The sequence below is a fragment of the Periplaneta americana genome, chromosome 4, assembly GCF_040183065.1.
Source record: "Periplaneta americana isolate PAMFEO1 chromosome 4, P.americana_PAMFEO1_priV1, whole genome shotgun sequence".
NCBI lineage: Eukaryota > Metazoa > Arthropoda > Insecta > Blattodea > Blattidae > Periplaneta > Periplaneta americana.
The window spans coordinates 132,589,424-132,701,548 of NC_091120.1; the positions used below are offsets into that span (position 1 = coordinate 132,589,424).

The window sequence follows — 112,125 nt, forward strand, 5'->3', positions numbered from 1 at the left end:
AATCACCTCATTTATCTTTTCAAATTAGTACAGACCTATTTTTTGGTGTTCATTATCAACATTATTCCTAACTCTTAAGCACTAGGACGTTTGTAAAGCCTACTATTACTAGGATGGGTGAATTTTCACCCGTACTGTTTTCTTTTTAATTTTTTTTTTTGTGTACATGAACTCAAAAACTTCTATAAAACATTTGTAGGCATGTTAGAAAAAGTTTTATACCGTTGCTCTACACTTTTTTTCCAGGGTAAAATAATGAAATTTTGCTATATATCAAAATTTATTTTCATGAACAAATTATTACACTTTTCATCATGTTAAGTTGTTCATTAAACATTAAAAATTATATGAATTTGGTTTTATGTAATTATATTTGCTGTTTTTGACAATCAATAGCCAGTACCTATGAAAAATTTATAAATCTAACACAATAATGGTGCTAAGTGTCGTACACAATTTTACTTGAAATGTTTGCACAGTTGCTCTATGTTCATTGTAATATAATCGTATAGGAACGAATGACACTTTGCAGAATAAACAGCATATTTCTTGCCCACTTTCGAAGGGGACGAAGGACTTTATATTCAAACAATAAAGATGCTAAGTGCCGTAATCATTTTCAACACGGTCTTATTCCCCATGATCGTTTACAAACATTACAAATTGCTGTGGTTTCTCCTCACACACGTTTACATTCTCTAAATTCAACCTTCTTCCAACATGTTACGAATTTGGAAATCAGTCAATGCTTGGTTATTACAGTCAGCCATTTCCACCCACCAAATTTATAAATATTTTATTATATTGTATTGTATTGTATTGTATTATATTATAAGAAAAAATTACACTATTACTAGGATGAGTGAAAATTCACCCGCCAAAACCAAACACAGCCAACAGTGTACCACAGGGCTGGGCAGGGGAGCGGAACCAGTCTCTAAACGGGGACGCTTAATATTCATCCGTCACTGAATGAACGCTGCGCGGTGTTCGGCGGGGAAGAAAGGGGATGAAGAGAAATCATATGGGTCCCCGCGAGAGAGTAGAATTCGCTCTTGCTGCCCAGCCCTGCTGTACCACGAAACTCCCCTTTCTTCACGGATACTCACTCAGCACTGGACCTCGTCAAAATACCTGAAAGCATAAGTCTGTGTGGAGTGCTGATATCTAGTGGTAACCATTACAAAATACAACTGGGTGAATTTTCACCCTTTCTAGTGATTAAAGGAGAGAGAAGTAAGACTCTAACTTAGTAGGCATATTTCTATGGCTCAAAGCGTATCAGGCCATGTTCGCCTAATGCATTTCGCCCCCGAGAATTTTCATCTACTGCATTTTATGCACTATGTTCACATAAATACTACTTCGTCTACTGTAGTTTGCCTACTACATTTCCTCTACTACACTTTGTCTACTGTTCTTACCTACTAAAATTATCACAAAATGAAACAGCGGAGTGAAAAATGAAACTATCTTCAATTTACTTTATGATAAACATTCATAGGTTAAAATTATATTCACAACATTGTAGATACAGTACCTACAAATAACTGTAGTATTTTATTATTTCCTTTGCACTCTGCAAAATAATTTTGAGCCATGTGTTGCAGTCTTCTGTTTTCCTGGCTCACGTTTCTGCCAATCTCATCATAATTTTATTATCGTTTTGTTCTTTTTTAACACGCTAAGTAAAATAAATAATAAAGCGAAAGAACCGTTTCCCTACCATCAACTGAAATCTGTTATGCTACCCTTCCGTTAGGTTGCTTGTTCTAGGTTCATTCTGACAATAACTCAGGAACTTCTTCGTATTAATTCAGATTTTCATACGGAAGGAAATTTCTCCTTTTAATGTACTTGTTTATTCCTGAGGCAATTCTATCAAATCCTACAATGATGTCGAATTAGGTGTATAGTCTGCTTACCGCCTCTTGTTCATGGCCCGTTTTAGTGTTGACCTTACTGGCGAATAAGGTATTGCACCTGGACTCACATTTCCTGGGTGTTGGTGTATTATTCTAGAAGGAGGCCTTCAGGATGCTCCAATGCACTTCTCTTCTTTGTTGAAACACTTTTTCTGGAAGACACTAATTCTTGGTTTGTTACATGATTATGCTGGGTAATTTCTGCAATCCTGGGAGGATCCCTTTCAGATACAGCGCCACCTGGACAGGTTTTGCGCCAGTATATTTGGCCAATTGTGAGTTTTACTTCTGTTTGTGATATAAGTAGGCCTATCCTTCATAAGATAGAGGATTTGCATCTTTGGATGAAGGTATAAATTCCCCTTCAGCTCCTGCCCAGAATGACTACAACGATGGTCGAAGAGTCGAACACGATTCCTTTTTACCTTTTTGAAAAGATAGAAAGGTTTGGATCGATCCGTTAATTGATAACATACATTATTTACCACAAACAATGTTGGCACAAATGGGGAAAAGTCGTACCAATACCGGCAAACTGTAGGATGAGAGAGAAGTAAGCGAAAAGTATAAGTAGGTAAGCTGTAAGAGGCAAAATGTAGTAAGCAAAAAGACCTGGAAGCCGCTCAAAGAGATTTATTCATAGTTTTCTTGCCCAGCATTCTCCAATCTTTTCTATTTTCTGCCTTCCTCTTTGTCTCATCATATGATCCATATATCTTAATGTCCTGTATCATCTGATATCTTATTCTGCCCCGAACTCTTCTCCCGTTCACCATACCTGTCAGTGCATCGTTCAGTAGGCAGTTTCCTCTCAGCCAGTGACCGAACCAATTCCTTTTCCTCTTCCTGTTCAGTTTCAGCATCATTCTTTCTCCACCTATTCTTTCTAGCACAGCTTAATTTCTTATTCTGTCTGTTCATTTCACACACTCCATTCTCCTCTATATCCACAATTAAAATGCTTCTACTCGCTTCTCATCACTTCGTGGTAATAGTTACAAAAAAGTTGGGTTGGTTCTATTTAGGCTATGTCAATAAAAATCTTAATAATAATAATAATAATAATAATAATAATAATAATAATAATAATCATCATCATCATCATCATTATCATGGGATAGGCCCAATGGTCCGTTTCGATCTGATGGTAGGTCCATCTCTTCAATGGCCTTCCTTGTGCTCTTTTTCCTTTGGCTTGTAATTGTGTACTCTTTTTTGCTATTCGATGGTGGTCTATTCTTTGTACATGCTCAAGATATGAGTTTTGATGTTATTTTAGTTTGTCGCAGAGATTAAATATGTTAAGTTTTCTTCTCATTTCTTCATTTTTCTTTTTTTCTATCCTTTGATACCCCTCTAATGCTCTTAGTACCCTCATTTCCGCTGATTCTATATGTTTGGTTGCTGTTTTTGTTAGTGTCCAACGTTCACATCAATAAATGAGAGATGGAACGACCAACACTTTATCAATTTTTTGCTCGACTATACTATAATACGGTCATTACATGTGACGTAACTTTATCTTCATGACATACATTGAAGTATTGCTGTTCATTATGTTATTGCAACTATCGATTTCCAACTAAGCATATGCGATATTAGTTAATCTCGTACTCGCAACATCACGCAACCCTTGAGAACATCAATCAAAAATTGTAGGCGCGAGTTTTGAAAGTGACAAATAATCAAATAAATTTAGACCAATTTCAAACATTCCATTGGGAGTCATTTCCCAGATAAATTTCACAAACATGTATTTAAAATAAAATGAATTCTGTTCATGTTAATTTTAATATTTTAATAAGTTGTGATAATTAATATGAATCGACCTTTAGCAAGCTTCCAACCAATTTTCGGACTGCTGACTAAAGATCATACATTCTGTTGATTACAGTAAGTCTATTACGATTTAAAATAGACAATACGGCTATGTAAATTCCAAATATTGCATATTGGCTAACATACCATCTTTATCGTGAAAGGCGTCGCGAGCAATTGAAAAGTATAAGTTTCAGCGGGCTTAGTGCTATAGGGGTAATTTTATTCTTTCTATATTATTTACAACATAGACCTCTTTTAAACTACTGTCATCAGAATCTTAGTTTTGTTAAGAAAGAACTTCATGATCATTTCCTTTACGGAGAATAAGGAAGGCAATCCAGTGAAATAACACATTTGAAAAGGCTTTTAAATTGTTTCGAAAGGGCAATTGCGGATGACGTGAATATGTTAGGAGAAAATCCACCAACGGTTAGGGAAAGCACGGAAATTTTACTTCAAGCAAGTAAAGCGATAGGTTTGGAAATGAACCCCTAAAAGACAAAGTATATGATTATGTTTCCTGACCAGAATATTGTACGAAATGAAAATATAAAAATTGGAGATTTATTCTTCGAAGAGGTGGAAAAATTCAAATATCTTGAAGCAACAGTAACAAATATGAATGACACTCGGGAGGAAATTAAACGAAGAATAAATACCGTATGGGAAATGTGTGTTTTTATTCGGTTGACAAGCTTTTGTTATCTAGTCTGCTGTCAAAAAATCTGAAAATTAGAATTTATAAAACAGTTATATTACCGGTTCTTCTGTATGGTTGTGAAACTTGGACTATCATTTTGAGAGAGGAACAGAGATTAAGGGCGTTTGAAAATAAGTTTCTTAGGAAAATATTTGGGGCTAAGAGGGATGAAGTTACAGGAGAATGGAGAAAGTTACACAACTCAGAACTGCACACATTGTATTCTTCACCTGACATAATTAGGAACATTAAATCCAGACGTTTGAGATGGGCAGGGCATGTAGCACATATGGGCGAATCCAGAAATGCATATACAGTATTAGTTGGGAGGCCGGAAGGAAAAAGATCTTTGGGGAGGCCGAGACGTATATGGGAGGATAATATTAAAATGGATTTGAGGGAGGTGGGATATGATTATAGAGATTGGATTAATCTTGCACAGGATAGGGACCGATGGCGGGCTTATGTGAGGGCGGCAATGAACCTACGAGTTCCTTAAAAGCCATTTGTAAGTAAATAAGCAATGGAACTGCATGTACTACCATCTTTTGCCAGAATTTTCAGAATATCTTCTTCCTGACCAGTCGGTATAGTAGAGACGTGAGTACAGATCTTAAAGTAATTGTATATTGAACTAACTTTCGCAAACTGCAAGATCTGGAAAAGAGTATCTTGAAATTGACGTTAATTAATATACGTAATAAAACTGCAGCTGCAATTCACTGTGCCTCAGATAGTTGTCACTTGTGACTTCAACATTACCATTTCTTAGACTCAACTTTATCGAACTAGTCTCAATTGTCAAGTAATAATTCATGCGAGTATTACCTCATTGTTCCCTATGTTTCCACATTAATTTTCATCATACGTTTTATATCACTAGTAGACAAAAGTAAGTATGCACAAATGGCGCAGCTTGAAGTTGCTCCCTGCAGTGACCAGCTACTGTTATTAATGCAATGTTGCCTAGGTCAATGAATAAAGTTGCTCATCGTAACGATAGAGGTAAAACTCGACTATAAACATATGGCGTAGCTTAGAGTTGTCCCCCTACATTGGCAAGCCACTATTATTAATGCGATGATGCCTAGGTCAGTGAAGGAACTATCTCACTGTTACAATATCTTTAGTAGTAGGTAAAAATCAACTAGAAACATATGGCGAAGCTTAAAGTTGTTTCCGTACATTGCCCAGCCACTGTCACTAATGCGGTGTTGCCTAGGTCGATGAAGGAGCTCACTAATTTTGACCATATATTTTTTATATACTTGACAGAACTTAACTATGAACATATGGCTAGGGTGACCAGACGTCCTCTTTTGTCCGGATATGTCCTCATTTTCAGTGAGGATTTGAGGGAGGTGGGATATGTTGATAGAGACTGGATTAATCTTACACAGGATAGGGACCGATGGCGAACTTATGTGAGGGCGGCAATGAACCTGCGGTTTCCTTAAAAGCCATTTTTAAGTAAGTATAAGCTTAAATCTGTACTGTAAATATTTTGTAATAAAATAGATATTGATATAAATTAAAGTATAATATAGGCCTAAGCCTAAATCTAAGTAGGCCTACTAGAGACGAACAAAACTAACTGCCGCTCTCGCTCGCTGAGTTCTTTGCATTTGCCTTTCGAGTCTCGTCTTGTCATTCTCATGCGCTTCTAGTCTCGCTCATCATTCTCGAAATAGCATTTGGTCGGTGTGGAAAGATTTCGTAACTTTGAATAACATGCATAATTGAAATAAATAAAATTATAAATGTTTACATGAGACAAAAAGACAAAACAGAACAGTATCTTAGTTATCAAAATGTTCTGGTTCTATTATATGATATTACTTATGATTATATAAATAGAAAAAAAAAACAATTCTCAAATAAATTTGCATTTCTAAGAAACATAAAACATAACGTTAATATTTTTTTAGTTTAGATTGTACACTTCATCTCAAACATACGGAAAGAAAATTCCTAGACTTTTAATAAGGGCCTAATAATTAAATAAAGATTGAGGAACGGATTATTACACACTTAAAGGTAGAGATGATGTTTCAAATAGGCTACTTGATTGTTTATACATCATACAGGGTGATTCAGACCACCCATAAGTAATTTATTTCGGAAACTACTGCATTAAAATTTTCGAGAAAAAAATATTTACTACTAAACCACATGCGAACTTTCGCTTGAGCTTAATTTCATCAATCAGCTCTAACAGGAAGTAGCGTCAGTGGCGTATCACTTTAAAATTTCAAATGGGAGTATGGGATCAAATAAGGTACCATTTGATAGAGCTCTTAAAAACAAACAACTTTCATAGGAAACGTTTTTATTAATTCCTATTCTTTCAATGAGAAAACGTACGAAAAGGCAATAGGTGATTCGGACCACACGTGTCATTTATTTCGGAATCTAGTGCATTAAAATTTTCGAGACAAAAATATGTATCACTAAACCACATGTGAACTTTCACTTGAGCTTGATTTCATTAATCAGCTCTAACAGGAAATAGGGTCAGTGGCGTATCACTTCAAAATTTCAAATGGCAGCCCTGGTCAAATAAGGTACCATTAGATAGAGCTCTTAAGAAAAACAACTTTCATAGAAAACGTTTTTACCAGTTCCTATCCTTTCAATGAGAAAACGTACAAAAAGGTAATGCCATCAATATTGAGAAACGTTAAAAGACGAAAATGTAAACAAGACAATTAATGTTGACTTTTACTGAAAGACTGGACAATTCCATTAATTTTTATAAATGTTCAAACTGTCTGCCGTTCTGAGCAGCACACACCCGTACTCTTCTTCTAACACTGTCAGTGATTCGTAACACTTCGGTGTGTTCAAGTGACTGGCAGGTCTCCCGGATTCGCTGGGACAGTCTTAATAAGCGATGTTTTTTAACCGTCTCCAAAAATAGAGTTTTCAGGTAAAATCTGTCCGTTTCATCGCTCTATTCTTTGCACAGATGAAGCGACATTCAAGAGAAACGGCGATGTCAATATCCATAATGGTCACTACTGATCTCAAGTCAATCCTCTCTGGTTGGACAACCAGCATAGGTGGAGTGTCAATGTCAAGTGTGACATCTTCGGACACCGAATCATTAGACCTTATTTCTTTGAAAGTGCTCTGAATAGTGTCATGTATGTTGATTTCCTGAAGAACATCCTCAACCAACTTTTGGAGGACGTACCACTGGCAACAAGAGTATTAATGTGGCATCAGCAGGATGGTTGCCCAGCTCATTTCTCTTTGGTGGGACGTGATACAGCCAATCAGTTCTTCGCTGGGCGATGGATTGGGAGATGCGGTTCTGTGGTATGGCCAGCACTATCTCTTGACTTGAATCTTTTGGATTTCTATTCTTGGGGACGGTTAAAAAACATCGTTTATCAAGACTGTCCCACAATAAGAGATGACATAAAACAGCGAATCCGGGAGACCTGCCAGTCACTTGACCACGCTAAAGTGTTACGAGTCACTGACAGTGTTAGAAGAAGAGTACGGGTGTGTGCTGCTCAGAACGGCAGACAGTTTGAACATTTATAAAAATTAATGGAATTGTCCAGTCTTTCAGTAAAAGTCAACATTAATTGTCTTGTTTACATTTTCGTCTTTTAACGTTTCTCAATATTGATGGCATTACCTTTTTGTACGTTTTCTCATTGAAAGAGTAGGAACTGGTAAAAACGTTTCCTATGAAAGTTGTTTTTCTTAAGAGCTCTATCTAATGGTACCTTATTTGACCCGGGCTGCCATTTGAAATTTTGAAGTGATACGCCACTGACCCTATTTCCTGTTAGAGCTGATTAATGAAATCAAGCTCAAGTGAAAGTTCACATGTGGTTTAGTGATACATATTTTTGTCTCGAAAATTTTAATGCACTAGATACCGAAATAAATGACACGTGTGGTCCGAATCACCCATTGCTTTTTCGTACGTTTTCTCATTGAAAGAATAGGAATTAATAAAAACGTTTCCTATGAAAGTTGTTTTTTTTTTTGAAGAGCTCTATCAAATGGTACCCTATTTGACCCATACTCCCATTTGAAATTTTAAAGTGATACGCCACTGACGCTACTTCCTGTTAGAGCTGATTGATGAAATTAAGCTCAAGCGAAAGTTCGCATGTGGTTTAATAATAAATATTTTCTTCTCGAAAATTTTAATGCAGTAGTTTCCGAAATAAATGACTTACGGGTGGTCTGAATCACCCTGTATAGCAGTTGCCGAAGTAGATAAAAGTTCAGTCTGGTATAAACAACTGTGGCGATTCAAGGCTGCTTGACGTTCGGGACTTCGGGAGTGATCAACTCTTGATGTCTTGGAACACTCATATAAGGAGACTTTACGTCAACGACGCGACATATACAACATTGTCGTGCGAGTTTTCGGCTTTGCGGGCGCTGTTAGTCTTGCTTTCTCGATCGTTGTTCAACTCTATTAAGTACATATTTTCTGTCCTATTTTTTTTCGAACAATGTCCTCCTTTTTTGAAGCTTTGTGTCCTCTTTTTTATCTCGATCTGAATCTGGTCACTCTGCATATGGGGAAATTTCTATAATGATCGGCCACTGTAATTAATACGCGTTGCCTAGATAAATTAAGGAGAAAACTAATGGTGACGATATCTTTTCTTTATATACTATACTTTATTCCATAATGTAAGACAGGGGAAGTAAACATTACCTTCAGACGCGGTCTGAGGCATTCTACCCCCAACCAACTTCAAGACAACCGTGGAATGAGACCTCTGCCATTGGTTAAATAGCAGTTAAACTTCCCTCCTCCTCTGCCGGCAATATTTACATCGCCTGTCAGACATTATGGAACGAAATAAAGTAGGATGTATTTAAGGATTAAATTAGACCCGTGCACGACAGCGTTCTGTGGGCAAAGAGCAGCAAGAGGATTCGCATAGCAAATTGTCCGGCTGCCTCGTGTGACGTCTGCTGTCAAGAGACCAGTGGAGTTACACCGTTAACCACTATAGTCCGGATCAGCATACTTAATACCTAAGAGTGAAACCTAGCCATTTTCCCCCAATTACTACATAAACTAGTGGATTATGGTGATTTTATAGTTTGCAGGTTGAATTTTCTTTTGCCAACTTCGTTTCGAAATTCGGTACTGAGAAATACTACAACTGGTAATGATTTTATAACTTACGTTGGCAGCAGTGACACAAGTTGTCGGTAGTTTAAATTCTGAAAATTCAAATTGTTCTAGATTTCTGGGACGATTAGTGGAAGCTAGTGAAATTTGAACATACTAATAATTAATTAATATCAGTATTAATTGAGTACTGGCTATTTCCCGGGGGTAAAAGGTGCCGACCACACCACCTCATTCTAGTGCCGAGGTCATGGAAAGCATGGGGCTCTACCTCCATGCCCCCCAAGTGCCTTCATGGCATGTTACGGGGATACATTTACCTTTTTATTAATAGTAATACATAATATGTAGTTATTGTATGTCTTGCTTTGTGTTGTGGTTAAAATTCAAGATTATAGTCAGGTAGGCTAAGTGTAAACAAATATATTTTGTGTGATACACGCCTTCGGTAATCGACGGAAATATCATTTCATATTTTAATTAATTTATTTCGTGTCCAGGCTTTTATTACAATTATGGAGTAAATATTATTAAGCATATATTTCAACGTGGAATTCGTTTTCGGAATTCGTACTAATCATTTCACGTGATCAAACAAAATACATTTTTAGGTTAGGTCTCGTGAATCGTAAACTGTTTAATCAAAGCAATGAATTTCAAATTGTAACACAAAGTACATTTTAATATTAGATCATACAGTAATCTACTAACTACTAACATAATGTGCAAGAGGTGCAGAAGGAAAATATAGCTACTACTCTTCCACAAATTATCGAACAATTTAGAAAACACCTCCCCAACTTAAAGATGAGATGTAGTAAATAAGCAAGTCAACGTTATTATTATTATTATTATTATTATTATTATTATTATTATTATTATTATTATTATTGTACATGGCATTGTGATTTTACATCTTTTGGTGATCTCTAATGTCATTTGGCAACACTGAAGAGACGGCCAAATTAGCCTTTCAGTAACTACTCTTACGTGATCCTCACTATACATCAGTAACCTACAAGTGTACAAAGGTAGGACATGTCTGATCCAAGTCCAAACGATAAGCGGAAATCTACCACGTCTACTTTTAAGTGTGATTGGGAAAAATATTCTTTATTGAATTTGTAGGAAGTGCAAAATTGTAATATAATAATAATAGTGATAATAATAATAATAATAATAATAATAATAATAATAATAATAATAACTTGAACTCTCATTTTGAGAGAGAAACAGAGATTAAGGGTGTTTGAGAATAAGATTGTTAGGAAAAAATTTGGGACTAAGAGGGATGAAGTTAGAGGAGAATGGAGAAAGTTACACAACGCAGAACTGCACGCTTTGTATTCTTCACCTGACATAATTAGGAACATTAAATCCAGACGTTTGAGATGAGCAGGGCATGTAGCACGTATGGGAGAATCCAGAAATGCTTATAGAGTGTTAGTTGGGAGGCCGGAGGGATAAAGACCTGTTGGGAGGCCGGGACGTAGATGGAAGGATAATATTAAAATGGATTTGAGGGAGGTGGGATATGATGATAGAGACTGGATTAATCTTTCATAGGATAGGGACCAATGGCTGGCTTATGTGAGGGCAGCAATGAACCTCCGGATTCCTTAAAAGCATTTGTAATTAATAATAATAATAATAATAATAATAATAATAATAATTATTATTATTATTATTATTATTATTATTATTATGGCTTTATTTAACCTGGTGATTTAAGGCCGTAGGGCCTTCTTTTACACTCAACCATGATTAAAAGTTGCTTACGTAGTTGAACGTAACTGTATCGGATTTAAGTAATTACATACCGATGCGATTTACATAGTGGGATCAAAATATGTAGTTAAACAACAGTTTTCCTAGTAAAATAAAAATAAACATAGTGGAATACATATTAATATTGTTAGAATCAAAATACGAATCACATAAAATTAGAAGTCGATAAATCATTAAAATTTACACAATGAAAATAAAAATAAACACATTGGAGTATACATATTAGTATTAAGTTACGAGCATGTATGATTCACATAATTAAACCAGATACTGAAAATTGAATAAAGTGTACAAAATAAATAATAATAAATAAACACAGTGGATTGATATTAATTAATAAATAAACACCATTTACATAATAAAGTCATAAACATAGATTTGATTGAGAGCTACACAAAAATTAACACTGCGGAACATATATAAGCATTAAATTAGGAGAAAGTACTATTTACATAATAATAATAATAATAATAATAATAATAATAATAATAATAATAATAATAATAATAATAATAAAACAATTTATTGAATCTAGGTACACAAAAAAATAAGAAACAAGAAATAAAAGCAAACACAGTGGAATACATTGCACTAAATGTTTACAAGGTATTAAGACGGCAACTCATCATAAGATATTCTTCTGATTTATATCTAATACAAATCAACGTGCGGCGGCCCTTGACTTCAGGCGTCAGAGAATTCCTGTGACGAGATGTAGCAACAGTGAAAGATGAGGAGTACAGAGATGGTGTGTAGAGTATGTATTAATACTTTAAATCAGTTAAAGGAATTCAATTTGAAGAGACATTACTCCGTATATCACAGCCAACAATATTATGACTATGTAGATGAATAGGAAATTAAACGAATAAATGAACTTAAAGAAAGTTCAAAATAACTTTAAAATAATTCTTTGTTGGGACTTTCTGCCATAGCGATCGTAACTAAAATTACTACACAAAAAGTGAAATTGATAATGTTGTTATTATTATTATTATTATTATTATTATTATTTTTATTATTATTATTATTATTATTATTATTATTATTACTTTATTCGACAGATATTGGAGAAAAAGTGGGAGTATAAGGGTACAGTACATCAGTTATTCATAGATTTGAAAAAGGGATATGACTCGGTTAAGGGAGAAGTTTTATATGATATTCTTATTGAATTTGGGATTTCCAAGAAACTGGTTCGATTAATTAAAATGTGGCTCACTGAAACGTACAACAGAGTCCGCACAGGCCAGTTTCTTCGGATGCTATTCCAATTCACTGCGGGCTAAAGCAAGAAGATGCACTATCACCTTTACTTTTTAACTTTGTTCTCGAGTATGCCATTAGGAAAGTCCAGGAAAACAGAAAGAGTTTGGAATTGAACGGGTTACACCAGCTTCTTGTATATGTCGATGACGTAAATATGTTAGATGAAAATGCACAAACGATTAGAGAAAACACGGTAATTTTATTGGAAACGAAGAAAGAGATAGGTTTGGAAATAAATCTCGAAAAGACGAAGTATATGATTATATCTCGTGACCAGAATATTGTATGAAATGGAAATATAAAAATTGGAAATTTATTCTTTCAAGAGATTGAAAATTCAAATATCTTGGAGCAACAATAACAAATATAAATAACCCTCGGGAGGAAATTAAACGCAGAATAAATATGGGAAATGCGAGTTATTATTCGATTGAGAAGCTATTGTCATCCAGTCTACTCTCAAAAAAACTGAAAGTTTGCATTTATAAAATAGTTATATTACCGGTTGTTCTGTATGGTTGTGAAACTTTGACTCAAACTTTGAGAGGGGAACAGAGGTTAAGAGTGTTGGAGAATAAGGTGCTTAGAAATATATTTGGTGCTAAGGGGGATGAAGTTGCAGGAGAATGGAGAAGGCTACACAACGCAGAACTGCACGTATTGTATTCCTTACCTGACATAGTTAGGAACATTAAATCCAGAAGTTTGAAATGGGCAGGACATGTAACACGTATGGATGAATTCAGAAATGCATATAGAGTGCTAGTTGGGAGGCCGGAGGGAAAAAGGCCTTTGACGAGGGTGAGACGTAGATGCGAGGATAACATTAAAATCGATATGATGGAGATGGGATGTGATGCTAAGGACTGGATTAATCTTGCTCAGGATAGGGACCGATGGAGGGCTTACGTAAGTTCGGCAATGAACCTCCGGGTTCCTTAAAACCCATAATTAAGTAATTATTATTATTATTATTATTATTATTATTATTATTATTATTATTATTACTGTTATTATCACCACTGTCATCACTCCTTAGCGTACCTGGTAAATTGTAAATATATTTTGCTTTTATAGAGACATTGAGAAACAGATAAACAACGAGCCAGGTGTATGATGGAGATATCAATAACGAACGCAGCAGAAAAAATTTTGTGTCAACCTAATTAAAATGTATCAGTGTGTTGCCATAACGCAGAACTGTACGACGGATTAATGTGTTTTATTTAAAAATGTATAAGTTCATTTATATGCTTCAAATGTACTGTAGTATTATTTTTAAGAATTTAGCATTAAGAACGCCTCACCGCACTGGTTTGGTCACGGATGTTTGGCAAAATTCCTTTTTTTACTGGGTGGAATAATCAAAGTGATAGGGTCCGTTTTTATTTTGCCTATTTTTTCTTTTTAAGGTGTTTGTTACTAATTCAATAATAAATGCCTTCTTTTGTCATTTTAAAGCAATATTTCTGGTTTATTTGCAATTTTCTAATTAATTGTAATGTGTGTATGTGCTTAATTCCTACCCACTTCGCTTTGCGGATACTGCGGATAGATGGCAGGACTGTGACTCATTTTCAAATTGCATACCACTTCGGCGGGCCACGTTATGCATGATGTGTGTCTGTGAAGAGTTATGTCGTGTACTAGGGTGAGTGTATGTTAAGTGGTCGTGTAAGTGTAGTGTAGGGAATGGGTGAGGATAATGATGGTGAGTAAGGGAGAAGGGGAAACCCGATGCCGGCACGTAACCTACTCCTGTCGAATAGCACCAGGCGGCCGCCAGGCTTAACGTCCCCAACCGACGGACGACAATGACTAACAACAATGACCTATGCCTTCCCTTCATATGCACAGCGGACAGATTTGGGATTTAATTCAGGCATATTGGTGCAAAATTTAGTGATTAGAATTTGTGCACTCCTAGTCCTGAGGTAGAAATTTTACAAGAGAATTTCTGACCTCGCCGGAAATCGAACCCGGTCCGGCTAGTATGAAGGCAGACACGCTACCACAGAGATAACTCGGCGGACGTTTAATTATAATGTAATGGGTATGAAACCATGTATTGTGGGTCCCTATCGCCACGGCATGGCGCGTCCTCAGGTTGCGGATAGAGGAGACGGCCTCCAGATATGGAGGGTAGCTGCGAATATATTGAATAAGCAGTCGTGGACAGCCGATAAAAGGTGGTCCTCCAGCTTGGGGGTTGTGCGAAGGGCTATCAACCCATCACCGTAAAAACAGCTTGTTACGAAACCTTACATTAAGCCTCGGAATGGGACTGATTCTCTGGCAGGAACACAGCAAAGGAATAAGCTTATCAGATTTGAAACTTGGAACGTAACTAGTTTTTATAGAACAGGTGGGGTAACATTAGTGACAAAAGAACTGGCCAGATATAGAATAGACTTCGTGGGAATACAAGAGGTTAGGTTAGATGAGAATGGCATATCACAAATAGGAGATTAGACTACTTGTTGTATTATGGGGAGGGAAACTATAGGCCAAATCACCAATTAGGAACAGAATTCTTTGTACATAAAAGAATAAAATCAGCAGTAATAAAAGGTCGAATTTATCAGTGACAGGATATCGTATTTAGTACTTAACGGTAGATAGTGCGATATCATAGTTATAAATGCTCCCACCCCTACAGAAGAGAAAGACAGCCATATAAGGAATAGATTCTATGAGGAATTGGAACACACTTTTGATCAGTTACCTAGATATCACATGAAAATTTTAGTGGGGGAATTCAATGCTAAAGTAGGACCGATTATTGGAAAAGAAAGCCTACACGTAATTAGTAATGACAATGGAGTTAGATTAGTCAACTTTGCGACATCAGAAAATTTAATTGTCAAAAGTACAACATTTCCCCATAAGTAACTTATATACATAAATATACTTGGACTTCTCGAGATGGATTAACACACAACCAAATAGATCACATCTTGATAGACAAACGAAGACATACTAGTAGGCCTATAGCAGACATTCGAACTTTCTGGGGGGCAGACTGTAATTCTGATCATTGTTTGGTAATTGGAGAATTAAGAGAAAGACTACCAGTGGCTAAACGAGTATAGCAACAAGTTAATGTTAGTAGATTCACTATCCTGAAATTAAAGGACGAGGAAACTAAGCAATATTATCTGGTTGAAATTTCAAATAGGTTTGCCACTTTAGAAAGCTCCGACGAAGTTGAGAAAGAGTTAGATGTTAATAGCGTGTAGGAAAATATCCGAGATAATGTCAAAATTACATTCGAGCAGAGCTTAGGTTTTTATGAAACTAAGAAAAAGAAACCGTGGTTTCATGAAGATTGTTGCATGGTAGTAGGAAGAAGGAAACAGGCAAAATTGAAATTCTTACAGGATCCAGTTGAGGCGAATAGCCATTTTTTGTAAGTAAGACTAGATGACAGAAGCTTCTCATCCGAATAATAACATGCATTTCCTATATTTATTCTGCGTTTAATTTCCTCCCAAGTGTCATTTATATTTGTTACTGTTACTCCAAGATATTTGGATTTTTTCACCTCTTCGAAAGAGAGGAAGGTAAACGAAAATAATGATGATATCTTAATAAAGTGATAGGGAAACGTATAAAGCAAAAGTGAGGGAAGTTAGGCGGATCGTAACAGGAACTGTGCACAAATGTTAGTCCACAAACTTGATAGAGCAAGAGACCTCAATAGATCGATAAATAGAGAACATGTTCCAGCGATCAGCTGTTGCTGAGTGATGCAAAGAGAAGAATAATATCTGCACTTGAGAAGAAGATAAATTCTGGAGCGCGGACACAGTTACTTTCAGAGGAAGGAATGGGTGTGGAAGAGGTTGAGGTTTGTGGAAAGAGGTTTTAAGAGGTGGGATCTAAAGAAATCCCACATGAAGGATGCGGTAGAATTAGTGGAGATGAAGAGAGTGGTAAAGAGAAGGTAATTGTTAGGTTGGAAGGAAGAGGCGAGACAAACCGTCTGTGTCATTATTTCCAGCCTCAGAGGAATCCACTTACACTTGTCACGTAGGTTGCGGAACTACTTCTTTATTACTAAAATTCTTTCTCACAAATTTATGTTGAACTGTTACACTAGCAATGAATGAGTTCTAAATGAAAAAGTCAAGGTAAGATTGAGTTAGTAAATAAGATTTGAACAAAGGAATTCGTAAATAGTTCAGTAATTTAGTAAATGAGTAAATAGTTAAAGGGACTTGTACGAGCACACATGAAAATATAATAAATTTGCTAATATTGAAAATGCAAAAAAATACGCGAAGAGTTGCAGCCATAATCAGATGCAAAATTTTCACCATAATTATAATGAATCATTTATAAATATTTTAATGCTTGAAACATAATTTTTAGATGATGAGTTCTTTCCTTACTCACTATCACAATTTATATTGCAAAATATATTTAATTGCGGATGAATACTTGAGAATAAATTGAATTAAAATAAGTAACATTAGTGGAGAATGAAAAACAAGAGGCAAATCTCGAAATAAATGGATGAAGTCAAGAAAACATAGGGTGACTAGACGTCCTCTTTTGTCCGGATATGTCCCACTTTTTAGGCTTTTGTCCGGGATCCGGGCATATTTAAAAACATCAAGAAATGTCCTCCTTTTTGTAATTTGTATGCCTGATATTTTGAAATTATCTGATTTGACGCCTTTTTTCAAGTAATTTGCCTTAGTTGACAGCAGCATGGACGGATATACTCTTTGCCAAAGATCATAACTCTCTTTGCTCCTTGTTATGGTCGTTGCTCAGAGCCCTGATCACACACACACACACACACACACACACATATATATATATATATATATATATATATATAAAACAGATTGCTCAGCCTTATAGGCTTTGACGGTAACAACTTTTATAAATTTCACTGTGCTGCCATCTAGCTACGGCATAAGAAATCACGTTATAACTCTCATTTGAATTGAATGGAGCAACTGTACTTTCTTCCCTGATCACTAGAGACGAGAATTCCATGCGCTATAAAATCCAAAAATATGCATGCATTCATGCACTATTGAACTATGAAACATGAACGATTACGCGAAAAATACATTAAAATATGCACTTCCATTTTTATTCCAAATGCTTTATTTCACTTCACTTCTTTTGCACAGTTAACCTAATGACATTTCTAAATTGGTTTCTGTAAGGTTCCTGCGCTTGTCAGTCAATATGTTTTTTTTGGGGGGGGGGGGAATGAACTCTCTACATCGCAATAAGTTATGGATGCAAATTTAAATGAACATATTTGTGACAGTGTCAGGTCAAATTCTTCATTCAAGTTTTCACAACAAATAACCTTCTTCATCGGGTTTGCATTTATGACCCTGTCCAGTTTGTTTTCCGTCGCTACACCCAGTTCCCCACGGGCATAACTTGTGATATTCTTTGCAGATTATTTCCTTTTTTTGCATTCTTGCAATATCTGAAACAGATACCTCATGCTGGTCGACTTGACAATTTTTTTAGTACATTTTATCTGAAATTATAATAAACCTTACGGTTACCTAAATACGATTTTAAGACGGGCATCGTAATTTAATTAATTTATTTAAAGACGTTTGGCAATGTGAACTGTTCTGGCTCTTGTTGAAAATGCTTGAACATGTCTGGGCAAGTTTTTGTACATTTCCAGGTCATTTGGTTTCTTTTGTACAGACTGCAAAATTTTTCCTTTGTCAGAAAAGAGCCAATTGTTGATCCGTAGGTTTGTAAAATGAGACTTTACTGTAGCAAAAGCATTGGATAGAGATATCACTTAAAGAGGTCTTGGTTGCAAATATGTTGCCTGTTTTGCAATATTATCGACTTTCTCGTTTCCAGGTATACCACAATGATTAGGTATCCATTGAAATGTTATTTCCTTTTGGAGTTCTTTTAGTTTACTTAGTTGTTTCTGAATTGGAATAATTCTATGTGAATATAAGTTTGGTACATATTTAATTATATTAAATATAGCCCCCTTGGAGTCGGGAAGTATGCAAATAGATTTTTCAGAAATTTGAGTAACACACTGAAGAGCAGCATCAGTAGCTAGCAATTTAGTGTCAAGACTGAAGGAGGATGAACATGGTATTAAGTAACTTTCTTGATATTTTGGAATATAATACCCTGCTCCTGATGTCCGCTTATTAGGATTTAGAGATCCATCTGTATAAATTTGAAGGTGATCCTTATATGCACTGCAGAGTAATTCCATGGAATCTAACTTAAGAATGTATGGAGGATCACTTTTAGAATGATTTCCTGGAATTTGTATGCTATGTTCTGGAATCACCCATTTCCATGGAGGAATTTCGTTCACAAAAGAAATAAATTAAAATCATCAGTACCAGTTGCAGAAGACACAGCCCTGCAGCATATATTGACTACACCCCACCTCTGGCTACTAACAACAGGCATCTATAATGAACACCGATCAAAATACCCCTCATTTCTCGTGAAAAACAACAACTGAATAGACTGCAGTGGACTATAGTGGACTTCATGTTTCATCTGGATACATTAAGAAGACTGATTGATTTAAAGAAGTTTAGTAATTTTTTATAAAGAACAACTGCCATAGAAAATATTCGGAAACAATAGCAGTGCTTACTTCTTTACTGCAACAACCGCAGTATACGACATCCCCATCTAATCTAATAAAATCCTTTCCTTTAATCCACTGTGCAAAGAGTACATTTTTTGGAACCTTTAATTGGAGGTATATTAAAACCATATTAACACACGCAAACAGAATAACCACTTATGAGCTTCACACACTGCAAAGACAATTTACTGAATGATTCCAAATTTAGAAGAATCTAAATTGCTACTAGTACTTGGAAAGGGAGAGAATTTACGACCTCCCGAAAAAGGGTGCTTTTGACCTAAATTATTTGTCGACAGTTTCCTTGAACCCTCTATATTTCCTCTCTGCTATTCTCAAAATATCCAACGTAATAAATCCATTTATGACACGCAGTCTATAGAGGGTCGTAGGTAAAATTTTGTGAAAGTGAACTTCCATCCAGGGAAAGGCCCTCTAACAACGGTTTGTGAAAACTTAACATTTTATGTCATTTTCCTGTTACTTAGTTTTTTTCTTTTCCTTCTTCAATCCTGACCCTTGAAGCTAACTAAATTAAGGGACATAAAAATTGAGAAATTGAGGTGTCCACTCAAAACCATTAAAGCATGCGTTTAAATAGAATATAATGTGTATTTTATGCATTATTAAGCTAAAAATTGTTTAAATATGCATTATGCATGTTTCTATTCCCAAAAAGGCCAAAAACATGGAAATATGCACGGAAAAAGTACACATTTTTGTAACCAGAAAGTAATGAAATGGATAAGTAACAAGTTTGAGTTATGTCCTATTTTTCTATAAAAACATGCATTTTCATAGAATTCTCATCTCTACTGATCACATATAAAAAATATTGATCACTCATGGGCTTTGAAGGCAACCACTTTTATGAGTAGAAGAAGTCACGTTATAACTCCCATTTGAATTGCGTGGAGCAACTGTACTTCCATCTAGCGGTCGCTACTAGTCGATAGTAGCGATCTTGGTGGTTGTTCTCTTCTATAAGTTACCGTTTTTAACATTGAGATGGTTAATCTGTTATTTATGTGATCTGGGCTCAGAGGAAATAAATCGAGAGATCGAGGAGCGAATGTTAATCTAAAAATATATTTTCTGTCCTCTTTAATAATTATAGTTCTCTTGACTTTCATATGTCAACTGAAAAATCATTATTATTAAGTTTTTTCATAATTTTTTTGTAATAAAATTGATATTAACGTACATTAACGTATCTAATTGAAGACTGTAAATATTTTGTAATAAAATAGATATTGGCGTAATTTAAAGTATGATTATAGGCCTAAGACTAAATCGAAATGCATATTTTCTATCCTATTTTTTCGAACAATGTCCTCCTTTTTATCGATGTGAATCTTGTCACCCTAAGAAACCAATGTGTGAAAATTAGTTACATCTATGGGGTGATAGAGAAGATTCGAGAAAGGAAGTAAAAGTGGTGATTTTAAGCACAAAAAGATGCTGCTAATGCATTGCAGATCTGAATAATAATAATAATAATAATAATAATAATAATAAAAATGAACAAGTAAAAGTTATGTATTATAGCATTAATTATTAGGTCTATGCACAATAATTATACAGGGATATACAAAACTCCAAAGTTTTCGGGCGCCATAGGAGCCTGTCGGTAAATTGGACTATACAACTGGCTTTATATGTATGAAAAAAATTGTTCCTTCGATTGCTTTTGTTAACATTATGTATTTTTTTACTTGATTATTTAGCGACGCTATATAAACTGCTAAAATATTTGTCGTCGATGGAATTGGTGATAGCGAGGTGGTATTTGGCGAGATGAGGCTGAGGATTCGGTACCATAGATTACCTGACATTCGCTTTACAGGTGGGGAAAACTTCGAAGAAAATCCACCCAGGTAATCGGCCCAAGCGGTAATCGAACCTACGCCCGAGCGCAACTCCTGATCGACAGGCAAGCCCTTAGCCGGCTGAGCTATGCCGATGGCATTATTATGTATTAATCATAGCAGCATAAAATAAATAAATACTATTGTCTTGTACTTAACTGTTCATCATTCACCCATATCAATCCACTAAAATTAAATAGGGTTACTCGAAAGTAACGACAGAGTTCAAAGTCCGTGAACTGTTGAGTAAGAAGCTATAGGCCAGTTATGTCAACTGATGCCCATAGGCACAAGCGAGCGCTTTAGAGCTCAGAGGAGCCTGAGCGCTTTACAGCGAAAAGGAAAGAGACAGACGAAAGAGGTAGTATACGCCGCTTGGTCAAGCTGTATACAGGGATGGCCAGGACTGATTCAATGGATAAAGAGAAGAGAACTTATTAAAACTATATTCATGGTAATGTTTAGATTTTTCTGAGAAGTATAATTGCATTATAAGAATGTAAGTTTTAATTTTAATGCATAATTTTCTTAAGTTTGCTTTTTTATTCAAAAGGATTATTTTCTGTATTTTTTTTTTTACAGGAAAGTGAAATTATCATATTATGTTTGTGTAGTAGCCCTAGGTACTGAAACAAGTTTTCGTAAATCTAGTATATCGCAAATACGTACAATTGAACATAGTGCATTACAAATTTTGAAAATATTCGCATGGAAAATGTTTGTAAGGAAATGAATTAAGAAAGCAACTATTGTTACATCATAAACAAAAGATATGTGTCGATGTGTTGTAAAAAAGTCAGCTCTATAGCTTCAGCAGAATTCGAGAAAATAATTTGATATTCTGATGGTAGGAAGTTGCGCACTATTATCACCTTGAAATCATAATGCGATAAGAGTTTTGTTATGTAATATTAGTTACAGTTAAAACATATACCTAGGTAACTTTGCTTTGTACTGTAATATTGTTTTGATTAGTTTATTGATTACTTTTATAAGGCTAAAGATACCATCAATATCAATTCTAATTTACCATGTCAAACTCAGTCTCTTTCCTTGGAATATCACTTTCTTTATGAATGATGTGTTTCATTCACTTAGTACAGTACAGTTAAACTGCTATGGAATTTATATGAATTTTCCTCCTTAAATCTTCATTATGCTTATTAAAGTTTAAAATACAACTGCAGTATTAAGAAATTGTTGTAAATACTTTATTTTATAAACAATATAGATAATATCAAACAGAAAGAAGCCATATAAAAATAACGACATAAAATTTCATGTTCCATTTAAAGTTTGTACACCACTGTCTTCTTAATCCAACAGGCTGCTTATTCATATACGTGCATAATCCTTCCTCCTTGATGCCCGCGCACGAAGTCTAGGTCAGAAAATGCGCTTGCTTTGACATCACTGTCTTACACCTAACTTTGCACTATAATATTAATTTTGATTAAATGATTTAACTTGCAAGAAAATGTAATTGAAATGGAAATTGTTGATAGAATGACATTTTCAAGTAGGAGAGTGTTGTGAAAAGCTTGGGGCTACCGTTGTTCTTGTCAACCACAACTGTCATTTGAGTTAACATCGGAAATTGGCCCCGAGGTCACGAAATGTCAGTCGCACGGTCTAACATAGGCTTACGTCGTGAATGTGGATAATTGATAGTTGATTCAAATTAATATAATGTTTTTAAATATAGCGAAAGTGGTAATGATGATTCATGATGACGATTACGGTGATAAGATGACAAAGGTGATGATGGTGGTGATGATGATGACTTTATATCGGATAATTTATAATCTAGTGAACCCCTTGATAGTAGCGAAATGTTGAATGGAGCAATTCCTGAACTTCTGACACCAAATAATTTACCTCTGTACGTTCTTCTCGGCATTACTGTATTCCACTAAAGACTGTTTAATTAATTTAATTGGTGTAGGACAGATAATACAATGCATGTTCTGTAGGTACTGATTGAGACTTGTACAATTGAATTGTTAGGAATGTGCATTTAAACTACAGTATATCAGGATAAGAGAGACACGTCCATTTCAGAAACTCTTGCTAAGTTTCTAGCATATGAAAGCGGTACTCTCATCAGTTCCATTTACTAAAATGAACGTACTGAAGAACATGTCATTTACAGCTGTTACGACAAATTTATTTTGAAGTACATTGTTTCCAGTGCCTTTCTGTGACAAGACTGCCATTGAAATCTGCATCCTTGACTCTTTATGTACGGTGGCTTCAGTAATATTACGTCCGCTTAGAAAGTCAGCTGTGCCGCATTTCATGCTACGCAGAGAAATATATTTGTCTCCTCTCATTGAAACTGGGATTGAGCCTGTGGCTCATAGCGCTGGCCTTCATCTAGAGCAGTGGTCGACATTTCTTGACTCGCGACTCAAAACCTTAATACACATGCATGCCATATTAGTGATTAATCAGCATAGATCTTATTTATGCAATATGAATATTTTAACTAAATTTCAAAACTCACGATTAAATCGAAAACTTTAAGCAATGGAAACATTTCGAAAACGAATTTGAAATTAGCGCGATGATTTCTATGGGAATTCGCAGTTCTAACAGTCAAATGTTTAGTCACTCTGCATACGAAAGTACGCCAGGCGAAAATGCTCCTTTGTTTAACTCACCATAACTCTGAAACTAATAAAGATTTTGAATAGCTTTGATCCCACGTCTAAAGCGAAAAATAAAAGTTTGTCGCTTACCAACTTTTGAGGGTATCAGTGTCTATTTTGAGCAGGTCACTTCGAAGTTAGTATTTTTTCTTACGTTCCAAAAATGATTTTGATTTCGATTTTTTCTTTGCTTTCCTTAGACATTTATATATTAATTCTGAAAATTACAGCTTGATGGATTGGCTATCATAGGAGCTACGACATAATATTTAAGGGTGAGGAAAATAGCATCCTCGTCTGCTAGCTACTGACTACTCTTCACTGATCGCCCGTACCAGTTATGGAAGCTTTCTCACTCTCACTTCTGTATCAAGTTCTGATACACTTCTTACCCGATACCCATTTCAGCGAGTTCTGACGACTACTGGCATAGAGGAAGGACAATGAGCTAATGTCAGCCTACGAATAAAGATCCATCCAGGCTCATTCCTTCGATAATGCGTTACAGGCATTCATTGTGATTTTCTCAAAATCCTCTGTCTCTTTTTAGTAGTCTGGCATTTTATTATTACAGTATTGCCTAATTGGAACAAATAATACATTTTAACCTTAGCAGGAGGTAGGTCAAAAACAAGAGTGGAAAAAAAAATAATAAGGCCGAGAAACCTATATTGTGAAGTAAAAAAATTAAAATAATATATTTTGTATTGACCATGTAGCTGATTAGATATGACATTTCTGTGATATTTTTTGCTATTAAGTTCGGGAATCAAGAAGAAATTTAAAAAAATCTGAAAGTTAATATATTATAAATTAAGATATTCACATACCTGCATCGATGTGTGCAATATTATAATCACAAATAAATGTTCAGTTTTCATACTTCTAAGTGCTGGGTGTTCAGATGATATCCTTACCAAGACTGGGTATATGCAAGAAACTGTTTGCACACTTCCTGTTGTTAACTGTGAGTCAAACACTATAACCTCCACGACGCATGAAACAATCTTGCAGTCTTGTAGCATAAAAGGAAGACAGAATGTTAAAATCCATTGCCACTAACACATTTTATTTGGTGATAAGGAAAGGATATTACGTAAGCTGTTTCACCCAGACGTTGCTCAAGAAAAGAGTTTTTCTTTAAGTAAATACTGTACTACCTTTATTTGTTTCTGTTCTTCACGAAAAGTACATATGGTTTATTCCCTTATCGTGTCCACCTACCGTTACGAAAGTTGTAACATAACAAAGAAGGAAATGGGTTGACGAATCTGATTGTACAGCGGTGTGATCTCGAAATCCATATGCCACTCCTTTCACTCCGAGACGCACCATTCCATTGGAAATACCTACATTATTTAGACACTTACTTACCTTGCGCCAGTATAGAATCATATTAAAAGATACAATAATTATGGCCTCTGATCTGGATCCTAATGTCTTCTAACGGAAGTCTCAGAATATTGCTGTCAGTAGTAGTAGTAGTAGGAGTAGCAGTATTGTAAATGCTAGTATTATTAGTGAAATTATTGGGGACCATTAGTGTGGTTTTAGGCGTAATAGATCGACAATTTATCTGATTTTTTGTATTCGACATATATTGGAGAAAAAAATGGGAGTATAAGGGTACAGTACATCCTATTCATAGATTTCAAAAAGGCATATGACTCGGTTAAGGGAGAAGTTTTATATAAAAATACTTATTGAATTTGGTATTCCCATGAAAATAATTCGAATAATTAAAATGTGTCTTAGTCAAACTTACAGCAGAGTCCGTATAGGCCAGTTTCTATCTGATGCTTTTCCAATTCACTGCGGTCTAAAGCAAGGAGATGCACTATCACTTTTGCTTTTTAACTTCGCTCTAGAATATGCCATTAGGAAAGTTCAGGATAACAGAAGGGGTTTGGAACTGAACGGGTTACATCAGCTTCTTGTCAATGCTGATGACGTGAATATCTTAAGAGAAAATCAACAAACGATTAGAGAAAACATAGAAATTTTATTTGAAGCAAGTAAGGCGATATAGGTTTGGAAGTAAATCCCGAAAAAAAACAAACAAACAAAGTATATGATTATATCTCGTGGCCAGAATATTGTGCGAAATGAACTATAAAAATTGGAGATTCATCCTTCGAAGAGGTGGAAAAATTCAAATATCTTGGATCAACAGTAACAAATATAAATGACACTCAGGAGGAAATTAAACTCAGAATAAATATGGGAAATTCCTGTTATTATTCGGTTGAGAAGCTTTCGTCATCTAGTCTGCTGTCAAAAAGTCGTAAAGTTAAAATTTATAAAACAGATATGGCCTATTACCGGTTGTTCTGTATGGTTGTGAAACTTGAACTCTCACTTTGAGAGAGGAACAGAGATTAAGGGTGTCTGAGAATAAGGTTTTTAGGAAAATATTTGGGGGTAAGAGCGATGAAGTGACAGGAGAATGGAGAAAGTTACACAACGCAGAACTGCATGCATTGTATTTTTCACCTGACATAATTATAAACATTAAATCCAGACGTTTGAGATGGCAGAGCATGTAGGACGTATGGGCGAATCCAGAAATGCATACAGAGTGTTAGTTGGGAAGCCGGAAGGAAAAAGACCTTTTGGGAGGCCTCGACGTAGATAAGAGGATAATATTAAAATGGATTTGAGGGAGGTGGGATATGATGATAGAAACTGGATTAATCTTGCACAGAATTGGGACCGATGGCGGGCTTATGTGAGGGCGGCAATGAGCCTCCGGGTTCCTTAAAAGTCATTTGTAAGTAAGTAAGTAGTGGGAGTAGCAGTATTGTATTGGTGTGTATGTATTAGAGGGGGCGGACGGAAGTCTTGCTTGTACTGTACAGTACCCGGCCACATTAACCCATTAGTGCTCAGTGTCAAATTTAGTTGGAGTTTGTTTGAAAAAAATTGTAATAAACTTAATATTTGGTTGGCTATATTTTGTGACGGAAGCCCTTCTGTACATATGTTTCCGTCATCTCAGGCACAATCCTTAATTTAAAAATCAATTTTTATTGAGTGCAGACGCAAAATTCTGTAGTGATTTTGAGTGTGTCTACATATATGAAACTAAAATGTAATTGCTGTTGTTGAATCTTATTTCATTGTTTCAAATATCACTAAAATATATTTCAGAATTTAAACTTAATATTTTAAAGGTAGTTATGACAATGGTTTTATTATGGGTGTATCTCACAGTATTGTGAAATCATGTGGCAACTATAGTTGCCAAAGCACTACAATATGCAAAAGTGTGCACATTTATTTCCATGTGCCAGATGATAATTTATTCACTTTGAGCAGATTTTAAACGCAAATCCAGACATTTGATATGGACAGGGCATGTAGCACGTAAGGGCGAATCCAGAAATGCATATAGAGAGTTAGTTGGGAGGCCGGAGGGAATAAGATTTTGGAAGAGGCCGAGACGTAGATGGGAGAATAATATTAAAATGGATTTGAGGGAAGTGGGATATGATGGTAGAGACTGGATTAATCTTGCACAGGATGGTGCCTGATGGCGGGCTAATGTGAGGGCGGCAATAAACCTCCGTGTTCCTTAAAAGCCATGAGTAAGTAAGTGGTCAGTGGCAACTAAAGTTGTCATGAAATTTTAGCATCTTCTGATGTTTGTGGAATTCTTTTATTGTATTTTTCCCGTTACATGAACGATGCGTAGTTCAGGTATATATGAAAAATGTAGAACATTAAAAGGAAAATGGTTCTGAGCACTAATAGGTTAATAGTATAGTGCGATCGAGAAGTCTCTCCGCAGTGCTTGTGTAGCCACGGTGTAGCCGAGAATTCACTAGACAAAGAATTCAAGTGGCAACACTGGTCACTAAGCATATGATGGCCTAAGGATGTGAGGTTGTCAAATCGTAATTAATGGGGAAGTGCCAACTTTCTACAGGATTACTGGAACTAATGGAGCTGCGGAGGGACTTTTCGATGGAACTGTAGAATGACGTCTGCACTATATTTTAATTATACTTTTACTGCAGTTTTATATTTAAGAATATAGCTAGGCCTATTTTATATCCACTACATTTTAAGAACACATTTTCAACAATATTTACATTTTTATATTAGAAAATGACAGAATACTATTTATTTAAGCCCATGTGATGTCCATAAATTTTATGGGTCTCCCTTGTGCTCTAATAAGATCTGTAACTCTGAGAGTCATACTCTCAATTATTTAACCTGTTTACGCATTTCCCTTTTCACCATTTCCAAAAATTCTCTATTTTAATCAAATCCGGAGAATTTCCTGGCCAAGGCAAAATACGAACTTTTTCTAACAAAAAGGTTTTTGAACTTTGAACAGTGTGACAAGGTGCTCATCATGTATAACTCTCATTTTAAGATGCGAAAATGTAAATATTGTTCAAAATTCGTTATGAAAATGTAGTGGAAATAATATAGTCTTATTGTTATATATAAAATTGCGGTAAATGCAGAATTAAAATAAAGTATTTGAAAAATTGTAGGTGATTCTATTAATGTGGTTAGGTACTGTAGACCATACAGGCAGTCCATGTGGTGACTTGGACAATAGAAGGTGGAGGCTAGTAGGTGGTGAGTATACTCAGGCCGCACTGCAGGATAGAATGGTCGGTTGCAGTTAGCAGACAACAGCGATATTTCTCGCTCCGTTAAAGATTGGCATTAGCTCCTATGATAGTCAGCCCAACATCGGGCATTCACTATTGGATCTTAAAATAACCTGCGTGTATCAGTGATATCCCTGGGTTGTGTAACCGTCCCTTGGCCAGCTCCGACAACACACACAAAATGCCAGTAAATATCGCCCTACAGATTGAGTACTTTCAGCATAGTTGTGAACGTTTGATAGAAATGCATTAACGTGGTAATTCTCGCCCGACTTCACCTAAGCTTGTGCAACTTACTCTGAACCCATATTTTTTATTACGTGAAAAGAGTTTTAGTGAAATAGTATGTATAAAGTTGAAAGAAACGGGAAAACTTCATCTCTTGTTAATTATTTTATTTCGCTCAATCTCGGAAATTTACGAGTAGTCAGATTTTGGGAATGATAAGTCTATCACTAAGCTACAAGAGGAAATTGTACTGTTTGTAGTGGTATTACTGTTTGTGGCGGTATCAGTATTATTGATGGCATTGTTCTGATAAGTATTATTATTGGCAGTAGTATAACATTTAGCGTTTTGTGTGGTAAAAGCACTAGCATGTTGGTCTTCCATCAAGGCGGTCTTAGTTCGATCTCCCGCCACGTGGTGGTGGAATTTGTAGTATAGAAAGCCCAAGCAAACGTTTTTCACGGGATACAGAGTTGTTTTCGATCTCTGATAACGAATTTGAATGACGTCATGTGCGTCACGAATCACACCGACAGCTGAATTCTTCCGACGCCAAGTACAATTACGTGAAAATCATAGGAGGCTGCAAAAAACGTGGTTTCGTTATTTCCAAGAAAGGCGTCTTGTGTGTACGGTACCTAATAAGACTGGGAAAGCTCGGATGAGATTAATTCCAGAGTGGAAAAAGCAAGCAAATCCACACCCCGTCACAAGTCGCCGCACCCCACGAGATGATACAAATTAATTCCATTCGAATTTTACCAATCCTACAAAGTACACAGAAGATGCCTTTCTTGGAAGTAACGAAACCTCATTTATTGCAGGCTTCTTTTATTTTCACGTAACTGTACTTGGCATCGGAAAGGGTTGTTACGTACCTCTCCTAAAAAGGCTCGATTTTCTTGGGAATTTCTGCTTAGAGTCGCCGTGCACTCTGACAATGAGATCACTCACAACTGGTCTGTCATAGTTCAGCTGTCATGTGACTCCTGAGGCACATGATCTTCAAATTCGTTATCAGAGATCGGAAATAACCCTGTACTCTCTCATTTCATCAGCAATCTCTATCTGCCAGTCATTTCATGTATCACCTGCAATAATTAAAGACTGGAGATAGTACAGATTTTCGATGCTGATAAAGGAAGGGCTCCGACCTCTGGAGCTCTTGAGGTACATTCATTCATTCATTCATTCATTCATTCATTCATTCATTCATTCATTCATTCATTCATTCATTTATTTTATTCCATAGGTCTTACATGAGCAATGAAGCTTTAAGATGTGGAACATGTCAACATTTTACAATATTACAATTACAATTTTTACAAATTTTTATAGTTTTACAATTTAGTAATTTTCTACAATTTTTACAATTTTGTACAATTTTTTTACATTTTTTTACATTTTGGCGAGATGTAGTGAGATGAGATGAGGTCCGAGGATTCGCCAAAATATTACCCGGCATTTGCCTTTTCGGTGGGGGAAACCTCGGAAAAACCCAACCAGGTAATCAAATCAAAGGGGGTAATCAAATCAAAGGGGTTGATGCCAAGGACTCGCCATAGACCATCCGGCTTCAGTCCCACGGCTGGGGAAAACCTCTGAAGAAACCAAAGTCCAAAGGGGGATCCAACCCAAGCCCGAACGCAGCTCCGGATGAGCAGCCCAGCGAGTCTGCCGACTGAGCTACATCGATGGCTCTACTAAAAGTATACAATACAAAGCCAATGAGATTATTAAATTTACAAACGCAAACGATCATTCATAAGTTGAGCTATATTATAATACAAAACAATTTAATTAAATTTAAGGCATAAACAATTCAACCAGTTGTGATATACAGAAATTGATAATACATATCATGCAAACTACTTCAAATTACAAACACAAACAATTTATCAGTAGAGCAATATAGATTACTATTCAATTTAAAGCATATACAATTCATCGGCCAAAACTATACAAATATATACAATACAAAGTAGCATACTTTCATTAAGCTATACAAATTTGTGCAATTAATATCAAGTAGATTAATTCAATTTATAATCATAAACAATTCATCAGTTGAGCTATACATATTACCATTCAATTTACAGTAGGTCTATATACAATTCATCAGTAGAGCTACACAGACTAGTAATCATTTTAAGAACATATACAATTCATCAGCCAAACTATACAAACATATACAATCAAATTAGTTCAATTTACAAACTTATTTTCGTTAAGCTATACAATTCATATGAAGTAGATTAATTCAATTTATAAGCTTAAACAATTCATCAGTTGACCTATACAGTATACTATTCAATTTACAGTACATACAATTCATCAGTTATGCTAAACAAAAAATACAATACATAGTAAACAGATTACGAGACTGGAGATGAGACCTCGCTCTTTAGGGCTAAGGCAGAATCAACTGCCTGTCAGCATCGGGTTCACGAATGTCATCTGGGCCTCCAGTCGGACTTGTACAAACATCGTATGTACTGCATATGGACCAATGCAAAGCTAATTCATTGAAAGGATATATTCTTTGTCGAGACCTCGAAGCCAAGCGAAGCAGCATATTTATCAGAAATACTGTTAGCTGACACTTTATCATTATTTCGTGAAAATTAATGTAAACGGAATGTGGGCAGGATTTATTTTCGAATTCTTTCCTGAACCGACAATGACTCCATTACGAGTAGCTATTTATAGTTAGGGACGGTATTTTTTGGTGAAGTAGAATGGGTGATTTTGTGTTAAACGTGTCAATATTTCGGTGGAATTTTCTTGAAATAAGTTGACAATTCGGTAGGTATTTCGTGAAGTAAATCGTCACTTAATTGTGTTGTTATGTTATGTTTATTATAAAATGTTTCGTTACTTTTTCTTTCTTTATACACATTAATTATCAAAATCGCCAAAATATAAACTAAGTATGGATTATAGACTGTCCGTACGAAAATGTGTATTTGCATGTGTGCAGAAAAGCCCCTCTCACCATCTACATGAAATGTAGGGAACCACACTTCGTGCAAACAATTCCCACCAAATTCATTGCAGTTTTATATTAATTCTCTCCAAACCTCTTCGCTTTAAAATATAGCCTCCGAGCATAATATACTGCAGCAAAGGTTGGGAACATGTTATAAAGAACATTCTTCAGTTTTCGCTGCAGTCGGCTACAGCAATCGATCTTTTTTTCTGTAGCCATAAGTATTGTAAAAGTGAGTCTAAGCAATATCCATAGAATGATTTCAGAAATATTGGCGTTACCAATGATTGACACATGGACTGAAAAAAGTTACACTGATGTTTTTAAAAATATTGAACAATATTTCGGTGTGTACAGTATTTCGTAGCTTTTGCGATAGAAGGGCTACGGTATATTTCATGATTGTTAACATATTTCGCACAGTGATCCAAATATCGCTTTATTTTGTGAGCTTGGTATCCTTAACCCTTAAATTCACAAAGTATCCTATAGGATTAATAGGCTATCTATATATGTAATTTGAACTGGTAATGGAAATTACGGGAAAACGGCTGAACGGATTTCAATAAATGATCCCTCATTTTGAAGCTTGGAACCCAAAGTTTTTCAGAAAAATAGTAGTTTTCAGTAAAATGTCATTTTTTCCTACATCATTTTCCTATTTTCCAAAATCCACCTTTCGTCAGTTTTGAGAACCAATTAATTGCATATCATAATAAAACAAAACACACACTGTAATAGACAATAGACTATTACACGAAGGCATGAACTACAGGATTGCTGACATAGAGTTCAGATGGCTCAGATTCTGTCACAGCATAATGTCAATATGTCGATCTTCATTTGTGTAATTTTTTGATAACGTATAAAAATAATTTACAGGTCTGATTCTCTGGTCTGTAGTTTTCTGAGTACAGCTGTGTATTGGATATTAAGAACTACAAAACTTAAGAATGTTTGATGACATTATTACCATTAAAAATGAAATATTATTATAGTTAATGCAACACATAATGATATACTGATGATATGAAAGTGAAACCTTTTGGAGCTTTAAGTAAGTAGACGCAGAGAAAGAATATTTTATATTAGATCTTCATTTTTATAATTTACTGAGTAATGGCTGTATATATGTTACTGAAAAGTATAAAACTTACGTAAGATAACAATATTGTTATTAAAAATGAAATACTTCTGTAGTTATTAATCACGTAGTGTGGGTCTTTTTCATATTTTTAATGGCAGTGTGGTATAGATATGTATATGATGTCTGATTCTCTCATTTTTGTTTGGTAGTAATTAAGTCATGCTTCCTATTTTAGCTGCGTCTTTAGACTGTATAAAAATTAATTTAATATTTCTTTGGTTTAATAGATTAGATTTGTGATCGCTGCCAAGCATATTTTGTTGAAGGGAAAATAGCATGTCATTTCACTTCTTGCTACCGTGATGAGTAAGTTTATTTCCCGCAACCAGCAACGAATGAAATACTGAAACTGCTAACGATTTACATGAACAATTTTATTTAGGGCGCATATAAGATTCTACAACTCTGACATATCATTCGTCTCATTTTCCGCATCTCAGAAATAGATTCCTCACAACAGCCTATATTACAGAAAATATACGGGATAACATTCATTGGTACACAAATTAATCCAGCAGCATTTGGTAGATCAGTATTGTCTGGAGGAAGCGCAAAAATTACAATTCCTAAGAAAAGACCAAAAGGTATTAATTACTTATAAAATAAGAGGACAACAAGATTTTGTAATCTCTTGATCACCTCAGCAAGATCTCTTAGTGGGAAAAAGTGATTCTGCCCTCTACATTTCAGGGTAGTTCAGGAAACATGCAGCAGCTATACCAAAATGCTAAGTCTTTTGTTCAAAGCATGACAAACCTTACATTTTCTTAACTTTCACCTACAATCCGCAATGACCTGAAATACCTACTTCAGTACTCCCACATGAAAAACTCGCTGATCGTCCTGACATTGTTACTTGCGATTTTGCATTGAAACTCAAGAACTGAAGACGGATAGGTTCAAGGAAAAGTATTTGGCACAAAAAAATTTCAGAGGAAGTATGTTTCATTATTATGGAAGGAAATAACTTTCAAAATGTCTGGTATTCTTCATTGAAAATAAATCTGAATAATTTTTATTTTAATTTCTTATGGACTTAGTTTGCAGCATTTGCTGCACAAGCCACTAGTATGCTATAATTTTAATAGAAAAATAGAAAAAATTGTTAGGGAAATTAAATTTAACCGAAATTTCACAATGTTATAATATTGTACAACATAGTATAAAATATGGACATTGGGATAGTGTGTTTTCTTTACAGTCCGACACGGTTTAATGAACTAGTGTGAGAAATGAAGTTTTGCCAATTTAAGGGTCCGAGGATTGGTCTATTTGCTTGAGAGTAGCCTATATTAACATTAACAAGACCTTACAAATTCACAATTTAAAATATTATAGCTACATTACAAATCCAAAATTTAAAATATGCATTACAATTCCACAATTTAAAAGTAATAGAATATCTGAGGTTCTCTATAAGGGTTAAAATAGATGTGTAACTTTATCATCGAAATGATAGCCGTCCAAATCTTGGATTTAAAATATCGGCATCCTAATCAATTCAAATGAACAAAAAAGAAAATTTAAATTAATGTTAAAAATACATAAAGAAAAAAGAATGTTCTGCGACAAGATTTGGTAGCTATCAAAACGATAAAAATTTATTTATTTTATTTTTTTTTTTCGTTGTTGGTAACTCTATTGCATCTATTAGATGCTTTATGGTTGTGCTAACAGATGGAGTTACTTGTCAACAATGTGACGCTGAAACGTGTGTTCAGGTTACTGCCCAGCGACAGTCCTGACGTATTTTTATATTGTGATGATTGGTTAATTTATATTAACCCGGCACACTCACAATCATACAAATTTCCAGACTCTAGACACCCAGGGAATTCCTCTTCTTCAAGAAAAATTCACCGAGAGCCTAGCCCGGGAATCGAACCCGGGACCTCCTGATCTGGAAGCCAGCATGCTGACCAACAGACCACGGAGGCAGTCTAAAAATTTATTGAAAATAAATAATATACATTCAATATTATAAAGATGAATAGAGATGGTGATTGATGATGTTCAATGAAGATTTTAAAATGGTAGCTGCAATTGTCTGAAGAATCTTATCAGGAACTTTTAATTTTCTTCCTGATCTTGGTGAGGTTGCCATAGCCAATGAATGTTAAACTTACATTTTTTTAATACTATATTGATCGATCAGCGCATTTAGCGCTATACAGATCATTTCTAATTAAAATATAAATACAATACATGACACTGAATTGAGGGCAGCCCAGAAACAGTAACATTTAAAATGACATGAAAAATGTCATATTTCACAGAATGAAAATTTAAAAAAATACAGATATAAAAATGGACTAAGAAAATTAAACTGTAATTTGAATTGAAATTAAAATGTCGCCGTAAAATCTTCAGAGAACCCTTCAAAGCTATAATAAAAATTTCCTTAATTTTTGTTGTTGGGACTCCAAATTTATGAGAGAATGACACAAATTGTTTTGTTATGGTCCCTCTTGCGCCCACCATTAATCCGATGACTTCTATATCCCTGAATTTACATGATGCTTTTTAATAAGAGATGGTGGGTTCATAAATTCACCTTTTCTCTAGATTAACCTCCTCAGGTTGATTCTCATGCATTTCGAATCTGATGGTCGGATCCAGAATATAACCTTTTGTCTCTCCAGATTTAAATGTTATAATATCAATACGCCTATGACTATACGATATTCCATGGACTTCTTCATAGATAGTGTAGCCATTGGACTGAAGGCATGAAGGCATGTTGCGATTACAGACCTGATTTTGTGATGTCTGCTGTTACGAAGACTTTCGCCAAATGGGCATGAACCCAAGACATGAGCCCAAGTTTCAACCTCACTGTGGCATCGCCTACAGTGGTTATTGTCTTGAGTTCTGCCTGGAATAGCGCGTACAGGAGCAACAGTTTAGGTATTTGAAATGGTTAATGTAACAAAGAAACTAATTATTGTTGAAAGTTTTCTAAGAGTACTGGTTTTAGATCATTAATAGGATTAAGAAGTTGTTGTTCATGAACTAAAAGTCACCGAGTGTAATATATTGGCCGTTGGGAGGATTTTTATGTCTGGTTCATAAGAACAAATAACTGAGTCACACAGACTGGAGCATGTATCTTGCAAACCGCGCTCTGGCACGTTGTAACGGTGCTGGCAGTTAACAAATATTGTTATTATTTCGTTTTGATATCGCTACCGGTCTTATATGCCATTAACACATTAGAATACGGTTTACAGCATGCATTCTGTAGTCCATTTGAGGCAGTTATATTTTGTTAGATTTCTGAGTCTTTTTACTAGGTACTTCTAGAAACCCTTACAACGGACCACACATCCATTATGGTATAATACACTGGATGGTATTATTGGCTTTTGGTGCATGCACTTTCTAACCATTATGACAACACTGGAATACAAACGATCGTTAAATTTACAAGTGCCATATATAAATCAGAGTGTGGGAAGGAGAAGAAGTCAACATTACCGTTTGTTCAGTACCTTTCAATTGATTATTGAAGAGTTTTACGCTGCATAGGGTTGTCCGTATATTAATAAACCATTAACTTGCTTCCAACCTCGTAAATTTTTCCGAGTGTTTGTGTGTAACTCTTATTCAGAATGAGGAAAATAATTTTAATTCCATACTAATAATGGGCGTTGTATAATTTCTTATTTATTTTCCAAAATTTTTGCCAAAATAACATTGTCATACAGTTTTCAAATCAAACAGAAATTTATTGTATAGAGCTCTCGACAAGCTCCACATCATAGGCTAAATCATAAAATATGTTCAGTATTATCTCCTTCGATTTCCAAACATGACTGAAGGGGGAACTTCATGTTAATTACGATGCGATGCCGCATGTCGGCGGTAATTTCACGACACTTTTCCTCCATCTGGGTTCGTAAATTTTGAAGGTCGCGAATTTTCACTTCGTGTACCTTTTCGTAAAGATAACCCCTGAAAGAAAAGTCACCAATGGGGGAAGATGTTGAGGCATGGCTGAAGGAAAGACAACGCATTCCAACACTTTTCACTCAGCTTTGTTTAGCGATAAAATGTGTACTGGGGTCAAAAATCGCCAAGAAAATTTACTGGAGTGTACAAGGGAATGCTGTGAATATAAATATACTCGTACTAATATTTGAAGTTATATTGAATATAAATCATTGGGAATATCAGCTGTTCTCTTGTTGAACACCAATCTTCCAGAGACACCATGTGCAGTATTTTATGGACAATGTTTTGAATTTCACCTAATATCTTGCGTCATTCAGCTGCTGTAGGATTGTTGGGTGTGCGACAAAAACTCGTTCTTTAAGGTAACCTCACAATCACAATCGCCCAGATTGAGATCTGGAGGTCGTGGCGGTCATATTGTCGAAAAGTGCCTACTGATGTCATGATCGTCGACGATGCTTTTAGTCCACCGCTGTGTAGTAATGGTTAGTACGCCTGACCATGAAACGAGCGGTTCCGGGTTAAAATCCTGGTTGGGGAAAGTTACCTGTTTGGGATTTCATCCGAGGTTTTCCCTAACCCAATAAGAGCAAATGCTGGGTAACTTTAGGCGTTGGACCCTGGACTGATTTCGCCGGCATTATCACCTTCATCTCATTAAGACATCATATATCCGTAGCAGTTGAAAAAGCATCGTAAAATAACCAATTAAAACAAAAAAGATGGGTTTAATTGTATTGCAGGGGTGTCCGCCATATTATATGAAGATGATATTTTCCAGGTCAACATTCCTCAGTTTATGGGTGAATAAATTCTATATCATACTGTAGTAGCTCTCCCCATTTAGCTATTGCGATGGTTTCATTGCATTATTGTCATCATCGAACAAATATGGGCCAATGAGAAATTGCGAAGTGAAGTCACACTATATAGGCCTAGTGACTTTTAAATCCTGAAGAGCTTATTGAATTAAAATCTGGGTATCATATTCACACCAAAGTCTGTATTTACGCTATAACTCCATTAAGAAATAAATGTGCTTCGTCTGTTTAGAAAACTTTCTTCAGTAATGGTTATTAAATTGAATCCCTGTTAACAAAAAGCAAAATCATGTATTTTCTGTTTGCCACTGAGTTTCAGTGAGAGCAATAGATTTTGTTCATAATGTTACAAATTTAAACTGTTTTCTTAACATTCTAAAGACCTGTACTATAATTCATTTGATGACGTCTGGACACTTCACTAGCACTACTAATTCCATCCTTAATCATTATTTTTACTTATTTCATTACTTGTCTGAAGCACTTCAGCAAACACTGTCTTCACTGATTACCTTTCTCTTCTTGATTTCATTTTTAAGAGCAACAGAAAATTTTCTCCAAACCTCCTGATCAAATTCCGGTAATTACGAATGGAACATGTGCCTTCTCTTGAAATGTTAAATGCTCTAAATTCACTTAGACCTTGAGAAACATTGTTATTTGTGTCATAATAGCATTGGAGGAGCGATACCCTAATTTTTTTTTCAGAACAGTGACGTGAAACTTACAAATCTTTGTAGCAATATTAATAAATTCAGTAATGGCTTAATCAACAAAATTCTGACTACACAAAATAAAGAATAACAAACGGAAACCCTTTTTGGTTTTCGAAATCTGTGAAGGTTTTGTTTCTTTGTACCTCATATGTAATATTTACAATGCTTTGAATTTTGAAGTGACATTCGAATGACCTAATATTAGAACGATAGTTGTGTACCTAATTTTTGCAATAATGTTCGTAATTTTCCTTGATGCTAAAATCCTCCAGAGATGGATTGATCCTGCTAGACTGATTTCTCAGTCGCAGAAGTCAATCCATCTTACGATCTTCATCTTAACAAGCCTTATCGGTATGTTGTGCTACGCTATGACGGTCAAAGACCAGAATGTTTTTCGTCACATGAGCAACAATGATTCGTAGTACTTCTGGTATGAGGCAATGCATAATGCCTACTGTGAGTTTTGCTTGCAGGTGGACAGAAGACACTTCTAACAACTTGTGTAAATTTAAGAAACATTCTTTAAACTTATAATGTTTTTTTTTTTATCAGTTTGTAACTCTATTTGTAATAATTTGCCTATGGTGAAGCGAGGAAATGACACGTCTCCAAACATAATGTTGTTTGTCAATAAGATCTTATCTCGGTATCCCCAACCACTTGTCATAGCTTTTGTATTAAGTTCTGATGCACGCTGTATTTTACAGTATATATGGGTTTACTGTATAAATTTATTAAATGTGGACAGAATCAGTCTAGTAATTTCTGAGAAAATTCTGTAAATAGAGTGAAAGAAAAAAAGGTCATGCCTGAAAGCAGAATTTACAGACATTAGAAATTAAAATGAAATATATTTTCGTAAAAGTTATTGAAAAGTCTAGTGAGAAAGTAAGCATATACAGGGTCCGACAATGGGTTCTGATGAATTTCAAGAGTTAAGGACCGTTGATTAAACATAAACACAGTCACTTTAGAACACTAAGCCAAGAGATAATAGGGTAGGGTTGCCAGCTCCACAAAAGTTTAGAAATATCAAAATATGGTCTGGACAATATCATTTATTGGCATATTCTTATTTTTTACTAGCCGTACCCGTGCGCTCCGCTGCACCCGTTAGAAATAAATATAAAGTAATTATATAATTAAAATAGGACTTTGATCCAGGGAACATTCGTGTTTGATAGAAGGATAAATAATTTATTATGTTACTTAATTTAAATTGAATTAAAAAATTAAAATGCGATCATTTTGATCCAGAGACCACTCATTTGGTCATAAAAATTAATTTAGGAAATACAGGAAACGAATATACAGAATAGCCTATCAAGTTTTCTGAACATAAGAATCTATTTTAATCTTACCTGTCCTCGATTCACTCAGAAGTTACTGTGATAACATTATAGCATTATGTCCATCTAGAGAAACTACACTTTCCAATGGTGAATTAATAATTAATTATACAAATCGGTTAATTTAGCATCCGATATTACTTCATAGCAATGCAGAAACATTATCTGTAGGCTATCTTTCATAGCTTTCGATTGTTGCTGTCCAAGGCCCCTTATAGACGAAGTCATTTGTTTTTTAATTCATTACACGGCCTTAGATGGCAGTTATTTTAATTTTAAAACTCATTTATCTCATTAAATATCAGTCCTATCAAAATTTTTCAAGGAATAAAACTTATCGCAAATTATTTTTAAAGAAACGTTTGTTATGTAACATTTTTCACAAAAATCAATAATAAGCGAGATATTTCGATTTATTTAATTCAGGCCCCCTTATAACCCCCCTTTTAAATAATGTATTATGAATGCCATATAGCCTAAAATCTAAGTTACAAAGAACTTAATTTATATTCCAATTTTCATCGAAATCGGTTCAGCCATTATCGCGTGAAAAGGTAACAAACATACAGACAGACAGACAGACATACAAACAAAAATTCCAAAAAAGCGATTTTTGGTTTCAGGGTGGTTAATTATATATGTTAGGACCAATTATTTTTGGAAAATCGAAAATTACCAGAAAAATTTCAGCTACAGATTTATTATTAGTATAGATTATCAAGCGCTCCCTTCGATGTCTTATGATCTCATTCGGAAATTGTTCATGACACGTTGGTTCTGACGAGTTTTGCGGAACTGTAAAATGCAATGAGAATAACAACATGCACTGCATTACATGAACAGCCAAGACACAATGAAAAAGTGAGCGTATGATATGCATTTCTCCTAGAGTCTTCATTGGACCCTACTTTTTTCAAGATAAAAATTAAGATAATTATTACAGTGAATGATGAAAGGTATCGCCAAATGTTTATGGACATTGAGAGACGCACTAAACATGGACAATTGGTTTCAACAAGACCGCGCTGCGGTCCATGCTGGCATAGACACGCTGCAGAAATCTTCTCTCTGTACGCTTACTTCTCGGTTTGGCGATATCAACTGGCCAGCTCGATCCCCAGACTTTACAGCTGCTCATTTTATTTCATGACGATAGCTCAAAGAAAGAGTGTTTCAAACCAGACCACACTGCATTCAGGATCTGAAGAAAACGATACAGGCACAAGCCCCAGGTTTATTGGTTACAATTCCAGCAAATTATAAGATACGGAGGGGATATTTGAAATGTGTAATTTTCAAAAGTTATAGCGTAACATCCAAATAAATTTGATTGCTCAAGCCATATGTGTTATTTTGATATTTCTAGACCTTACAGGAACTTTAGAACAGCATGCTGAAGAAATTCGTCAGAACTAACTGCCGGACCATGCACTTAAAATGCATTAAAATTGTTGTAATTACGTATATTATAACAAATATGTTTATAAAATGTGTTGTGTATAGGGTATTCTTAAATATTTTCGATTGTAAAACTTCTGTAGCAAATATTTCATTTCATTGTTCGGTGTGAATAAAACTTGAAGTCAAAGAAACAGTGACGCTGTGACAGAAGAATACTAGCTAAGTTTACATTAAATACTTGAATTTAAGACGTCATACACTGAAAGAGCCACAGGAGCTTGAAATGCTGCAGTCCAATGATTATCTTTGTACATGAACTAATTTTCATCACAAATTCCCTTTTTTGTTTTTACATTTATCTTCCGTCTTATTACTAGGTTTGTTCTGTGACTTTGGGTAGCACTTCCTTTTCTTTTCCTGTTTGGATTTACTTTTCTCGCATGCATTTTCTAATTTGTATTTCTTTTTCTGCTGCTTCCCACAAATGGAAGGTTTCTTCTGCACCGTTATTTCTGGGATTTTTGGACATATTTCTTCAACTTTCTGCTTGGTACAAACTACTTTTGTTTTCGGTTCATGTTTTACATCGCACTTCGATCTCTTCTCCTTCTTTTTTTCTTTTGTGTCACAAAATGATTTAGTTTCCTTATCTTTTTTATCACAGACAGAATCTTTCTTTTTATTCTTCTCCCCTCTTTCACAAATTGATCTTCTCTTTTTCTCTGTCCGTATACAAACTGATTTTTTCGGCTTCTTTTCTTTCCCATTACAAACTGATTTCTTCTTTTCCTTTTCTTTCCCATCACAAACTGATTTCATCTTTTTCTTTTCTTTCCCATCACAAACTGATTTCATCTTATTCTTTTCTTTCCCATCACAAACTGATTTCTTCTTTTTCTTTTCCTCCTTTTTACCACAAATAGCCCTTTTCCGTTTAGTATAATCGGTGCAGCGCGTCATTTCCTCCGGTATTACCCATCTGTCGAAATCAGCCTCAGATATTCCTTCTTTTGTGGCTGCCTCTTTGAGTGTAAAATTTTCTTTATGCGCCATGACTGCAATTTTCGCGGCCTGAAAAATGAAAATATAATTACTTACGGTTATAGCCTAAGTAAAGTACAGTATTTTCTATTAGAGATTAAGAGAACTCGGCTTCACTATCCAACAGAAAAGAGGTGATGCATCTCCATCGCACAGAAATTGATATTTTGAGCTTAGCAATCACTTGCTCAGCGTTTTTACATGCTTATTCTATTAATTATAAAGAGAAAGGAATGAAAAAGGACAAAATATCAATTTCGAAATTTTCTCGCAAATACATTATTTCTGCACCTCTGATATCAAAGAAGTTTTTGAACATGCCACCTGGCTATGGAAAGAAATTTCTTATAAATTATTTGACATATTTTCTGTATATTCAGTATCTACGTGCCTACAGGGTGTTAAAAAGTATCCAATAGTTTAGGAGATTATAGTATGCATCAAAACAAGAAAATAATGTCTAATAAACATGAATCCTACAACATATACTCTCTGAGATCCGAACATTGATCATAGGAGGTTCTGAATGTGACGTCCATTCATGGCAATGCATTCCTCTGCCCTTCGGCGTAAGGAATCACGCACTCTGAAATTAACCATAGCGAAAAGTTTAGGATATTTAGAGCAGGCCACGGTGTGGGGCCTCTCCGATCAATCCTCGGTCCTGAAATGTAAGCGTCAGGTGTTCACTCACATTGCGGAGAAAATGTACTGGTTCGTCATCGTGCATGAACCACATCTGTTGTCTTTGCTGACATGGCACGTACTCCAGCAAGGTAAGCAATATGTTAATAAAAAAGTCCTGATAACGAGTTCCAGTTAATCTCTGTGGAAGCACGTATGGCCCTTAATCTATCGCCAAGAACGTCTGCCCATACGTTGATTAAGATAGGTGCTGATGCTTTGTTTCTTCAACTGTATGAGGATTTTCATCAGCCTACACATGCTGATTACCAAAATTCACAACACCATCTCTGCTCAACCCTTCTCATATCCGCAACCGAACTTTTGTTTTCAGTATTCCTTGCGACGTATCAGTATTCCATGCCGGTGTGTCAAATACGGTATAATTATCTGGCAGTCTGCTGTATTGTAGGGCAGAAAATTGTATTGCCACAAATGGACGTCGCATTGAGCACCTCCTATGAACAAGTGTTCAGATCTCAGAAAGTAGGTGTTGGAGGACCCATGTTTATTAGATATTATTTTCTTGTTTTGATGCATACTATCGCCTCCTAAAATATATGATACTTTTTTTTAACACCTGTATTTTTGTTGGGAATGAAACCCATAAAAAGTGAACATGGCGAGGAAATTTTTAAAGAATTAGGGCTACATATTTACAGTTCTTGGGAAAAGTGACATAAGTCAGTTTTCACAAACCTTTTTTAATAATTTATTGACAACTTACACTGGTTTATGTCGATTTGATTTTTTTCTGTATGAATTATTGTATTGGGAGCAATATCTATGTATTTTGTTTCCAAGCGAACAGATGTTCTGTAATTTGTCAAATTATCAAAAAAGGTTTGTGGAAACTGACTTGTGTCACTTTTCCCGAGCACTACAGATAAGTTATAAACTATTAGAAATATACGAAGGCGAACTAGATTATGCTGCATATTATTTTATTGTTTTAAGAAAATTTTAATCTAGCCTATATTGGTTTAACATTTAATTTGTTAATATGTTTTAGTATTTATGTTTAGGAATGTTTTTAGTTTATTTATTGTTTTTATTTTATTCGTTATTTGTGTTAAAGTTGGTATTGCTTTCTTGACTTCATTAGTCTGTATAAGGCCCACATGTGTCAAATAGCATGGGCAGATATATCAATTCATCAGGAAATGAAAAGCCACTTTGTTAGGGTAAGAGTAATGATGAATTTAAAACCAATACTAGGCAACAGAGAACAGATTTCGGTTAATTTTCATTCCTAAATAGAACTGTGTGTATCTAATGCCTCCCACTTCACTTTGCGTGATTCGGGTTCCACATACTTCGGATAGATGGCAAGACTGTGACCAATTTTCAAATTGCACACCACTTCGGCTGGCCATGTTATGCAATATATGTATCTGTGAAGCGTTATGTTGTGTACTAGTGTGATATGTTAAGTGTTTGTGTAAGTGTAATGTAGGGTATGGGTGAGGATGATGGTGGTGAGGAAGGGAGAAGGTGAAGCCCGGTGCCGGCACGTGGCCTACTCCTTTAGAATAGCACCAAGGGGGCCGCCAGGCTTAACGTCCCCATCCGACGGACTAATCACTATCAATAGTGACAAATGCCTTTCGTCCATATGCACTGCGGAGATATTTGAGATTTTACAAGAAAATTAATGACCCCCACCGAGAATCGAACCCGGTCCGGTTAGTCTGGAAGCAGACACGATACCACAGAGCTAACTCGGCGGATTTAAATAGTTCTATAAAACTGGAATGAGTTACTTGCAATGACTATTGAGGGCTATCTTTCCGTAGGAAAATTTAAAAGTAATTTAAGGCATAATTTAAATTATTTAATTAAGATGATGTAACCTGCAGGATTTCTTTGAGCATTTTTCCTCAGATCAGTTACTTTTTTTAAGTGTAGAACCATATTGAACTTTAAAAATAAGACAAGAAATGTCTCAGGACTCAGAACGATAGCGAAGAGGGTTATTTTTTGTACCATGTATATACGACACGGATTTCTCAGTTATAATTCGAGCCCGTGGTTCAGACAAGACAGGATTTTTTGTGAATACTCCTGTTCCCTTGTAACATCCGTTTTTGCGCCCGTGGTGCACTTTGGATAGTCTGTGACGAACTAAGTGGTCTACACTTCTAGGCACTAGCGCCGTCTATGAGCCAGTCGTAGAGTCGGGTCGAATAACGACAACTTAAGATCAAATCCTTAGGCATAACGCTGCAGACACTCGGAGGGACTTTCACGATCTATCTCAAAGAAAGACGCACGCAGGCGCTACTCGCCATGAACGATATAAACCTCCTACGGCTATAGGCTGGTTCAAAATAAACCGGGAACGAGAACCAGAAGAAAAACGAGAAGCAGAGGACGTGAAAATGAAAATTTTTGATTCACAATAAACCGATAACGTAGACGACTATGCATATCGATATGCATGTCAATAACGATATGTAAAGTCGATATTACGCATTCTGATGTTATTTGTGTATAATTGACCAATGGCATTCTCTCATGAGTGCAAGGCAGCCAACATAAACACAGGTTAACCAACTACGAAATTTCAACTGAAACATTTCATTATGTACGGTACTATAAATATACCCATGCATCTTTATTATCACAACCTATTTTAAGTCTACCATAAAGTAAAATAATTAGAGAAGAAACATTTGTAATAGAACAAAAACGAACACAACAGTAGTTATTGAATTGAAGCATGAATATGTAATGTGTAATACAACCAATACAGTAATAAAATATGATTCACTTACGATCGGTGTTCAAAGATGCAGCTATTGAAAGCCACGTATTCTCCTTCATTTTCTCATCTTTATACGAGGCGCGCCGCTTATCGTAAACGTGAGGATTTTCCTCAACACTCAATATTAGAATCTCATCAAATAAAACTTGCTCCATGATGCACAGCACAGAACAAAATAATGCTTAGGTTATGTCACGGTTTTCTTGCTACAAAATATACGACGACAAAATAGCTTTTAGATGGCAATAGAATGAATCTAGTGGGTTGTGATCGGAAACGTGAACGCCAAAGTTGAAACTTGGCCAACTCTTCGTTCCCGATCCCGGGCTCCGGCAAGCTTTTCGTTAATTGTGAATGCTCACATTTAAATGTACACATTTTAACAATTTTACCGTTTTCGTTTCCGTTCCGATTCTCATTTCCGGTTTATTGTGAACCAGCCTTATCCCTTGAAACGGCCGTGAAAGTCTTCCGCAGTAAGATTGCACCGATAGCAACCTACGGTCTGACCCTGATATGGAACCACCTAACACAACGAAACATGGGGGACATAGAAAAAGTGAAGGCATCATTATTGAAAAAAGCTCTGTGCGTCTCAAGGATCACGCCATCAAGACTAGTATATGCAATGGCAAAGGAAACCTTCTTAGAGGATCTGAGGTATGATCTCCAGCTACCAGCAACAACAGCATGGGACTTAACGCTCCAAAGATGGAGAGAAAAATGACGGAAATACAGGAGGGCTTTTAAACATTAGACGCATTTCTGAACCGAGACTGGACCGGAACAAACTATGAACTACGACATGTGGTCACTAGGCTCAGCATCCACGGCTTCATCACAAGATATGCATTTTCAAGCTATGAATGTGTGTGTGTGAACTATGCGGCAGAGAATGTGGGAAGTATCACATACGGTAGTGCAAAGAAAGGACCAAATCCATAACAGCCTACAGCAAGGAAAGTGTGCAGTGTGGGCGACATATGAGAGACAAAAATATATTTAGTTTGTATTGCGACAGTGTACACTTTACAGGATCTCTCACACATTAGAGTATCCTCGCTCTGTATTTTTGCCCATTGGGCGCTTTACATATTAATAATAAAAACCTTGCCAGTAGAAAGAAAAAAGGGAACTTCTTCCTCCGAAGGAATCTATGCTTGGGACACTTGTTATATAAAATTAATCGTAATCAACCGAGTTTGAACCTCGGATTCAGCTACTAGACTATTTGTGAATATCTAACTCTGCTACGATTGGAATAATGATTGGTAATTTTTACTTTGTCATATCCTATGTGCGGGTTGAGTGCCGTGACCACCATGAGGTTCTTCTCCAGCATCTCTCTGATCCTCTCCTCATTGGGTCTAGTATCTTTGAGGCAGTTCTTCGTGAATGCTTTGCACACGTGTCCGATGAGACGGGATGATCTCAGTGTGTTGACGAAGATAAGGGGCTTGTATAAGTTGAGTTCCCAGTTTCCCAGACTCCCTCCGATCGTTGTACCCACATGGTTACCAATGGTAAGCGCCGCAATATTCAGCACTGCCTCACACTGAGTGGGATTCACTTTGCCTGTAGGGAACAAAAGCACATTAAAATAAACTCTCTGTGCCATAAAAAGAGAAAGAAGGCGATGGTGATTATTCTATCATTCTAATTGTGGGTGTGATGATGGCAAAGCATTAAGAAATTAAGATACGAGGGTCATTCAGAAAGTAATGCTTCCTATTTATTTTCATAAAAACTACAACAGTTACACAGAGAATAATAACACTGTTAAATGAGAATAATAACACTGTTAAGTAGAGCAAGATTTCAGCTACATACACATAGTCACCACCATTCGTTATGCATTTCTGCCAGCAATGAACAAGAGCCTGCATGCCGCGCTCGTAAAAATCTGAACTAGCAAAGGCAAGCCACTTTGTTACAGCTACGATGACAGCATCCTTGTCTGGAAAATGTTGCTGCCCGCGTAGTCCTTTCATAGTCTCAAAGAGATGGAAGTCTGAAGGCGCCAAGTCCGGACTATGCGGTGGTTGTGATAGGACAGTCCAGCCAAATTTTGCAACGTTCTCTGTGGTCGCGAAACTGGTGTGGCCTTATCGCGTCGCAAGAGAAAGATTTTCGTCTCTGACCTGATTCTGGAAATTCAGGTTTTCGGCTTAGCCAGAATTGACAGTTTCTCCAGGCTCCAGGGCATTCAAAATAATCACACCCTGCCTAACCTAGAAGACTGACATTTTGGTCACTGTTCAAACGCACTACTCACGGCCTTATTGTGCTCGCTTCCACTGTATGGTCTCAATACGTCATTCAGCAATCATCTATGATGTCAATGGGTGCAATTTGTTTAACAGTGAAGAATTCAGTAACACATCTCTGTTTCTTAAGCACCTCTATGTCAGATGCCATTTTGATAGATTGCCCTGCTGCCACTATCTGTCGCACGACAATCTAAATAAGAGGACATTAGCGTGAAGGTTCAACCTTTACTACAGTGTCACTAACATCCGGCTCAGACGTTATAGGTTTAAAAAAAAGGAAGCAATATTTTCGGAACGATCCTCGTAAAACCAAAAATTATATAGTTAGGACTAGTAATTCACATTTCTTTTACACTCCGTAGAAATATATGTGTAATACACATACATCTCATCAAGTTAATAATTCGTTTTTAAGTGAAAACTGTAGCTTTTTATCCTCTCTTTCGGAAAAACTAACCTCAGTTTCAGAAATAATTAATTCATATTCAGAAAAAGTAAACTTCATTGCGGAAAAGCTAACATCAATTTTGGAAAATGTAAATTCAATATCGAAAATAATGTCAATCTCAGAATAGAATAAATTTAGTAGTAGAAGGTATTTATAAATTTGTTCAGCTATGTAGCAACATTAGGTTATATAGCCACCGGCGTAGCTCAGTCGACTAAGGCGCTTGTCTGCCGATTCGGAGTTGCGCTCGGGCGCGGGTTCGAATCCCGCTAGGGTTGATTACCTGGTCGGGTTTTTCCGAGCTTTTCTCCAACCATAAGGCAAATGTCAGGTAATCTATGGTGAATCCTCGGCCTCATCTCGCCAAATATCATCTCACTATCACCAATCCCATCGGCGCTAAATAACTTCGTAATTGATACAGCGTCGTTAAATAACCAAGTAAAATAAAATGCTAATATTTCGTTTTTAAGTAAGAACAGTACCTTTTTAGCTTCTCTTTCGGAAAAGCTAATTTCAATTTCGGAAAATGTAAATTCAATATCGAAAATGATGTCAATCTCAGAATATGTCTAGTAGTAGAAGGTTTTTCTCATTTTTTTTAGCTATGTAGCAACACTATCTATACTAATAATAAATCTGTAGCCGAAATTTTTCTGGTAATTTTCGATTTTCCAAAAGTAATTGGTTCTAACATATATAATTAACCACCCTGAAACCGAAAATCGCTTTTTTGAAATGTTTGTTTGTATGTATGTCTATCTGTCTGTATGTTTGTTACCTTTTCACGCGATAATGGCTGTACGGATTTCGATGAAAATTGGAATATAAATTAAGTTCCTTGTAACTTAGATTTTAGGCTATATGACATTCAAAATACATTATTTGAAAGGGGAGTTATAAGGGGGCCTGAATTAAATAAATCGAAATATCTAGCTTATTATTGATTTTTGTGAAAAAATATTACATAACAAAAGTTTCTTTAAAAATAATTTGCGATAAGTTTTACTCGTGAAAAATTTTGATAGGACTGATATTTAATGAGATAAATGAGTTTTAAAATTAAAATAACTGCCATCTAAGGCCGTGTAATGAATTAAAAAACAAATGACTTCGTCTATAAGGGGCCTTGGACACAACAATCGAAAGCTATGAAAGATAGCCTACAGAGAATGTTTCTGTGTTTTTATGAAGTAATATCGGATGGTAAATTAACCGATTTGTATAATTAATTATTATTTCACCATTGGAAAGTGTAGTTTCTCTAGATGGACATAATGCTATAATGTTATTACAGTAACTTCTGATATAATATAATATAATATAATATAATATAATATAATATAATATAATATAATTTAAGTTATTTGAAGGGTTCAGAACCATAGTGGGCCAAGCGCCATTTACTGAATACGTACAGTAGAAAACAAGGTTTAAAATTAAGTTATTACCATAATTCAATGGAAACCTATAACAAGTAAAATAAAATATACACATTAAATCTAATGATGTCAATCTTCATTAAACTATGGTTGAATGTAATAAAAATCAAGAAACAGGTTAAAAGAATTTATCATTGCACCAAATGAGCGTCTCTGGACCAAAATAATCGCATTTTAATTATTTGGATGCAATTTAAATTAAGTGACATATTAAACGATTTATCCTTCTATCAAACACGAATGTTCCCTGGATCAAACGTCCTATTTTAATTATGTAATTATTTTATATTTATTTCTAACAGGTGCAGCGGAGCGCACGGGTACGGCTAGTATAGATATAATTTTATTAGATACTGTGCATGTTAAGATGAAATTTATTCCTCATATTCTCTCAAGAGAATAGCTACACAGAAATTCAATGAATAGCGGTTATTCACAATATTCCTTTACATGGATTGTAGCAATCATCATAATTTTTATCAATTTAGTGCAACTACATCATCTAATTTCATTCAATATTGTTAAAAATAAAAATAAAAAAAATAATTTAAATAATATTGAAGGTTACCAAAATCGGGTTTATCTTTTCCGAAATTAAATTTCTCTTTCTGAAATGAAATCCCGGACTTTGTATAACACCATTACCGAAATTGAAATTACTTTCTCCGAAGGTTTCGAATAATATTATAATTGAACATTTTCCGAAACTGAAATTACAAAACGTAGACACTGCATGAATTGATACTAATATTATTGTATGGGTATTGTTTCCAAAAATTCTGAAATCTGAGCGATAATTTTATTCTGAAAAATTACTTTTCGGGCATGTTGTATGAACATTACTGACCAGGCATGATGCTACTCCCAGGTTCTTTTTCGGGCAAGATCAGCTCGTTGATTCCACAACTCGGACCGGAAGCCATGTGCCGGATGTCGTTAACCACCTTCATGAGGGAGCAAGACAGAGTGCTCAAGGCGGCTGACAGGTGAACTACGCTATCTAGGCACGCACACCCCGCAATCTTTTTGGGTGAAATCACAAATGGAAGACCTGCAACATTAAGAATTAAGCGTTAGATGTAACAGGAGAAGCATAAACCAAATATTTTCATATTTCATTTTTCATCTGAGGTTATCAGTGTATCCGACAAAAATCGTTGTGAATCCTGTATTTGTAGGATTGTTATCTTCGTTTAAATGTTAAAGCTGTAAATTTACATACCACAAACATACAGACGTACAATGCATTTCGTATCTTTGCGTCCGCGATTGTGGCTAACGTGGGCACACCAATACAAGGCCGACAGCTGGAATACAACGTAGCGAAATCCTGTTACGAGAGCCACCTATACGGCTGGGGGGGGGGGATTATCATGCTAATCACACAATACCTCCATTCTGGTTGGATGATTGTGGACGTGAAGTCAGGAACCAGGTGATCGGTCTGGGCCCTTAAAAGGCTGTAGCGCCATGGATTGTTTTTTTTTTTTTGTAGACAAAGAAAAACTTGTTGCCTGAAAATTTAGAAAAAAATATGCAACTCCAGCACAACCAAATAAAGTTCTGTCTCAATATTCTTGTGTATAACAGGAAAACCATCAATAATAAGAATAACTCATTTGCTTAAATTTTAGAAGTGCATGTTTTCTCATTTTTAGTACGTAAGTGCTGGATTTAAATGCATACGTGCATGCAAAATTTGTCGTTTTTCAGTACATATGAATCCGCCCCCTAGTGATTACATTGTAGTAGCAGACGTATGAAACGAGCACTGCTGCTAGTTCAGAACGCTAGAACTAGAAAAAAATGCAAGTGTCTTTGAGAAGAAATAGTTTTCTGTTATTAAAAATTAAATGTTGCCACTTTTTTCGTTTTAAACAAAATAAAAAGAGAGAGAATGCCGCTCCTTGTACAGACCGATTATTTAATCCTGACAGCTCAGCGACGCGAAAGAGGGGAAGTGATAGGAGTAGAGATGAGGGCGAGCGGTCGGTAAAAGGAATGCAGTACAGCTTAATTGTACTCTATACATACCGCCCTACCGTACGCATGACATCCGATCGCTCCAAAGGCAAGCGAGTGACTAATCCAAACACCCTTTGGCGTAACTAAATGGACCCGCCTGACCCAGGCGCACATCTCCGGCGACTGTCAGGACTAAATAATCTTACTGTACGACTTGACGTTCGTTCTCCCGTGGGTACCTGTCCGACTTTATTCTTGCAGTGTTTATTATGAAATAAATTGTACGTGCTGTATTAATTTTATTTACCCCAAAAGATACCTCCGTGTTTCCTCGGTTGAATAACACTGATCTAAAATAGATTTTTTTCTATACACTTTATCCTTTCTTATGCTCTTAGGTAAAAATTGGACTGTGCTGTGTTGTCTTCTTGACATTCTCGGCATGGCTGAATATGCTAGTCAAGGACTCAATCAGAGTCACTAGACTTTAAAAATTGAACCTCTCTAAAGGTAAGCGTTCACTAATCAGCACCAGACGAGCCGCACGAATCGCATTTTCACAACCTCTTCGTTGTTTTAAATAGACATTCGTTCATTGATCAGCACCGCAAAAATCGCCTCTTGGAGAATGCGAACGGATTCCTCAGCAGAGGAACTCTTCCTTATGACGTTATAGCCGAATTCTAGTTAGTGAACGATACCACAAGATACATGCGTCCTCATTTTCTAGAATTGCAGGATCTCTCACTGGCAAGCTGAGAGGTGCAGTGGATGACGGCACGCTTATCACAATTATTAAAACTTACGAAGAACCATTTTAATCTAAGACTCCAAGATTGCAGCAATCATCATCGTAGGGACAATATATGGGAAAAGACTCCATGTTAGTTTGAAAAATTTTTTATTTCTAGACCCCTCAAAGTCGAGGCTCCTAGGAGAGGACGTACACTGGAGTTCAAGATACCTGACCCCTAATAATCCATATTTCTGTAATATTCCACTTTGAATAGATGGCGAAAATAGGAGTCAGTGTCGCCAAAAGTACATAAATATACCCGCATTATAAAATTCAAAATTTCATCCCTCTTTATTTATAAAAAAAAAAACACTAGATTAAGTGGGAAATCGTCGATATTATGAGAATAATATTTATACATTTAGGTTCAAAAAAAGTGGAACGCTTTGATGAAACATAATTTTCCAATCAAAACATGATAAATTAATAAGTTATTTTAATTGTACAAGTATTTACAGAATTAGGAAAATACTAGCCACCCTGTTATTCATAATAACAAAACACTAATAGATAGTAGAGATATAGCAAACGCATTTAATAAACACTACTCAAACTCTCACAGATTGCATCCCAATATCAAAAAAACTGACAAATTTATCAAAAGAGAATTACATAAAATAATAATGTCATTTCAATGAAGTTCAGTATATTTTCTCTCCTTTGTCTCTTCACGCTATTCTTATCTCTGAAACGTGGTTGAAGCCTTCCCTATCATCTTCTCTAGTAAGTTTAGATAATTACACCCTCTGTAGAAATGACCGAATTGGTAAACGCGGAGGTGGTGTTGCGATATATGTGCGATCGGACTTACCGTTTAAAATTGTCTACCAGTCTTCGAATGAAGTCTTAGAACATCCTCAATATCTATTCATCGAAGTCGGTGCAAGCAACAAAAAGTGCCTCCTTGGAGTTGTATACAAACCCCCTAAATCAGGATTCTTAAGTGATCTTGAAACACCTTTGCTTAATCTTGTGCCTCACTATGACCATACTGTTATTTTAGGCGATTTCAATACAAACTTATTAAATTCAAGTAATTACGCTACAGTTCAACTTAAGAACATGTTTGAGTCTTACAATATATCCATCCTTCCTTCCGCAGCTACCCACCACACCCAGGAATCGGAGACACTTCTTGACATTATTGCCACGACTAATCCTCAGTTAGCATTAACGAATGGACAACTACCAGCGCCGGGTATCTCAGCACACGACATAATCTTTCTAGAATATTCCTTGTATTGTCCAAAATATAAACCTCACATCACATCATACCGTGACTTAAAGCATATTGAGCATGATAAATTAATCAACGATGCACTTAGCCTGCCTTGGACTGAAGTGTGGAATTTACCAGACATTGACGACAAAATCGAAAAATTTAACGACCTAGTAATCCAGTTATACGATAAACACGCACCCTTGAAAACCAGACGAGTTGGTAGACGCCCTGCGCCTTGGATGTGCGATGCCATAAAATTACTCATGACAGACAGAGACACTGCTTATCGTAAATACAGACGGAGCAAGGACGAATTAGATTTTAATACTTACAAAGTTTTAAGAAATAAATGTAATCAAGCAGTAAGAAATGCTAAATTACGCCATGCACATTCCCTTATTATACCTTCGGTCAGTGCGAAAGAATTGTGGCGTAACCTTAATAACCTGGGTCTAACAAAAGCAAAGCCTCGGGTAGATAACATCAACTTGTCACTCAATAGCCTAAATGAACATTTCGTCACTGCTCCACCTGAACCATTACATAAAAAAGAGACTCTTGAATTTCTCAGATCTTGCCCCCAACCTGTATGGGATAAATTCTTCTTTAAATACATTAACCCGACTGACGTAATGAAGACGCTGCGATGTATGAAATCTAAAGCCCAAGGTGTAGACAATATAAATATCACTCTCCTGTATAAAATAATAGATGTGATTCTGCCGACCGTCACCCATATATTCAATGCATCTATTATGACTGGGTCCTACCCCTCACTCTGGAAAATGGCATTAGTGAAACCTTTACCTAAATCTAACACACCTTCTACAGTAAACCAATACAGACCGATATCAATTCTTCCCACTCTTTCAAAAGCATTAGAACATATTGTACACGGACAACTTACGAACTATCTCGACGAACACAAACTCCTCGATGACTATCAATCGGGTTTTAGGCATGGACACAGCACTACTACAGCCCTACTTAAAGTGACCGAGGACATCCGTGAAGCTATGGATAGGGGTGAAGTAACGGCACTAACTCTTCTCGATTTCAGCAATGCCTTTGGTTCTGTTGATATCGACTTGCTTCTTGCAAAGATGAAAACTTTGCACCTATCAGACAATACCTTGAGCTGGATGGACTCCTACCTACGGGACCGCCAACAGTGTGTTTCACTTGATAATCAATTCTCCCAATGGCGATACACAAAGGCGGGAGTGCCGCAGGGCTCCGTATTAGGACCACTACTTTTCTCTATCTACATTAATGACGTATCAAAGAACTTACAGTATTGCCGATATCACCTCTATGCCGACGACCTACAACTTTACATACATTCCAGACCCAATACGATCAATGAATCGATTGACAAGTTAAATTGTAACCTAGCCACTGTCTCCACTTGGGCGGCCAATTTCGGACTCGCACTTAACCCAAGTAAGACTCAAGCCATAATTATTGGACATAAGCGTGTAGTTAACTCCCTTAATAACAGTAATCTTTCAGTTGTTACCCTTAACAACACGCTAAACCCTTATTCATCTGTCGTAAAAAATCTTGGCTTCTTTTTTGATAATAATCTAAGTTGGAATTTTCAAGTTAAAGAAACGATAAAGAAAATCTGTTCCTCCTTTCACTCTTTGAGTCGCTTGAGAAACTTCTTGCCCCAGCAACTAAAACTTACCCTAGTACAAACCCTAGTAATGCCGCACTTCGATTATTGTGACGTTTTGTTAAGTGATCTAAGTTCTGAATTGTCAGTCAAGTTACAGCGAGCTCAGAATATGTGCATCAGATACGTGTGCAACATCCGACGATATGATCACATATCACCGTCCTTCGCAAGTCTCTCGTGGCTCCGACTTAAAGAACGCAGAACTTTACACTCTTTGTCTTTACTCTTTCGAATTCTGCACACCTCAACACCAAATTACCTTTCGTCTCGTTTCTCTTATCTATACTCTAACCACGACGTAAATACCAGATCACTTATCTGTGGCACGCTAAATATACCTCTTCATAGAACATCTTGTTATTCCTCATCTTTTACAATATCCACCTCGCGTGAATGGAATTCCTTGTCACAAAGTATTAGGGGCTGCAAGACAACAAACACCTTTAAGAACAGCTTAAAAGATAACCTTATTAGCATTTCACTCCAATCATACTGATTTAAAATATTACTGACTACACTGTTGCTTTTTTTCTTTAGACATCATCCTGATTGTGCTGCATTTTCAAAATTGTCTCATAATAATCTCTTTCTATTATCTAATATAATTTGAAATATATTAACATTCTATGTATTTTAGTTTAATTCTGCTACCCAGTTTATTTCAGTGTTTAATTAATAGTTCATAGTATTTTGTTGTTTAATTCGTAAATAACTCTTGTATACATGTAACTCTCATCTAAATCAAATTGTTGAATTCTTTGTAAGTTCATGCATATGTATATACACTTTTTGCTGGTTGTGTGGAAGAGAAGGCCTTACGGCCTTAACTCTGCCAGCTAAAATAAATCATTATTATTATTATTATTATTATTATTATTATTATTATTATTATTATTATTATTATTATTATTATTATTATTATAAAAACAATATTACTAGTACAAAACCTGAAATATTTGATCAAAATTTTACTTCCAAACAATTAAATATAGCTATACAAAATTAAAAAACCAAGAAATCTCCTGGCCCCGACAACATTCATTCCGAATTTTTTAAACATCTGGGGGGAAAAGCCAAGTCTGTATTTTTATCCATTTTCAATTTATCATGAAACACCTCAATTCCTGCAGCTTGCAAAAAAACAATCATTGCTCCAATTCACAAAAAAGGGAAACCTGCTCATGATGTTAATAGTTATCGACCAATAGCACTGTTACGCATGATAGCAAAAACCATGGAGTCCATGATCTCCAACAGATTAACTTGGTATTTAGAATCCCAAAATCTTTTATCACCAAGACAAGCCGGTTTTCGACAACTACACTCTACCAATGAACAAGTCATACGCCTCGGCCAAGAAATAAAAGATAGTTTTAACAAGAAAGAAGATACCTTGGCAATATTTATTGACTTTCAGTTAGCATATGACTCTATTTGGAGAAATAAATTATTACTAAAACTCCAGAAATTAGGTATCTCCAGCAATATGTTCAGATGGATATCAGAATTCCTTAGTAAAAGATTCATTGCCACTAAATTCAATAACTCACTTTCTAGTTACAAACATATCGAGGTCTACCTCAGGGCGTTGTCCTCAGCACAACTTTATTCAATATTTATATAAATGACTTAAGCCTGGGTTTTTCTGAACCTACGCATGCGACGTGCGAGGTGCGAGGCCCGCCTCGCACAAATCTGGACTACATGAGAGATAGTGAGTGGCTTCTATGGCTGCGAGGTGCGCGATCTGCGGAGGTTCGCAGAGAAGCCTCGCAGCGTCGTCTCGGACCGAATCGCGCAGCCGGATTTGTGCGACGCGTGAACTGCGAGGCCTCAGAAAATGGCTTTGGATCTAGAGGGACGAAACAATGGTAGGTGGTAAAGAAAAGTTGTAAGTTCACATTTTTTCACTCCTTAAATTTAAAGTAATTCACAACTTTTCGATGATTGGCTCTATCTCCCTATTCAGGTTAGAAAAGGAGGTGAGAATTGTAGCCTACATGTCGGAGTCGTTACAAACACCTGTTCTACTTGACTAACCAACAATAGATTGCAAAGAGCGGAATATAAAATACGTAAGAAATGAAAAACGAACCTGAGGGTTCACAAGAACGGATATATGAAGAAAATACTAACGTATTCAGAAAAAAATTGAAATTAGATAGCCTAGGTAGAGTGGAAAAAGACAGTCTACTGATCGCAAATACTGTACATGTAGCAGTAAAACCGTATTCATTCAATGACAGTGTTCTTCCCAACGGCAGATCTTTCACTGCAAATCTAGCATTTTTCAATCTTCCATATTTTCTGCCTTCCTCTTAGTCTACTCATAGGTTTCAAATATCTTATGTTGTGTATCATCTGGTAATCACTTCTGCTCCGTTCACAATTTCTTCCAGTGCATCTTTCAGTAGGTAGCTTCTTCTCAGCCTGACCCAACCAATCTGTTATCTGTTTACAGCAGGGATGTTAAATCGCCTTATTACGTGCTCATACTACAAGCAATACAAATCCAACAAGATTCACTTTTCAGCAAGATAAAGTGCAATTATCGCTCTCAAGGAAATGTTGTGCGGGTTCTTGAGAGCAGGCAGTGCAGACGCTTTGACATCCCTGGTTTACAGCTTTTTAAATGAGTCCAGTACTCATTATTATTTTTAGGTGTGGATTCTAATTCAGTGGCTTTCTCTTGAAAACGTGCTTCAAATTTTCTTCTTTCTTTTCGTTCTTCTATTTATCTATATCCAATTTCGTCACAAGAAAAATATTAGAATTAGATACAAATAGCGTTGACAAATAGTCTAATGAAGATATCACTGTCTTCTCCACTAACAATGCAGGATAATTTTGGCTTATTCTTTTAAAAGTAGCAAGACTGCGAAATCCATTGGACATAACAAGAGCTCAGCAACTGATTCACGCGAACTCGCAGCATGAGAAACCACAAGCTACTCAGCGTCATTGCGAAAATGGTACGCAGCGCTGGGGTTGGTTTTTCTGAACCGACGCATGCGAGGTGCGAGATGCGAGGCCCGCCTCGCACAAATCTGGACTACACTAGAGATAGTGAGTGGTTTCTATAGCTGCGAGATGCGCGGTCTGCGCAGCGTCGCAGAGAGGTCTCGCTGCGTCGTCTCGAACAGATTTGTCTGGCCGAATTTATGCGAGGCGCGCACTGCGAGGCTTCAGCAAATAGCTTTGCATCTAGAGGGAAGAAACAATGGTGGGTTGTATAGGAGAGATGTAGATTGGATTATTTTTACATTGCTTAATTGTAAATGAATTCACAACATTTCGGTGAATGGTTTTATCTTCGTCATAGGTGAAAAAAGGAGAGTGAGAAGTTGAAGATCAATATGAGAGTTGACATAAACAGATAAATGAAGAAAATAATGAAATATATAGGAAAAGAAAATTATTATAATTTAGACATGTTGAGTAGAGAAAACCTCCATTCACGTCCACGTCGTGGTCCCCGGGGCAGTGTAATCTGTGGTTACACTGAACAATAAATTTGTACTTTTTGTCTTGCTCCGAAACAAAAATAGGTTAATATTACTAATATGTGTACCCTAAATCTGAATTTAAAATCGAAATTGCCCCATCACGTACTATTTTCCGCGGAAAATTAATTAATTTTTATGAAAAACTTCTTGTTTTTAATTTTTCACTGCTTCTGGTAAAATGACAACACACTTGGGATTCAAAACGCCTCATAATACTTGAAAAATGTGTACTGGATACAAACATGATGTTATATAGTTTAAAGCAGAACAAAAATAAAAATATTTAATGCATATAATGAGAAAAATTTCGGAATTTGAACCTACATTAAACGAATTTTCTGGATCACTTCTGTTTATAACTAGATCCGATACTGTCTTTTACAACGAACCAATAATAGTTTCCAAGCATCCTGGATGATGATCTTCCTTTATATCGTCTTTCCATTTGAGATATTTCTTGATGAACTCTTTTCCCATGCTCGTCGCTTACCGCTCCTAGGTTAGGAGAAAGGAAATTCAAATGAGAAAAAGCGTATTTTGAGGGACATATTACACCCCATTTTCTCATATGCACGTGAGATGGTTTCTACAACAAGTTCTATGTAGTTGTCTGCCATAAAATTTCCAAGGAAATTTCAGCATACATCTTTGAAAGTGCGTCATGCCATTTTTCTGTAATTGAAAGTTTTTCCTCAAACAGAGAGTCAGCCGTAACTTTGTGAATTTGTGGACGATGAAAATGCCCTCTTTTAATTTGCTTTCACTCTAAATGGTAAACTTTTCTTTTAAATACTGAAAACCACAACCTTGTTTATTCATTGCGTATACCTCACGTTGAACTGTTCTGAAATTTACTGAATAGAAGGGACCAATATCTGTTTATTTATGAGGAGTACAAAATAAAATTCCAACAACCATAAGGAACCGGAAATAAGTTATAAACTCATAAAATGCATTAGCTTTAGTTTTGGGTTACAACATACAACCCGAGCCAGATGTTTCCTAGGACAAGGCTTATCGAAAAGTGAAATCATAGTAATCATATCTCAAAAACCTTATGCGATATGAAGGAAAGAGAATGCATTTTCGGATTCAGCGCACATAAAACCATAAGGGACACATTGTTTTAAGTCGGAGCAAAATTCTTGTTGTTCAATGTTATAGCAAACGGGAGAGAATGAGAGCGTGGGTCCGTTCCTCACAAACTGGAATCCCCTGATATGGGATCATACCTAGACAGAAAAGCAGGAAGGTTTAGAGACCTTAAAATAAAAGTCCCACCACGAAACTCACTCATTGAGGGACTAATGCCCTATTCTGAGGATATTTTCAAATACTCGAAATTTTCAGGCGAAAAGTCGGAAGCGGTGGAGAGACCAGCTTTTAAACAGCGTTCAGTCTGAAGCGGAACAGACGAAAAGGCTAATCCAAGATAATTAATGATGAGGATAGTGATGATGATGGAGGAGTAGGGAAATAGTGTCTACTGGATGCAAATAACCGTGAATCTAGTTGTAGAATAGTATAGGGAAGCATAAATGTGTAAAAAATGTGTAAAAAAACCGGCAATCATACCTCAGGAAGGTTTAAACTCGGTCGAAGTTTTCAGATGTCCCCATCAAGCAACCGAGTTTAAACCTCCCTGACGTGTGTTGAGCTATCATACAGCAATATTAAAGCTAAATAGAAAATATTACAACGCCCTTTCACGTGATTCGTTTCGCAGCCGGAAGATGTAGGTTAGTTTATTTTACGGCTCTTTATCAATATCTTAGCTTATTTAGCGTCTGAATGAAGGTGGTAATGCCGGTGAAATGAGTCCGGGGTCCAGTACCGACAATTACCCAGCATTTGCTCATATTTGGTTGAGGGAAAACCCCGGAAAAACCTTAACCAGGTAACTTGTCCCGACCGGGAATCGAATCTGGGCCTGGTTTCGCTGTCAGACGCGCTAACCTTTACTCCACAGGTGTGGACCATAGATCATAGAAAACTACAGTAAGTACATGGGTTGATTGGAGCATGATAACTAGTTAGCAGGCAAATACGCCACTTCAATCCGTGGAAAAGAGTGGTCAGAAAGTTGGTTATGGATATAGTAAGTGGTTGGATTATCTACAGAGAAATACATGGACGAGACTCCCTGGACCTACTTAGAATCCGATGATACTACTTGGCTGTTCAACATCTCAAGATTTTTCGAACTGCAAGAGAATGGGGAGCCCTATTTCATCACTTCGAGGAGTGAAATTTGATATGAAGTTTGATAATAGAGGTCATTTCATGCAAATCGACCCTCTCAGAAACATTGCCGGATGGAATGGTGTAAATACAGACCAGTAACATTTCGCAAGAAGTGTGATGTAACTCTGTGTCAAAGATGCTTTGAGCCTTACCACACTCGGTAAAGACAGATATTACTAAAATAAGTGTGTTTCATTATTGCTGCAGCATTGTATTGTTGCATTAAATACTAAAACCGTCATAAATAAATTTATTTATATTGGTGTAAATATTTCTGGTTATAAAACATTAAATGTACAAAAAATATATTTACTTTTTTGCAAATGAATACGCAGATATCATAAGTGCCCAGCGGTCTATTTATAGACAGGGTGATATTCAACTACTTGGTGTACGGCAGAAGAAACAAAATATAATATTCATGACATCTTATGGATTAAATTTATGAAATAGATACATTGTTCTAGTTTTTTAAATAAAAATAATTTGGGCTTTAATGGGTTAATTAAATACAAAATTCTATAGATGAGGTCCCTTGAGACTCCAAAATAACTTTTGAATTTTGTTTCACTATCAATAAGATGGCGGTTTAGAAGAATATTGTAAAGCACCCTCGCTTTTCCTATTCTTGTAGATACACTGTCTTCACCAAAAATTATGCAGGATCATTATCTTCATCTTTCATTCAGCATTAGGAAACAGGTGACGAGATCCACCATGCGCTCAGCGACTGATCCACGCGATCTCGCAGCCTGAGAAACCACAGGCCACGCAGCGTCATTGCGAAGATGGTTCGCAGCGGCTGCTTCGCATCTCGCACGTCGCATGCGTCGGTTCAGAGAAACCAAGGCTTAACCCTCCCTATTAGAGGAATCAAACATGAAAACAGCACTATTTGCAGATGATATAGTTTTGTGGACTTCCAGATCTTACAGACATAGAGACAAAATTCAAAATTCTGCTCTTAAAGCTCTAAATCAACTACATGAATGGAATACATGCAATTTGATGACACTCAATTTAAGCAAAAGTAACTACCAAATATTTTCACTTGGTAAAAAAGAAAGAGAATTCAATATCCAATACAATGGCGAACACCTTCTTAGGACTTATGAATCCAAATATCTTGGAGTTATTTTCGATAGTAAGTTAACATGGAGCAACCATTTGAAATAAATTTCTGAAAAAGCTCGTAAAAGATTCTCCCTTCTAAAAATACTAGCAGGAAAGAAATGGGGATGCTCTAGGAATACTTTGAACACTACATACAAAATGTTTATACAGCCAGTGCTGACTTTCTGGTGAGAAATTTTAATTACTTCACCTTTCATAAACGAAATAGAATATGTTCAAAACCAAGCTCTCAGACTCATTACTGGTGGAATCAAAACAACTCCAATAGATTCTATGAAATTCCTCACTAATATTAACAGCATCAAAATGACAATAGAAGAAAAAGCACTGATTCAATATGAAAACTTACCAGATTACCAGGAAACAATTGGCATTCATACAGTCCTCTCTGTAGATTGAAAACTCAAAAAAGTTTCATATCCATTGTTCAAGAATTAAAACAGAAAATCAATATCCCCAATTTAAAAGAAAACTTACAAATTAAACCAAACCCTTTAACTCTATTAAATGTAGAATATAATCTAAATTTAACAGAAGAATTACTAAAATCAGAAGTAAACACTGAAATACTGAAACAATTGTCTTTAGAGACAATATTAGGTACCCTCCACAAAACTGGCTTCATTTATACACTGACGGATCCTTGATCTCCAGAGAACAAGGTGCCGGTGCAGATGTTACGTCCTGTCTCATCTTACTTTATAGATCTCTTGGGTATGGAACAACAAGTTTTGATAGAGAAATCATTGCAATAAGTGAAAGTCTGAGGAATCTTCTATGCCACATCAATAAATTAAAAAATGCAGGTAAATTGTCAGACTCCAAAGCAGCTATTCTACCAATAGTCTCTAAACACGCACTTTCATCTCAAACAGCAGAAATAACTAAAATGCTCTCTCAATTAATATCACTCAATAAAAGAATTGTATTCCAATGGATACCATCCCATTGTGGAATCCTGGGAAACGAGAATGCAGATGCTTTAGCAAAGAAGGGCAGCACTGCTACTTACAGACCTGTTACTAAATCTACGTATTATTCTGTGAAAAGATTTATTAAATCTACATACTTAGACTTCAACAAACAAAATTTGATAACACAATCCCAAGGGAAAAAATGGAACTCTCTGCATCAAAATCCACAGTTAATTCCCGATTTACCACGAAAATCGTCTGTAGCTGCATTTAGATTGGCAACAGGCCATGATTGTTTGGCCAAACACCTACATAGAATTGGAATATATCAGTCCCCTAACTGCCCATTGTGCAACTCAAACCAAGAAATGGATTCGGAACACCTCAAAATCTGTGCTTCAGTGGCTGGCCATGATAATATCTTTGAAAAATATTGGAGTGCAAGAGGCCAAATGACTTTATTGTCAAACGCCTGGCATTAGAAAACAACAACAACAATTAGGAAATACTGTCTCATACAAAAGAAGATTTCCACCACCCCTTACGTTTATAAACAACTCTTAACAGTTTGTTAGTTGTATTGCTGTAATTTGTTCCATGACAGGAAAATAAAATGTTACAGATAGGAAAGCCGCAGTATTTAGAGTGTGTAATGTTTCTATGAAAGTTAGAATTTATAAAACAGTTATATTAGCGGTTGTTCTATATGGTTGTGAAGCTTGGACTCTCACTTTGAGAGAGGAATAGAGATTAAGGGTGCTTGAGGATAAGGTTCTTAGGAAAACATTTGGGGCTAAGAGGGATGAAGTTACAGGAGAATGGAGAAAGTTACAAAACGCAGAGCTGCACGCATTGTATTCTTCACCTGACATAATTAGGAACATTAAATCCAGTCGCTTGAGATGGGCAGGGCATGTAGCACGTATGGGCGAATCCAGAAATGCATATAGAGTATTAGTTGGGAGGCCGGCTCCGAGACGTAGATGGGAAGGTAATATTAAAATGGATTTGAGGGAGGTGGGATATGATGGTAGAAACTGGATTAATCTTGCTCAAGAAAAAAAGTTCATATAAACATATGTCCGAAAAACCTTAATTTTTTAGTTATTAATAGAAGAACATAATGAAACAACATGACAATATCTAACAGATTAATGTTCCTTCATTATTAACTAAAAAACTAAGGATTTTCGGACATATGTTTATATGAACCTTTTTTCTTGTTCTGGAGTGAGGAACATGCCCCCAATGTTTGTCAAAGTATTTCTTAAACACTCTGTATATTTGGTTAGAAAGTTAGGTTATACGATCAAAAAATTGGAAGTCAGATAGTTTTGAACGCCAGCATACATTGTTGGTTACATACAGAACTGATAGTAACTAACCCTACAAGACATGTTTACATATTTTTGGTTATTATAATTTAAACTATTGTACATATTTTATAACAATAATAATAATAATAATAATAATAATAATAATAATAATAATAATAATAAAATTAAGATTATAATAATGAAATAAATTTAAACATGTCTGTAGTAGAGCTAGTTATCAGTTCTGAATGTAGCCAACAGTGTACAATTGCGTCCTCTCCTAGGAGCCTCGACTTTATGGAGTCTAGAAATGAAACATTTTTAAAACTTAATGTGGTTGCTTCATTACTACTCTAATCTCTACCCATATGTTTTCCCTAAGTTAATGATTTCTGTAATTTCGGTGTTCGAGATTAATTAATTCTTCAAAATTTTTAATAATTGTGATAGCGTACCATCATCTATTGTACCTGTATAAGAAAATTTGGTGATCGCGCACAAGCGATGCGATGCTGATCACTAGAGATGAAACAATTCCTTCGTAAACACGATACTAGCGTATATGTAACTCCAGTCTTGTACAGTAGTGGCAAAAAAACCGAACCGATCCTTGTAGCTGATATCAGAGCTTTGTTCACTCCAGAGCACGATTGACTGGTAACTAAGACTTTCGTGGTTCGAATCCTGCCTGGGAAGGAAACTTTTTTTTGTTCATTATTAAAAAATTATTTCCAGTACTTTTCGATTGCTGGTAAAATTCATGGGAATAATAAGTTAATTAAGTAGTAAAATATCGCTCCAATGGAAAAGTATTGGAAATAAATTTGAATAAGGAACAAAAAAAAGTTTCCTTCCCGGGCAGGATTCTAATCACGAAAGTCTTAGTTACCAGTCTATCGTGCTCTGGAGTGAATAAGGCTCTGAAATCAACTACAAGGGTCGATCCGGTCTTTTTGCCACTACTGTGCATGACATTAGAGGGAAGGAGTTTAGAACTGATTTCTGTACCGTCTGGTTAGAGCAACAGTGCTACGTGTCCAGTGCAGTAGTAAGTGAGAGAGTGGATTTCTAACCTGTAGTGCAGTGTTATTGTCATGACTTTATATATTAAGTCATTCTAATATATGTAGGCTTTACTTGAATTGTATACTCCATAGAGGACTACCTGGAGTAGCAACTTTACATTGATTATATTGTATTTCACCCCAAATGTTCCCAACATTTCTGTTCCACCGAAGTATACTGTACTTCGTACATATGCCTGAAACCTGCTCTTGTTTACATCTGACCGCTGTGCAGAGTTCAGAAACACCCAACCTCGTGTCCATGAAAGGAATTGTTTCATCGCTACTGATCACTAAAGATAGGAATTTACCCACAGAGGCTACAAGGTTAGGTATGCATATAGTGTTTGTTGTGGAAAGAGTGAGTAAGGTAGCTAGAAATGCAGGTGAATTAGTGAGTACCTGTTAGGGAACTCTGCCGTGCTATAGGCAGGTTGGGATGTAGCTTTATGTGTTAACCAACCAACGGATCACAGTGCAATGTAAACGAACCAATTGAGGGGCCCACTGGAAGAGGGAGCTAAGCCACAAAATTCTGATCAGTGAAATTCCATGTTTTTGGGCTCTGTTATTCATTTTTCTAAACTATGTAGATGTGGCACGAGCATAATGCCAGAGCACTATGACTAATTTAGGGTGCTACCCTTTTAATAACATACTGAAAGTCATGAGCAACACATTGCTATAATTTCAATTTCAACAATGTAACGAGAACGATTATATGATCATAATCTACAGACTTTACATTATGTATTAACATACTGTGACGCCTTTAACTTCTATCATGTGACCACAGGCATTGTTTGGAAAATGGTCGACAACGATGGTCCATTTCGACAGCGTGCTGTCATTAAATTGCTTGTTAAATTCCCTGCTAAAATTCACCTCAGACTTCAGCGTGCATGCTGAGATGTGTGAATGGGCGTCAGCAGTGTTAGGAGATGGGTGAAACATTTCAAATATGGGAACACGAGCATCCAAGATGAGCCTCGTAGCGTTCGCCCTTGAACTGCCTCCACGGAACGCAACTAGGAAAGAGTTGTCGAGATCTGGTTTGCAATTTGGTTGAATTTCTTCAACTCGGAGAGACCATAAATACTGTCCGCTATTTTTAGACTTTTTTAAAACTCCATCGTGCATTGCGCGAGAAACTCCCTGGAAAGAAGATCAACCTGCAATACGATAACGCGTGGCCTCACACTGATCGTATCACTGTGGAGAAAATCAGAACACTTGGGTGGGAAACTCTTCCGCAATCTCCCTACAGTTCCGACTTGGCACCATCCGAATACCAAGAAACGGACTTCTACACCAAGGGAATTTACAAAACGGCGGGAGAAATGTGTGCAAAGAAATGGAGACTATGTTGAAAAGTGACAGAAGTCTGTAGATTAAGATTATGTATCTGGTTTGCTAAAAATAAAAATTAAGATTTATAACAATGGTTACTCATGATTTTCATTATGACCCTCACACTTATTATTCTCACGTTATGGTTAATGTGGCATAGCTCTCTCTTGCAGCGGACTCCTCATTCCTGAACTTTACGCATGATAAACGTATCCCCATTCAGTTACTGCGATACATATTTCAGTTGTTACGTGGCCATACCTCAGGCTAAGGCTTCACGTCATTCATGACGTAACGCGTCTAACTAACCTAGTATTGTCGTGTTATAGTATAAATTTCTACCTTTACTGATCACTCTGATCAGTGAACGCATTCCACATTAATAATGCGATTTCTTGCGGTTACTACGTCGCATGCGGTGCTGATACGAGGACGCTTACCTTAATACCAACTCATGAAGTTTTTAACCCTCACAATTATTAATGCGCCCCCTAGTCACTCGATTTGCAAATAACTAAAAAAATGTGTATAATTATTATTTCCAAAGTCTAGCGTTTCATCTGAGTTCCATTTAAAGTTTCAAATAATAATAATAATAATAATAATAATAATAATAATAATAATAATAATAATAATAATAATAGGCGAATAGTCATTCCGGTGAGTTAGATTCTGCTTTTTGAGTAGTAAAAACTTAAAAAAAAACCTGTGATGAAAATAGTAAAACGATCGTACTTTTATACCTAAGGCCATTAACATTGTTATCATAAAGTATCAGTTCTATAATAATAAGGGGCGATTTTTAAAAACATGAAGCGAAACTTTGTAATGGATGTTTGGTATTTGAGAAGTCCTGGATAACAGCTGTATGGTATACTGAAAACCCACAGTCACATATTTATAAGGTCCACGCTTAGTGAGTAGTTATAGCACAGTCTAGTACTGTATATACAGTCATGAAGCTCGAGTTAATGAGGGTACTAGGAACATTAGACTGTGCAGGAACTATTTCGCATTGTCTGTGATGAGACGATAGTAGCGATCCTAGTGGTTAGAAACTATCTAAGGATGCATATTTACTACGTATTGAGCTTCGTGACTGTATATACTGAACTGTGGTTATAGCTTGAGGAGATAAATCTGAGTCTTCCAAACCCCATAGGCCAATATGGCGTGTTTATAGGCACCGCTAATCATAGCAATGTTCTAGTGTTCCACGCTTTGTCACTAGTGTTCACTGTTACCAAGTTAGCGATTTTATAGCTAGATCTGGCGCTTTTGCACGATTTTCTAGCTTTGCACCATTGATGTCGAAATTTCTTCGCTAGCTACATAACATTAAATTATTTGTGTTATGTAATCACCATTTTGGTACACTGTCTTCCGTAGTTACATTATATTAGGAAACTGATTTCCCGCGTCAATAAAACCGAAATTTCCAGAGTTTTGCTAATTTCATTATTGATACATACTGTGACATCGATAGTTGCTTTATAGTCAGAATATAAAAGTGTTACCATTATTTTGAAACACTGCATTATTATATTGAAAGTTTTGCCGTATTAGTTTCCTAAAACTCGTGAAATGGTACAGGTAGGGCTAATATTGAGGAGCTAATTGCATCTCATTGTCTTTGGGAATACTTTCAATGAAATATGTCTTGTTTGTTATCTATAGACTATGCATGAAATGAAACACTACATATTATCTCAGATGCCTAGTACTTATTTAAAACAAAACGTTGCGAAATATTCTATGGTGGGTCTAACGCCTACTAACCGATTGCTGGCCCCATGTAAAGAGGGCTATAATAGAAGCCTTATTATAGGCTTCTTGCCCCACATGCATATTCTTAAGCTTAGGTGAACATTAAACCGGTACGTGTGTAACGTGTGGTTAGAACGATGATCGAACCGATAGTTATATAGGATGTATAGGCGGTAAATGTGCACTTTGACTATCAATTTATAACTAGAGCCCTGCGTTTCGTTACCTAAAGAATCCGAGCAACGCGCATCAGTGTAGGTATTACTCGACCAAGGCGAGTGGAGCCGCGGGCGTAATGTGAACTATCGCGATGCGGTATTACGAATGCAGGAGCAGTAGCGCCACGGCTCCGGGCTGCAGGACTCCACTGGCCTCAGTCGAGCAATAATATACGGAGTATAGCGCAGCATACACACTTTAGCACTGCTGCTGTTCAGTGAACCATGTCAAAGCAAAACAAAGCTAGATGGTTGGAAAGTAGGAGAATTTGTAACGAGCACTTCATTAGGAAAGAAGAAAACGTATCTTATCAGAAAGAAAGAGACATTTTTCTTTTGAAACACTTTAAATACTTACAGTTACTCGTAACGTATAGAGACTCGTAGACAAGTAGTCAGTGTAAATACTTTTGTTTTTATTGTGATTTATAGTGTTATTGTAATTTCAACTATTTATTAATTTGCGCAATTATTTATAGATGAGTACATACAGTGAATAACAGAAATATTCGGACACTTAATATTCCAAATGTTTATGTGTATATTACTATACATGTTTGCAAAAACGCAGAAATTATACTTGCGGTTACGTCGAATAAACCAATTTGCATAGCGTGGGCATAAAAAGAGCTTGCTAATGAAATGGTATGTTAATATATTTATATAAAAATAAACAAATATACAATTTACTGCGTAACAAAAATATTCGGACAGTCCTGTTGGTAGTATTCTGTACACCCCTGTTGATAACTTACATTACACAGTAGGTGGAGGTACCGAGTTTCAATAACATGCGAGCCTACTTAGTCTTACTTGTGCTGTCGTTTGAGCAAGCCGGAACACATGGGGCGTAAAGGTAAGCAAAGAACATTTATTCAGAAGCAGGTAGTGATATTCCATCACGAAAAAGGGAAAACCATTCGAAACAATGCAGACTTACTTCAGATGAAGAGAAGTGCAGTGTCTGACATAATTCTCAGATATAAAAACGAGGACAGAATAGAGCTGAGAAAGCAAACAGGTCGCCGAAAAGTCCTCACAGTAGCTTCTGAAATTGAATCGGCTACTGGTAAAAAAGTGCATGCCCAAACAATTAGAAGGGCAATACATAAACGGGGCTACAACGAAAGAATAGCACGAAAAAAGCCTTATGTTTGTGAAAGAAACAGACGTAAACGACTTCAGTTTGCTAAGGAATATGAAAATATAGGCGAAGATTGGTGGGAAAAGGCTCTTTTTTTTCTGATGAGAGCAAATTCAATGTTTTTGGCAGCGATGGTAGACAAATGGTCTGGAGGAAGCCTAAGGAGGAAATGAAAACCAAGAATTTCAGACCTACTGTTAAACACGGTGAAGGAAATGTGATGATATGGGGGTGCATGTCAGCTTCTGGGGTTGGTGAATTGGTCTTCATCGAGGATATCATGAAGAAGGAAGACTACCTACACCTTCTGCAACAAAATTTAGTAAAAAGTGCAGAAAAGCTTGGGATTGAAAAGGAGTTTATGTTTTACAGGACAACGATTCCAAGCATAACTCCTATATTGTACAAGAATATCTGCTCTACAAATTCCCTAAAGTGCTTCATCCTCCTCCACAATCGCCGGATTTGAACCCTATTGAACATTTATGGGAAGAACTTGACAGGAGGGTTCGATCAAGGCTTATTTCGTCTAAAGAAGAGCTGAAAGCAAGACTTCAAGAAGAATGGGTGAAAATTCCTATAGACATAAAAAAATTAGTACATAGCATGCCACGCTGTCTGAAAGAGTTTATTAAAGAGAAGGGTGGTCCTACAAGGTATTAATAATGACGAGCTGGAACAGTATTCTTTGTTTTCAAAAAGTGTCCGAATATTTTTGTTAGTATTAGAAGTCAAATGTTTTCTTTTATGTTTTAATAATTAGAAGAAAATTAAGTTAATTGGAACTGTTGTGTTGAAAATGTTTATATGAAAAGGGATACTTTTAAGGAAAAATTAAGAAAAGCTTATTTTTATATATTTATGTAAATATATGTCATTGAATTATCAGTAGACGGATGTCCGAATATTTTTGTTACTCCCTGTACATAGGCTATGTCCATTTACGACGTTCAAGTGTAAAAACATCCAAATTATCTTCATATTTATACGGATGGTTCCAAAACTGAAGACGGCACTGCATGTGCAATAGTTTATCCTACTCACATCAAGCTGCATACTTTACCAACATTTTATACAGTCTACTCTTCTGAACTTATTGCAATTAAAAAGGCCTTTGAGAATGTACTGAAAGATCCTGATGGCGATCGTATCTGCTCTTTACGGATTCTCAATCTACCGTAAAAGCCCTACATAACTCATCCTATAAATCTCCACTGATCAACGAAATTCAACATTATTACACTGAAATCTACAATCATTCAAAGCAAATTATCGTAATCTGGATTCCTTCCCATCAAGGTCTGCATGGAAATGAACAAGCCGATATGGCAGCAAAACAAAGCAACTCGTCTTCCTATACAGGATATGGACACTGGCACTTGGAATAATGATATAGCCACTCACCTTAAAACAAAGTTAAATGACCTATGGTACTCCAACTGGCTTCAAACATCTACTAGAAAACTAAGGGAAATTAGAACTGCATTCAGTTTATCTTATCTAACTAAACATCTATCACGCAAGGTCGACTTGGTTGGCGAGTTGGTATAGCGCTGGCCTTCTATGCCCAAGGTTGCGGGTTCGATCCCGGGCCAGGTCGATGGCATTTAAGTGTGCTTAAATGCGACAGGCTCATGTCAGTAGATTTACTGGCATGTAAAGGAACTCCTGCGGGACAAAATTCCGGCACATCCGGCGACGCTGATATAACCTCTGCAGTTGCAAGCGTCGTTAAATAAAACATAACATTTAACATTCTATCACGCAGGAATCAAGTTTTCATCAACCGACTACATATTGGACATACGAAGCACATACATTGCTATTTATTAAAGAAGAAACCTCCTCCAGTTTGTAATAATTGCAGTGAAACTCTTTCTGTGAAGCACATCATCCAGGACTGTCCTCAATACGATCAGTTACAACAACTAAAAATCCCCAACGATATAGCAAGATCTCATGGTGAACCTTCTTACTGCAATAGTGCCATGAAGTTTTTCAAGTTAACTGGATTGTTTGATAAAATTGTATAATGTTTTTTGTAACTTACTAAATGTTACGTTACTGTTAAAATTAATTCGTGTCGCGATATGACTTTTGTTATAAGTTAAAGCGACAATAAATAAATAAATGAAAAAAATATATATCTATTTATTTTAAAGGATCCAATTTTAATATTCAAAAACTCTGTAAATACTATAGGCGAAAAATAATGAACTTTGACTTTTACATTTTGGGTGAAAAATATATTGTGAAGCAAAAAGTAGGCCCATCCAGAATCTAGATTCGTTTTACTTATTGTGAGAATAATCTTCTGTTGTACATAAGATGGCTTTAAATAAATATTTTGTTTGTTATTAGATACACATGTCAGAATCTTTTGTACGTGAGTACTATTCTCATTGTTCAGTGCCTTTATTGCCCTATGCGAATAAGCAGATGTAAACATACGAAACGGAGCGGGAAAAGGAGTCGGAGTCCTCCTTTGCAAGAGAAATTACCGTAGTATGATTCATGTGAATATAACTTGTACTCAAAATACCCAACACAGAACTGTACTTATCTTCAGAACATTGACATTCTCGTCGCTCTATTCGAACCCTAGTCTAATGAATTTATATACAGATTAGATGTCACTAAAGCCATGATGATATATCAAGAATCTTACCTGTGTACTGACTGATTAGACTGGCTACCTTCTCTCCGAAACCACAGGCAGCGTTGAGCTCTGTCCCAACTGCCGTTCCGCCCATCTGGAGTTCGTATAAGCCGGGCAGCGTGGCCTCAATGCGTTCCAATCCATCGCAGATCTGGCAGTAATATCCGCAGAATTCCTGGCCCAGTTTGATGGGAACTGCGTCCATGAGGTGGGTTCGTCCCACTTTGGTGATCTTATACCACTCCTTGGACTTTTTCTCCAGCTCTTCTGCCAGGCATTTGATTCCTGGAAGTGTGTTGTTGTGCAGCTCCAGGGCCAGAGCGATGTGGATGGCGGATGGTATGACATCGTTCGTGCTCTGACCCATGTTGACGTGATCATTGGGATGCACCGGGCACTTTGATCCAATCTCTCCACCCATTATCTCTATGGCTCGATTTGCTATCACCTGTTTATTTATGAAAAAATGTCAAAGTTTTTATTAGTTTCCTTCGTAGTTCATCGATATTTGAAAAGCCTATGGCAGGTACATATTTAAATCATGTCTGTCAAACTCATGCTTCCAAGGCGCGAACGAATACTACTGGTTACTAGTCTCCTGACTGCTTCATTTCTCTTGCATTGACTCAACGTAAGGTAGGACCGACGCGTGAACGTAAACATAGTTAGTGTACTGGTAACAGTGGCGGCTCGTACTGTACTTATACTTTGAATCCCTGTTTTGGTATACACTTATTACTGTAATAATTTTATCATCATCTTCGTCTTTCTTAGTAGGCCTATTGGTCCGTAAAATGTATACAGGGTGATTCACGAGCAATTACCTCCACTTACGGAGCATATTCCTGAAGATATTTTGAGCAAAATATGTCATATAAAGATGGGTCCTGCGCTCAATATTTTCATAGTTACACTAATATTTGAATTTGTTAAGAAATACCATTTTCCTTTAGTTTTAATGGGAAAACAATATTACAATTAAAGAATGAACTATTCAGAAGTTTAATTTCTTTTATTTGATAGTATTCTGAAGCTAAAAGTGTTTTGTTAATTTAATAGTTGCTTCCTACATAAACTTTTGTCAACTTTTAACTACAAAATTACATTTATATTACGCATCACATGTTACAAATCACGTTATTCTTGTACACTCTGTAAGACTGTACATTAGGATTCAAAATTGAACTGTAAAGAATCAAGTCCTGGAATCTGTAACAATTGTTGTGATAGGCATGTAGTATAATGTAATATTTATTTAAAAATTGAAAAAAAAAAAAATTCTGTTCAAAACAACTAGTGAATTAAGAACACATTTCTTGGTTCAGAATACTAGCCAGTTAAAGAAGGTATACCTCTGAATAGTTCATTCTCCATTTGTTACATTCTTTTACCCTTAAAACTAAATAAAAAATATTTTATAACAACTTCAATTTAATGTATCTATGAAAATACTGAGAATAGGACACATGTTTATGCGGCAGTTTTTGCTCAAAATGTCTTCAGAAATAGCTTCGTAAGTAGCGGTAACTCCTCGTGAATCAATCTTTCTATATTTTACGGTCTAATAGGCCTACTGAGAAAGACGAGAATGATGATAAAGTTATTACAGTAATAAGTAGGCCTATACAGGATGTCCCATTTATCTTGTGCACCTATTATAACTTTTTTTTGGATAGGTATTGGAATTTTTGTTTCTGAGAGTTATGTTAGAACGAGAGGCTATCATGAGTGTAGAGATTTGGTACATGTAACTACATTATGGTACAAGATACACGTGATGTCATCAATTTTTCAAATAGCACTACATACTTTAATCATGTTACGTTGATTACACACATTAAAACGAGTTCAAAATTGTATGACAATGTCATCTGCCCAATCAATAACAACTACAAAATTCAAAATTAATGCCATCAGAATGTGCCGTTTGTTGTGGTACCCCATTCATCTTGCGCATTAACTTACACAAAACTAAAGACGACTGACGTCCGTACACGTCGTGTGTTGTGTGTTTACAGTCTTAACATGTAAACAAACCATTACAACTGTCGACGCCACAATCCACGTACAGTGTCCTGCATGTTCTCCGGACCTGTCGCCACTCAACTACTTTCTGTGTGGAACTATAAAGGACAGTGTGTACCAGAACATTCTAACAACACCAGATGACATGCAGCAACGCATTCGACAGGCTTGTGTGTCCATTCAGTCAGCAGTATGCAGAGCAACCATACGGTCTTTCGGGGAACGCCTTCGAATGTGCATTAATATGAATGGTCACCATTTGGAACATTTTCTGTGTCTCTCAAAGCATAACAATATCACACTGGAAGTAAGTTTTTGTTTCGTTTTGTTGTTATTGATTAGGAAGTTGACATTGTGATACATTTTTGAACTCGTCTTAATATGTGTAATCAATGTAACATGATTAAAGTATGTAGTGCTATTTGAAAAATTAATGACGTCACGTGTATCTTGTACCAAAATGTAGTTACATGCACCCAAATCCGCACACTCATGTTAGCCTCTCATTCTAACATAACGCTCAAAAACAAAAATTCCAATACCTATCCAAACAAAAAAGTTGTTATAGATGCACAAGATAAATGGGACGCTCTGTATCCGCCACTGTTACTTATACACTAAGTCTGTTTACGTTCACGCCCTATCTTACGTTAAGTCAATGCAAGGGACATGCAGCAGTCAGGAGACTAGTAACCACCTCCTCCGTATTCGTTCGCGCCTTGGGAGCACGAGTTTCACAGGCATGATTTAAATGGAGGGAAATAGCAGTCGTGAAAATCTGAAGGAGTACAGTAGGTACATATTTATTTAAATGAATGGAACAAACACAACTCAATTGTTGTAAATTAATAAACAAAGGATAAGCATCATAAGCTTCATACTTGTAACGTGTCCCAATAAAAATTTCTTCATTATAAGGACACAGCCATCATATTACAAATTTTAGTATAGGCCTATCTAGGGAACTATCAGTTGCATAGGACGTAATGTAACATCATTACTGGAGTATGTTGTTTGTTGTTTAGTCAACTGTCCGAAGGCAGGTCTGAACCTCACAAGTGATACCAAGAAGGTAACTATGCCAGGAGATAATGGACATAAATATAAAACTGCACAAGAACCATTAATTTGTGAAAAATAATTATCTCGAATGTATACACAAGAAATCTAATGTGACAAAATTGAGAAAAAAAGTTGTAATAGTAAAGAACTAATAGCTGATTAATTGATATTGAATCGAAATATTCTGATTGATTAGCTGAGCTGACATTTCTTAGCTCTTAGCAAGAATGATTTGGGTAACTGAAGCAATAGTATAAGGACGTTATTTGTACTTAAAATTTAAATGAACAAATCACTCTTATTATCGAATCAGAAGATTCAGTAAGAAAGGCAATTTCCCCATTAGAAATATGTAATTTGTGGAATATTATCAAATTTTTTCCGTCGCACTTATATTTGTTTAAATATCTTTGTTTATTTATTTATTTATTATTTATTTATGTATGAATGTATGTATTTATTTATTTGTTTGTTTGTGTATTTGTTTATTTGCTTATTCACTTATTTATTTATATATTTAATTTACTTATTTATTTATTTACTTACTTTCTTACTTACTTATTTATTTACTTACTTATTTACTTATTTATTTACTTATTTATTTATTTTTATTTATTTATTTCACGAGGACTGGATCCGGGTTGGATCTTTGCACTTACCTCGTTTAGGCACATTGTATACCCCTAAGCTATGATAGTCCAAGCCCGATTGATGGTCTGGTTGGCGTTTGTGAATCCTTCCTGGACTCTGAATGTAAGGTCCTATCGCCTACGGACGTGCCAGAACCCAGTACCTGGAGCCCCAAGTTCTTAGATTCTTAGAACCTAGATCAGGATCGGAAACCCGTACTACACCTAGGTATCACCCCAGCCTATTTTTACTTTTACAGATGATGTATGAAAAGAGGGGGGAAATGGAATGTGTTGGAAGTGTGAAAGATGGCAAAGGGGGTACCTGAGAAAATTCTTCTGGAACGTCTGTTTTGTTTTGGAATATTTGTTTGGGCAAAAATTACTGATGTAGATAAAAATGATCGTGAATGGTCAGAGAGTATTGTAAAATATTATCACATATTTAACACATCATAAATTCCATCCAGACCTCACGGGAAATCGAACCCGGTTCGCCTGGATGAAAGGCCAGCGCGCTATCACTGTATCCACAACCGCGGCATGGAATTTTCTTACGTTGGTTACAAATATTTATGTAGAGTTTTATTTATAGTGGATAAACTGATAAATAAAATCCCATTCACCTCTAAAAATTAACCCGAAAACATCCCATTCACCTCTAAAAATTAACCCAAAAACATCCCATTCACCTCCAAAAATTAACCCAAAACACTATCTTCCAACATTAGACAGATTCGAATCAAGACTATCTTCCAACTTTTTAAGAGTAGGCCTATACACAGATATGAGTATGTTATTAGCAGGTTCGGTCCTGGGCACAGAAACGCATGAAGTTCAGAACGCACGGTCGATAGTGTTACGTTGATCGAGTGGAGTGGGAAATGGAGTGCGCCTTTACTTCGTGTCTCTACATGTAAACAGTCCGTCACAGTACGGCACAAAATATATTTCACCCTGTACAAATGCAGTATATACCGTACATTCCTAGTGTAGACAATAAATGTCTACCATTAAAGTATTAACGTGAGTTGTAACCTTCAATCAGGTGTCCCTACGCCGAAACCTGTTACACGTACCGAAGCCAAGCAGCAATAGGCCTACACACAACGGTAATGCACATTACGGACCCACCTGTGCTATTGCAGTCGGGTGACTGCACACGGATCATGACGTCATTTATACTCCGTGTACTCTAAACCTCATACTGGTTACTCTGTGTCCCTAGGCCGAAGCCTGGTTATCAGGTTCTGCATTCAATTTCTAGTACTATTTACTTAAACTATATCCTAGTGTGTCGTTATAAAAAATATCCAAAAATCATACAGAATATAAACTAAACATTCTCTGTACTCCTCAATTTTTGTTCGCAGAACGGAGCATTCTTTTGTGTTGGATGTTCATTGCCAAATTGCTTTTAATACATGATGCCGAAGAGCCGTAATTCGGGTAGTCACAATACGAACAGGTTTTGCAGCTAGGGTTGCCAACCGTCCCTTATTTCCCGGGATCTCCCAATTTTCCCCTAATTTTTAACATTCTCCCGGCTCCCGTTTTTTTCTTCTCTTCGAGTATTTTTCTCCCTTATTTTTGCATCAGGTAAAAATCATTATTCTAAAAATTTGATTTTGTCGTTAATGATGGTCGTTTATATGATGAATTTTGTTGTTCAAGAGGTGCTTAAAATGTGCAGTCTTGGTAATGCAATGTACATTACGCTTTCCCGAAATGGATTTTAATGCTTAATGTTTAAAATCATTATCAATATTATAAATCTGGAAAAACCACTAGTTTGTTCCAAGCATACCAAGTAGTAATGCTCATACAAGGAGGGTGTTTTATTTCATGAACAATAATTGGACAGATGTTCGGAACAAGACCACGACACAGCCATTGAAATCATATCTGCAAACTGCAGTCGACTTCAACTATTATGAAAAATGAAATCTGTCTCAAAATACACTTAATTTAAGCCTAGCTGCCGAAGTGTAATATATAGTCCCTTTTAGTAACCAAACAGAATAATTTGCCAATTTTCTATATTTCCTTAGTCTCCCGTACTTCCTCCAGAAAAAACTGGGAACCCTATTTCTAACTGTTCTTAAGCCCTGTGGCAGCACTTTCGCGTTTAGGACAGTGAGCTCTATACTAAACTGGAGGCACAACTCAAGGCTTTAAAAGCGTGACGCGAATTCTGAGCGCCGGAGCGTATTGCTATGTCTTTCTAACATAGTGTTGCCTTGTCTCTCTTGCAGTGAATACTATCTTACACTAACGGTATTTTTATTGCTTGCTGCACATATGCAACATCAACCTCACGAAAAACACAGTGAAACACATTAGTTAGAAAGAGAAAGCAATACCCTTGCCAACAGTCACGTTTTCAGACAGGAAAGAACATTGCAGTGGTGCTTTCAGTTTAGTATAGAGTTCACTGGTTTAGATACACTCTTCAACTAATCGAGTCCCTTTTCTCTATACATTCTCTGAAAACTGTTCACAAAACTGAGAAGCTGACAGAAAAATTGTTACTTGAGTGGGGAAAGATCCTTGTAGTTCTACCCCTAACCGGGTCTCCTCATTTCTTGGGCGAATAGTATACTGTACATTCTCAAAATCTGTGCTTCAGTGGCTAGTCATGATAATATCTTTGAAAAATATTGGAATGCAAGAGGTCAAATGACTTTATTGTCAAACGCCTGGCACTAGAAAACAACAACAACATTCTTTTTCTCCTATGTCGAAATCATTGATCTATTTCGATTAAAGTCACCTTAGGACGAATATACTTGTACTTGCGCTGGATATAAATAACACTATGAGATATTTTCTTTCCATTTTCGTGAAGAGAAATGTATATAATAATCATTTTCTAAGATACAATGTTTTATTTTGAATATCTTTGAGCTGGACGCCGCACATAATATCAACTGATGCGTAAATTATTTTTGAACGGGAAGAAGGAAAAAATATATATAGGCTTTATATTTCACGGCATTCAACCGGCTACGTGACGAAGTACGGAATAATGATGTGAACTGACTTCGTTTGCATTGATGTGACTATTGGTGGCCGCCCCTGCCTGCCAGATGCCCAAGGGGAAGTGTTGACAGTACAGCTCGCCACACATCACCTCCTCGGACGCTTTCACAATGGCGTCTGCTATTTGAGAGTCGAGTCCGAAGTCTTTGTTCGCGATAGCTGCAGCCTTTTTGATGATCCCTATCGCCGAAATCAATGGGAACTGTAAACAGAAGGCACAGAAATAAATTCGTAATAAAATTATAGTGATCGTGTTTATCTTTGCCTCCACTTTTTATTACTCGACCAAGGCGAGTGGAGCCGCGGGAGTAATGTGAACTATCGCGATGCGATATTACGAACGCAGGAGCAGTAGCGCCATGGCTCCGGGCTGTAGGACTCCACTGGCCTTGCTCGAGTAATACAAAATTTGTCCTGCATCTCTAGAAAATATTACGCTAAAATAATGAAGTCTCATTGATCAAGGAGAGGCTGATATTCTTATAGCTAGCAGGATATCAAGATCTACAAAAATTCGTCAAGTTGTAATATCATTTCCGATCAACAAGGCGCAGTTTGGATTTACAGTACACACATTCATTGTTGCGTTTAAAATGTTATCCTCTAGTTCTGAGAATTATTTGTCAGAGACAGAAACAGTAAAGTCGTTGAAGAAGGTAGAATACTAAACTTATTGCTGTAGGTATTCTACAAGGAAAATTCAGCTCGGACTCCTCGTGGTGGGGTACTCTGCACTAGGCGTGAAGCATGCTGGGAACGGGAGCATACGTCATCTGCGCGAGACAGTCACGCCCGCTGGTGTCTGCGCACTGAGTTTTCCTTGTCGGATGCCTATGGGAAATACTTGCTTTTCAGAGTGCAGATTACATCATACTTATCACTAGCTAATTAAATTACTTGAAACTACACGACTCCAGCCTTAATGTAGGTGCTACGAGTCCAAAGTCACTTGTCATCATGAATGAAGATACTGTATAACTTGACGGATTTCTTGCCTTTTTATATCCAGGAAATGGATCCTTTCTTTTGAGGAAATAAAGCCTAGAAATTGTTTGGTTTAATTTTTTAACACATACGTACGTATGTATGTATGTATGTATGTATGTATGTATGTATGTATGTATGTATGTATGTATGTATGTATTTATGTATGTGTTATTTAAGCATGGAATACTGCTAAAAACTCTTAATATATTCATTTCGTCAAAAAATAACAAAAACAAAAGTTGTAGGAGATACATAACTAAAACTTATGGCTTAATCTCACTAAAGTATCGATTCATGTACAGAATGTGGCAAAGCAACACTTTTTGTTAAATGGTACACTATATTAAATTTTACATATAAATAGAAGTTTGACTCAGCATAAATGATGAATACTCTCTTGTAAATATTGTGGTTCTTTCAGATGCTTTGATAATGTAAGACAAAATAAATGTGTGTCTTCATATGGAGTAGGCCATGAAACAAACAAAACAATGACATAACTGTTTGAGACAATGTTTAAAATTATAACAAATGTTCAAAATGAGAACCTCTGACGGCCAACAATGCCCCAGTCTATCACGGAAGCAGTCCACTGACTTTCTCACAGTTTCAGGAGTGATCAGTTCCGTCTCATTACTAATCCTTAATTTCCGATCAGTGATGTTATTGTTTTGTTTGTTTCATGGCCTACTTACTTACTTACAAATGGCTTTTAAGGAACCCGAAGGTTCATTGCCGCCCTCACATAAGCCCGCCATCGGTCCCTATCCTGTGCAAGATTAAGCCAGTCTCTATCATCATACCCCACCTCCCTCAAATCTATTTTAATATTATCCTCCCATCTACGTCTCGGCCTTCCTAAAGGTCTTTTTCCCTCCGGTCTTCCAACTAACACGGCCTACTCCGTTATGAATACACATTTATTTTTGTTACTTATCAAAGCATTTGAAAAAAATCATAACATTTACAAGAGAGTATTCATCATTTATGCTGAGTCAAACTTCTATTTGTTTGTTAAAAAGAATTTAGATTTAAAATATGTAAAAATTAATATAGAGTGTAATTTGAAAAATGTCATTTTTTCCACACCCTGTACAGTAATCAATATTTTAGTGTGACCACAGCCATAAGTTTTAGTTAAATATCTCCAACAAGTTTGTTTTTTTATAAAATGAATATATAAAGAGTTGTTAGCAATATTCCATACTTAATTAACACACTGTATGTCTTACCTAACATTACGATCTCAAATATATTTGAAATGGAATGACATATTGAAAATCTAACTTTACAGGAATACATCTACATTAGGGACTCACGAAATTATATGATGTACAAATTCCAAAAAACTGAGATGACAGTAATTTCAACAAAAACTTTCAGTTTTTTCAATGAAGCATAAAACATTTTCCATGAAAATAGAAACTAGAGGTGAAATAATTGTCTCCATATCATTCGTTGTTTCACTTTTTTAACTCCTCTAGAGATACGTAGTTAGGGATTTCAATACCATCAGTAGCGACACTGCCTTTGACGTGCACTTACGCATTGCAATGCAATAAAGAATACAATACCTGATTGTCAATCACAGTGAAAGGTAGTGTGTTTCTGCTGAGGTGATTTGTGTTTACTTCCGAACCAATAAACGGGCATAGCATATAAATAAAGAATAGTATGTACAGAAACGAAAATATACTAGACTTGTTGTTGATGTACGGTGAATATCATAGAAGTACAACAAGAGTGTTGTCATTGTACACTGAACGATATCTCGATCGACGTCATTCTTCACTCCGTACAATCGAACACATCTCATAGAAACAGAAAGCTGGAAACCAAAAACACGTCAATGTACAAGAACTGTTACTCACGAAGGAAACGAAGTCGTTGTTCTGGCTCTTTTAACTCACATTCCACATACTATCATAAGGGAGATTGCACGTGTGTCTTGAATTAGCAAAACAGCATACGTTTGATCCATATCCTGTGTCGCTGCATCAGGACTTGCACGGAAGTGACATCAATACCCGTATTGTATTCCGTCATTTTGCCCTTTAGCATTTGTAGGATATCACTGCATTCCTTAGGAACATTTCTTTTACGATGAAGCTTCGTTTACAAATCATGGCAGTATGAATTTGAGGAACATGCACTACTCATCCGTGGAAAACCCTCAGTGGCTTCGCCAGGTTGACCATCAAAGTCTGCGGAGAGTGAACGAGTGGTACGGTATTATTGACGTCCGTATCATAGGGCCTCATTTTTTCCAACAAACACCTTATACTTTTTTCTCTGGGGCTCAATGAAAGATAGGGTGTCTCAGTAAGCACAATTACAATAGGAGATATTGAAAGAGTATTTCAGCGGCGTGTGCGGCAATACCTGGAGAAACACTGCGAACTGTTTTCCTCTCCAGAACTGCATTGTTGTAAATAGTGGCCATTTTGAACACCTTCTTCAGTGACGCCTTTCATTTTTATTCTTCCTTCAAAAAGGAATATCAGTTGAAGACATTTTTTAATGATACTGGCAATGTTTTCGAGGATTCAAAATTTGTAGTTAAGTTTCCAGAAGGGAGATTTTTCTGTTTTGTTTAGGTTCATGTTCTGGGAATTTACTGTTCAATACGAAAATAAGGTTATTTTTATCAGGATACCTTAGAGTTCAAGGAGAGTATTACTATTTCACACAATATTGATTTCAGAACTAATTTGCAATAGAAAATTATAAAATGCTGTGTTATTTCTTTGTATCTAGCTGTATGAAATCTGTTGCTTTTTTTTTTTTTTTTTGCTGTTATATTATTAGTAATAATTTTACTTCTAATTTTTATTTTGCTATAAAATGTTACATGTTCCATTTAAAACATATAACCTTGTATTGAAAGTACTGTTATTTCGGCTTGTTTGAATTTATATGTCATATTATTTTGTGAGCCCCTGACGTGGGTATATCCATGTGCAGTAGGTTATCAATATCTCGTTCCATTTCAATAATATTTGAGATCGCAATGTTAGATGAGACAACTGTTGTGTGTATACATTATATATAGACATTAATTGGAAATGAAACGTCAAGTTACAGTATTTTACTTTAAATAAGGCTCTACGAACACCTAAGAATAAGAATTGTGAGGCAGTTAATATAGTTTCATATCTATTGAAGAGTATTCAAATCGAACTAGATAATGAAACAATCCATACTTTTTGTTTATTTTATCTTTTTTTTTTTTCAAAATATAACTGTTTATTTGTAAAAACAATTTACATGAAATAAGATATTTAAGAAAATGAAATAAAAAAGAGAAATCACATAAAGAAAAACAATGACAATCAAGCTATAAGTCCAGTGAACACAGTAGTTCAACATAATTCAACACTATTATGGAATGTGAGTCCAGCCGGTGTATGGATGCCTGCCTGTCTCTCCCAATGGAGACCATCTCAAGTTCGCATGTCAGTGTTCTCCATTGAGAGTAATTCCACCTTCGATGTCATCCAAATAATCCAGTGCACGTCGATAGCATTGTATGGCAAGGGTGTGCTGTACCACCAATTGACTCGTTCTCTCTTAGGGCAACCTATCTCTTTCCTCTTCGCAATGGGAAGGTTCTCTATGTCAGGCTCCTGCTCAACATACTGAAATCTAAGGAACAGAACGAAACACAATATGACCACAGTCTAGTAGGCCTATATACAGTCACGAAGCTTGACTTGTTGAGGGTACTAGGAACAATAGACTGTGCCAATACTATTTCGCATTGTCTGTGATGAGGCGATAGTAGCGATCCTAGTAGTTAGCTACTATCTATGGATGCATATTCCCTACGTATTGAGAAAGATTTTGGCTGCAAAGGGTGAGACGTTCAGTGCAGTAATAACTCTACGACTGGCGAGCCAGATGAAGCCTGACAGCCGGATGATAAAGCTGGAGCTGGTGAAGATACTGACCCTGCACAAAGAGGACACCATGCAGGAGAAGAATCTGTACAAGAAGATGCTTGGTCAGGACAAACCACCTGACAGCCTGCCCAAAAATAACAATTCCCATGGGGAATTCTGTTTGGCACATTGGCAGTAATGGTGGCGGGTGTGGTGCCGTATCGGTACAAGTTTTTATAGTGACAGCAACAGAAGTGGCCATCTTAAATAACAAAATGACAAGAAACAAGATCGCAACATACCGGCATCCTTTCGTTCTCTCCACCAGAAGGAAAATTATTAATGGATCTTGCTGTTTCTGATCCATAGTATTTGTCTGCAGGAACTCGAGTTTCACCCAAAGTGTCCTTGTCCATACGATACTCTCCCTGAAAATAACACATTCTTTGTTTATACATTGAATTTTCATCTTCGTCGTCGTCATCATCATCATTATCATCATCATCAACTTCAATGAATAAGCCTACTGGCCTTTTCGTCCCCAGAATATAATTATTGGTCTCTCCAGCGTTTTCTTTTCTCCAGATTGTTTTACGTCCACTGGCCATATTCTAAATGATAGCCTATTCCTTCATTACCTTCTTATTTAAATGGTTCAACTAGTTCTGTATGTATTTCATAATGACTGTAGTTGTCCATTCCATTTCAAATGCTTGCCGAATATACTCATTTTGGACGCAGTCCAATACAGCACATCATATCAGCAATCTACATAGTCGTTTCTCTATAATTCTGCCTTACTTCCCTCCTGTATATTTAAGTACACCAATATATTGTAAAATATTGGGTACATTATCATATAAAATTCATTACCTACTTGTCGATTAAAGTCGGAATAATGCACATGAATTACAAATATCTGTATTTTAAAGAAACATACAAAATAACAGTCTCTTACCAATATCATGCGTGTAAGATATACAGGGTAATTCACGAGGATTTACCGTCCTTAACGGAGCTTATTTCTGAAGACATTTTCAGCAAAAAAAGGTCATGCAAACATAGTTCCTATTCTCAATTTTAATTTAAAGTTGTTTGTAAAATACATTTTTTATTTAGTCTGAAGGTAAAAGAATAATACAAATAGAGAATGAACCATTCAGAAGTATGATTTCTTTAATTGGCAAGTATTATAAAGCTAAAAATGTGCTGTGAACTCCTTAGTTGCCTTGTACAGACATCTTTTTCCATTTTAACTAGAAAATTATATTATTCTTACGCACTTATCACAACAATTATTTCAAATCATACCACTTCCACCGACTTAATTATTTGCAGTTCAATTTTGCATCCTAATTTACAGTCTTGAAGAGTTTACAACACATTTTAAAAGATGTCGCCGTCCGCTTGAGTACACTTGGCCGCACGCTTGCGAACGGCACTCGTCGCGCTACGTAAGTTCATACGGCTATCTTTGATTTCCGTACCGCTAGCGCTGGCTGCTGACTGCACGCTGACCAAGATCACGTGTTCACAGCAATGCGTTACAGTAACGACACGTAACTCTGTAAGTATTGAGAATAGGACCCAGGTTTATATGATATTTTTTGCTTAGAATGTCTTCGGAAATAAGTTCTGTAAAGGACGGTAAATCCTCGTGAATCACTCTGTATATATATATTATTCATAATACAAATTTAATTGAACACGTCCTAAAAACGATAAGACTCCTAACGAATTAAAACAAATTACATTGGAAACGATTCAAAGTTTATACCCTGAACCAAAATGGCTATATATTTAGCCTATACAGATTAATCCAGACTGGAAGTAGAGGATGGCGGTGGAGCTTGAATTTTTTTCAAAATTATTTAGCTTCTACGTTTCAGTTGGGAAAAACTTCACCCACTTTGATGGTGAAATGCAAACTATAGAGATGACACTAACACATCTTCTCTACAGAATATAAACATTTCAGTGTGCATTTATTTTAAGTGATTCAACTTCGGCTTTACAAACAACAAGCAATAACAACTAATAATTTTCTAATCCCCAGTAAAGTATTATAAGTAAGAAAAATTATCAGATTATTGTTAAACAAAATAAAATTATCCATCTTCAATGGATACCCTCTCATTCCGGGATCCACGGTAATGATATTGCTAATTTTTTGGCAAAGAAGGGCACCAAAACTTTACAGAAACCAAATCAAACTTTACCCTATCAATATGCAGAAAATGTAATTAAAAGAAACTTCCAGAAAAAGCTGTTGGAGCACTTCAAAATTCAGTTACGGAAAATCATGGACAGCTATATTGCAAAATAAATTCTTAATTCCCGAACACCCAAGACTTGATGCCGTAGCAACATTTAGATTTAACAGGTCACGACTATTTGGCTGCACACCGTTATAAAATTGGAATCTTCAACTCTCCAAATTGTATCCTGTGCCGTGAAGACAATTCTACAATGAATGTGGGTCATATTTCGAGTTCTTGAGCTCTCAAGACGTCATGTACAAGAACGCTGCCTGAAGTTTATTGGGAAGCAAGATAGCAAATGAAATATATCCAAGCATTTGCACATCAGATTACTCTACTACAAAAGATGCAGTTACTAATAAGTTACTGTAGAAGGTATGTTTTAAATTACATTTGTAGCAGGTAAATGAATTCTTATATGCATAATTATATCCCCAATGGAAAATCCCTGCTGTCTTCAAATACATATAATGTAAACGAATATTTCTCCAAATGTTGCGAAAAAATATCTGAAAAAGGGAATTATTTTGTAAATGTTAAATGTTATGTTTTATTTAACGATGCTCTGCCGAGGTTATATCAGCATCGTTGGTGTGCCGGAATTTTGTCTCGCAGGAGTCAGTAAATCTACTGACATGAGCCTGTCGCATTTAATCACACTTAAATACCATCGACCTGGCCCGGGATCGAACCCACAACCTCGGGCATAAAAGACCAGCGCTATAACAACTGCGGCAACCACGCAGACTATTATTTTGTAATTAACTCTTATCTACAAATGACGTCACCTATACAAAATTTCTTGGAAACAAATGTAGGCTCAAATATAACTAGGCCTACATGAACTAATTTGCAAAAATAAAGTGGCTCCAGTCATTACAAAAATAATAAAAAAAAAAAAACGTAAATATTTATTCGTATAGGAAAAGCTTCAGTCATCTGTAAAGAAAATTCAGTCTCAATATAGGCCTATGTATTTATTTCTCGTTAGAAATAATATTAACACCCAAAACGGACCATCTGGGCGTTATTTTTCGAAAGGGATACTGAAGCCGTGTCTGTACTATACTTTCACTCTTTTGGTCCTTTGTTCGAAAAACAGAAAAGAGCATAATATGTTCTTTCACTACAAACTCAAATAATGTTCCAAGTGCTGAAAATAATCAAGTAGGCCTACTTAACAGTGTTATGTGAATTTGTGCAAAATTATGTTTGTTTAAACCGCACAATTTATTAGTGAAGTTGGGTTAGAAAAATTCCTGTATATGGAATCTATACTAATAATAAATCTGTAGCCGAAATTTTTCTGGTAATTTTCGATTTTCCTAAAATAATTGGTCCTAACATATATCATTAACTACCCTGAAACCGAAAATCGCTTTTTTTGAAATTTTTGTTTGTATGTCTGTCTGTCTGTCTGTCTGTCTGGATGTTTGTTACCTTTTCACGCGATAATGGCTGAACGGATTTCGATGAAAATTGGAACATAAATTAAGTTCGTTGTAACTTAGATTTTAGGCTATATGGCATTCAAAATACTTTATTTAAAAGGGGGGTTATAAGGGGGCCTGGATTAAACAAACCGAAATATCTAGCTTATTATTGATTTTTGTGAAAAATGTTACATAACAAAAGTTTATTTTAACAATATTTCCGATAAGTTTTATTCCAGGCAAAATTTTGATACAACTGATATTTAAGGATATACAAGAGTTTTAAAATAACAATATAGTACATTTCCACCGCCGCCTCAGATTATAGTGTCGTTGTTCCGTAACTTCTATGTGCAAAATATTAAATTATTTAGTAGGAAGAAAAACAAATTTATTCATTTTATGGCAGTAGTGCATAGGAGATCGTGAATTCTTACATTTTCGAAAGAAAGAAATATAATTAAATTATATGTAGTAGATTGTATTATTTGCTGCATCACTATTTAAGTTATTAGAGCAAAAATCTGAAAATCGATATGTGACATAGGAGTTATTGCAGGAACGACGACGATGGCTAGAATGAAATCAAAACAAATGACTCCGTCTATTTAAGGCGACCTTGACGTTTATCAATATTAATATACAGAGAATATTTTATGTGTTTGTATGAAGTAATCTCAGAAGCTAATTGACCTTCACTATTTGAAATTTGTAGTTTCTCTAGATAGCTAGATGTAATGATACAAATGAGGACTGAGGTAAGACGAAAAGAAATCTGTACGCACAGAAAACTTGATATTCTGTCGAAATATTATATAACTTGATTATTGCAACTTTATTTGGTCCACATAAAATACTCCAATTTTACACACTCATTTTACCATAGAGATCACTGGAGCTGAGGTATTTTAAAAGGTGTCATGAAATGGCGTTCCTGCGCTCATAATTTGCCCATATTCGTTTCCTGTGTTTCTTAAAATAATATTTATGTAGGGTACCTCATTGTTTTATTTACATAAACAATGATATACAGGGACATCATTTTATATTTACTAACAATTTTAATATTAACCTGTCTATACCTTTAGAGAACCGAAAACACCGCTTGCTCCCCCCTCCAAGACTGGAGTTCGATGATACTGGCGTAAAACACAAATCACTCTACTAGGTATAGGATGGAAGAAAAGTAGTTCATCCATTTACGTAAACTAGGAAATATCGCGATTTTGAGTTTGATAATTTTCATTAGGTTTTTCTTTAATCAAAGTACAGTACTGTATTAAGAATAAGTGTTTTTACTCACGAAGTGAGTTATCCATGCGAACGTATTTATTATGCAGTGTATATTGTCTACAGCACATTAGCGTACAATATAGAAAAAGAAGTTAAATTGAAAAATAATCATAATATGAATATTTAAACACAATTTTGAAAATGGTGGCCGTTCATTTCGACACAGGCTTCAGTTCGTTTGTGCATATTATCGCTCTATAGACTATTGCATCTAATTCCAATTGCCAGTTACGTCCTTCGTACTAGTAACTCATGTTGAAATAATTCTGTACCTACTCTACGTACTGTGAATTCAATCTTCACTTCTGCCCGACCCGAAAATATAAAATTACTCAGACATGCTATCTACTGTCCTTCCAAGTAGTTATGCCGCAGGATTGTAGAAAGGGAGTAAATCACGTGACAGTTAATTACTTAACGAGGCCCTTTTATTTAAGTTAAATTAAACAGCTTACAATATTACGTAAACGTCCAATTCCTAAGAGAAATTAATGTTTTCAGAAAAGAGCTAAGACAGCCCAGCTTTTACAGAGGGGCGAGCAGAAGCAGGTGGGGGAAATCGGGATGCGACGTAGGCAAACGGACAGTACCTGTGCGAAAATATGATTCAATATTGAAAGCTCTTTCGTCACTGGAAAACGCGAACATATTTCTGGAACGTACTATACTCAGTAACTCAGTACTGCTTACTATCTGCGGTCTTGGTTCTGTGTGGAGTTGGAACTTCCTTAGTAGAAGGGGTGGGAGTGAAGTACATTCAAAAACTCAGGTACAATAAAAATTGAAGTAAAAATAAAATTATGTCTCTGTACAACCGAGCGAGTTGGCTCAGGCGGTAGCATTTGAGACACGCATTCGGGGGTCCCGGGTTCAAACCCCGTGGCCGACCAATCTGACTGAGGTTTTTCATGATTTCCCTTAGTCATAAAGGCAAATACCGGATTGGAAAGATACATGCCATTATTCATCACCGCCTCAATTACCAATACCAAAAACATTAATCAAAGTCTATAATGAGTTACATGAACACAAGCCATCTACAACACACAATAGAAACAGGAACTCAACAAGAGTAAAAACGGCCTACTGATATACCCACACATTCTAAACACGCAACATGACCACAGATGTTAAGGCGTGAATAAAATAAACTTAACAAAAAAAAAAAAGATGCACAGTAAGGTTAACATAAAAATGATCTTCGTACACAATCAACTCTATTAATTTGGAGTGATTTATTAAAGGATGCATTCAAGACTAATTTAGAAAAATGTTAAACGAATTATATTTGCACCAAATGAGTGGTCTCTGGACCAAAATGATATCATTGTAATTATTTAAATACAATTTAAATTAAGTAGCATATTAAACGATTTATTCTTCTATCAAACACGAATGTTCCCTGGACCCAATGTTCTATTTTAATTATGTAATTACTTTATATTTACTTCTAATAAGTGCAGCGGAGCGCACCGTTACAGCTAGTGAGATAATAAGAACGTTTATGTTTTACTTAGTTTCCATGTCTTCTTCGAATAACGGACAAAGAAAATAAAACACGAATATGAAATTGCAATAACAGAAGCTTTAAGATGAGGAACAAGTCAAAATTTTATAAGAATTTTTTGGCGATATATAGTGAGTTGAGGCCTAGGATTCGCCGTAGATTACCTCGCATTTGTGTTATAGTTGAGGAAAACCTCAGATCAAATGGGGGTCTAACCCAAGCCTGAGCGCAGCTTCCGGATAAGAAGGCTAGCGAGTCTGCCAACTGAGCTACAAAACATATACAGTAATTAGCAATCACATGGTTCAGATTACAATCCTAAACAATAAATTCATTACTTGAGCTATAAACTATGACACTTTTTCTTGGAGAGTGGTTGGATTTAATCATAGGTGAGGTGGGCGGTGAAAGCTACAAATTAGGACTTGTTTTGTAAAGGACTTACAGTCAAAAGACACGTGCATTGGATTTAAGAGCAAATTCAGATAGCGTATTACATCTGTACAGGTACGTGTAATTTGCTGAATAAATCCACGTGTTATTTAACAAGTAAGTTAATACATTTTGAAACCAGAAACAATTCAGTCAGTTGAGATATACAAAAATTTATAATACATATCATGCAAATTCCTTCAGTTCACAAGCATAAACAATTATTCATCTCTATAACCATTCATACCATAACAATACTGGTTTTCTAGAAAAGACCTTTCCGGTTTCGAACACATGTAATTTACGTTCTATAAATCTGAGATGCATGAAAATAGCACCAATGGAAAGACACATTCAAAAAGTTTAGTTGTAGCAACATTGTTTTCCTAGTTGACAAAACTGCCTTATAATGGCGCATATAAACAAATTTGTTCATTGTTGAGGCGAAATGGCTGCTATAGAGGAGAGAAAAGCTTGATTTTCATGTGAACCAGTCGGTTATTAATGTGCAACGGCATTACCGAACAAAGATTGATGCAGGTCCACTCAGTGGGCCTACAATCCATAAATGGTACACTGATTTTAAGGCAAGAATCTTCGATAGTGGTTGCAATTTCATCCGTACCGACTACAGTTGCTGCAAGCCCTAAAACCAGAGAACAAATTGCTACGAAAAAATTTCTGCATAAGTATGCAGACCTTAATTGAAAACGATGATGAATTTATCGTTCCTTGGTGTTTTCTGGCGAAGCCACTTTTCATCTTTCTGGTAAGGTGAACAGACATAACCTCAGAATCTGGAAGTCGGAAAATCCGCGTATCTACGTTGAACTTGACTACAGGGTTGATGTGTGCCGTCTTACCTAGGGGACACATATTGAACATCTTTAAGGTAAGGAACTCAACATCATCTCATCTCATATAAGGAACTAAACTTTTGAGTTTTTCTTTTCATTGGTACTATTTTCATGCACTTCAGATTCATAGGACGTAAATTACTTGTGTTCGAACCCGGAAAGGTCTTTTGTAGTATCCTGTATAATAAAAGTCAGTAGAAAGATAATCTCGTCCAGTTTTTTAAATTAATTACAATTGCTTGATATGTGAATTTTGATTACATGCATATAACTCGATGATAGTCGGAAGCTACCGGTGTAGCTCAGGCGGTGGTTCAGCTCCGGCATGGGTTTTATACCCGGTTGCACTGATTACCTAATTATTTTTTTTTCTTCGAGATTTTTCCCAACTATAAGGCCAATGTTAGGTAGTTTCATTGCGAGTATTCGGCCGCATTTAACCAAATACCATCTCTCTATGAGCAATTTCATCGACACTAAATAAACTGTACTTTATTTTTCATACAGAAGGAACTTCGCACAATTGAGTTTAAACGTTAGGGTGAACCTTACCAATCAGTAACAAAAAGGATTTGGAGGTTTGCTACTTACTACTGTGCACCTGTTTCACGGAATGTTTCTAGAACACGTTAACGTTCAGTCTAGACACTCTTGTAACCTAGTTAAGTTCAGTCTTTAACTACGTCATTTATAACAATTACTTTAGTTTGAAGAGGCGCCACGGTGGTGTAGTGGCTAGGATGCTTGACGTATAATTCTGTGGACTCGGGTTCGATCCCAGGCGTAGCGTACCCTAGATTTATAACTTATGTTCGACAAGTCCGTGGTCCAGGTAACACAGGTGTTTTCTCGGAGAGCTCCGGTTCCACTGTGGCATCCCAACAAAATTCTCCATCTCATCTCATCTCATCTCATCTCACCTCATCTCGAGTGTAACGTAGACCAGCCTCCTATGGCGCAGCCTGGGCAACGACTCTATCGGTAAAGTGGTCTACAGAACTGGCTTCGTATATGTGAATGACGACAAATCAAGTACCCGCCATTAACAAAAAAACTTTTCTTTCAAGACGGTGGATTTAGTAATTAATTTTTTTATTTTAGTAGGTTATTTTACGACGCTTTATCAACATCTTAGGTTATTTAGCGTCTGAATTAGATGAAAGTGATAATGCCGGTAAAATGAGTCCGGGGTCCAACACCGGAAGTTACCCAGCATTTGCTCATATTGGGTTGAGGGAAAACCCCGGAAAAACCTCAACCAGGTAACTTGCCGCGACCGGGAATCGAACTCGGGCCACCTGGTAGTAATTAATTACTTTCTATTTAATAGGCAGTAGAGGGCATTACAAACACTGTGATACCAATGAAGTTATGTATCGTGTTTATATGTTATTTCCAGAGCAATTATAACAATGCAAGAAATGGAATATAGTCTCTTTTGGTCATGTTTTACAGAGAAAACTTAAAACGACGGCTATGTTGATTTATGTGCATATGCATATTAAATTAATTCATTTATACACACATATATAATAATAGAATAGCATAGGTAAAGAAAGTATACGTATAACGAATAGGCCTACTAATAATAATCATATGAGGATACAAAGAGGAAGGCAGAAAATAGGAAAGACTGGAGAATGCTGGGTTTGCAGTTAAAGACCTGCCCTTGGGCAGAACACTATGAATTGAATGACTACTATCACAGCAGGGAAAGGAAACTGTATTGCGATACACATTCACAGATCTTTAGAAATGTCGTATTCGTATATTACCAGCAAGGGAAAAATCTAATCCAGACCTGTTATGGATGCTCACTTCTATACTTAGAACAATTGAAAATGCTTTAATTCTACATTTTATTATTTATTGATTGCAAGAGAGATTTAAATCCAGTTTCATAAAAACATATTACCAAGAATCCCGCACAATTACTGCAAGTCATCGATAAAAGTTTCGTCGATAGCAGACATGGATGGAGTAGTAATACCAGCATTTACATGCAATCAATCATTCTTGATTGATAGGGATCAAAAAAGCAACACCACCTTGCATTTTTACCGTCACAATTTTACATAGTGTTTACCCATCTTCGGTTTCGGCTTGTTACATATCTCGATCCACATTTTATAAGCTTATTACCCTGACAAGTCGGAGGATTATTCTTTATCCTGTGTTACCAACAATATAGTAATAATTTGCGTAAGCAAATGTCTCATATATATTAATCATTTTCGTGTGTCATTTAATTTTCAGGAAATTTGTTAAATCTGTTTAAACACTTCACGGATATTCAATTACTGCTCTTTTCTCGAATAAAATTATATTGACATCACGGAACTAACTTCAATTTCAGAAATATTTGCTGTTAATGCAGAAATGTGACATTAACATTTCCACTTTTAATCAATTCTCACATTTTTTAACGAAGGGCCGAGAATATTGTTCTGTATTTCAATGAGAAATAAAATTCAAATCTCTTTGTTTTCCACTTCTTCTGTTATTGGATTAATCATATCTGAAAGAGCTTTATTCAATTTATTTTACTAAATCACTTAAGGGGTTAGGTACAGCTTATAGCAGTAAATTTTTTGGAAAAAATTAACATTTTTTTTTGCTCCATTACTGTGTCTTGTACAGTATTGAAAATTGGTATGTGTAAAACACTGTCCTTCTACTATATGAAAAAAAAATTTAACCATTTAAAAAGATTTATTTATATATTTTTTTCAAAATTCAATATGGTTGCATTTCACTGTGCAGTGATGAAGCGTTTCCCTCATAACTCATAAACGTGCTAAGTTTTTCATGTTCTCTCTCTTTTATTTTATTGTTAAAACTCATGTTTACAAAATAATTTTCTTTCAACTACATTCCTTAAAAAATAATTTTCTTTTTAATTTTTTGTTAACAGAAAATACTGATACTTGACCATTTTAAAAATGAATTTCCTTTTTTATCAGACAATTTATCGAAGGGCGAGAAGTGATTTTGCATAAATACACAAAAAATTTCATCACAGAATGTTGGATAGTTTTTGAGTTATAAGGAAACGCTTCATCACTATACATTGAACTGCCGCCATTTTAAGTTTAAAAAAAAAAAAAAAGTAATTAATTTTTTAAATCGAAAAAAAATATTTTTTTCATGCAACAGAAGGACATTGTTTTACACATACGAATTTTCATTATTCTACAAGATACAGTAATGGAGGAAAAAATGTTGGATATTTCCAAAATTTTACTGCTGTAAGCACTACCTAATCCCTTAATAACGCTATCGTATTCGCCTCACTTGCATACTTCTTTCTGCTAAGAAAGGATACTATTCCATGTATTTATTAAGATCTAGGCCTACTCGGGCTTCATGTTATTCACAACACCTCTGAACCTCTCAAAGGACCCGATTCCTGAAATAAGGTCATGTTTATGAAGATATTATTATTATTATTATTATTATTATTGCAATTTTGTAATAAAAGTTTTTAGAAATTATTGATTTTATCTATGAATATATATATATATATATATATATATTTAATATATTCAACAGTAATCTCACTAGAGGTTTTGATTTATCTAGAGAAAATCAAAACTCGAGTGGGATTTAATTGACTGTTACACGATTATAAAGATTAGAAGTAAAAAAGTACTCCAATACAATAAAATATTAATTGGCTTACGAAAATACAACTGTCTTCAAATGTATTATTCTACCATCTCAACATTACGCTAGATGGCAGTAGTGTTTTATGATTATGTTTTCTTCTTATCAGTTGTGCCAACTATGGAATCTTCATTGAACTTTGTGGACGGTTAATAGTCAAGAAGGCTTTGTTGATTCAGTTTCATTTTTATTAAAACATTTGCATTCCACTTCAATCATCCGGATCCCAGTAATCAACGTCACTTGACAGATGATTTTCAATAAATCTTAGTATTAAACAATCTGTGATACGTGACTGTCTATAATATCATACAGCAGAAGCTATAACAAACATAACCTAAATAATATAAAAATCGTGTTAGAAAAATTTTAATTAGGGATGATGAAATAAACAAGAAACGTTTTATTTAACGATTATGAAATAAAAAATAAACATGAATAATTTTAAAAGAAACAATTATTGAAAGTACAATTTTAAAATTTGAATGTTTTAGTGGTTGGTGGTTGTTGATGTTATATTGGACGTGTGCGTAAAAGAAGTGAACTCGTTGATGTACACGGTGTATCCCTCAACTGATTCAGGATTTCCGAATGGTGCTCTTCATATATGACCAGTGATCTTTATTCATTCTTGTTCTTGAATGCCAATGCGAGTCATATATTATTGTTGTTATTTCAAAGTTAATACTGATTGTGTATATGTATTCAGTCTCTCTTTTTTCCTTAATTATGTTTATTATTATTTTTAATTTCATACTTGTATACCAGTATGTATTTTTTCTGTATGTGATTTGATCCTGGTTGAGTGGAAGAGAAGGCCTGATGGCCTTAACTCTGCCAGGGAAAATAAAACTATTATTAAATAAAACTATTATTATTATTATATTTTGAAAGTGCTGTGCAACGACTGGAGTGGTTTGTAATTTTCTGTTTCTTGACGTCCAGACCAGTGCAGTTTGAAATGTTGGCAAACAAAGAAACAAATGCTAGGGTAGTGATAAAAATAAACAAATGCTAGGGACGCGATAAAATTTAAAAAATGCTAGGGTCGCGATAAAATTGTGCGATAAGCAACCGTGATTGGTTGAAAGACGTCCTTTCGTACCGTTTTATTGGTCAAAAGTAGTATGACGTAGTAAAAGTGTACTATAAAAACATTTTTATCTTCAACATCACGGTTCAGGCTAGTAGGCCTATTTCGTATTAATATCAGCGAAGTTTAAGATTAGGCCTATTTGAAACTAATCGCTCCATCTCCTTCATGGTCGCCTTGCTTTCAGTTTATTCTTAATACATACGTCTGAGGCATGTTGGCACGATAATTGACCGACCACATGCCGGGCAGGGAGCCACTCGTCTGCCGCTAGGACAGTAAGCGTGCTGTCGCAACTTAACTGGTTAAAAATAACACATCAAAAGACTGTGTACGTATTGTCCATTTTTTTCGTACGCATATATCTGAAGATATTGTCATTCACTCTTAGTACTCCTTCTCTTATAATGGACCTGAGTGTTCTTTGTATTTTTTCTTTCAGTTCATCTAGCCCTCACGTATGGAGATTAGTTATACACTTTAATTTTGAACATTACCAAGAGATAATAATCACAATGCGTGAGAAATGGCGATTTGACGAACCATAAATTCCTACTAATAATTCTGTGTCCAAATATCCGGCTCATTTCGATCATGGATTCGAAGGTAATATGGATTTCGGGAGAAATAATAAATGAGGTGTCGTATAATTGACGTCGTAGGCAGTGTTTACAACTGAAGTGTATGGCAAGTAGCCAAACCATAGTTAAAAAATCGCTAGATACCTTCTTATCAATGGAGAAAGGTTTATTTCTATCGCTAGAGAGTGCTGAAAAAAATCGCTAAATTCCTATTTAAGCAATAGAAAAGTTAAAGAAAAGTTTCACCGAAAAACTGTTAAAAGTCGCTAAATTGACACATTAGAGTTCTTGTGAACATAACCTCAAATAATATTTATCGACGTTTTTGCCAATTTATTGATTTAAATCAAATCTAGACTTCGCCAAGACTCCTCTAATAAATCATTTTCAATCCTACAAATGCGATCATCTCAAGCAATTCTTTCGTTTCTTTCTTCTTTTTTAAACGGCATCCAATCACTAGTAACTGGGGAAAAAACATAGTTATATAGTACTCGTAGTTATCGAAGTCTATCATGTGACGTTAGAGTGTACCATGTCAGAAAACATGTTAGTGCAAGAACTCTCGAATATACCGGGTGAGGCACTTAAAACAGGCCACCTGAATAGCGCGGCCATTTTTAGTGATAGAAGAACATTCTTCGGACAAAATTTGCTTGGATTGAATGGGGACATAATATAATAATAGTTTTTGCGTATGAGGAGGTGTAAAGGAGATATGGTAGACAGCTCCGTGATTTTAAATGGATTGATATGTTTACTGTTGACATTTTAATAGTGCGTTTGAAGAGACATACAGCAACTCTGTTTGGAGGGCCATTCAAGATAGTTTGAGATCAATGACTAAGAAAATAGCTTACTTCAAGGAGCCGATTAACTACTTGGTTGCCCTGGTGTACAGATGGATCCGTATAAATCAAATGTAAACATTAAACTTGCTGTATATTCATGATAATTATTTTGAATATGCAATATTTTGGAAGCCTCTTACCGAAATATTTTATCTGTTTTTTTTTATATATATAAAAGTTTTGTTCATCATTGAGTTTCACCGACTTTGAATGACCCTGGAACATATGCATTATACTCTGCGTCTTTAAAGGCATTATTAAAAGTACACAGCAAAACATATCAATTCATTTAAGATAAAGAAAGTGACTCTCATATCTTCTGCACACCTCAACCTATTAAAAAACTATCAATACCACATTATATTCCCCTCCAATCCAAGTAACTTTTGTTAGAAGAATGTTCTTCTACCACTAATAATGGCCGCGTTATTCTTTTGACCTGTATTAAATGTATCACCCGATATATTGTACTTCCCTGGACCAAGAAACTCATTGCTCTGAACATAAATAAAGAACAATCCAGCTGTTATATATACCTGCAAAATATAAACTTCCAGTTAATAACAGTAATATTATATCGATAGTGTAAATTAAGGTGTTAGGTATAGCTTACAACAGTAAAATTTTGAAAATATTCAACTTTTTTTTTTCCTCCATTACTGTATTTTGTACAATAATGAAAATTAGTACGTGTAAAACACTGTCCTTCCGTATATGAAAAAAGAAACTTATGACTTTAAAAAAGTTACGGTATTTATAAGTTATATATATATATATATATATTTATACATACATATTTTCAAAATTCAAAACGGTGGCAGTTCACTCTGCAGTGATGAAGCGTTGAAATTTGTTATGTGCATTTATGCTTGTCATATCTACAATATGATGCAAAATCAATTCTCTACCTTAGATAGCTTGTCTGATAAAAAATAAAAACATTTTAAAAATTGTAAAATATCAGTATTTCCTTCTAATACAAAATAAAAAAAAATATTAAGGAATGTAGTTGAAAGAGCATGATTATATAAATATGAGTTTCAGCAATAAAGTAAAAGAGAGAGAACATGAAAAAGTCAACAAGTTTACGAGTTATGAGGGAAACGCTTCATCACTGCACAGTGAACTCCCACTATTTTGGGCTTTGAAAAAAATGTATATGAATAATTTTTTTTAAATCGTGAAAATATTTTTTTTTTGTATGTAGCAGAACAACAGTGTTTTACACATACCAATTTTAATTATTGTACAAGATACAGTAATGGAGGAAAAAAATGTTGACTATTTCCAAAAATTTTACTGCTGTAAGCTGTACCTAAGCCCTTAATCGAACCGGTACTTCTTCTTTCTTTGACCCTTTTTTCATGAGATTATGAGGCTATTATATAGCCTACACGGAATGAGTCTCATAATGCATTGGTTCCGAAGATACTGCTAGAATTTCTTTTATGTTGTACAACTCATTTACATTTTTTTATTTCGTCCATGAAATTTAAATACAAATTCACATCTTCCGTCAATTAAAATCAATGTAATCTACTTTTGCAACTATGCGTTAAACATTGGTTTATAACGTTATCTGAGAATTATATTAAATAACCATAGAAAGCCATTTGACATCAGCACTCATTTGATCATAACGGTGGCTCATTCCGCAAATATTGTAGGTCCACTTTGAATGAAGAGTTTCCTATTGTATGCTTCTTATCGTAATAATGCAGCAAAACATAACTGCTATATTAGTAATGCCCCATAAATTACAACACAATACTTTTTCAGAATGAAGACTTAGCTTCATACTATCAGTATATCACCATATCTCAATTTTGACCAGAAATGGACATACAATATCTGTGTTCTGAGCCGTCCATAAGCTGACGAGGTCTAGAACGGACCTTCTACTGTGATTGTCAATATTATTGCCCATATCACATGAAACTTGATAAATTCTCTTGAAGCTGGATCAGGAGAGAGTTAAATAAAATTATAATGAGATGAAGCTTACTAAACAACACAAAATAATTATTAAAATACTTACCGGTTTTCCAAGCTGCGACCTGCTGGCTCGCGCTATTTGCATAAACTGTACATTGGATGTTCTAAAATGTCTTAAAAGACAGCAATGTAATTTATGTATATGGGAAATAAAAGCTGCCATAGTTTTCACTACAGATTTCGATACATAAGTAGTTATAAAATATTTTTACAAGCTAGAAAAGATCCGTGACATGACGCATTGTTGGTTGCTACCAATAATTTCGAAAAGCATATACGTTGTTTTCATTTGTTTGATCCTACATGGCCTTCTTCAATTCAGAGTCACAGAGTTGCATGGATAGATGGCTCTGATACTGTCTTTTCCTCCGGTACATAAATGTTTTATGTTTTCAGGATTTCGAAGGATTTTTACTTAATTTCATAAATTAATTTTTACTTTTCTTACAATCTCTGTAAAAATAGGATACCGTGAACAATATTATACATGTGTTGTATAAAATAAAAATTATAAATTACATTTTTTGCACATTAATCTGCAGAATCGAATCGCATGAAAACTTGACAGAGGATTCATAGGACCCCTATAATTGCGTGATATGTGTGTTATGGTGTTATTGTGATATTTAGATTTTTAACAAATTGATTCTTATTCTATGAAAATTTTGAATATTCTAAATGAAATAAATTTATTTAATTTATGTGTTGTACACTGGGCACCAAAAGAAATGCCAATACGAAATTATATCGTTTTCCGAGGATTTTAGCAAACATGATGAGATGGAAAGATAATTCTAATAGTTCTAGTATTAAATTTAAAAAGATATGTAGGGATTTTATAAATGTGAATTTAGATTTATATATATTCTTATTCCGAGGCTTATTGTAGGGAATCGTAACAAGCTGTTTTTACGGTGATGGGTTGTTAGCCCTTCGCCCAACCCCCAAGCTGGAGGACCACCTCTTTTCGGCTGTCCACGACTGATGACTTGCTTGCAGACACTCCATCAATCCTAAACAGATGGAAAAACTATTTTGCGCAACTACTAAATGTACATAGGCCAAATAGAAATAATCGGGACGAAATTGAAATACAAACTGCTGAGCCATTTATACCCGAACCCACGCTTTCAGAAGTAGAAATTGCTATAGAAAATCTGAAAAAGTACAAGTCTCCAGGTATCGATCAAATTCCAGCAGAATTAATACAAGAGGGTGGAAGTGCATTACATAGCGAAATTTATAAACTTGTACTTGCTATTTGGGAAAAGGAAATTGTTCCAGAACAATGGAAGGAGTCCATAATTGTACCTATTTTTAAGAAGGGGGCAAGACTAACTGTAGTAAGTTTCGAGGAATATCACTTTTGTTGACGGCGTACAAAATTTTGTCCAATATTCTTTTGAGAAGATTAACTCCGTACGTAGATGAAATTTTTGGGGACCATCAGTGCGGTTTAGGCGTAATAGATCGACTATTGATCAGATTTTTTGTATTCGACAGATACTGGAGAAAAAATGGGAGTATAAGGGTACAGTACATCAGTTATTCATAGATTTCAAAAAGGCGTATGACTCGGTTAAGAGGGAAGTATTATATGATATTCCTATTGAATTTGGTATTCCCAAGAAACTAGTTCGATTAATTAAAATGTGTCTCAGTGAAACATACAGCAGAGTCCGTATAGGTCAGTTTCTATCTGATGCTTTTCCAATTCACTGCGGGTTAAAGCAGGGAGATGCACTATCACCTTTACTTTTTAACTTCGCTTTAGAATATGCCATTAGGAAAGTCCAGGATAACAGAGAGGGTTTGGAATTGAACGGGTTACATCAGCTTCTTGTCTATGCGGATGACGTGAATATGTTAGGAAAAAACCCTCAAACGATTAGGGAAAACACGGAAATTTTACTTGAAGCAAGTAAAGCGATCGGTTTGGAAGTAAATCCCGAAAAGACAAAGTATATGATTATGTCTCGTGACGAGAATATTGTACGAAATGGAAATATAAAAATTGGAGATTTATCCTTCGCAGGGGTGGAAAAATTCAAATATCTTGGAGCAACAGTAACAAATATAAATGACACTCGGGAGGAAATTAAACGCAGAATAAATATGGGAAATGCGTGTTATTATTCGGTTGAGAAGCTTTTATCATCTAGTCTGCTGTCAAAAAATCTGAAAGTTAGAATTTATAAAACAGTTATATTACCGGTTGTTCTTTATGGTTGTGAAACTTGGACTCTCACTCTGAGAGAGGAACATAAGTTAAGGGTGTTTGAGAATAAGGTGCTTAGGAAAATATTTGGGGCTAAGCGGGATGAAGTTACAGGAGAATGGAGAAAGTTACACAACGCAGAACTGCACGCATTGTATTTTTCACCTGACATAATTAGGAACATTAAATCCAGACGTTTGAGATGGGCAGGGCATGTAGCACGTATGCGCGAATCCAGAAATGCATATAGAGTGTTAGTTGGGAGACCGGAGTGAAAAAGACCTTTGGGGAGGCCGAGACGTAGATGGGAGGATAATATTAAAATGGATTTGAGAGAGGTGTGATATGATGATAGAGACTGGATTAATCTTGCACAGGATAGGGACCGATGGCGGGCTTATGTGAGGGCGGCAATGAACCTTCGGGTTCCTTAAAAGCCATTTGTAAGTAAGTAAGTATGTATTCTTATTGTGTAGTAGACATAAAACAAATTGTATTATATACTTCTTAATTTAAAACCAGGAATCCTCTCCTGAGCACGAGTTCTACTCTTTCAGGTGTGAGCTTAAATTTTATCTATGTATAGGCCTAGGCCTACTATATTTTATGTTACAAGTATTAGAAAAATTAAAATTGAAAAAAATGGGATGTTAATTAAATTGGCATGAAAGGAATACATCATTTGAAAGAATGGATTCTGAAGAAAAAATGGCAAATTAGAAAAATTTGAGATTACAGAGTTTGCTCTGACACCTCTCAATAATTATTTGATGAACTTATAACATTACCTGTTCATCAGATGAAATGGATGAATCTGAAGCGTCTAGTAGAATGTCCGGTGGAAGACGACCTTTGATTCTCGTGAGTTGAGTGAATCTTTCCCCGAGAGAAATGAAAGCTGCTCCTGAGACATTGCTAAAGTGTGATAAGAATCAAAATATAAGAGTGTCTAATTTAAGTGCCTACTATTATATTTTTAGTGCCTTTACAGGTCCGTATATCGGGCTCATTGGTAAATTGCGCGGGTGAATTCAAGCATTTGGTTTACTGCACATGTCTCTGATAGTCTCTGATAAACAATTCATGCTACAATGCGCAAACTATTTTGACAATACGAAATTTCTCGATACCGCCGGGAAATGTTGCTAGAACGCTTCATTTCAGCAAGTGGCAATGTGCGCATGCGTCAGCTGTTTCGGACAGTTACTGAATCCCATAATTCTCTTAGGACTAGTAGGTGACTTCATTAGAAGGTTTAATTGAATCAATGGTCTTACTAATAAACCGTGTACAGTTTTTATACGAGACTTATGCAGAGTTGGTCAGAAACGTTACTAATAAAACATACATAAGCTATGAATGCATAGACAGCGTGTAACTGTACATGAGAATTACTTTGCAGTAGCTATCCACACGAAACTCCCTGTTTAAGCGTTATACATAGAGAAAAGAATGGCTGCCTTTTAACAGTTGTTCGTATCGATTGTAATGTTGTGATGATAGTTACCTTGTTACCATGGAAGAACAAAGCAAAGAGCACAGAATAATGAGAATAATATTGCTGTAGCTGTACTCCTTGATCAAAATATAGAGTGGTAATCGATCAGGCCCAGTTGAACTATCGATACTTATCGCGGCACACTATCACACACTGTCGGATATAATATATATTGCCATTTATTCTGTTATCTTTCATAGCTGTATAAATGTTGTATTGTTATACACGACGTATGTAGTGATTATTAGTAAGGAATTTATACACGACTTAGATACGAGCTATTCACTGTGTGAATGTAAGAAAATTAAACGCCTGCATAACAGTTTTTATTAGTAAGAGCGTAAATTAATAGGGAATTTATTTAAGTATTTCTTCGCATCATTAACCTATAGAGCTTAGCAGTTAGAAATTTCCATTGGGTATACAATACAGGCGTGTTCTTAAGGGTGTTCGAAATTTAAAAAATGACGACATTTTGAAAATTTATTTTATTGTTTCATTGTATTCTACAGACTTCAGGGATTACAATGATATGTGACACGTCTTATTGTTTTGAAAATTTGAAAGTCTTTTTTTTTTATCTTTTTTATTTATGTTGCACCTGTCAATTCATGTTTCTTATCAACTTTGGATGAAGTTTCCCAAAAATTACATTTTTTAACATGACCCATTATCTCAGCTACTATCTAAGATACAAAGCTCAAATTTTATACCACATGTTCTCCATAAGTATTTCCTACGTTTAACACAGGGGAATGTTTCCATGTTGGAGAGTTAAAGAAAACAAACAAAAACAAATAAATTCTCTCCTTTTTTTTTTCTTTTTTTTTTTTTCCAAAATTCAGTTTCATAATAAAAAGGTTTAATTTGTAGAGATTTTATAATAACTAAACGTATTTGTATCTAAATCATCAATAGGTTTCCTGTAATATGTGGCAAAAGTTTCATTTGTCTACATATCAAGGTTTCTGAGAAGAAAATGGGTAATGAATTGGTGAAATTTAACATTGCGGAGATAGGCGATTCCGAACCCCACCCCTTAAGGAACATTCCTCCTCTTTACATTAGAAATTAAATAAGTTAGAGGACATATAAATTATATATATATATATATATATATATATATATATATATATATATATATATATATATATATATAAGGAATATAAAGGGTTTATATTTGAAGCAATGCTTAGTTACAATATTTAGACTTATTTTTGTTATTTTATGTAAGTACGTTAGAAAATGCGTAAATTATTTATTTTAATTACTATATATTACAATGAGGGAGGCTATTCGCTTAGAAGTGGTCTCTATTATACAATGATGTTTACCAAATTCCGAATGCACTATAGTTATACAATGTGTTGCATAAGTAGGTATACAGTAATACGGTGTATTTTTATTAAGTGCAAATGAGAATTACAATCGATAAAGGATCGAACAGGCAGTTAAATTGATGTCGATTACTTATCGATGTCATGTAACTACAAGTGGTATGTAATCCTCATTTATCCTTAATACAACTTAAAGCCGCATTTATACGAGAACAATCAATGAGACAATAGTTGGAAGACAGTTGATTGGCATAAAGTTATTGGCTTTGTATGAACACTTCAGCCGAACTGCCTAGGCAATTGGCTACATAATTGCCGAGCCAGTGTATTGTCCCCGATGGTAGATTGAAGACAGTGAAATCTCTCCCACCAGCAGCAACTGGCGTCATGTGAACGCGACATGCTATAGGCATCCAAGAAGGAAAACTCAGTGCACAGAATCCAGCCAGACGCTGCACTCTGTCATTCTTCGACAATACTTTCCTCGTGATTAGGTCAACGTTCAACTTGATTGGGCAAGACTGTCTCGCAACATTTTGGGGACAATTGTCCACAATTATTATTGTCTCGACAATAGATCTCGTATAAATGCGACTTAAGGGATGTATTACTACTGGGTCATCCAATTATCATCTGACCAGAGTTACGGCAGGAATTGTGTTGTAAGATAAGGTATCGCTTCCCGCTGGCCGGACAATGTATGAGTGCGTGATTCAGCGGATACTTGTTATGGTAATTCTAATGCGCTCACCTTGTCACGCAACAGTGCTGCTTATGATTAGGTTTTCTCCGGAGCAGTTGTTTGCGCGCTTTCAATCGGAGACCTCCGGTTACCTCCGATTGATGCCGTGCAGGTTGTTGCTGTGGCGCAGACATACACTTTCCGCTGAGCATTCCTTTAATCGGATCAGGTAGTGATTCGAGTCCGTTGACGTCCGCGTATCTTTTAAAATAAGTTGTAATTTCTTGTTGTTTAATCTCTCTTTTATGTTAATCTCTCTCTCTTTCTTTGGCTCTTTTTTTGTGTTGCTTAAAGTGCTACGTTAACTGATAGACTTTTTTTTTTTTTTGAAATCCATAGTATATGTGGAAAGTCGTATTAGTTTTATGTCATTGATCAAATTAATAACATTCAATGTAACTGCAAAACTAACGCAGAAGTAAAGCTTTTCAGTAGCTAATGTAAACATTTATACTTTAATTCTCCTAGAAACTCTCGTTTAATCGCAAACAGGGTTTGTCAATTATTATTCTAATCGGTTTAGTTAACGTAAAATATATTAAGGGAGCTTCAGAATGAAACAAAAGAAACGTGGGCTATCAATGGGATAAAGTTTACTGTCCAACATAATTTATTCAGATTGTTCACCGGACAGGATTGTGATTATTGTGTTAAAGAGTGTCAGTATTTGAACTGCCTCTTCTACAACGCGCCACTCTTACCCTGTAATAAAAAATATAAGTGGATATCAACTTAAGGATAATTGTAATTACATTATTACCTGATGTTTCTTTAGTTTCATTCAGAAATATTTTAATCCAAACAGTAAAATATAACTCAAGTCATCTTGTAAATATTTAATTTGTTTTTTATTGCCTCGAAAGTTACGTTTTAGAGAAATTTCAAGACTTTTTTTATAGACTGTGAGCCTTTGGGAACAATAGCACTAAAACAATTTAAAAAGAAATCGTATCAAATATTTTGCGTAATTGTTTTCATCAAGTTCGCGATTGTGCGATCGCTTCAAATGGTCTAACAAATTCGAAGTTCCACCACCCTTAGAGTAAATTCGCCCACAAAGTTTACAGTGTGCGACTTTATTATTACCTTCAACTAAATTAAAGAATTTCCATGCGACGGATATCCGATTTGGTGCCATTTTATTCCCCTCACAACTACAGTCAGTCCGTACGCGCCGGTCGTCCTTGAGCTAATTGTCGCTTCGCTCCGAACCACCGCATCCCTCCGTATGTCCCCTGTTCCACCTAAGGTAGTACCGGAGATCACCGGTGGAGAGCTTTATTCGTAATCTCCGATTCCTCCGCGGTTGTAGTCACTCCGATGAGCAGCACTGTCACGCAAGGAGAGGCTGGAACTGCCTGTCTCCATTTTCCACACATTTGGCGTCTGCTTAGGAAATTACTCATAATCTTTCTTACTTCTCTTTGAAAACTTGAATTGATCTCTTGGTGGATGCTATCCTTTAGTTCGCCTCAAGTGTGTGTATTCGTCTTGTACACTTTATCTTTTAATGATTCCAAGGGATAACAATCACTAGGGCTAAGAATTGTATGCCGTTACATTCCACTTCATGCGCCTCTCACTTTAGGTACCAGTACGTAAGTGCGTTGGGGTGGAGGATTTCAGTGTGTTTCGTTCAGCAGTGAACTTTCGTTGATCGGTTACATTACGACTGAATACTGCTATTCGTAACAGGCAACATTCAACGTCCTGTAAAGAATAATAGTAGCAAGATGCCGAGGACGAAATTTGTGACAATTTGAAATGAGGAAATTTGTAATAATGATACAGATTTTGAGATAATGCTTGTGTGAAATATTTCAAATTTTGCCCCATTGTTTCTGCAGAATTGGAACGAGTTTCTCTAGATATAAAGCTGTATTTTCTAGCAACAGGCAATTATTCTCCTTTGAAAATTTGAAAATAAGGTTTGTTATTCACTGCAACATTATATGAAACGAAAAATAACGCAATTCAGAAACTTAATACACTATCATATTAACATAGTGAAATAATAAGGCTTATACTTGTCAATGTCATATTAGGTGTATTTTCTACAGTCATAAATAGCTTGTAGTCAATGATAGACTATTGTAACGAACCGAATAGTTGGAACACGAAATAGGATAAAATGTAGCCAACATGATGAAAGAAATACTGGATAAGAATATTTAGATCTATGTAAAATTTGTTACACTTTTAAATGAGTAAATTTATAATAATGATACAGGTTTTGAGATAAGTAATGCTAGTATAAAATATTTTGAATATGTCCTCATTGTTTCTGCAGTAGTGGAACGAAGTTTTCCTAGATGTAAGGTTGTGTTTTTTAGCAACAGGCAGTCATTCTTCTTGTTTACTGTGTCCCATTCAATGTATTTATACCCGTCATTTCAATATTAGACCACGTTTCAGCAAAGCCCATATTAAGAAATATGGAATGCACAAACTTTCGGGTAAGTTCATTAATACGAACTGTATATTGATTATTTATTTATATACTGTTAAATTATGGACGTCACTCGTTGTGTTCATTTTGAATTAAAATGAATAGTGACTTTCAAGGTTCATTACTTAACCCAGATAAGACTGACGTCCTATATATAGGACACCGGACGTTTTATTTTTTTAACATTGTTGTGCAAGATTTTCATAGTCGGCAATCATGATATCATAATCCTTATGTGTTATAAATTGCCTCCAATTTTTTTGATTATATTCAGTCTGTCATAGTCATTGTTGTTAACATATTTGTGTGAGTCATGGCTGTGGAGCAGAACATGTTCTCGAAGTCGGTATATATCACATGCTATAGATATAATGCTTTTGATATTGATAGGGCATACTCATATGATGTACTTCGTATATAATAATTCATAATTAGATTCAATTTTTTATTTAGTGTTATGCTATATCATGGTAAAGTTAGGCGTACTACATGTAGTACGTCAGTCATAAAAGGGGAGATTTCGTGAGACTGATGGTATTCATGTTATTATAGGGGATTTTCACTAAATGAAGCCTTACAAATGATTCAAGACGACCAAGTTCCTATACCTAAGTGCAATAACATTTCCATCACCATTTTATCACCAAAATATGCGTGTGGTAACGTAACTGATGAGGATTCTGGTGATGAAAATAACCCTACAATTGACAGTATGTCTGGTAGTCAGTTGCGAGCTGAGACGGAAGTAACCCTCAACACACAAGGAGAGGGAATGGATGATTATGATGACGAAAGTCATAATGGTGATGATGAACATAGTAAAGGCGATGGTGAGAATGGCAGTAGAAATACTAGTGATTCAGCAACCGATATACAGATGAAGAGAAAGAATAATAAATTTCAATTGGGAAGAAGTTGACATACAGCAGGGAAATACTATATTTTTTCAATTTCCGTGCACACAGTTTCAAGATACTCTAGAAATCTGAAGAAGAAAATATCAGTGAAATAGCCCAATATCATATATTAGTACAACAAAAATATGAGTGGACCAGAACATCAATCTGTACAAAACATCTATTAGAAGCAAGAAATGGTACTTTAGTTTGCATTGACGTAGCAGAACAAAATGCATGGCAGCTATACAAGATAAACTCCAACGAAACACTCGATCATCTTGCATTTCGCAAACGTCTTGTCTTATCTGTTCTTGAATCCACTGCTCGACATGTACAGTCAAGCGGTAGACAAGCGGTCGTCAACTCACTGCACTCTCGGGCTATCGTCTCTTACCCGCAGGTGCATTTGTGGCTGCTGGCGGGTATGCTCTCTACCTAATCCTGCTGCACTTACCCTTTACCCATTTCAGCGAATGCTGACGACCACTGCGGTAGACCATCTCATCTAAGACTGAGCAAAAAGATCCAAGGCTTGCTGGAAGTAATCATTTTGTGGTATCTCGAGAAAAATAAACTCGATGCAGACAGTGTCACACAAAGACGACAATAATATGTATGAAGTGTGATGTTGGTGTACATGTAAAATGTGTTATCACGTATCGCACACCATAAACATTCTCGAAAAATACAATAAGCTTATTATGTGTGAGTGATATTATAATTTTGTGTTAATTTGATGTATTGTTAAGCTAAACAATTTATATATATATTTGTGCTAAAACGACTTATATCATATAATGCTTTTGCATGGGGATATGACTGACGTCCTATATATAGGACACTGAAAATCTCGGATACTATCAACATAAAAAATTTAAAAACAGCATTGTTATGTTATATCAATTACAATTAAATAATCCATACAACAAAATCGATTTTTTTAACAAAAAATAATTCAGTCTTATCTGGGTTAAATGGTATAAATTTATGTTTCCGTAGGTGATGATAGGAGGAAAGTTTTCGAAAATCTAAAGCAGTTACGTACAAATAAATCTCAAAGAAACTATCGACAGGAAATCTAGCATAATTATAAACCTTAAAACGAGATAACGCATTATAAATATAATGAATTTATTACAATTCTTTTTGAAAATTACGTGCCGCTACCGATGGACGTTTGGACGGGCAGAGAATGTAAACAACTCTACGCGGAAGTCAATCATCTCCAATAGAAGTGGAGTGAGGCTGACGTCATATTTCCTCTACTTACGGGTTCTGCAGGCCTGCTTTATAGTTTTAGATATTCGATTTTGTTTTTAATTTTATTCTTTACTAGCCGTACCCGTGCGCTCCGCTGCACCCGTTAGAAACAAATATAAAGTAATTACATAATTAAAATAGGACATTTGATCCAGGGAAAATTCGTGTTTGATAGAAGGATAAATCGTTTAATATGTTACTTAATTTAAATTATATTTTAATAATTAAAATGAAATCATTTTGGTCCAGAGAGCACTCATTTGGTGCAATGACAATTCCTTTAACATGTTTCTTAATTTGTATTACATGCATCCATAGTTCAATGAACATTGACATCATTTACATTTAATTCGTATACTTTATTTTACTTGTTATATATTTCCATTGAATTATGGTAATAACTTAATTTTAACTCTTGTTTTCTACGTATTCAGTAAATGGCGCTTGGCCCACTATGGTTCTGAACCCTTCAAATAACTTAAATAACTTATATTATATTATATTATATTATATTATATTATATTATATTATATTACATTATATTATATTATATAAAAAGTGTGTTGATAACGGATGTACCCCGATAAGTAAGTTTTCAATTTGTTATGGGGGCTCTTGAATCTCAGGAGGAACAAATTTTATTTTACAACAGGGCAATATAATCTGCTCGGCTCATTACCCAAATGTTTTGCATTGCATTTAATACATATGTATTTTATGTATTTTAACTCGATTCAATTGAGCATTGTTAAAATTTGGATTATAAAATAATGAAGTGCTAAGCTAACATATTATTACTGCATACTAAATCAATACACTCTCGTTGTTCGTTAATTCTCTGAGATAAACATTATTTTAAGAAATACAGGAAACGAATACACAGAATAGCCTATCAAGTTTTCTGTGCATAAGAAGCTATTTTAATCTTACCTGTCCTCAATTCACTCAGAAGTTACTGTAATAACATTATAGCATTATGTCCATACAGAGAAACTACACTTTCCAATGGTGAAATAATAATTAATTATACAAATCGGTTAATTAAGCTTCCGATATTGCTTCATACAAACACAAACATTTTCTGTAGGCTATGATTCATAGCTTTCGATTGTTATTGACCAAGGCCCCTTATAGACGAAGTCATTTATTTATTTCATTACACGGCCTTAGATGGCAGTTATTTTAATTTTAAAACTCATTTATCTCATTAAATATCAATCCTATCAAACTTTTTCCAAGAATAAAACCCATCGGAAATGATTTTTAAAGAAATTTTTGTTATGTAACATTTTTCATAAAAATCAATAACAAGCGAGATATTTCGATTTATTTAATTCAGGCCCCCTTATAACTCCCCTTTTAAATAATGTATTTTGAATGCCATATAGCCTATAATCTAAGTTACAACGAACTTAATTTATATTCCAATTTTCATCGAAATCCGTTCAGCCATTATCGCGTGAAAAGGTAACAAACATACAGACAGACAT

General features: G+C 35.6%; 1 protein-coding gene across 1 annotated transcript; it reads right to left on the reverse strand.

Annotated features, from left to right (window-relative positions):
- Window positions 1–40,338: 40,338 nt before the first annotated feature.
- On the reverse strand, window positions 40,339–100,480 carry LOC138698867 (fumarate hydratase, mitochondrial-like). The gene is made up of 7 exons (XM_069825074.1): window positions 100,276–100,480; window positions 84,566–84,691; window positions 79,397–79,597; window positions 72,647–73,085; window positions 50,505–50,708; window positions 46,780–47,072; window positions 40,339–42,076 (listed from the first exon to the last, which is right to left on the reverse strand). The coding sequence occupies exons 1-7, from the start codon at window positions 100,393–100,395 to the stop codon at window positions 41,333–41,335; spliced, it is 2,127 nt and encodes a 708-aa protein (XP_069681175.1). The 5' UTR covers window positions 100,396–100,480; the 3' UTR covers window positions 40,339–41,332.
- Between the last annotated feature and the right edge of the window lie 11,645 nt (window positions 100,481–112,125).

Coding starts and splice junctions, on each gene's coding strand:
- LOC138698867 (XM_069825074.1), bottom strand. CDS start 100,395: ATGGCAGCTTTTATTTCCCATATACATAAATTACATTGCTGTCTTTTA. Junction 79,598..84,565: donor GAGAGAACGAAAGGATGCCG/GTATGTTGCGAT, acceptor TTCTGTTTACAG/TTCCCATTGATTTCGGCGAT. Junction 50,709..72,646: donor TCTAATCAGTCAGTACACAG/GTAAGATTCTTG, acceptor TTAATGTTGCAG/GTCTTCCATTTGTGATTTCA.